The sequence below is a fragment of the Terrapene carolina genome, unplaced genomic scaffold (assembly GCF_002925995.2).
Source record: "Terrapene carolina triunguis isolate 2854851 unplaced genomic scaffold, T_m_triunguis-2.0 Scaffold17, whole genome shotgun sequence".
Lineage (NCBI taxonomy): Eukaryota > Metazoa > Chordata > Testudines > Emydidae > Terrapene > Terrapene triunguis.
This window is the reverse complement of record NW_020664368.1, coordinates 4,987,930-5,132,108: the sequence shown is the minus strand read 5'-3', so window position 1 is coordinate 5,132,108 and position 144,179 is coordinate 4,987,930. Positions and strand designations below refer to the sequence as shown.

The window sequence follows — 144,179 nt, the reverse complement described above, 5'->3', positions numbered from 1 at the left end:
GATTTGCTCAGGTTTCACCACCATAATCCTGATCCAAGCAAGGTGCATTATAATTGTATGCCCCACTTACACCTTTACACTTATAGTACATGAAGATTATAGAAAGAGACAAAGGAATACACTCAGAGCAAAAGGGGGCATGAGAACACTGGGGAACAATGGTAGAATAAAGGAAGGGCAGCAAAGGGGAAGAGACAACCTAATATGGGAATTAGTAAAGGGGTGAACAGGAGAAACTGAGGTTAATAGAGAAGAGGAGGAAGGGAGATGCTGCTTTTCAAAGGAAGGAAGAAAGCGAGGCTAGACAGAAGGAAAAAAGGAAAGAGGATGATAATAAAAACAAGTTACTCTCCGCATCTCTAGACACTGCAATTTATGTAGTCCTTTCTCAAAGGGTTTTGCTGCATGCAGCAATTTTAAACTTTCCTTAAAATCCTTTGTACTGTACTGTCTAGGCACAGGAAGGATAAAAACATGGAGAGATGCTCAAGCCAGAATTTTCTTATAACTAATCATATTTTCCCTAATGAACCTAAATAGTTTATTTTTGAAGTAATATTTGTAGATGACACAAGTCCCCCAGTAAATGTGGTCAGTTCTCCACATCAAATGGATATTTTCATACATGTGGCTTGCTTGGCTATTGACAAAGCTTCCTCAAGCATATTTTATGTCCCTCAAATACCTGAGGAAATCATTATAATGTCATAGCTTTTTGCATCTTTCCAGTCATTCCAAGGTTGGTTCTTGAATTACCCAATTTGCAAAAAGCACCTAGAGCAGATAAGGAACTCTGGCCTATTGCACTAAAACTGTCTCTGAGAATCACAACGCTCCTGATAAGATTACATTTGTTTAGCTTCTTTGGTAAAATATAGGACCTGCATCAGCATTGAGTTACTCCATATTTATGCTGGTACAAATTCACTGGGTAACAGAGTGATGAATCATGCACTCAGTGTCATTATCTCCTGGAAATTTTTGTTATCTAATGTAGATTTTAAAAATACATTTGTGGCACTTAGAAAATCAGCAGTAATGTAAACGAAGCTACAAAAGAAATATTGAAAGATTTATTTCATCCAACTCGCAGGACACTTGTCACCATATATTTCTCATGTGTTACCCCTCTTTTTCCTCTAAACTTTTTAGACATCTGAAGAAAATAGGAAAATATGTTTCCTTGAGACAAGCAAGTACTTTCAAATGAGCAACATCACATTCATTGTTACATTCTAAATACTCTGGAATGCTTTTCAGTCCAGGGGATAATGGTATTAGGCTATCAAATGTCTCATAAAAGACTATTATTACAACTGTTAGTCTGAGACAGTTGGTTTAATCCAGCTGAGCATACACACACGATTTAGAGAGAAGACTGCTTTCAAACATCAGTGTCATCACCTTCTTTATTTCACATGAAGGATTCACCGGTGAAGGCAAGTCACGTTTTTGTCCTAAGCCCTGCAAACACCGCCTGTTACACTAGTCTTTATATTCCACAGAAAGCATTTGGAGTTGCTGAATGGTAAGCCATTTGTACTGCTTTTATATCTGTGCAAAATCCTCTTTTATCTGTTGTCACCTAATCAGTCAGACGGCAAAAAATGTGTTCTCTTTACCTCTCCATGCATGGGCACATGCAAACGCACACACAAAAGACTTGGCATTTCAGAGCCATCATTATAAGGCTTGACTAGGGATGGTAGGCAATGGGACCTACAGTTATATTCCTCTATCTGCTTGAAAGATATTGATAATTTTGATGTATGTGAGTCTGGAGGCAGGAGGGAGACTGAAGGAAACATCCAAATGAGTCAGTGATGCTTACATTATTTAAAAAAAAAAGATCCAACATTGTTCCTCAATGTGAGGAAAATGTGTGCAGAGAATTAGAAACTCTGCAATGTTCCCCTCCAAGAGTTGTCATTACACTGCTCCATCAGGGAGGAGGGGGTTCAAACACCTGCAGAATGCAAATTTGCAGCGTTTCCACAGAAAGGAGATTTTGGAGTATGGAAGGAAACCTGAGGGCACAGGGAGAGTCCTAGCCACAAGTTTTTCTCCCCAATTCTGGTTCCTCCAAAAAAAGAAAATCCCTTTTAAAAGGGCTCTCTATAGGCCTTCCATTGTTGGAGCTGAAGAAAAGAATTCCCAGTCAGAGTCAGGAGGTGTGGCCTGCACACTTATGTACATTCACTTTCTGAGCCAGCAGTGACATCAAGCATCCTTCATTTCCCTGGGTAGATTATTCCTGCCCCTAGCAGGAGGTCATTGCTAAGGGCTGTTGCTGTGTCCATAACTTTGAATCTAGAGCCTATCTATGTTGTCCAGACCAAACACTCTGCTTCTTCCACAATGCTGCTGGTCCCATGCTGCCACAGGGAATCAGGCACAAATTAAATCACTCAGAAGGAGCCACTGATCTTCCAAGTGAAGTTCTCATCCCCCAGACATTTTTACACAGGAGATGAACATAAGGTCCTTAAAATAAATCTGTTTGTTTAAACCAGAGTCTAATGGAAGTTCAAGATCAAAGGCTGATATTCTCACATTTTGCCAAGATATCGGTGCACAAGATTTTGGGGTAACAAAATGCTTGCTAATGAAGAAGATCATAATGCTTATTATCAGAATGGCATCCAAGAAAAGGCCAGACTATGCCCTAGTTTTAAAATCATACATCATACTTTGCTTTTGATCTAATGAGCTGTGATTATGTTTATTTTCAGCACCATCTATGCTTGTTAATATTTTTTTTAAAATCTGATTGTTAATAACATAAATTGACAGCAAGGATCAGCCTGTGTTTAAGAAAAGGGAAAATTCTGATCTAGTCTCTAAGATTCGTTTCTTAACAATATGGTGGCATAATGCCCAATAGCTCTTGAGTTTATTCTTATTTTGGACAACTGGATATTTTTTAAGCTACTGGTCATGGCAGTGATGGGTTCTGAAGAAATGAGAAAAGACAAAGATTTGTGCATTTATGGAGCAAGATTCCGAAGAAAGAGAGGTTAATTGCAGGGGGCAGATCCTGCTGTCCTTTTGCATACAGAGCTGCAGGCTACAATGGGTCTTACAGGCATGGAAGGGTCTAGACTCGGGTGTTTTGACTGGCTAAGAGCTTAGAAGGATTAGGATGCTACAGTGCTGTTTGACAGGAGGTTGATTGTGCATGTCATGGAGCTTCTATAGGAGCTGGAGAGATGAGGGGGCTCATCTTCAACTCTGGACCTAAGAGCCACCACAGGCCTCACCAGCTTTCATTCCTACTGCAAAGTGAATTCTTTTTTACCTTGCCTTTTCTCATATAAACACATAGCACCGTGTTCATATCATAATAAAAGCCCATCCTGCACCCACTATTTTTCTCCTTTTGAGAGGATGAAATAGAGTGAAAGAATGAACCACACAAGACAGATCTTAGGCCCCGTCTACACTGGCAAGTTTCTGTGCATTAAAGCAGCTTTGAGCGCTGTAACTCGCGAGGTGTACACACTGCCAAGCCACTTAGTTCACAGAAACTGTGCAGTTGCAGCATTCTAAAAAAAACACCCTGACAAGAGGCGTAGAGCTTTCTGCGCCAGGGCTACAGTGCTGCAGTGCCAGTGTAGACACCGTGGCGATTACGGCGCTGCAACTGGCCTCCGTGAGGTGTCCCACAATGCCTGTTCTCACCTCTCTGATCATCGGTTTGAACTGTACTGCCCTTCCCTCAGGTGACCAACTGTAAATTCCTTTGGAATTTTGAAAGTCCCCTTCCTGTTTGCTTGGTGATGCGTGCAGTGGTCTCAGAGCATCTTTCCAGATGGCCAAGCCTGCTCCATGCACCAGGTGATCCCCCGCTTGGAGCAATGCTGAGCTGCTGGACCTCATCAGCATTTGGGGAGAGGAAGCTGTGCAGGCAGTCCCAGCTGTGCTCCAGCCATAGGAATTATGATACCTATGGACAGATTTCACGATGCATGATAGAAAGGGGCCATGACTGGGACACATTGCAGTGCAGGGTCAAAGTGAAGGAGCTGCAGAACACCTACCACAAGGCACGGGAAGCAAACTGCCGCTCCGGTGCTGCACCCAGGAGCTGCCGGTTCTACGAAGAGCTGGACGCGATACTCGTGGCGACCCCACCTCCACTGCGAAGGCCCCTGTGGATACTTCGTTGGCTTGCGTGCCAGTCGAGAGTGGACCAAGCCAGGAGGAGGAAAACTTGGACGAAGAAGGGGAGGGGACCCAGAGACAGAGGATGGCTCGGAGGCCAGAGATGCATGCAGTCAGGAGCTCTTTTTTACCCCGGAGGAGCCTAGCCAGTCACAGCAGTCAGATCTTGATGAAGCGCAAACAGGAGAGGAGGCCCTTAGTAAGAGGATCTGATTTTGGGAATTGCTGAAGTGATTTGTGGGGGGCAGGAAGGTTGCAGAAATCAGGCTTGTCTCCCACTGCATGCCTATTCTGAGCAGTGGAAAAGACTGTTGATAGACTCCCTCACTTCACGGGAATCTCCTTCAGAGATCTCCAGGAAACTCTCGTAGAGATACTGGGAAATCCGCTGCTGCAGGTTCCAGGATGGAAGCTGCAGGCTTGGAGAGGACCCTCCCTTGATTCCTTGCTCACCCTCAGCAGTGAGATAACTTCCATAATGATCATATCCTGTGGAAAGTGTGGGGACAGGAATGATTATCAAGCCCCCCCTACAGTGCTGGGTCTCCTGAAGAGCCACATGCCCAGTGTACAGCAGGGTCTGGGAAGAGTGATCCCTGCGCCTACTCACCATTTTGGGGGTCTTGTGGCTCATGTGTGCTTGCCTGGGGTCAGCAGGTTGCTGATAGGTATGTGAATAGTGGCTGTGTTTTAAATCACTGAATCAGTGGTCTGTGTGTTGCAAACAATACTGCTTCTGTAAAATGTTGCATTTAAACTTCACAGGGATGACCTTGGGAGGCCAGCCTTCCTTATCAGCAGCAGAACGGCTGCGCAGAATTAGAAAGTGGCCATGAAGAACTAAGAACTAAGGAGGACTTTCTCCGTGAGGTTATGATGCACTCCGCCACTGAGAAACAGAAATTGAATGAGTGGCGGGACAGTGAGAAGAGGGACCGAAAGGAAAACGCGGCACACCAGAAAGAAGCCATGGAGCGGCTCTTAAACGTTATGGAGCACCAAGTGGACATGCTCCAGGCGATACTAGCTCTTTAAACTGAGCAGCTCCACGCTCCGAGCTCAGCTCCCCTGCAGCCGCTGTCACAAAACTGTTTCCCATGCGTTCCCCACTGTCCCACCTGCACCCCCACGCCAAGACACTGTTATCAAACTCCTGGCTCCACTCTCCACCCGCAGCATTCCACTCCTCCCTCCTCACAATCCAGCAGTGTGGACTCCCACTACCCACTGAACTCAACACCCATCCCTCTGAGTTTGGCCCTGCTGAAGTACAGCACCCGCTGTATTGTACTCCAAAGGAGAAGGTTGGGTATGATCCCTGGACGTACACAAATCTGTAGCCATCACAGGACCCCTCCTCCTCTTGATACCTTTTCTTCCCTCATCCCCCAGCCCCATACAATTATGTTAAGGCCCCTTCTTGTATCATGTGCCACCAATCACCTCCTAGCATTACAAGCACTGCAATCCCGAGCATAGCAACAAATATTAGTGGCTTTCAGCCTCAAATTGCTGCCCCTCAAGGCATCCCTGATCCTTATGGCCCTGCGCTGCACCCCTCTAATAGCCCTGGTCTCTGGCTGTTCAAACTCAGCCTCTAGGTGCTGAGTCCCTGCGGTCCAGCCCTGAGTGAAGCTTTCACCCTTCCCTTCACAAATATTATGGATTGTACAGCACACAGCTATAAGCATAGGTATATTGTCATCAGCCAGGTCCAGCTTCCCATAGAGGCAGCACCAGTGGGCTTTTAAATGGCCAAAAGCACACTCAATGGTTATTCTGCACTTGCTCAGCCTGTTGTTGAACCGCTCCTTGCTGCTGTCAAGTTGCCCTGTGTATGGCTTCATAAGCCACAGCATTAAGGGGTAGGTGGGGTCTCAAAGGATCACAATGGGCATTTCGACTTCCCCTATCGTGATCTTCTGGTCCAGGAAGAAAGTCCCTGCTTGCAGCTTCTTGAACAGGCCAGTGTTCTGAAAGATGCGTGCGTCATGCACCTTTCCGGACCAGCCTGCGCTAATGTCAGTGAAACGTCCACGGTGATCCACAAGCGCCTGGAGAACCATTGAGAAATACCCCTTGTGATTAATGTACTCGGTGGCTACGTGGTCTAGTGCCAGAATTGGAATGCGTGAGCCATCTAGCGCCCCTCTGCAATTAGGGAAGCCCATTTGTACAAAGCCATCCACAATGTCACACACGTTGCCCAGAGTCACGGTCTTTCGGAGCAGAATGCGATTAATGGCCCTGCACACTTCCATCAACACAAGTCCAACGGTTGACTTTCCCACTCTGAACTGGTTAGTGACCGATTGGTAGCAGTATGGAGTAACCAGCTTCCACAGTGCAATCGCCACATGCTTCTCCAACGACAGGGCAGCTCTCATTCTCTTGGCCTTGTGCCACAGGGCTGGGGCGAGCTCATCACACAGTCCCATGAATGTGGCTTTCCTCATGCGAAAGGTCTGCAGCCACTGCTTGTCATCCCAGACGTGCATCACGATGTGATCCCACCACTCAGTGCTTGTTTCCCAAGCCCAAAAGCGGCATTCCACTGTGGTCAGCACTTCCGTGAAAGCCACAAGCAATCTCGTGTCATAGCTACTATGCGTGGCAAGATCAACATCGCACCTCTCTTGACTTTGTAGTTTACGGAATAACTCCACTGCCACTCGTGACATGTTGGTCAGAGCGAGCAGCATACTGGTCAGCAGTTCGGGATCCATTCCTGCAGCCTGAAAGAGGCAGAGCGCGCAGTACACAAACTGTTGAAAGATGGTGCCAAATGTGGACGGAAGCACAGGATTTGCTGGGATGCGAAGCAATGCATCACGGGGCATTGGGATTGGACCCAAGATGTCCCACGACCCCCTCCACCTTCCCACAAGTCTTCGTGGCAAAAGAGAAAGAGATGCTCTGTGGGATAGCTGTCCAGAGTGCACTGCTCCAAATAGCACTGCAAGTGCTGCAAGTGTGAATACGCTATTGCGCAGGCAGCTGTCAGTGTGAACACTCTCTGAGCGGCGCTGTAACTGCCGGTGCTGTAACTTTGCCAGTGTAGACATGCTCTTAGTCACATCACTTAATGCACTACTGGAAGGCACTCAGATATTACAGTGTTGACGGTGGTGTAAGGACCAGTACATAATGGAATCTTTTTGATCAGGGGGATTATAATAGTAATGTTCAATATTGCCACTGCTGAGGATGTTAGAGACAAGCACTAATCAAAGGAGAATACAGGTTCATACATGTTCTATGAGTAGGAAGGAAAAGGATGGGACAAATTAAAATAAACTGAGAATAATAGAGTGGTATATAGTCAAAAAAAAAACAATTGGAAGATACATGCGGACCCAAGCTGGACCCATTGAGAAGCTTCCAGAGCAGGGATCGGCAACCTTTGGCACGCGGCCCATCAGGGAAATCCGCTGGTGGGCCGGGACGGTTTGTTTATCTGCAGTGTCCGCAGGTTCGGCCGATCGCAGCTCCCACTGGCCGCGGTTCACCGTTCCAGGCCAATGGGGGCTGCGGGAAGCGGTGCAGGCCAAGGGATGTGCTGGCCGCTGCTTCCCACAGCCCCCATTAGCCTGGGACGGCGAACCGCGGCCAGTGGGAGCTGCGATCGGCCGAACCTGTGGACACTGCAGATAAACAAACCGGCCCGGCCCGCCAGCGGATTTCCCTGATGGGCCGTGTGCCAAAGGTTACCGATCCCTGTTCCAGAGTTTCCCATTTGTGATCTCTTTTAAATCTGGCTCCTTCTGAAACTGGTTTTGTTTGTGTCTGGCTCTGTGAGGGACACTTTGCACTGGCCATGGGCTTGTGTTTAATGATACTAATAACTAAGTTGTCAAATACTATTTATTTTTCCAGATTCAATAGAAGGGGGGGAGGGAGAGAGAGAGAAAAGATACAGGGTATGTCTACACAGCAAGTAGACACCTGCAGCTGGCCCATGCCAGCTGACTTGGGCTCACAGGGCTGGGTCTGAGGGGCTATTTCATTGCTGTCTAGACGTTCAGGCGCCAAGGCTTTAGGACACTCCCACTGTTTGTGCCAATGTCATTAATGAAAATGTTAAATATTAAATAAGTGGTCCCAAGATTGATCCCTGAGGAACTCCACTAGTAACTTCCCTCCAGCCTGATAGTTCACCTTGCAGTATGACCTGGTGTAGTCTCCCCTTTAACCAGTTCTTTGTCCACCTTTCCATTCTCATATTAATCCCCATCTTCTCCAATTTAACTAATAATTTCCCATGTGGAACTATATCCTGTGCCTTACTGAAATCTAGGTAGATTAGATCTACTGCATTTCCTTTGCCTAAAAAATCAGTTATTTTCTCAAAGAAAGAGATCAGGTTGATCTGGCACAAACCATTTTCTGGAGTCAATGGAGCCGCATTGATTTACACCATTTGAGAATCTGGCTCATTAGCATTTACCTTGAAACCCTATTGTCTGTCAGACTGATATAAAAACTCCTCTCTCCCCACACCACAACACTCCATCCAAACCACAGCCACGGAAGGGCAGACCACAGTCACATCACATATAGCTTGAAACTCTGCACTAGTTTCCATTTTCTTCCAAACTCTGCTTCTCATTCTCCGTAACTTATTTACCAGTAACTAAGACTATGTCATGGAGGTCACGGATTCCATGACTTCCAGAGACCTCAGCTCTCAGCTGCTGCAGGCAGCCGGGGGTACCCAATGCTCTGAGCCATGGCGGGGGCCTCCGCAGCTCCCAGCCATCGCGGGCAGCAGGGGAACTGCAGAGCTGTCAGCCAGAGTTGGTGGGTGCTGGACCACCCCCCTTCCGCAGCAGGGCTTGGGCTCTCATCCCCCCATCAGACCCATTTTGTCAGTTAATTTTAGTAAAAGTCTGGGACAGGACAATGGCTTCCGTGAATTTTTGTTCATTGCCCGTGACCTACCCCGGACTTTTGCTAAAAATAACCGTTACAAAATCTTACCCTTACCAATAACCATTGTCTTCCAGAGAGGTGAAGAGGGCTCAGCTTCCCTTCGCCCATGGGGCTACCCAAGATCTTGAGGAGCTTTCACCCACCTGTTAGTCTCTAAGATGCCACAAGTACTCCTGTTCTTTTTGCGGATACAGACTAACAGGGGTGCTACTCTGAAACCTCTTTCCTTTTGATCATTTCTCCCCCCGATTCCTCTTCCCCATTTCCATATCACCTAATCCAGGAGCTGAGAGGACGGGCACAGCCTGGGCAGGGTCATCCTACCTCGGGCTCTGGGCAGCTGCTCAAGGAGCCCCCCAAAGGTGTGAAACCCTAAGGTTTCTCCACTGCTGAGGATTGCCAAGCAGCCGCAGGTGGCAGAGCAGGCACCAGGCATAAGCAGACTAAGCAATTGCTTTGGACTCCAAGCAGCTCAAGGGGCCCCCTGTTAATTATTAGTCTGTGTTGTGTGTGTGTGTGGGGGGGGTCTAACATATTCCTGCTTAGGGCCCCCAATGGGCTGGGCACTGGGAGGCTGGCCAGCTCTGAGCGGGCCCCCGATAGCACCTGGCAGTGCCGGCCAACACACCCACACTTTAGTGGCTTTCTCCTCCGCGCGCAGAGTTACGCTGCCCGGCGGGCGGGCGGCAGCAGCCTGGGGCCCCGGCAGTTGATTGAAACCCTGCTCGGGTTGAGGCCGGTCGCTCCGGCCCCGCAGGGCAGCAGCGTTCAAAGGGGACCATTGTATCCCGAGCCTGGCGCTGCGGCTGGGGCGGGGAGGCGCGCCTGGGGGCGGGGAGGGGCTGTGTGCAGCCGAGCCTGGCCGTGCCTCGCCCGCTGGGGCCACAGGAGCTCCGGACCCAGACGTGCGCGGGCAGCCATGGCCGAGAGCGCGGAGAAAGTGCCCATCGCCCTGGCGGGGCCGGAGGACGTGGAGCGGAGCCTGCCGCCTGTAAGTACGGGGCAGAGAGAGTCCCGCCGCCGCTCCCCGCGCTCAGCCCCAGCGGCCTCGCGGGGCAGGTCACCGCTCTGGGGAGGGCGGGAAAGCGGCGGGGTGCGGGGTGCGGTGGGGTCCGGCAGGGGCTGGCGCCAAGTGCCAGCACCGGGGGGGGGGATTGCTGCTTTCCTCGCCCGCCCGGCGCGGGGCTGAGCTCCGGGGGCAGCTGGGCTCTGAGGCGAGCGGGCTCCTGGGCTGCCTGTCCCCCTTTGCTGCAGGCCTACACGGCGGTGCCGGTGAAACCCTCCAGCCCCGGGCGGCTGCTGAAGATCGGGGCCGTGGTGCTCATCGCCGGAGCCCTGCTGCTCCTCTGCGGAGCCATCGGAGCCTTCTACTTCTGGAAGGGGAGCGACCGGCACGTGAGTGGCTGGCGCGGGGCGCAGGGGAGGCGGGCCTGATGGAGAGCCCGCCGCAGGTTCCTTGGTTGAGGGTCCGGCGGGGCTCAGTGGTTCCTCTGGCTGCACCGCTGTGACAAGCTACCCCCAGGCACCCCCGCGGGAGTGAGCAGGACAACAGCCCGCACAATGGCTGGGGGGAGGGAGTCCCTGGGTAGCATCCTGCAGAGGAGCTCGTGGGGAAAGTTGGCTGTGGCAGTGCTGCTCAAGGACCAGTCAAGCGCTGGTCCCTGAAATCTCCCTGGCAATTTAGGAAGGCAGCAAGCTGGTCCCTGTTACCAAAAAGGTTGAGAAACACGGGTCTAGCGCATCTGTGGCTAGTTTAAGACGTGTGCCAGCGGCTGGGCTACACTCTTGCTCAGTTTGAGAGTCAAGATCCAGAACGTTTAGCTACAAAACATGATCAGAATTCTAAACAAGCCATTCTTCCCCCACCTGCCATCCAGAATGCTTGGTAAATATTCTGAAGTGGTTGGAGCATAGAAAATATAGGGGAACAACAATCAGAAAGATCAATCTTGGAGTAGTGGAAACTGGGTCACCTACTTAGAGTATTGCTAACTGGAACAGGCAATAATTAAACAAAGGTGGGCAGGAGGTGTCAATTCCAACAGTAAACTCATCTGTTTACCAAGCAGGATAGTTTATCATATCATAGAATGTCAGAGTTGGAAGGGACTAGTCTTGTAAGAACATATTGCTTCATGGAAGTTTTTTAATCTGGTTTAAAGTCAGGTCCGGGATGAACTGAGTGAAACAAAGACAAGAATTATGAACCCAAGTATTTACATTTTGGAAACATTTTTCTATTAAACCAATTTTTAAATTAACTGCTTGAATTTAATGAGAATCACAATCACACTGGAAACCTTTCTCGATTGGTTGCCAAGTTCTGTAAGTAGCATACCTTCCCCCCCATCCCCATACCTCAGTATAAAAATTCTTTCCTGTCCATTTGGTGTAGCATGATGGAAGCTGATTTTAGGAATAAACATAAAGTGTATCCTTGGGATCACAGACAAAAGCTACATTTATTTTGCTCATAAATCTTCAACGCATTCACTGTTTCCCCCCATTCTTTCCCAGGAGATTCACATAATAAGCAAATTCCAAGCATCAGGACAAAATGGTGGTGAAAGAAATGCCACGTGATCCAAATGCTAATTGCAGATCATACTTTGACAGTTAAATATGTGGTGCACTAGGCTATATTTAGTCTATTCATAGGTTTGATTAAGGACCAAAATTATTTCACTATGTACCTAGTGGTTTAAATGTGTGCTGAACATGGACATGAGCTCATAGTATATTAGTTGCAAAATTATTTTAAAAATCTTGATAACTTATATTTGGGCGGAGAGAACTTTTCTGAATTTAGGTTACATGACAAAATACTGCATCAAAAGGGACAGAGATGGAAACTGGGGTTTTAGTTTAAAGAAGCAAACTTTCAAGGTGTAGTGATCATCAGAGTAATTTTAAATATTATCTTTCCTTTATGTTTTCAAAGATTTTTATAATATGAAATGCCAGATTATGTGAATTTGAGTTTCATTTGCTCATCAGTGACAAGGAGAATGAGTCTCATTGAATTTGCCAAGGAGCCTATTCTGCACTCCTGGCTCAAGCAAGACTCCTATTTACTTCAGCAGGAGCCTTGTCTGAGTAAGGAGTGCAGAATCGGTCCCTTAATTTATAGGTAAAGTGTTTCAATATGATATATATTTTAGCCTGCAGGGTACAACTGCTTGACATTTAATTATTTTTTAAAGACAATTTATAGCAAATGCAAAATCCAGAGAGAGAAGAAAAAAGTTACAGTAAAAGCTATGTTATCCAGCACTTTACCAACTGTAAAGCTCTAGAAACCAGCATTTCCGATATCTCCCAATACAAATCTTCAATAGAGTTGCCAGGTGTCCGGTTGGCTCGGGGCCGGCAGGCTCCCTACCTGACTCCGCGTGCAGGGGCGGCTCTAGCTTTTTTGCCACCCCAAGCACAGCAGGCAGGCTGCCTTTGGCGACATGCCTGCGGGAGGTCCCCAGTCCCGCGGATTCGGCAGCATGCCTGCAGGAGGTCTGCCGGTCCCGCGGTTTCGGCGTACCCGCCGCCGAATTGCCACCGAATCCGTGGGACCGGCGGACCTCCCACAGGCAAGCCGCCAAAGGCTGCCTGACTGCTGCCCTCGCAGGGACCGGCAGGGCGCCCCCCGCGGCTTGCCGCCCCAGGCACGCGCTTGGAGCGCTGGTGCTTGGAGCCGCCGCTGTCTGCGTGGCTCTCTGGAAGTGGCAATATATCCCTGCTGTTCCTAGGCGGAGGAACAGCCACAGTGGCTCTGTGCACTGTCTCTGCCCCGCCCCACCCTGAGCGCTGGCTCCGCAGCTCCCATTGGCTGGGAACCGAGGCCAACGGGAGCTGCATGGGCAGCGCCTGCGTGCCAAGGCAGCACACAGAACCGCCTGGTCGCATCTCCGCCTAGGAGCAGCAGGGACATGTTGCTGCTTGCGGGGAGCTGCCCGAGGTGAGCACTGCCCAGATCCAGCACCCCAAAACCCCTCCCGTGCCCCAACCCCTGAGTCCCCTCCTGCACCCAAACTCCCTCCCTCCATTGGTAAGTATAACTCTTAGTTAACTGGAATTTTTGACTAACCGGCACCCTCCATTCTCCCAACATGCCGGATAACACAGCTTTTCCTATACATAGTAAGAAGATAGGCTGCTTCAGGACACAGTGTAAGACTCATTTGCTTTTCTAGGCTTTTGAAAAGGGAGAGGGGCCTGAATGGGTAGATTGGCCAAAGAATGTGTATGGTGTTAATAGTCCAGTTTGCACTGATGGTTTTGATAAATAGATAGTAGATCAATCATAGGACAGAGTCTCATTTTTTGGTCTGTTTAGTTTCGCAACACTTGCATTATTTTAGTGTATATGTGCTTTTTGTTCAAATAGATGCATTACAAATATCTTCTTCGTAAGTGGGTTTCTTTTCCCATCTCAGGAAGCTGGTAGTAATGCCATCATTTAAGAACTGAATCTTTTTTTTAAAAAGAGTAGAGTGTATTCTGATTGGTACAGAAATAGATAAAATGTCAACCTTAAGCTGCAGAGTCAACACCCAATTGAGAAGAATGGGGACACTAAGCTATTGTTTCAGACTGCCCTCAGACTCAGGAAGGCAACGCTTTTTTGATTCACATTTGGAAGGTTTTCTTTGCAACCACAAGACTTATGATTTTTTTAAAATAAAAAAAACTTGAATTCTACTGCAACGAATGGGGCTCACAAAAAAGTGTTATCATCTTATACCAGCTCAGTCTATATATTTTAGATATGGAATTAAGTACTATCTATATAGGCCAAGTCTTGCATTCCTCATGGAAGAATTCAGTGGAAGTCTTGGATGTATGAATAATACAGGATTGAGTCTCTATTTGTAAAAGACAATCAATTACCTTTAGCATTTTTCCCTAACAAAGAGTTGCAAGCAGAAAAAATTGATTTCTAGACTATATTGTGAAATTTATTGAAACTGTTTATATACAGACTTTTTAAGAATAAAAGTAAACTCCTTGTGTTGGTACTTATGGAAGTATTGATATTTAAACAAAGCTCACCCCACTCAGAGTCAACCACATGCAGCTTGCTACATTCAAGAGACTCTCTTTCTAAGTACCTATATGGTATCAAACTTCTCCAAGCAAGAGTGAGTTCCAACAGATCAAACTGAGGGGTACAATGGGGATGCCCTCTGGGGGAAATCAGCTCTTTCTGATCCTCCCATACAATATGATTTAGACAGTTCCTAAACCCCATGTAACCTTGGAACCAAATTATTCTACATTCAGTGCGTATGGATGTAAAGCTGTCAGGACTGATATTGCCTGAAACCATCAACGTCTGTTTTATTAGTATGGTCTTGACTGCTGGGGATTCTGTAATAAAAGTGTAAGGATAAAAGTGTATGGATAAAAGCCAGTAACTTGAAGAGGGACATGACAATCAGATTGGCACCAGACTTGTTCTTGATAAAAGCTAGGAAGATACAAAAATGCATGCTAATGTTCTTTATTCAATTACAGATTTACAATGTCCATTATACTATGAGTATTAATGGAAAAGTACAAGAGGGATCAATGGAAATAGATTCTGGGAACAACCTAGAGACCTTTAAAACTGGAAGTGGAAATGAAGAGGCTATAGAAGTTCATGATTTCCAGATAGTAAGTACATTTGACAGGTCTTGCAGGTAAGACATTTTCCAGTGTTGGATTCTAAAGATATGACTACACTGCAATTAAAACCCCATGGCTGGCCTGTACCAGCTGATTCAGGTTCCGGCTGAGGGGCTGTTTAATTGCGATGTAGACGTTCAGGCTCGGGCTCGAGCCCAGGCTCTAGGAGCCCTGTGAGGTGGGACAGTCCCAGACCTCAGGCTGCAGCCTGCACCCGAACATCTACACCGCAGCTAAACAGCTCCTTAGCCCGAGCCCAAGTCAGCTGTCCCGGGCCAACCATGGGTTTTTAATTGCCGTGCAGACAATTGCCTAAGAAGGGGCCCAGTCCTACACCTATTGAAGTCAATGGCAAAACTCCTGTTGACTTCAAAGGGAGCAAGGTTGAGCCCTAAGTGAGGTAAAGGCAGCATCTAGAACAAAAGAAACCATTACCTCCAGGTAGGGTTGGTGAGGGAAGCAATGTAGGCTTTTCTGGCCCTGCCCCTCCCCACCTGTTGGTTCCATGGAGGTAACTGGGTCTCCCTGCTTTTGCACAGGCCCAGGGAGAGCCATGCACACACACATGGGATGCATAACCCCCACATCATCTGAAAGCTGCTCTTCAGCCCCTTGTGAAACTTGTGGTAATATCAACCTTACAACTTTGTTGGCAACTATATTAAAACGCTGATGATAAGCCTCTTGTCATTTGCCTTCACTATTCCATATCTGCACAGAAGTCCCAGCTCAGTGGAGAGTCCATGAATTCTTCCATCCTTGGACCCTCATGACAAATATGAGCTGCTGGGTAAGTGCAGCTAAAAAAACCCACCACAGACCCCAGAGCAATTGTGACAATGTGTTGTGCATCTAGGTTGATGAGTGTGGGGGAAAAAACTAGCAGAAAAAAATACCTGCCTTCGGTTATTGAGGGCCAAGGGTCAAGCTCCAGGAAAGCAAATGGACCAAGCCCGTTAGGTTTTGAGCCTACAAGAAGTGTAAGCTGGAAAGAATACCCAGGAGATAAAGTACCTGTTGCAAATGCCATATACACTAGGTTCACATGCCAGCTTATCCTAGAGTTCTTATTTACACATTTGCAGCAATAGAGTTCTAAGCTAGGCAGAGCTGTGACATGGAGATGGCTATGTTATCTATATCACTAAGGTAAAGAAAGTCTCCATATTTTAAGTGATCATTGGAGCAGGACCATTGAACAAGGCCAGGGTGACCATTTTACGAAAACAGCCTGCATCATGGGTGACAGGAAGGTATCACAGAAACATATCTTTACTATCTCAAAGTGGCAGAGCTACATCCTGGGGGTTTGAAAAAAAGAATTACCCCAGTAACATTGTATATATCCATTAATAGTCAGCAGAAGGGCTCCTGTCATGTTGTAGCTTGTACATAAAGATCTGTTCAACTATTTCCTCTGAAGCGAAGTAGAACAAAATGGTGGATAGGACAAGACAATTGCTGAAATTAAAAGGGGAGGCTCTCTGTGTCCTGTAGGGAGAATCAAACCCACATGGCAGCACAGAAAATGCTACATTTGAATTGGAGGGAGAAGACTTAAGAAAGGCTACCCTGTAGTTACTATATATCAATGAATGGTCTCTAATGTCAATATGTTTGAAATACAGGGACTTTTTGTGTCATTTATTTAGGATTAGAAACAGTTATTACAACAACACTGGAATTCTGTCTTGGTTCTCATCATGAACTTCTGTGCATAAAAAGCATCACAGTATAGAAAAAAATATCAAAGTTATATGTCTAAACTTAGGCACATACATCCATATCTGTGGCACCTACTATTAAAGATATGAAAATCAGGTCAGAGGTAAGTCCAGAGGTCTGTCTAGACTAGGAAAAAGTTACTAGGTTACAACACAAATGGCTAACATGATTTTAAGGATGTTAAACTGCGTCAATATTAGGTGCTAAGTGATGTGTCAAATCACGTTGGCTAACTCCTTTGTTCCTAGTTTAGACAGGCCCTCTCCAATAGAAGTTGCAGATGCTCAGCACCTCTGAAACTTGGGCCACTTCTTTGGGTGCCTAAATTAGGTGCCTTCATTTAGGAACTCAAGATTAAAATTTCACCTGGTTTGTTTAAACTTTTACAGCTAAAATAGTGATACAACAGAATTTGGAAAAACGAACAGGAGTACTTGTGGCACCTTAGAGACTAACAAATTTATTAGAGCATAAGCTTTCGTGGGCTACAACCCACTTCTGAAACAGAATTTGGGTCAATTTCTGAGTTGACTCTTATTTTTAAAAAATCAAAAGACATGTTTTATTGTCAGTTTGCGTTGTTTTTTTTAAAAACCAGGAACTCTGAAGTCCCCAAATTCAGTGAATATCTTAATGTTACGTGAACAGAGTTTATATTGGGGGTTTTTTTTAAGCAATTGGGTGACATGTCCATGCATGTAACCATAAAAGGTCTATTTTGTAGGGCATAACTGGAATCCGTTTTGCTGGAGGAGAGAAATGCTACATTAAAGCACAAGCTAAAGCTCACATCCCTGATGTCAATACCATGACTAAAGAAAGCCTCTCGTTTGATCTGGTAGGGAGCAATTTTTTAAAAATACTTAAAAATATCAAATGATCTAGTAGGTCTTTTGCGGTCCTGGAAGGGAGGAGGGAGTGCTTCCGGCAGGCACTGATGGGCATTGCTTCTACTGTTGCTGGGATGGGTTGCATGAGAGAGACTGTAAATGTCTAGCTGAGACTCACAGAAAATCATCCCGCAACCAAAACTCCTGCCTCGTCATCAGGAGAGGAGAAAATCATAGTGTACAAAAACTGCAGAACCTCCAAAATGAGGATGTCCCAACTCTGCCTATTTGCTGTAATCTAGAATATGCATTAATACATACTCGTTTACTTAAAAAAGAGAAAACTCTCTAAAACCAACAGGGAAAGTGCCACTGGTCAGATCCAAAGTCCACTGAAGTCAGTGGGAATATTTCCAGTGACTTCAGCAGGCTTTGGATCAGCCCCCAGAGGTAGGTACTGAGATCGTCTCTACCCTCCCTCGTTATTTTAAGGATGTATGGACTGCATGGCCTAATTGGAATAATTTAACATAATTAAGCACAGGCAATTTTTCTTTTTATTAAAAAATAAAAGGATGTTACATTCATCCAGTATTAAATTTCCACTGTTGAAAAATATTTGGAGTCAGGTTTGCAAAGTTAAGGTTCCAATTCAATATTAACTTGGTCACATTACAGATGTGTAGTTTGTTCTGTTCGTGCTTTCTGTATAATTTTGGGGAAGGATAGCTCAGTGGTTTGAGCATTGGCCTGCTAAACCCAGAGTTGTGAGTTCAATCCTTGAGGGGGGCCCACTTAGGGATCTGGGGCAAAATCAGTACTTTGTCCTGCTAGTGAAGGCAGGGGGCTGGACTTGATGACCTTTCAGAGTCCCTTCCAGTTTTAGGAGATAGGATATCTCCATATATTATTATATTATATTTTTTAAAGATGAATTATATTAATTTTGCTGTTTCTGTCATAAAACATGCATCAAATAGATGGGATGGGCAACCCAATGCAACTTAATGCTACTGTTAGAACATTAAACTTTTTTGCTGGCTAATTTTTCTGATTAAGTGTGCAACCGTATTGTTGCATTAGTCTTTTTTAATTTATTTATAGTAAAAAAAAAAATTTAATTAACTTGTTTCTGGTCTAATACATACTTGATCATGACCAACACTGACTACAAAATGGTAAATTAAAGTAAATTTATAGCTACCTAAAGTACATTTGCCCACAAATTTGGGGTAATTTCATTTAAGATAAACAACTGGATTCTTTTTATCTTCAAATGTTAGCTGCAGTTAAGTTATTTCAGATGCTGGCAAAAGCCCAAGTGGGAGAATATAAATGATGTGCTGCTCTCACTGGATAGTGAATTTAGATGACTCAAGACATTCTACAAAAATCAATAAATACATTAAAGGAACAACTTGGCAAAATAAATTGATCTAGTGGGTTATCAATTCAAATATCAGATACTTATATGGAGGGAATTCAAAAGTTTTACTTCAAAATCATATTGATTTTCTTGATGAACAAGACTTTTTAAAGATGTTTCACTGCTGCTAAGAAATAGCTAACATGTTTTATGTAAAATAATACTTTGAACTAAAAAGTATAAAGAATAAATCACTGGCATTTTCCTACATTACTTTGAAGATATGAACCCAAAACCTGCAGGGTACACTTCAAAATGAAGGCTCCTTTAACTTCTAGCTTTTGGGCAATTGAATTGCTATTATTGAACAAGACCTTTAGTCAGACCCATCATGTTAACTTAAAATTGTAGCTGTACGCAAAAAATTTCACTAACTCTCAGGAATATGTCTATTATGGAAGTGCCCTAACATTTATATGAATTCAGAACAACGCAAGCAAACATACCCAAAAATTATGGGCCAGATTCTTAGCTGGTATAAATCAATATAGTTGTTCTGAAGTCAGTGGATCTACACCAATGTACACCAGCTGAGAATCCGGTCCTATGGGCTGACTATTAGCCCCATTAAAGACAGCGGAGGTGAAATCCTGGTAGTTTTGCAATTGATTGCAGTGGAGACAGAATTTCACCCCAGGAGTCTTTCCATTGATTTCAATTGGAACAAGATTTGGCTGTGTGCGTGTACTACACGAAACAAAATAGCACTGTTTGGAACAACATTTCATATCAGTTCCAAGCGAAGCTTCTGTGTTTGGCATTTGGCTATTAACAGAAAACTGCATCTACAGAATACACAGGACCCCTGTTCATTGAACTAACAATGGATTTTATGCTGCCTACTTACAGGAAGATGAAATTATGCCAGTTAAATTTGATGAAAATTCCCTTATCTGGGTGGCTGCAGATCAGCCTGTAAAGGATAACAGCTTCCTAAGTCCCCAAATTTTAGAGCTTTGTGGAGATCTTCCTATTTTCTGGCTTCGACCAACATATCCAAAAGGTAATTTTTCTTTCACTTGAACAAACACTACCCTTTTTCCACCCCTCCAATAAATGTACACCAGCAGGATGTCTCGCCATTAGAGCTGCACAGTTGTGGACCCCATCGCTGGTGTTGAACCCCCACCTCCCACCCCCAGTACACACGGAATGCTAAGGTCCCCATGTGGAGCTATTCAGTCTGGGCTCCCCCTCAAACAGTCCCACCACACAACTTCAGCGGAGAGGAGGGCTGAAGAGTTTAACACCTCAGGGATGGCCAGGGATGGAGATGGGACATTGGACAGAGCTCTGAGGTGGCACTGCACATTCTCTCTCTCAGGTGGTTGGCTGACTGGTTCTTGCTCACATCCTCAGGGTCTTCTAACCAATCACCCATATGTGGAGTTGTGAAGGAATTTTCTCCCAGGGCAGATTGGGAATGACCTGGGGGAGGCTTAACCTTCCTCTGCAGTGTGTGGGTGCTAGTCACTTGCCAGGATTATCTGGGTATATCTCACTTAATCATTTGCCATCATGAGGGCTTTGGGCACTGGTTACATCTGTGGCACATAATAAAGTAGGACCCCATTTATCTGTGCCTCCATTATCTGGCTGTCTGTATTAACCAAACCACCAGCTGCCCAGGGCTGACAGTGGCAGGGCTCAGGCTCTCAGCCCCAGGCAGCTGGGGTTTGGGCTGTCAGCTGTGGGCATGGCAACAGCCCGAGCCCTGCCATGCGCGGGGCTAACAGATGGAGCCCCACCACCCGTTCTCCGGTTTATCCAGATTTTTGGTTATTCGATCTGACCCTGGTCCCAATTAGATTGGATAACCGGGGTTCCACTGTAGTCTAATCTCCTGTGGGCTGCAACTGTTTGGTCTCATTTGGGTTGGTGGATGTAGTGTGGGGGTGCTGGATGGTGTTGGTGGCCTGTGATACACAGGAGATCAGGCTAGATGAATTAGTGGTCCTTTCTGGCCCTAAACTCTATGACTTCTAACTTCCTAGGATTTGTAGGTGGCCTTTGGGGGACTGAGGGCATATACTTGGCTAGGGAGATCTTGTGAGATTGGCGAGGCAGGGCCGGCCGCATAAGAGGATTTGGGCAGGGAATGTGATGCTATACAGGAGGCAAGGGGTGATGTTCAGGCACTTGCCAGGGAGATTAGGGAGACGGTCCTCATTTAGTCCAGGGGAGGGAGCAGGAGCTGTGAAGGAGGAAGGGATTCCTCCTGAGGGGATGGAGGAAGAGGACAAAAGGGACCAGAGAAGGGTTTTCTGCTCCTCCTTAGTGTTCTAAGGGTATATCTACACAGGAGCTGTGAGCTGTACTTCTCAGCTTGGGTAGCCATATGTGCACTAGCTCTGCTCAAACTGCTGCCTAAAAATGGCAGCGTGGCCACTGCAGCATGGGCAGCAGCTCAGGCTAGCTGCATGAATATGTAGCCAAGGGGTGGGGCAGGACTGGACTCGGATGGCTAACCCAAGATGTCATGGCCACACTGCTATTTTTAGCATGCTAGCTTGAGCAGAGCGCATGTATGTTCGTCTATCCAAGCTGGGAATTACACCTCCCAGCTGCTGTGTAGACGTACCCAGAGATTTAATACTGATATACAAAATACAGACTAGGAAAGTGAAATAAGTGGCAATGTTGAGTATTTTGGGGATGAGAGTTGCTAATATTTTTTCATGACTCATGGGAGCCACATTTGCTAGATTAAATTTTTCCACTGTTTTCCTGTGGCCTTGCACAGGGCCATTATGCATCAAAAGAGTATTGTCAGAGTTGGCCAGGAGTATTTTAGACCATGTTTACAATCAGGTCCTTTGGAGCTGGACACAAGTCTGTCTCCTTCCAAATGTTTCTTTTTCTATTAAAAATGCACACTAATGACATGAAGATAGTTGCTCTGGTTGAGTGCTGGTGCAGCTATTTATTTCTTTTAGCATTACTAGCCACGCACTGGGTCCAGAGGCCCTTCCCGCAGCCTGTTCTTTGGGCCAGCCACCCATTTGTTTTGGGAAAAAAGACAAATCTCTCACACATACACACAGAATTATATAGACTGTGTATGGAATAGGTGGAAAGACAAGTAGCTTCTATTTGAAGCCTATTAATCTTTGCAGTACTGCTACGCAATCCCACTTTCATGAATGGGTAATAAAATATGGTCCTTGAACTAGTGGAAGAACATGTTTTAAAACAACACCTATGTACTCCTATGACTGTTTTTGCAGACAGCCAGAGAAAGAAGCGCGAAATCAAGAGAAAAATACGTCAAGCTCAATCAAACTTTGATCTGGACCAAATTGAAGCTACTGCTGGCATCGTAAATACCAGGTCACCTACTACCCAGCCTGTTCAAAAACCAGAACGCCAGTCTAACGCCACTGGTCCCAGTGAGCAAGATTCTAGTTCAACCTTTAATCCAGAAAATCCGTATCATGTGAGTACATATATATTTAATTTAGAATTCCCTTAAGAGCATTTGATTTTGCAGGTAGGTATGAAACTTTATTAAGTACTCATTTCTAGATACCTATCCATTTCAAATGGACTTCAAAAATAATTATACCACCAATTTGTCGATTTAAACTTTCATTCGATAGTGCAGCCATTTAAAAATTCCACTCACCAGAAGCAACTAAAATATAGATTTTGTTATCATTAGTCCTCAAAATATGGAGAAGAAGTAGATACTGTGCTTAGGCTGGTGAATTTAAGATAATTTTGCAAGACTGCTGTAGAGAGTCCAGTTTAATACTGAAAACTAGATACATCTGATATAGACAATGCATTACCATAACTACAGCAAATTTAATCTGCCTTAGGCAGATAGTTGACACTGATCATTTACTGATAAAAAGAAAACAATAAAAATGCAGAGTCAGCTAGTTAGAAACTAGCTTCTTCATGAAACATGTAAGAGTGTGAAAGAGTGAGTGTGAGAGAAAGAGAGAATGCGTGCAACTTTTTTGATAAAATGCATTATGACTAGCCACATCTGCAATGGGACAATGTTGCCACTGAAGTCAATGGAAATTTTGCCACTGATTTTTCAGAAATCAGGATCAGGCCAAACATGTCTGTCCTGGAAACTGTGGTTGTCAGACAGTTCAGACAGCCCTTTCCTGGCAACCTGCAGAATGGAATCCTTTTAAAACAATGCAGTGAAAGAACTTGGGGAAAAATGGGTCCAAGACAGAGTCTTATTTTCTCTCTCATATGAAGAGGTCAACAGAATGAAAATGTGAAGAGTCCCATTTCCCTAGGCCCATCACAGTACTGCAAAACAATTAACTGTACAGCAAGCCACTTCCACTCTACTGCACCATCATCAGACAATTTACAGCACTGTTTGGGACAGCAGGGATAAAGTTATTTTAATAGAACGTTGTCACAAGATCAAGGTCTCCTGCTTTGAAAATAAGTCACAGCTTTGTCCTGACATTTATGTAACAGCAGGAGATCATTATCCCGTAACAGTGTTCTACTCAGTTGACATCTCTTAAGTAGGCTTAAGCTAATCACTCCAAATAAAGTAGAACTAAATTGACTTTATTTCTTATGAATTCAGTTAAGTAGAAGCAGCATTGGCCCCAAAAGCAGCATCAGAACTAAACCATGCCACTGAAGGGGAGGAGCTATCTGCCATACAGATAGACAATGGGGCCTGAGAGGTAGAGCCATTATCCCTCTGGAGAGTGGGAGCAGTACACCTGGTGTAGGATCCTACAGAGCTCTCTCTGACAGTCTCCCTGCCAGTGGGAACCTGTGTTACCCCAGAGTAGCTCACCTAGTGCCCCCTTCTGGCTCCCTCAAAAAGCCCACCAGTTAACCAATCTGTTCTCATCAGGCATGGGTCTCCCAGGTGGCTAAGGAAATAACTGGAGGACACAGATACAGCCTTCTGTTAAATGATTGACACAAACAGTATTCTTTCTGAAACAAGGCATCCCTTTATTGGTGCAAGCACAAATCCTTAACACAGTAACACATCCCCCGCACCACAGGCTAAGCACCCCAACCCACAGTAACATACAGTTAACATGATCCTAAGTGGTTGTGCCCCACTTCAGATGGCCAGTCTTCTACAGGTCGCTGCAGCAGACAGGTCTCATCTTTCTCTGGTCTCTGCTTCTTCTATCTCTCTCTCCCCCTGCGTGTCAGTCTCTACACTCCTTGCACCTTCTCCTCAGCTCTGTGTCTCTGACGCTCTTTACATACTCTGCTGACAGGCTTGATTGACAGTTGTTTTGCTTACTTTTGCTAATATTTTCCTGTCAGAGATCTGCAGACCGAATAGCACCATTGTTTCTAATGTACCCAGTCTCATCATCAACAACTGCCTCACCACTGCTTTCGCTGCTAATTTCTTAGTGCCACGTGCTCCAATTTTCAGCTAATGGTGGTGAAGTGGTACCTCAGTGATGTACTTGCCCAACAGAAGATGGAGGCAAGGAAACAAAATGGAGTCACTCAAGATCTCCTGTATCATCTGCTCATTTGGTGTAGGATCCACTGGAAGATGATCTCCAAAATTTCCTTTAGGCACCGGGAATCTACACCACTGGTTTACCAGATAGATGTGTAGTCTTGGCCTTAGCTGAGCCATTGTCATTCCCCTCTCTCCCCTTCTTCCCTCTGATGGGAAGTTTGGCACAATGCACGGGGGGCAATCTTGAGCAAGTTACTCCGCCTCCCTGTGCCTCAGTTTTTCAATCTCTAAAATGGGGGAAATGCTATTTACCCCCTTTGTGAAGCACTTTGAGAACAATGGATGAAAAGACCTATGCAAGAGCGAGGCATTCTTGTTTGATTTGCCCTTGTTCTTCGCCTCTAATCCTACTGAGAAAGCACTAGAGGGAAATAAAAAAAATGGATTCAAAGAACTGAGAATTAAGCTTCATGTTTTCAGGAGAGGAGGCAAAGAATTTTGAGAGGCTAGTCTGCCTTTAGATATCCTCTGCCACCCACTGTGTGGTAACTCCTTGCTTCCTGGTCAGATGGTGCTAAAATGCTAGTTGTCTAGAATCCATCACACAATGGGAAAAGAGGTGGCTAAAGGCAAGGTAAATTTAATCTGAATATCAGGAAAGACAACAGTAATATGTTGTGGAACAACCTTCTTGGGAAAGAGGTGGAAGGTCCATCACTTGGGACTTACTTAAAATTAGACTGGCTAGAACAGGGATCGGCAACCTTTGGCACGCGGCTCCCCAGGGTAAGCATGCTGGCGTGCCAGGCCGCTTTGTTTACCTGCCGCGTCCACAGGTTTGGCCGATCGCAACTCCCACTGGCCGCGGTTCGCCGCTCCAGGCCAATGGGGGCTGCGGGAAGAGGTGCGGGCCGAGGGATGTGCTGGTCGCCGCTTCCTGCCGCCCTCATTGTCCTGGAGCAGTGAACCGCGGCCAGTGGGAGCCACGATCGGCCAAACCTGCAGATGTGGCAGGTAAACAAACCGTCCCGGCCCGCCAGGGTGCTTACACTGGCGAGCCGCGTGCCAAAAATTGCCAATCCTTGGGCTAGAACATTAGACAATGTAAAGTAGGGCACAGTCCTGCACATACAGGCAGATGGACTGGATAACCCAGGTCTTTTCCATTTCTTACTACTGTAACTCAAATGTTACTGTTATTAAACTCTCCATAATTAGAGCTTTCACCAAAAGCTGGGAAAGTAAAATAATAATGAAACTCAGACAGCCTGATTCCCTGTTGTGTTCCTCTAGTTTTATAATGGAGAGTCCAGTGTAGATGTGGAGTAATGCAGTGGTGAATCAGGCCACTGAAAGCCTGGCCCTCTTGAAGTCAACAGTTTTGCTATTGACTTCAATAGGACCAGTATTTAACCTGTTGTCTTTTACGTGGATAACGTGAGTGCAGGGAACTCCATCTTCTCTCATTTTGTATTTTACATTTCAGCAACTTGAAGGCGAAGGGATGACTTTTGACCCAATGCTGGACCATGAAGGTGTGTGCTGTATTGAATGTAGACGAAGTTACACACAATGCCAGAGAATTTGTGAACCTCTAATGGGCTATTACCCATGGCCCTATAACTACCAAGGATGTCGTTCTGCCTGCCGAATTATTATGCCCTGCAGCTGGTGGGTTGCCCGTATCTTGGGTGTCGTGTGAGATGGAGCGTTCAGATCGTTGATGAAATAAGCAGGAGCCCGACAAACTGATAAAAGACTACAGCCAAAGCCGCATTACCAATCTCAGCATTTAAAACACTAAGTGTATGTTAATGTATCAAAATGAGGTCAGTCATTCTAGATGTAAATAAATAAAACCTTTAATTAATATTTCATTAGCTTTACAAATGCTGAGCATAACTTGTATTCTTCTAGCAAACTGTACACTAAAACCTACTGAATGTGGAATTTAAGACTCCCCAAAACAGATTATAGTAACTGTGCTTATGATTTAGTTGAGCAGTATAGACACTTGCTTATAAATTCAAATTCAGCATCTCATGACAGAGACCTCTGTTCTGAAATAAATGTGAAAATTTACGTCCAATTAGGTGACTAGCTAAACTTGTGCTCTTGGGAGAACCTTTCAACCATGTAGCTCACTTAAATAAATCACAAGTGAAGTTGCTCCCTGTTGGTGTTCGTACAGCATTCCCAGATCATTATGAACAGTTATAGACCAATTACAGCATACCTTTCCCACAAAGCTGCCCTGGGGGATGGAGGAATATGCATATTATGTCAGAATCAAAAACAAATGGCAAGAAAAAGGGGCTGCTGAATGGAACGTGCATGGTGAGGAAATCAAAATGCTTTGTGCATCAGCACTTCAGAGTAGCCCTAGTGTCAAAAATCTTGTATCACTGGTACTGTCTAACAAGTGTCAGCTCTATAAGACTATTAGAAGGTAATTACACATAGCTGTAGACCAAATAGCCTCAAGGCACAGTATAATCAGAACCCACAACAGCCACTATACGTCTACATCCACAAACTATAAACATTCAAGGCCATGCTATGAGCCCTTTATCCCTCCTTGGGGAGCAGTTTCTCACACAAGTAGTTCCATTGGCTTCAGTGGGACTACTTATGCGAGTAACTGCTTGCCACTGGAAATAAAGGACTCACTGCCTAGCCCTCAGTGTTTAAGCAGGCAATGATGGGGCTTGCTCCTGCACAGTGCTAAGCATCTCCCTAGTGACGTTCCTGGGAGCTGAAGCACTTGCAGGATGGGTAGTGATTTATGATTTTTACCTTTAGATAACACCAGGTCAAATTATGCCTTCCTTACTCACACTGGGTAGGACTTGAACAGTCCTATCAAAATTGATGGGACCACTCGCAGAGTAAAGTACTCCCTATCATGAAGGAGGCCACAATCTTGCCTTGAATTCGGAGGCTGAAGTAGTTGTGGTTGCAAATGCACCTGTTCTGACACATAGCGAACCTGGTTCTAACACTGCTTGCCAGGAACAGAAAAGGAGGAATAATTTGACATGCTGGTGGTTCAAAAAATAATAATAATTAATAATATTGCATGAAAAATAAGCAGCCTATCTAAAAAAAACACGGCCTCTAAAACAATAGCCAAAGAGCTGGTGGGGATCTTTGCCCAAATGGGGCTACCGAAGGAGATATTAACCGACCAAGGAACCCCATTTATGTCGAAGCTAATGAAGGACCTCTGTACGCTGCTCCATATACATACCCGGAGAACTTCGGTCTACCATCCGCAGACTGATGGGTTGGTAGAAAGGTTTAACCGAACCCTCAAGGCTATGATAAGGAAGGTGGTAAGTCGGGACAGGAAGGATTGGGACACCCTACTATCCTACCTTATGTTCGCTATCCGGGAGGTATCACAGGCCTCAACTGGGTTTTCCCCCTTCGAGTTATTATACGGGCGTCACCCCCGTGGCATACTAGATATCGCCAAAGAGATCTGGGAAGAGGAACCCAATGAGGGGAGAAATATAATAGAGCATGTAATGCAGATGCGAGACCGGATAGCCCGGGTTACCCCTGTTGTACGGGAACATTTGGAGAAGGCACAGGAGGCCCAGCGAACCCATTACAATCGCCAGGCAAAAGTGCGACAGTTCCAACCAGGGGATCGGGTTATGGTGTTGGTACCCACGGCAGAAAGCAAGCTTCTGGCCCAATGGCAGGGGCCCTATGAGGTGGTTGAACCCATGGGGGAAGTAACCTACAAGGTGTGGCAGCCAGGACGCAGAAAACAAGAACAGATTTATCACGTTAACCTTCTGAAACCCTGGCATGCACAAGAGGTGTGCACAACGGTCCAAAAAGACCTAACCCAGGAAAACAAGCCTTCCAAACAAGTGAGAGCGTCTCCCGATTTAACACCAGACCAGAAGAATGAGGTGTCTGAGATGATCTTCCGGAACCAAGATGTGTTCTCGACAAAACCGGGTCGAACAACCGAGACATATCACCACATCGTCACGAACCCTGGGGCCAGAGTAACAATGAGGCCCTATCGGGTGCCAGCGGCAAAAAGGGAGGAAATAAAAGCAGAAGTAAAAAAAATGCTGGAGTTGGGGATCATCGAAGAATCCCACAGTCAGTGGTCCAGCCCAATCGTGCTGGTGCCCAAACCTGATGGCACCACAAGATTTTGCAATGACTTTGGGCGACTAAACGAAGTATCCCAGTTCGACGCGTACCCCATACCTCGCATAGATGAGCTAGTGGACCGTCTGGGTAATGCCCGGTACTTGACTACCCTAGACTTGACAAAGGGGTACTTGCAGATTCCTCTTGCGGAAGACGCAAAGGAAAAGACTGCGTTCTCTACACCAGAGGGTTTTTTTCAATATACTGTCCTCCCTTTTGGACTACATGGGGCCCCAGCTACCTTCCAGCGCCTCATGGACAAGCTATTACACCCCCATAACAGTTATGCTGCTGCCTACTTGGACGATGTGGTCATTCATACCCCAGACTGGGAAACCCACCTGGAGAAGGTGGAGGCAGTCCTCGATACCTTCAGGCGAGCTGGCCTTACAGCAAACCCTGCCAAGTGCGCTGTAGGGTTTACAGAGGCCAAATATCTTGACTACATTGTGGGAAAAGGTCTGGTAAAACCCCAAGTGAACAAGTTAGAGGTCATCCAAAATTGGCCCCGACCAAGTCGCAAGAAACAAGTCCGGGCGTTCCTAGGTGTGGTGGGGTATTACCGACGATTTATCCCCCACTTTGCCACAAGGGCAAGCCCCCTGACAGACCTAGTGAAAGCCCATGGACCTGATCTGTTGAGATGGTCTGACGCAGCAGAGGAAGCATTCACAGACCTACGGACTGCCCTCTGCAATAACCCCGTACTGATAGCCCCTGATTTCACCAAGGAGTTTATCCTGCAGACGGATGCATCGGAAGTAGGGTTGGGGGCCGTTCTATCACAGATGGTCGGGGAGGAGGAACACCCAATTCTATACCTCAGTCGGAAACTCCTTCCAAGGGAACAAAAATATGCAGTGATGGAGAGAGAATGCCTTGCTGTAAAATGGGCCATGGAAACATTGCGCTACTACCTGCTCGGGCGCAGATTTGTCCTCGTGACCGACCATGCCCCTCTTCAATGGATGCAGCGGAACAAGGAGAAGAACACAAGGGTGACCAGATGGTTCTTATCCCTCCAACCTTTCCAGTTCCGTGTGCAACACAGAGCAGGGAGCCGTCATGGCAATGCCGATGGCTTGTCACATGTGCACTGTCTGGCGTCCCAAGCTGCCCAACCCCTTGGCGTTGAGCAGGGGGGAGGGATATGTGACAGACCCAGACCAGTGGGGTACAGGAGTCTGGTAGAGGGCAAATATACTGGTCACTGGATGAGTAGTTTTCTGTTCCCTGAGTGACCAGAGCAGGGGCTGCACTAGAGTAATCAGGAATCTGCTAGAACCAGTTAAGGCAGACAGGCTAATTAGGACACCTGGAGCCAATTAAGAAGAAGCTTCTAGAATCAATTAAGGCAGGCTAATCAGGGCACCTGGGTTTTAAAAAGGAGCTCACTTCAGTTTGTGGTGCGAGTGTGAGGAGCTGGGAGCAAGAGGCGCAAGGAGCCGAGAGTGAGAGGGTGTGCTGCTGGAGGACTGAGGAGCACAAGCATTATCAGACACCAGGAGGAAGATCCTGTGGTGAGAATAAGGAAGGTGTTTGGAGGAGGCCATGGGGAAGTAGCCCAGGGAGTTGTAGCTGTCATGCAGCTGTTACAGGAGGCACTATAGACAGCTGCAGTCCACAGGGCCCTGGGCTGGAACCTGGAGTAGAGGGCGGGCCCGGGTTCCCCCCAAACCTCCCAATTGACCTGGACTGTGGGTTCTTCCCCAACCCACATGGTGAATCTCTGAGGCAAGAAAATCCACCAATAAGTGCAGGACCCACCAAGATAGAAGAGGAACTTTGTCACAACACCTATCTGTAATGTGTAAGAATAAAAGCTGTGTGCTCATGGGGGACTTCAATTTGAGTGACCTATGTTGGAGGTCTTGCTGCCAGTACAAAAACATCCTTGGAATTTCTAAATATTATAGATAATTTCCTAATTCAAAAATTGTTGTATCCAACACAGGGGAATTCTATATTAGATCTTGTCTTGATTAAGAGGAACTGACCACAGAACTAAAAATGAATGGTAACTTAGGCTAGGTCTACACTACAGCGGGGGGTCGACCTAAGATACGCAACTTCAGCTACGTGAATAGCGTAGCTGAAGTGGCGTATTTTAGGTCCACTTACCTGGCTGTGAGGACGGCGGCAAGTCGACCGCTGCCGCGCCGCCGTCGACTCTGCTACCGCCTCTTGCCGTGGTGGATTTCCGGAGTCGATGGTAGAGCCATCAGGGATCGATTTTATCGCGTCTTCACTAGACGCGGTAAGTCGATCCCCGATAGACCGATTGCTACTCGCCGATCCGGCGGGTAGTGAAGACGTGCCCTTAGGGACAAATGATCATGCCTTGATCACATTTATAATGTGCAAACAGAATAAAGTCCTGTAGCCTGATTTATAGATTATGGAGTCATTATATTGATTACTTTGAGGGTTGACAGGTTCTTGTCTCAAGATCATGCCCAGTATTATTAAAAATTACTATATAGTTGGGAACCCTGATGTGCACAGCTGCAACACTCACAGTATAGGACCTCTTCTATATTTACAAATAGTTTAATAATACATTTAGCAAAGTCACAAACACTCTAACTCAGTAAGGTAAACTGAGAACTACAGAATGTCTGTCCGAACATCCATATACACACCATCCCTTGTAGAACAACCTGAAATGTTAGCCATTGTCTTCCTCATCATCACCAGTGGCCATCATTTTGTCACCTCCCAAGGGCTACATCTCTCATGCTGCTCACAGGCTGGGATGCAACTTTTATAATATGTCTAATGCATATTCAGTAGGAGTATTTCCCCTCTTCCTTATTTATATTTTCTCAATCTACTAATGCTGAGGTATCCTTCTTCTATAGCTAGTATATGGGTACACGTAACTACCATTTCAGCTCATGATCATACCGGTCACCTCTTGCTTCAATGGATTTGTGGCTATTATTTCCATTGTTCCTTGCAATAGCACTTACTGGAACATTCTACCTCCTACCATTGAGCAAGTTCTCCTTAGTTCCCTAAATCTAAAAGTAACCGTTAATTTATGCCAAGGGTTATGATCTACTTAGCCACACTTATGCTAATTTATGCTTCAGTTAATATCTTAAAGGATACAGACCTGTAGGTTTCTTGCATTATGGCCGCATATAATGAAAGCAGCTAAATATAATGAAGGCAGGGCAGTGAATATAGTAAAAGCAAGCTAGCCCTATGGGCTACAGTCCAGACCAGTGATATATATACTTGGTGCTTTAAAAGGCCAGTTTCACAAAGATGAAAACAATTATGAGCCGAATCAGCAGGGAGGAATAATTTAATCAGAGAAATGTGATTAATGCAGAAAAGGACAAGTGTTCAATACATATTTCTGTTCTGTATTTGGGAATAAACACACATGATGTAATCATTTTCTATGACTGACAACTCTCTCCACTCCACTCGAATCTCTGGGGGAATGGTAAACAGAAGCTACTAAAGTTAGACATTTTTTAAATCAGCAGGTCCAGATAACTTCCATCCAAGGGTTTTAAAACAGCTGGCTGAGGAGCTCAGTGGACTAATTAATGTTCATTTTTAATAAGTCTTAGGACACTGGGGAAGTTCTAAAAGACTGGTAGAAAGCTAACATTGTGCCAGTATTTTAAAAGGGTCAACAGGATGAGCCAGGTAGATGCAGCCTGGTCAGTCTGACATCAATCCCAGGCAAGATAATGGAGTGGCTGACACAGGAATCGACTAATAAAGAATTAAAGGAAGGCAATAAAATCAATGCCAATCAACATAGGTTTATGGAAAATAGATCCTGTCGAAATAATTTTTTTTTTTTTAAATGAGATTTCTAGTTTGGTTGATAAAGGTAATAGTGTTGATGTCATATATTTAGACTTCTGTACGGCATTTGACTTGGTACCGCATGACATTTTGATGAACAAACTAGAATATACAATTAACATGGCACACAAATAGATTAAAAGCTGACTAACTGATGGTCTCAAAATGTAATTGTAAACAGGAAATCAGGGATGTGTTTCTAGTCGGGTCCTGGTTCTTAGCTCTACAATACTTAACATTTTTATTAATGATTTGGAAGAAAACCTAAAATCATCACTGATAACATTTGCAGATGACACCAACTGGGAGAGTGAGTGGTAAATATTGAAGAGGACAGGTCACTGATACATAGTGATCTGGATCATATGGTACGCTGGGCTTCAGAGCCCAAGCTCCAGCCTGATTTGCAACATCTACACAACTATTTTTAGTGTGCTAGCTCTGCTACCATGAGTTTGCGGACCTGGGCTAGGAGGCTCGCTCCCAGATTCAGAGCAGACATATCCTTATACACTGCTGCAGAGCTCCTCCTGCTGGTGCTACCCTACATATAAGGTGTGTGTGTGGGGGGGGGGGGGTCTGTCATTCAGCTGGTGTTGCAACAAAAAAGAGAAACCCATATAAATTAGAAGACCGAGCCTGTCTGGGGTTCCAGATCTGATCAGTGGACTTTCTATTAGGGAGGAAGGCAACTGTCAATTCCTTACGCCCAAATAAAGGCAGATTCTGGAGAGCTGCTGTCTGGATCTGATACTTGATTGGCAAGACAATAGGAGGGTAAACTGGGAAAAATCTATAATCCATTTTCTCACTTTACAGAAAAAGCACCCAAATATCCATTTGTATCTTTCTAAAGACCAGGTGTTATATAGGGCAAAAGTAGCAATCTGCTATCCTGATGCAACTGGGTTTGGTGGTGTTGCCACATTCTTATTGAACAAAACAATCTAAGACACTTACAGAGAGTTAATTTGTCTGTACTCAGCCACTCGCAGATAGTATCTTTAGATCTAAAATCCTAGTTCACAGAATTGAGATGGATGGGAGAGCTATAGCTTGATCAGTTACAAGTTTTACCCTGAGGCTAAACCATTATATTTGCATGACTCAAGGGTGTATAAGCACCAATGCATATTTTCTTTGCCCTAAGCTAAGAAAGTGAATTAAATCCCAAAGTGGTGAAATAGTACTCGGCTAATGCAGAAAACATCTTAGGGGCTCTTGTATCTACTTTCATTTAATGAAAGCCTACAGGCAGGTTTTTATCAGATAAAACCAGAAATGTCTTGAAACTAAGTACTGGGAAAGGACAACTTGACTAGTAGGAGAAATCCCCAAATTACCTTTTTTGCCTCAATTTTTAAGAGCTGATATAATTTATTTAGCTTTTTTCTTAACAGCACCTATACAATTCTCTAAATGCATTTACAAGGGTTATAAACAGTCCATATGTAATACACATTAAGACGACATTCAAATATAATAAACCACCTACACGACCTTCCTCCATCATTCTCCCTAACCAATCTCCCTTGGCACCAGACAGACTAGGAGAACAGGTGACCGTTACGGTGTGTCTTGAAGGTCACCATATCCAGGATCTGGGAGATTTAAGTGGAAGAGTGAATTCCAAAGCCAAGGACCCTCTCTGAGATCACCCTACTGCCAAGTTTATTGTTATAAGCTGGTCAGATCTTTACTTGATGGTACATCGAGACCACCTCAGTTACATCTCTGGTAGACATGTAAGCCAACTTCAGTTCATTCCCACACTATATTTGCCAAATTCCAAATAAAGTTCTCCCCATCAGTTTAACAAACGTTACTGCCTCTGTGCACTATCACTAAGGCCAGATCTACAATAGGAAAAAACGTGTTTTTACAACACATTAGCAAACACTAACATCGTAGTAAATTGCAAAAAAACCCCACAAAAAACCCCAAAACAAACCAAAAAACCCCACACCTTATTTCCTAGTGTATACATGGCTGAGAGTGTTAAGGTTTCAGTTATCTATATCATTAGAGTCAATTGCTATGTCAGTATCGGACTCCTGAACATTTTTTTCTGTTAAGATGCCTATTACACTGCTTCTGTTCCAATCCTGCTTGTGCAATGGGACAGTTTACCCAGTACGTAGCAGAGAATAGGTTACGGATTAAGGTAGGGCGTGCACAGGAATTCAAATATGACCACTCTTGGAGGGGTACGTTAGAGCAGTGGCCAGGGGCTGGGTCAGCAGCCAGGAGCAGCGGCAATAGCTGGGTCTGAGGCCAGCACAGCAGCTGAGGCTGGAGCAGCACATGGCTGGGGCAGCGAACGGGGCTGAGTCAAGGGCTGGAACAGAAATACATTTTTTTAGATGAATGTTTGGGAGAGGCCGTGCCCGTTTGCCCACCCCCACCCCCATGCATGCCCTTGAATGAAGGGTAAATTGGTTGAGACTCAACCTAGAGAAGGCTGTGATAAAGCTTAAGGGAAGCAAGCAAAATAAAATAGCAACATTTTATCAGCACCCCACGCTTAAGGGGGATGGGGTTGCTTTCAGTTGGTTGCCAAGGATTGTGACTCCAGGTCTTTTGGGCCCCCTGGATGCTTCTGAATAACCAGGAAATAGCTGTTGCCAGACTTGGCAAGAAGATTGTATCAGTTCCTTTCAGAGGGAAGACTTCTCTTCTGCATGTGGCTAAAATGTAGACCCTGAAATGTACAAAAGGCAAAGGTTTAGCCACATGGTCAGAAACAAAGCTGATCCTGATCCTTTTTCCACTGTGGAAATTTCTGATAAAAGCAAAACCTTTTCATTTTTGCCTACATTTTCCACAGAGGTTTGAATTTTTAGACCAAAACAATAATATTTTGGCCAAAATATTTCAACACAGAGTTGTCCACACAGAAAACCCGTCTTTTGCAAAAAAAAAAAAAAAATTTCGTTTCACTAGAAACCTAATTTTCCATGCAGCACAGTTTTGATGGAAAATTTGTGACCAGCCCTTGTCATAGGGAATGAAAGCTGCACCACATTCAGTTCCACACCAGTGAATTGTATAGAGTGGTCACTGGAGAGCTCCCTACTTACTAACAGCAGGTTTTCATGACAGGGTGGTAGAAATATTTGAGCCTTTTCTCCAAAGAATGGCTTGGCACTGGCACAGCTGCTGTAATATGGGTACTAGCTCTGATGCACATGTGGGTCAACAGATACTACTATGAACAGTTCCAGCTCATGGAGTACACGCGCACCCGCAACTGGAATTCACAGAGGGGCCGTCACTGGAAGAAGTTGTTCCCATTGCAGCAGCAATAATGAGTACACCTGTGGGGTGCAGCAGCTGCTTGAATTCACAGACAGATGGCTCAGCCCATTAGGGCTGAAAACTCTGAAAAAGCAGAGCCTGCCACAGCGTTCTAGGGAAGGCTTCCAAAACTCTGGAATCCCCAAACAGAACGGTTTCCTATTCACTATAATCACACCACAATGCACCCGGCTTGCCTGAGGATTTTGAAGAGGGTGGGACTGTTTACGAAATGTCCCAGACATAATGGTAGACTCATTTTACCCCAGGCAGGGGAATTTTTAAATCTGCTTCTGCTGCGGATGAAAAGCCCAGCTGTTTGTTCCTTTAAATTCCAGCAGTCTTTTCCCTTACCCAATTCCTTGGAAAGAAGTTGTAAATGATAGCTGAGACTTCCCATCATTGGATACAATGGGCCAGCTCAATTAACAAGGCACTGTTAAGAGCTGCCCTTCACCTCTGTGCAATGTAAGTATTTACATACATTCTTCACCTCCTGACTACTAAGGACATACGTTCATGAGCACTTGCTGCACGACAAACTAGGGGGGGAACCGACAGCTTTTCAGCGTGCTGTGCACTAAATGGGTGAACCCTGCTGATGTGCACTAAAAGTTCCCTAGTGCGCACTGATGTGCCACTGATTCAAACAAAAAAATCCTCCTGGTTTCAATATATGCCTTGGATTATATAGTGTTGTCAAGCACTGATAAAGACAGCAGCTGTGTCCAACTGAAGCAGCTGCGGCATTGCCGTGATGGGTGAAGTCTCTCCCATAGGTATAAGCCAGTTCTGCCCTTAATTACATCTTCAATTGAAGTAATGGGTGCTGCACTTGTGAAAAATGAGGAATACAGTCCTACAGTTTGAAAACAGCTTTGAATGAAAATTGACGTACTACACCAGGGGAAGGCAACCTATGGCAAGCGAGCCGATTTTCAGTGGCACTCACGCAGCCCGGGTCCTGGCCACCAGTCTGGGGAGCTCTGCATTTTAATTTAATTGTAAATGAAGTTTCTTAAACATTTTAAAAACCTTATTTACTTTACATACAATAGTTTAGTTATATATTATAGACTTATAGAAAGAAATCTTCTAAAAACGTTAATATTACTGTCACGCGAAACCTTAAATTAGAGTCAATAAATGAAGACTCGGCACACCACTTCTGAAAGGCTGCCGAACCCTGTACTACACCCATCACCTTCCTCCAAATGCCTCTAGCAGCATGGAGCAAACTTTTGTCCATTCATCTGCAAAAGGTCCACCATTTAAACCAGTACAGGCTCTGTACCATAGCCAGCCCTCTAACTGAACTGACCGGGGTCAAGAAAATCAGACAGATAGATTTTGAGTGGGAATTTTTTTTTTTTTAAACATCACCTTCTCTAGAACTTTCCCCATAAAAGGAAAATTAGAGACTGGGCAATAATTGGAGAGAATATCAATGTTAAGGAGTTTGCTTCTTGAGCAAGTGCCTAAGAATTTCTTCTTTGAGAAGCATGTTTATGCTGAAGTTCCTACAATCAAGATCTTATAAAAGTTGCAATATTGAAACTGCACAGATGTAGCAAAAAGAAACTAGACTGTGTTTAAGCATTATTAGCTGTATATAAGAAAATCTGTCTCACTCACCCAAAAACTGTAGCGGCCTGGATACATAAATTCAGCAGTGATGGGTTCTTCAGTCCCCACACTGTAGCAGGCAGCGTCAAATTTTTTTGATTGGCTGGGCTGACTCTCCAGATAACTCCTCCCACGGGAGAGCCCCTCCAGAGAGTCACTTCTAAAGTTAATAACTGTCGTATCTGAATAAAACATTTTTTCAAAATGTATTAACAGATAAAACTGTCCATCATTAAGTAGAAATAACTGTCCAACCTGAGGGGGGGAAAAAAAACATAAATTGGGATAATCCCAGGGGGCACTGATTAAATGCAAGACACTGTTTTTCCATCACCTCTCCCTTAAAAAAAATAAAAGGAAAGGAAAAATATGCAACACTTTTGAAAATTAACCCCCCTAAGAAGGAAATGAAAAATATGGGATGAATTTATGGACCCAACCCCCGACCAGAACTAAACAATTTCAGCTGACACACATTTCCTCATTCTCACTGCAGGGGGTGAATTCAGCAGTGATGGGACTTTGGTAGCAGTACTCCTTCCCCTATTACTATCAATTATTGGGTGGGCTGAGAGAGAACCCACCTTCCAAAGGCTGCCTCGCCTGACTGAAGTCTATCAATCTTAGAGACTTTTGTGAATGAATGCAGGGACGCCTCGCCAAGTTGCTGCCCTGAAAATTTGTTCATCTGGTGTAGTGGACCTACCCCACTCTCCTCATTTTGAACAGAGGAATTTTCCCCTTGGCTTTATATGCCTCTAAAATTCCTCACCTAATGTATCTTGATATGGAGGCCCTGGAGGCTTTCTGTCCCTTAACTCTGTGGTGTATTAGAACAAATCAAGCAGATGTTTTTCTGAAGGTCTTTGTTCTAATATAGATATAAGTTGCGCTCCTGACGTCTAAGGTGTGCCAGACCCTTTCTTTCAGATGGACTGGATTTGGGCAAAAGAAGGGGAGCAAGATCTCCCGGGACCAGGGAAAAAAAGAATTTATCTTAGGGGTGAATGATGGGTCTATCATTATGGAAAATACAATTCTGAGGGAGGACAGAGAAGGCTCCCAACTCTGAGACCCTTCATGCGGATATTCTAACCACTAGAAAAATAACTTTAAATGTCACAAAACGCACACACTTTGGACAGGGGTTCGAAAAGTGAACTTGAGAAGGTATTCAATACTAGGAAAAGATCCCATGGGGCTACCGTATGAATAGGAGATGGTCTGATTAGTTCTGAGGAATTTTTTGATGTGAGGGTGACGGGATAAGGGAGATCGACCCTCAGCTGCCAGAATTGAATATAAAGAACCGACGTGTGCGTTCTAAGTGTGTTGTCCTGCAACCCCAGAGATAGACCTGTTCGTAAGAATTCTAGGACCAATTTGATTGAAATTGATCCTGCCATATATCCTCTTGATGTGCACGAGGAATCAAATCTTCTCCATAATACTGTATGAGAATTGTTAAAAACATTTATGGACTTCAGTAGAGTTGAGATCACATCCTTTGAGTATCCTAGGTTATATCTCAATATCAAGGCAGTCAGGTTCAGGGATGCCAGGCTGTGATGAAACACACAGCCCTGAGATAAAGTGGATCATAGTGGGGGGAGGGGGGAGCAGACAGCTCCACAAAGTCTGAAAATCAGGGATGTCTGGGCCAGTGTGGTGCAATCAGAATCACTGTAGCCTGTTGTCTCTGTATATGTTGGATGGTGTTATCATAGGAAAAGGAAGAAATTCATATAGCAAAGCCTTAGGCCATACCTGTGAGACGGCATTGATTCCCTGGCCCAATGGTCTCTCCTCTTGGCATAAAAGTTATTTGTTTTGGCATTGGAGCTGGATGTAAAGAGATCGCATGTTGATTTCCCAAAAAACTAGATGATGCAATTGAACTCCCTCTGGTGGAGACACTGTTCCCCCTGGTCTGTGATTTTGCAGCTGAGCCAGTCTGCCATAGCATTGTTCTTTGACATGCATGGCTCAGACTGACAGGATGTCTCTCTCAGCCCACCTGAAGGCAGCTGTGGCTTCTGCTTGTAACAAGCTTGACCAGGTGCCCCTTTGTTTGTCTTTGTATGCCATGGCAGTAGTGTTCTCTGTGAATCCAAGTATGCATCTGGAGTTTAAAGGTAGGGAGGAGTGCCTGAAGGGCTAGGCTAGGCAAATCACTCACAGTTCCTAACAGTTTATACAGCAGTGAGATTCCATCTGCAACCACTGAAACTGAACCATGTGCCAAGTTGCGTGAGCTTCCCAGCCCTCCTAAGCTAGCATCCGTCTTCATGGTATGTCTCTGCGATATCAAATGAATATTGCTCATGAATCTTGCCAGAAGTCATCACCATCCAAAGAAGGGAAGTTTTACAGCGAGAGATGGAATTGCGATTGCAAGCAGGGAAGCTCAGCAGGTAGTACTGCAGACACGGGAGATGAAACTTTGCCCATGTGAGTAGTTATATGCATGAAACTAACACGTCTAAATACACAGTCAGTCCTTCATATTGGAATGTGGACTGTGAAGGATATTGCTGCAGAATTCTTGCCTGCCTGTCTCTGGAAAGGAAAGCCCTGTGGAGCATGGTTTGCAGACAAACCCCCAGATGTCCTATTGTCTGTGTAGGGCTGAGCTGTCTTTTCTCCTGATTGATTATAAACCTAGGTTGCAGCCTTGTGGGGGGGGAGGAGAGGGAGGGGAAGAGACACGGACGGACTGTCCATTGTCTGTTCCTGACTGACTTCCATAGGGAGGGAACTTATCAGGATGTTTTGTGAAAAGGGTACAGGTGTGCCCCTTTCTAACACTGGAATGTCACTGTTACTACCAGGACCTTTGTGAATAGCCTAGGGGTAGTGGCAATGCCAAAAGGGCTTCATACTGCGTGTGCCAAGTGCAAACCTCCGGTACAGTCTGTGGACCAGAAGGATGGGAATGTGGAGATGTTCCTCCCTCAGGTCCACTGAGATTAGGAAACCCCCCTGGGTGATAGCTACCACGGTGGTCTGAGTGGTCTCCATTTTTAACTTGGGGGAGTGGATTGATTTATTGAGTCTTGAAATCCAGCACCATCCTGTCCTCCCAATTTTTTGTGAATTAGAAAAACCCAGGGAGCAAAAACCCTGATATCATTCCTGGTTTAGGATAGGCTCTACTGCCCTGATTTGAAGAGGATTGATTTGCCTGAACATGGTCTTCCTCTTGGAGGGGCTGAGGGAGAAAGGGAAAATTTGAAGTAGGGATCCTTTTGAATTCTGTGGCGGACCCTTTGGAAATGTCTCACCCATTTGTCTGTGGTAGTCACTGTTTATCATCTGTCATTTTAGATTGGTAAAGCAGACACCACTTCAAATTATGTCCCTTTTACTATATACAAGTGGAATTTAATTTAATTTTAGACTATAGCCAGAACACTAAAATTGTTATTCTATTTTCAAACTTTTGTAGACAAGACCCAAGACAATTTGCAATTGCCCAGTAAGCAATCCTGGAGTCTAGTTAAATGTAGTAATATATCTACAATGTGAGATTTAATACTCCAACACTGAAATGGAGGGATTTTTTGGAAGGTGGTGGTATTTGGTTTTCTTCACTCATTCAAAGGTCCACCATCAAAGCCTAGCCACCTTCAGAGCCTGTCAATAGCACTTCATGCAAGAGCTAAAGAGCAGTAGGACATGTTTCTTCCTTATTTCGTAAGTGGCATCATTATTGGGGGTTATAGTGATTCATATTCAGTTTGCAATCCAACAATGTTATGCAGTTATTAAAAAGACTATCATCATTCTAGGGTGTATTTACTGGACTGTCATATGTAAGACATGGGAGGTAACTGTCCCGCTCTGCTCAGCACTGGTGAGGCCTCAGCTGTCCAATTCTGGGCACCACACTTTAGGAAAGATGGACAAATTGGAGAGTCCAGAGAAGAGTAACAAAAATTACAAAATGTTTAGGAAACCTGACCTAGGAAGAAAGGTTAAACAAACTGGGCATGTTTAGTCTTGAGAAAGAAGACGGGAGGGGGGACCTGATAACAGGGGTTAAGGCAGGGGTAAGTCAATAGGTGGACCGTGGGCCAAATCCAGACTGCCAGACGCTTTTGAATGAACAGCAAAATCTTTTTACTTACCTATTATCACTATTGTTATTGTGGTGTGAAAAATGTTTCTCCAGAGTCTGGACCTTGACTATATCTTGACCAAGAGATTTGGACCTTAACAAAAAAATAATTGACCACCCCTGTGTTTACAAAGACAAGGGTGGTCAACTGTAGAATACATAGTAATGGTCTTACTCTGCAGCAAGGGAGATTTGTGTTAGATATTACAGAAAACTTTAACTATAAGGGTACTAGAGCTTTGGAATAGGCTTCCAAGGACAGTGTGGAATCCCTATCACTGGAGGTTTTTGAGAACATGTTGGACAAATAGTCAGGGATGATCTAGGTTTACTTGGTCCTGTCTCAGCCCAGAGGGCTAGACTAGATGACCTCTTGAAGTCCCTTCCAGCCCTACACTTCTATGATTCTATTACACCCATTATAAAAAGCTTTGTTTTACTGATATCTGTTTCATAAGCAAAATTAAAGTTTTTCCCCCACCACCACTCTGATCAGTTTCCTCTTCCCACCCAGACTACATGAAACTTCTACTATTTTGGTGAATTGCGTTTGCAACAAGCAGTTAACTGATCAAGAGAAGGACAGCTCACCAATTTTGGCGGCTGCTGGCACAGGTCTCAATGTTACAGTGATGGAATAAGGCATGACAAGAGGGATAAGAGAACACATTTACATCCCTTTGAAGGCCCACAGCCAACCAAGCAACATGTGCATGCAGAGATAGAATGGGGGCTCATCCCAGATGATTCTGACCCCCATTTCTATAAATATTACCTTTTAAAACTTTATCAGGATGGAAGACCTGCCTGTACTGGTGTAGACCAAAAGTGAAGGATGCTGGGGCTCTTCTCTAAACATACTGAAATACTCAATGCAATGTCCTGCATTTTAGAAGATCTATACAATCAAAAAGTGATTGTAAGAAAATCTGTGCATTATTGTTTTTCTACCACCTTTCCACGTGAGAAACGGAGGACTGGCAAACATCTGTTTATAGAAGAGGCAGATAGAGCTTTCCCAGATCTAGCAATCCTCTCTTCTCTTTCCCCCGCCAGCCCCAGCCCCTCAGTGCTGCAGATCCACCCACAGGTAGGAAGGATGGGAGCCCTAGCAATTCCTCAGTCCTGCTGCTTCCACTTCAGATTTCCTTCCCTGGTAATTCCTCTTCCTCCAAGAAAAGGAGAACATGGGGCTCATTCTTCTTTTAGCAGAGCGGGAGTCTTGCTCCTACGTACTCGCAAGCTTGGCTTCTCCAAATATCAATTTTGATTTTATGTTTTTTCTTCCACATCTGAGTTTTCAGACTTAAAAATAAAATGAACCAAACTTCTTTATGGAAAAATTTATATTTTACAGTTTTATTCTTAAGCAGAGTTAGAGAGCAAACAATTAACACTGTAGTTGAAAAGTGTGTTTACCCAAAGTTGCCAGAGCTAATAAATTATTCAACAGAAATACTGTGAATTAAAAATAAGGCAATAATACTAAACAGTCCATTAAAGGTCTCCTCATCCCCAAAAGTACAGAACTGATAAAGCTAGTAGAAAATGTGTATTTATGACTTAGTTAAATCTGTTTCTGAAAACCCCTCATGGACAGGAGTGATGAAAAACAGGCTTCCATTCCTGATTAAACCTTAACACCTGCAGACAAAGGAATTACTAAAGCACGCAAGATGTAAAGACAATAATTCCGATCTTCAAGGGAACATTCAGTGTCTTAAATCCAAGAATGCTATGTCCATACACAATGGTCAGCGTGTGAATATGGGCAATACAAAGATGCCAAATCAACAGATTAGAATTTTTTCCATTCCATGTCATCAGGAGGATTTACGTCTACCTTCCTTTTCCCCACATCAGACCAGTTGGTGCTCAGAACAGTTCCTCCAGACTCCATCTGCAATACGGAAGAACATTTGTTTAGTCTGCTGAAGTTAGTTATAGCCAGTCATTTAAAATGATCCACATTTTTTATAGCAGATTAAGTTCTGCAAGACTAGAGTCTGCAGGAAACAATGCACTAACGCAGATACCCTTGGAATTCTCCAGAACTTCTCAAACCCTTCCCTATATACTATGTGCATTTATGATTATATTAAATGAAGATGACTTGATCTAGACATAGGATGTGCACATGATTTTTGTATCAATCTTTGCATATTCTGCACATAAGACTTCTGACATTAAAATTTAATAAAGCAGTAATTTCTGTCGTCATATGTCCACTTTTGATGTGATTAAGGCAAATAAGTACTGACACTGCTTCAATATACAGTAGTTCTAATGGTCCAATCATGCATTCTTGTGCACTCGAACTCCTATTTAAAAATTAGCAATTAACAGAAAAACGAGGAGGAGTCAGGTTCTCTCCTCTGGGGATCTTTTGACCAACCAGGAAGGGGCAAGTTGTTCCCACTGACATTAGTATAGGCTCAAACAAAAAAATAAGGAAGGATGGAGAGCAATCTTTGTGCTCCAAGTCTAAACTCACCACTCAGAATTAACACTATGGAGAAATGCAACTCTTCCATATGCCAGTACATAAAAATGCTATCATACCAACATCACTGGATAATTTGTTTTCTTACTCAGTAGGGGCTGAGTTTTCAACTGCTAGAGATTCATATATATAAGTTCTTGTGCATTTATGCATTTTACCACAATTGCAGGTGCAAACAGAGAGATGTCTAAATATTTATTTGCCTCCGATTACCGTATTTGCATATGCAAATGGCATGGCCCACAAAATTTGGCCTCAAGGTTTTTTTTTTAATTTTAGTTATTTACTTTATAGCATTAACAAATATGTAAGGATAGATTGAAGTCTTACGAAGGATTTGTTCATGGCACGTTTCACTTCATCTGTACCATCTGAATAGATTTGCTGAAAGAGTTTATTTAAAGCGGCGTCCCCCTCTAATTTTTCATTCTTTTCTTCTTCTTTGATCTCAACCACCAATTTATCCCAGTTCCTTGTATAATGAGAGGATGATGGATATAGGTGTGTGGAGTCTGGAAATAACATTTGCAGTAAGTTAAATCAGCGTTTTTGGCAACATTTACAGCATGAAATAATTAACCCCACCCAGAATTGAGCAAAAAGTACCATGGATCTGTAAGTACAAATCTTGTCAGACAAGTCTGATTGCTTTTTTGGACAGAATTTTAAAGCTAACAAATGAAGGGAATTGCAGGAGGTGGATTTTTCTGGTGGATCATCTGATACAGCACAATATCCTATCTTTTAAAATTCAGTCTGATTGGGTTGAATAGGAGCCATGTTTAAGGATTAAAATTGGCTGAAGAACATGAAAATGATGAACTGGCAATGTATCCAAGTGTCACAAGGTAAGTGTCAAAGCCAGTGTTATTCAAGATCTTAGGATCTGATCCAATGACCAGTGAAGTCATTGGGAGTTCTTCCATTCAATGGGTGTTGGATCACAGCCTTAATGATCTCTAGAAGACTAAGTAATGGTCACATTAAAATATCATGCAATTCATACTAAAAATCAGGAGGCATTGCAAACATCAGGGAGAGCAGGGAAAAAAGGAACCTAGCAAGGCTGAAAACATGGGGAGAAATGAAGATCATCTTGAAAAGTTATCTGAAGCAAAATGCAGAGGGAGGGAGAAACCAGGAAAGCAGTAAAGCTGAAAAGCTCTATATGATATAAACAGAGAAGTTGAGCTTGCACTGAAAGTGACAGCAAAAAAAAAGTTAATGCAATTTTGGGCTACATATGCGGAACCATCACAGGGACAACCATTGCTCTACAAATCTGAGACTACAAACAGAATAATTTTTTTAGGTCTGGGTGCCTCAATAACAAAAATATGGAGGTAAATCAGAAGGAAGAAGATGAACACGACACCAGGAACAGATTAGGCAGCTATAGAGACTTATTTATAAGGAAACATTAATGAGTGCAATATGTAGCTTGGCTAAGCAATGATGGGAGTGGAGGAGAGCAGAGCATACCAGACATGTACAGATGACAACTGTGAAAATGAAAGGGGAGAGGCATTTTAGATGGTACAAGGGGGTATAAGTAATGAGCTGAAATTAAAGGAAAATTAAGCCAAGTATCAGGAAAATCTTTTGATGTACGTGAGTGCTACTGAACTAAAATTTTCTCCAAAAGATACAAGCCTCTCTCAATGCAACAAAGGAGAATACAACTTAACTAGGCAGCCCAATCAAACAATAAGCTCCCAGAGAAACCCAGATGACAAGCACGCATCCTGAATAATCCCCTCAGGTAGATGAAAGCCACGAGCAGAGTGAACAGCTGAATTCTTAGGGCTTTACTACCAATCAGAATCCATTCCCACTACACATGAAGTTCATGAAATTAGAGTTTCAGAATTACATGTTTACATTTACTCTAGGTAAACCTATTGCTACAATATTTCATATGTATAAGATGTTCTATGTAATTGGGAAGAATGTTAATAGGACAATATGTATAGTTGCATTAAATGCTAAATGAGGTCAAAAACAAACCTGATGTGTATTGTTTTAGCTTCGGAGAATCTCCCTTCCCTTCCAGCTTCTCCCATCTTATAGCCTCTGGCTTCTTCATTTTTATCTCAATCTATAGAACATACAAGATGTATAAAGACCAAAATCTATAATTCCAGATCACAATAAATAGCTTTGCAGATTAAAGTAGGCTAGGCTGCAGGACAGTCAGAGGTTGCAGATATTAATTTATGACTAAAAAAACTCAAATCTATGCCATCCAGTTACACAAAAGTTAACCTACGCATAATTTTATTACACTGATTCTCCTCCCTTTTTACTCCCTATTGTTTATTATTCACACGAGTCTTGTTTCAAATTAAGATCGTAAACTCATAGGGCAGGGACTGCATCTTTCTGCATGTCAGTACAGTATCTAACACAATGAATCCCCATACTTAGAGCCTTTGAGCACTATAGCAATACAAGTTATACATAAGAACTAAATGCAACTTTTACATCAACAGGGCTTCAGAATCAGAATTCAGTAGCTTACCTCAAACTTCTCATATTTAAAGGTTTAGTATTTGAAGCACAATACATAATTACAGACTACGCGATAGCCTGAAGCTATTAACAGTTTTCAGAAGACATTAAAAACTCTATAATAGTGTTAGCTGGTTTAGTGGATAAATAAAAACCTAGTCTTTAAGACTGTAGGGGGAGAAAATGTCTGGTATTCATTCCAAATTTGGCAGTGAGCGTGGACACACACGGTAAATGCAATCTAAAACAGCTCTCTAAACAGCCATATATTTATCTGCTGCACCTTCTAAGCCCTTTACTTTGAAACAGCCATATTCAGATGCCTTCTCATATTTGTTAAACTTGTATTTTTGCTTTGCAACTTTGTAACTCAATAGCCAATGGGAATATCCAAAACAGATACTGACTTCTGTAGCATTTAGGAAAATTGTATTTATGCTTAAGACAAACTTCACCTCAAAACAGAATTATACTGTTCACTTACAAGAATACAGTTAGTACGATGCTATAGTACCTTAAATTGTGTCTTATTAATTATTAAAAATTCCCAATTTTGTCTGATCAGAATACGTAGCTTTACCTAAAGCCACTATAACCTGGGGATCCCTGCAGACCTAAGAACAAAGAGACCTTTGTAAAATGCTAGCCCCGGAGCTCCTAGCAATAAGCTGCTTAAACACCATCACGCTGATCAGAAATTTGAACTTCTATTTCACCCATTCATCAAATCAGCTGCAAGTAAGCAATAATTTAAGATGGTTTTTAAAACAGGAAGTAAACTCACAGTCATTTGTTCAATGCCTAGGTTTCTGCTTTGAAGTCCAGCGTATTCAAAGCTGTATGTTGGGTTTTAAAATGCATGAAATATTCAATTATCCCTGCATTTTCTTTGGGAGGGTTGTACATCATTCCCCTTTCCTACATGAGTTTACATAGAGATTTACTTTGTTTACCAACAACCTGGAAAAGTGAAACAAAACATGGAACTTTAGTGGTAAGTGATGAGAATGCCTCCAAAAGAGGCAAGGAAGGATTTCAACAAATGTGTTTTAACATATTCTCAGGTCTAAGAAGATCAGCCCAAAGCAAAACAATGCTTCCTCCTCCACCATATACTCTGATCCCAAGTGCTGTTCGTAAGTGCAGGAACACATTGCCTCAACAGCTTCTTATTACGTCACCTCCTCCCACTAAGTCAATATTCAGAAAACTTAGTACATTATCTCCCTCTATTCTTGTTATTTTGGAGTGTTCAGTCCCCTTACTGCAGCAGTTTCTGAAAAATATTTAATCAGTTTCTTTTGAAATATTTTGAAAACATTTCTTTTGAAACTTTTTCCTTTCTAAAAACGAAGTCACTTGCTATTGCTGCTGTCTGCATTTCTAGCAGTAAAGCCTGCAAAATGAAACAATTTAGAAATGTTTAGTAAGTAACATTAGTCTTAGTAATCAAACAAGGCTATTTTAAACTTAGCTGGTGTCACTCCTGATCAGAACAGGTTCCTGCTTCTGCACCACCTTACACAGAAACCAATCTTCAGTTTTGAAGAGACGGAAGAGAGAAAGGAGCTCGCCACAGAAGAACTAGAAGTCTCTGAAGCACTTAGGTGAATCAGCACCTCTTTTTAAGCATTGCAGGCCCTAGCAAAGAATTCTGGTACATCTGTCACAACTGAATTCTACTTTCTGAAAAGGGGGCAGAACTAAACTTCGATTCTAGAAGCCTGGTGTTGTGTGGGGCCCAAGAGTAGTACAAACTAATATTCTACATAAATCTTAAACAGTAGCACCACATTTTGTATTGTATCCCTCCAACATATAACTAGTATTAGATCTGCTTTTTAAAAATTATTATTTTACAATAATATGCACTGACCTCTACCCCGATATAATGCGACCCGATATAACACAAATTCGGATATAACGTGGTAAAGCAGTGCTCCGGGGGGGCAGGGCTGCGCACTCCGGTGGATCAAAGCAAGTTCAATATAACACGGTTTCACCTATAACGCGATAAGATTTTTTGGCTCCCGAGGACAGCGTTATATCGAGGTAGAGGTATATATGTAACAGCTAGGTATTAAGCGATATTTGCATGCAAAGTAAATTTTTTCCCCCCGATCAACATGCTAGATCCTGTGCTAAATGAAACATTTAGCTGGATTCTGTAGTCCCAAACTGTTTCCTCCCTTTAACATTAAACTACATTTGCTCTCTGCTGGCCCAATTACTTACATGATTCAAGTCCTTTTGAACTTGAATGCACTGTTCATTTGTTCTGCCTCCAAATTTAGGAACTACACATTGAAGATGTTTCCCAGACCCATGTCCAAATACTTGAGGTGTCTGAATGAAGGTCCCCTACTTCCTCCTTCCACAAAATATTGACCACTGGTATACTCTATAAAACTTTCCAACCACTTTTATGGCAATCTTTACCTTCTGCTCTTAGAAAAAGTCTTTCCCCCCCTTCTTCCATGCCTCTAAATTAGGATTTCCAAAGAGTCTGACAAGGTTACTAAATCATTAAGTGTTTTACAACATATCAATGGATTCTCTTTAATAGCTAAGGGTGTCTCAGTTACAGGACTAAGAGCAGTCAGTCACCCTTCCAGCTGCTTAACCTGTCATTCATGAAGAGAAGTCTGTACTTGAGTCTAACCTGAGTGTGAAAAAATAATGGTGAAATTCATGGGGGGAAGTGTCAAATTAAAAAAGTTATGGGGGAAATGGAGGAATGGGGGGATGTCAGGGAATGTCCATGATCTATGCCAATATGACCAATATGACTAGCCTTCAGTAAAAGTCTACAATAGTTCTAAGTAAGATTTGGAAAGCAGATAAGAGAAGTGTCACTAAAAACAGACTCATCACACTTGCCAGTTTTCAGACATTAAAATTCACTAATCTACAGTTTTGTAATTAGTTTTCAGATAACTGTATTTAGAGCTCCATGTAAGCCATGGAGAGATAAAAAGGCTTCTATGCTGCCAGGTGCAGCTAGTCACACTACCTCAAAGAATGGCTCAAATGTCAATTAATACATTTGAAGTGCTCCTTACCCTCCAAGCTTTCATAATACTGGATTGGGTAAAGTGAGCAAAAAGTTTTCCGTCTAGTGATATTAGAACAGACTAAACCAGTCATTCAACTCCCTGCTTCTTCAGCTGTGCAGAACCTGATTACATCATCATTCTACATCCTTCCCTTTTCCATTTACACCCCTCTGCACAGCCTGTGAAAAGACAAATAATGGCTCTCCATCCTTATTGCTAAACCTTTGTCCGTGCACTAAGCATTTCACCTTGATGGTTGCAGACACCTCTGATAGGAATGGGGACTGGAGGGTGGGTGAGATAAGAAACCTATTTAATTGAACCCTTCACTGTCTTCATCTTTCTTTATATTTCAGATTCCCTGATAGCTTGTCAATGTTGGTTTGTGCTTTAATTTACTGAGGCTAAGTCTACACTTAAAAGGCTGTAGGGGCATAGCAGAAAAAGCCTTCCCATCAATGTAGTAAATCCACCTCCCCGAGATGTGGTAGCTAGATCAACAGAAGAATTCCTACCACTATGTATATGTGGATTTAGGTTAGCTTAACTATGTCACTCAGGGGTGTGGATTTTTCACACCTCAATGACATAACCGGGTCAGTCTAATTTTTTAGTGTAGAAAATAAGATCACCTTGAGCTCCTCACGTCTTCCTTTACTTGTCAAGTGTTATGCATGACTATGCCACTATACAATTGATATTGTAGAACACCATTCCATTAACTCACGTTAGCCTGTGGCCTGTTTGTTTGCCTCAACTGTCCGGCAGATTTAGATCCATATTATCAAATTTTTGTTGTTGGCCTTTAGAGTTTAACTTTTGTTCTTATTTTTGAGACCTGATTCAGCCCGTAACAGAATAAGTGACTAATGTATGGCTAATCACCACTACTATTTGTACAATCTAAGTACAAATTTGTACAATTTGCCTAATTAGTTCCATTGCACAGAATTACCCAATTAGATATTTGTACAGGAGGCCATTAATTTGAGCTAAAACTTTACTTCTAACAATTATGTTTACACTCAAGAGTAGGATACCTTTTAAATTAGGTACATACATTTTCTTCTAATTATTATTTTTTAAACCGAAGCGCTTTCTCTTTCCAGCATACATCGACATCACGGATTCCTTCGGAAGGTCTTGCCTGCCCATCACAGTACTCTCCCCATGCTTCAGGAAAATGCAAATCAAGCTTTACTGTTTTTGCTGCTCCACTGATACTGGTATTTGTTTGTAATGTTTTTGCTAGTTCTTATTACACTTCCCTCTACTGCAATTGGCCCTGAACCAGAGTCCTATTATATGACAATTATCCCTGAAAGGCGGTTTACAAAACAATTCCTAACACATACGATGCAGCCTTCTTAATCTTTAAATCATTTCAATAACAGCAGCTGACTAAAATAAGGACAGATGAAAACATTTGAACGAGAGTAGTGATAACATGGTTAAACCTTGACTCAGGGCTGGTCTATACTTAGCCGCTAGTTCGGCGGCTGGAAATCGAACTTCCTGGTTCAATTTATCGCGTCTGGTCTGGACGCGATAAATCGAACCAGGAAGTGCTCGCCGTCGACTGCGGTACTCCAGCTCAACGAGAGGAGTACCGCGGAGTCGACGGGGGAGCCTGCCTGCCGCGTGTGGACCGCGTCTGAACCGCGGTAAGTTCGAAGTAAGGTATGTCGACTTCAGCTACGTTATTCACGTAGCTGAAGTTGCGTACCTTACTTCGACTTGGGGGGTTAGTGTAGACCAGGCCTCAGTCTCCTTCAGTTGGAGTAACTCATTAGCTAAAGCAGCAGGCGGGAACAGAAAGGAGGGAAGCGTGCACACTACAGTATCACCATACAACCACATTTTCTAAAAATAGAAACCTATGAACTTGGGAAAGAATTTCTTGAGAGTTGATCTGATAAGCACAGCTGTGAACAACACATCACTATTTATATAAATAGAATTTAAAATGTGTTTAAAACAAGCATTTTTGAAATTAATGCTGCTGACAGACATATTACAGACGAGAGTCTTGAATTCTGACAAACACCATGTCAGTCTGGATTTTCACTACTTGGACAAAGGTGAACACATTTCACAATTTATTTTCATAGATTACAAGGCCAAAAGAGATCACTGTGATCGTCTAGTCTGACCTCCTGCATAACACAGCCACAGACCTTCCCCCAAATAATTCCTACATCCTATCTTTTAGATAAACACCCAATCTTGATATAGTAACCCCTCACTTAAAGTCATCCTGATTAAAGTTGTTACGTTGCTGATCAATTAGAGAACATGCTCGTTTAAAGTTGTGCAATGCTCCCTTATAATGTTGTTTGGCAGCCGCCTGCTTTGTCCACTGCTTGCAGAAAGAGCAGCCCGTTGGAGCTAGCTGGTGGGGTCTTGGAACCGGGGTGGACCGGCAGCCCCCCATCAGCTCCCCTAAGTCCCCTGTGCGGCAGCCGCTCAGCAGGCTATCAATTGCCAGGCAGTTCAGCTGTCCCTCCCTCCCACTGCTGTGTGCTGCTCCTGCCCTCTGCCTTGGAGCTGCTCCCGGGGTGGGGGAGGAAGAGGGGTGCTAATGTCAGGGTGTCCCCCTCCCTGCCCCCTCACTCCTTTACCCCATCTCCACGGGGAGTGGGAGGGGACGGACACAACAGCACAACAGGGCTCAGGATGGAGGGAGCTTGCTGGCAGCAGCTGCTGTCTCAACTTGCTGATCTACTTTAAAAGACAATGTACTTAGAGTGGGGTCAGTGTCCTTAAAGGGGCAATGAGCATCTTGCTCTCTCTCACACAAGGTGTGTGTCTCTCTCTGCCATGCTGTTTCCCCTCCCTCCATTCATGCTGCCTTGTAGAGTGTGAGGCTACATTAATAACGTGTTAACCCTTGAGGGCTCAGCCGAGTGCTAGTTCATCATTTAGCAGTAAGGCATTCCCTGGGAAATATCCCACCCTCTGACTTCACCTCAACCAAGACTCACAATCATCATTGCTGTGTACAGTATTAAATTGTTTGTTTAAAACTTACACTGTGTGTATATTATATATAAAAAATACAGTCTTTTGTCGGGCTTTCCCTGGAACCTAATTCCCCCTCTCCCCCATTTACATTAATTCTTATGGGGAAATTGGATTCGCTTAACATCGTTTTGCTTAAAGTAGCATTTTTCAAGAACATAACTACAAAGTTAAGCGAGGAGTTACTGTATAAATATGGTCAGTGATGGAGACTCCACCACAACCCTTAGTAAATTGTTCCAATATTTAATTACCCTCGCTGTCACAAATTTACGCCATATTTCTAGTCTGAATTTGTCTAGCTTCAACTTCCAGCCACTGGATCATGTTATACTTTTCTCTGCTAGCCTGAGGAGCCCATGATTAGACATTTGTTCCCAATGTAGATACTTGTGGACTGTAATCAAGTCACCCTTAACCCATCTTTGTTAAGCTAAACAGATTGACCTCCTTCAGCCCATCACTATAAGGCATGTTTTCTAATTCTTCAGTCATTCTCATGACTCTTCTCTGAACCGTCTCCAATTTATCAATATCATTCTTGAACTGTGGGCATCAGAACGGCACACAGTATTCCAGAAGCGGTCACACCAGTGTCAAATTGAGAGGTAAAATAACCTCTCTACTCCTACTCGATATTCCCGTTTATGCATCCCGTGATTGTATCAGCATCACATTGGGAGCTCATGTTCACCTCATTAGCCACCACGACCCCCAAATCTTTGTCAGAGTTACGGCTTCCCAAAACAGAGTCCCCCATCCTCTGTTCCTAGATGTATACCTTTACATTTAGCCATACTAAAATACATAGTTTGCTTGCATCCAGTTTGCTAAATGAATCAGATCACACTGAACCCATGACCTGTCCTTCGTTATTTACCACTCCCCCAATTTGTGTGTCAGATATAAACGTTATCCATGATGATTTTGTTTTCTTACAGGTCACTGATAAAAATGTTGAAGAGCAACGGGCCAAGAACAGATCCATGTAGGACCCTACTGGAAACAAACTTACTTGCCAGTTATTTTCTGGCGTCACATTTATAGCTGATAAAATTTATGTCTGTGCACTCTCATACCAACTTCTGCAGTTAAGTTCTAATTTTGTGTTTGCAACAGAGGATGTTATGGATCTTACTTTATCAATATTAAACATTATCTAAATATTAATATTTATTCTAATTGACTAGTTTCCTATTTTGCTTAAAAGTTAGACACTTAAGAGAAAGTACTTGTATCTCAAGTTTTGTTCCAGTAGGACTGCAATATACTAAAGATCAATTTATTTTTGTTTCGACACCTATTCATAACTTAAGAGAACAAGAGAAGCTTCTTGACAGGTTAACTTTAAGTCCTGATTACAGTATAACTAAACCCAGTTTGTAGCCCATTAGCAATATGAATAGCTCTCTATCATTTAGGCCCCCAACCTACCATGGTTACTCCTTGGTTAATAAGTGCAGCAGCTAATGACAGATTACTGTCCATAGTCACAGCATGTGATTTATGGGTCAGATTCAAGTGCAGTGAAGAGAGGGAAAGAGAATAAATCAGGAGTTTAACAAAAACAGAGAAAGTGGAATTTCAAGAAATGTTTAACCTATACTAGAAATATGCACAGTTCTGTAGGCCAAGGTCACCCCAAACAGCAGGGACTTCCCCCAAACTCTGTCTGCCACCCTCCCACCTCCCTCTATTTCATGGATTCCCTACAAACCCACTCACCTCCATTCCAGGGGCTCTGTGTTCTCCCACCCCCAGGCCCTTCCTCCTGTTTTGCCCCTCCCCTCTATGTCTGAGAGAAGTTTCAATCAGGGTGTCAATATTTTTAACTCTATTGGGACAATGGACAGAACCAAGATGGTGGAGTGTTATGTTGGAATTCATTAGTGGATGCCACCTTTATTCTATAGACAATAAGAAACGTGACTGAAGCTAATGGTCTTCTAACCAGATGCCAGGGGCTCCATTTTTTCCATTCCAGTTATGCATTTTTCACAAAAATCAATAGGGTTTTGCCCATTGATATCTGTAACATTCCCTAAATTTGGAAATTGATTAGATGGCCATCCAAAAGTTACATTACAGACAGATACCATCAAGTTGAGTTTAAAGTTCAGCTAAAAATTCAATTAACACAGTCTTAAGAAGTAAAACCCCCTTTAAAGGTCATTTTTTAAGGCAAAAAGGCTTCACCTGAAACTCCTAACTGAAATCTAGAAGCTCTAGGTCCTAGTCTAGGCTGAACTAACCTACATTAAGTTTCTCAAAGAGGGATAGGCCCTCTGGACTGGAGTAAGCATGATAGCTAGAACACATTTCTGAGCTAAGCTGAACTCCCGGGCTGAAGCAAACTTCCATGGTACACCAAACTTCCAACCAGAGTGAGCTTCTAAGCTATGCCACATTCCCAACTAACATATTTCTGAGTGATGCTAAACCCCTAAACTGGAAAGCTCATTACAGCTGGAGCAGGCTTCTGATTAGCCTGAGATCCCAAACTGGAGTGAGCTCCTTCTTAACAAGTTCTGACCAATCAAGTCAGTACACCTCACTGAAAATGAAGACGACCAAAAGCAAACACGCAGCATCTTCCAGTACCAAAAGAAAACATCACAAATTACCAGAAAGTTTATAAGCTAAATTAAGGCTGTCAAGCCATTAAAAAAAATTAATTGCAATTAATCACACTGTTAAATAATAGAATACCATTTAAATATTTTTGGATGTTTTCTACATTTTCAAATATATTGATTTCAATTACAACATAGAATACAAAGTGTATAGTGCTCACTTTATATTTATTTTTGATTACAAATATTTGCACTGTAAAAACCAAAAGAAATAGTATTTTCAATTCACCTAATATAAGTACTGTAGTGCAATCTCTTTATCATAAAAGTTGAACTTACAAATGTTGAATCATGTACCAAAAAAACTGCATTCAAAAATAAAACAATGTAAAACTTTAGAGCCTACAAGTCCACTCAGTCCTACTTCAGGCAATCGCTCACACAAACAAGTTTGGTTACATTTGCAGGAGATAATGCTTCTTGTTTACTATGTCACCTGAAAGTGAGAACAAGCGTGCGCATAGCACTTTTGTAACCAGCGTCGCAAGATATTTACGTGCCAGATGTGCTAAAGATTCATTTACCCCTTCATGCTTCATGCATCCATGCTGATGGCAGGTTCTGCTCGAGAATGATCCAAAGCAGAGCAAACCGATGCATGTTCGTTTTCATCATCTGAGTCAGATGCCATCAGCAAAAGGTTGATTTTCTTTTTTGGTAGTTTGGGTTATGAAGTTTCCGCATCTGAGTGTTGCTCTTTTAGGACTTCTGAAAGCATGCTCCACATCTCATCCCTCTCAGATTTTGGAAGGCACTTCAGATTCTTAAACCTTGGGTCGAGTGCTGTAGCTATCTTTAGAAATCTCATTTATGTTTTGTCAAATCTGCAGCGAAAGTGTTCTTAAAACACACAATATGTGCTGAGTCATCATCTGAGACTGCTATAACATGAAATATATGGCAGAATGCGGGTAAAACAGAGCAGGAGACATACAATTATCTCCTAAGAAGTTCAGTCACTAATTTAATTAATGCATTATTTTTTTAATGAGCATCACCATTATGGAAGCATGTCCTCTGGAATGGTGGCCGAAGCATGAAGGGGCATATGAATGTTTAGCATATCTGGCACGTGAATACCTTGCAACTCCAGCTACAAAAGCACCATACGAATGCCTGTTCTCACTTTCAGGTGACACTGAAAATAAGAAGCAGGCAGCAGTATCTCCCATAAATGTAAAGAAACTTGTTTCTCTTAGCGTGGCTGAACAAGAAGCAGGACTGAGTGTACTTGTAGGCCCTAAAGTTTTACACTGTTATATAATTGAACTCTAAAAACAAAAACAAAATCTACATTTGTAAGTTGCACTTTCACAATAAAGAGATTTCACTACAGTACTTGTCTGAGGTGAATTGAAAAATACTATTTCTTTTGTTAATCATTTTTACAGTGCAAATATTTGTAATAAAAAATAATATAAAATGAGCACTGTACACGTTGTATTGTGTTGTAATTGAAATCAAAATAGTTCAAAATGTAGAAAAACATCCACAAATATTTAATAATTTTCAACTGGTATTCTACTGTTTAACAGTGCAATTAAAACTGCGATTAATTTTTTTGAGTTAATCGTGTGAGTTAACTGCAATTAATCGACAGCCCTAATCTAAAATCTCTATTTCATTAGAAGGAAGCAGAAACCAACTGTGCAATTGGGTTCCACTTTCCTCTCTTTTGGGACTCATTTAGGAATTAATATATACATTTGACATTTTCACAAACCTTTCACCTGGGCCTCCACAATCTCGATTCTCAGTTCCCTTGCTGTTACTGGCAGTTTAAGGTAACCCATAGTTATCCCCCTGTAATCAGGCTAAAAGCTATTTTGCTGGGTAAACAGGATCACCTGACCACATCTGTGTACCCGGGTTGTCCTGTGCTCCTTCTCATCTCTTTGCAAGCCATCCAGAGCACAATGCCCTACATGCTACTACAATACACACTCGTTAGTAGCAACATATCGGTGCCCTTTTGCTATGTTGCTTCTGTGCGGCTGTTGCTGTTATGGGGAGTGTCATCTGACCAAAGCCAGCCTGCTTATTCTAATAAAGTAAAATAGTGACAGTAAATGCTAACAATCCATAGTTGTAACAATGCAATGTATGTTTATTATTCCTACAGTAATACATTAGTATACATGCTGTACATTTTAAACATGTGCTCTGTTCTGCATTTGTAGCCTGTCACCATATTGCATCAAGACAGCGGTATTAACTGATCTAACGATATAAAAATATCAAGTTTTATTTTTACGTTTTAAGAACAATAAAACCTCAACCATGACAAACAAAACCTTTTGATCTTACTTATAAACATTTTTTGTACTTGCACTTAACTGTAATACTTTGTACATACTGTAAGTCACCCTGGGGAAGGTGTCTATTAAGCAAATAGTGTAATAACCTAAATTAAAGTATTATTCCACATCAATGTATTCTATTTATACAGTAAGTATCAACTGTTTGCAAGCATGGCTTTGATTTTTGGCTAGGGAAAAGCCCTGTCGTCAACCAAGTGCCTTTTGCTGGTGCCATAGAATTCCATTCAGATTTGTTAGAGTTGTAAACTGCTGACAGTCATCATTTCCCTGCTATGATTTGAATCAATTGCTGATTGATTTTGACAGCATGCCAAAACTCCCAAATGTTCTAAGGCTAGGGCCTAGCAGCTGCAGTACACAGTGCACTGAGAACCACCACGAGAATAAACTCAGCCTGGCTGCTGCCAAAACCGACATAAGAGCAGGATGGAAAGAAGAAAGCATGCACGAGGCTAGCCTCCTGTCCAAAACATGGGGACCTGCACATGGCCTCAGTGACCCATCCTCCACATCAGTGAGCACCTGAGGCAGAAGGTAGAAGAGAATCCCTGAAAATGAAAGCAGTGAGAACCAGGAGAAAAATGAATTCTAGAAACACTTCTGCTGACACGTTCATTCGGTACCCTTCACAGCTATTAAGCAATGTCTTATATCCCACAGAGGTTAAGCTCCGAATACAACCCAGCTCTGATATGGCATACCCAAATCCCATACAGCCTCAGTGTCCTTGTCGTTTTCTATTGCATGTATAAAACTGGGATAATCATGCATAGGTAACCCACTGTTTCAATGCGTTGTACATCATCCTCCAGTGGCTGGTTCAAGGAGGCTGCAGCAGGGTGGGTTGATCCACCTCAATCAAGGGAATTTAAATCAAGTGGAAAGCCTCAATTTACTTTAATTCACTGATTTTAATCAACTTTTCCATTTGTGCATCAGTTATTTTCTAAAGAAAGGTCCATTCATTGGTTGAGATAACCATTAAAACATGTTGATTTACAACTAAATAGAGTCGTTACGCTAGATTTGGTACATCTTTTTGCTACCGAAGAGGATACATTATAACTATATACATTTATTTAAGCAATGATACAGCTTAATATTTTCAAATTCTTATTAATTGTACTTTTTAATATGTTAGAAAATGGTGAATGATATATTCCTTTTTACTAGATAATTAACTTTTTGTCCATGGTTTGTGTCATACTGCATTTGAAAGGTGACTAGAATTTAAGTAAACGGACAAAACAGTATTTATTTTTTACGTAAATGTTTTAAGAGATAAGTTTAGGCCTAAGCATATTAAAATTAAATCAGAATACAAAACATTAACAGAAATTATAATTCAAATAAAAAAATCGGATTTTAAATCAAAAATCCAATTTTATTTTATTATTTTTTTTTAAATTGATTTTTATCCAACTCAGATTAAAATCTTCTCCTGCCACCAGCTAATATAGTTATTTCTGTAGCTCAAGTGGCAGAAAATTCAGGATGCAAGCCCTGATAATGATGCAGGATGGGGACTGATGACAGTTGCACAAAAATAGATTTTTTTTTAAACCTTTTTCCTTTCATACATTCCATAATTTAAATAAAATTTCTTTTAACAGTTTCTTACATGCAAGTTGGTAAATTCTTAGTCTTTTCCCACCATATTTGTTCAAAGAAAAATCAAGAATCTTGACTAACAGCCAATTGACATACTCAGCACAAAGAATATTAAGTATTTCTTTACTCTCTCCTGGAGAAAGAATGGTGAGTAAGATTGCATTTTGCACATGAAATTCGAGAACCATATGAAGTGGAACTGTCCCGGTAATACAAGTGATCTTGACATAAGCACTGCATTTTGGCTCCCCCTGCTGGAAATAAGTCTTTAAAACAACTGATGCTATTAATGCAGTTAACTCTCCTTCACAATTCTCCCACAAAAGTAAGGAGTGAGTAACTAAGTTTGTGGCTTTAGCCACCAAAGATGCATGACCTATGTTACTATAATTAACAGTTACAGTGGTAATCTGTAACATACACAGCACCTACCTATGCCACAAGAAGAGATGGATACCAAACACTGTGGACACAAGTAAGAGTTAGATAACTTGAAAGCTATTTGGATATGGTTACCCAAGCTTTCAAGAGATCAGCTCCACACCAAGAGAGAATGTCAAACAGTCAGAAAATTAGATTAGTAAAGGACAGTAGAATGTAGATGAGTTTTCTTTCCCCAGAGATGGGCAAAGGACAGAAGGCCAGCATTGCTACCTTCAGAAAACCTATAGCTCATTAATAAGGAAGCAGTACTGGCAATGACTTGAAGTTATTATTTGGTTGAGAGAAATACCGTAACTACTGATAGCCAGATTATGAGAACAGTGGGAATTTTCAGAAGTGAGTGGCACCCAGCAAGAGTTTTGCTCCAATTGTGGGTGTGCTACTTTTTTATTAAATCTGGCACTGAGTTTCCCAAATTTTGGTGGCCTGGATTTTCTGCAGGACATAGATTGTGGCAGAGTTTGACTGAGTTTAAAGAGTCTAAACTGCTGTAGCTATCAAGGAAAATGGTAGCTAGAAAAAGTATTCCTATATTCAGAGTTTTTAACACATATGTACTTTGAAGCCTGCACAAAGGCTATCGGTTGGGACCCATATGAGTGTTGAAACTGTTTAAGAGGTTTTTTTTGTGTTTTCATCACACTTTTGTTAAGTCTAGACCAGGGGTCGGCAATCTTTCAGAAGTAGTGTGCTGAGTCTTCATTTATTCATTTTAATTTAATTTCACGTGCCGGTAATACATTTTAATGTTTTTAGAAGGTCTCTCGCTATAAGTCTATATCAGGGATAGGCAACCTTTCAGAAGTGGTGTGCCGAGTCTTCATTTATTCACTTTAATTTAAGGTTTCGCGTGCCGGTAATACACGTTAATGTTTTTTAGACGGTCTCTCTCTATAAGTCTATATTATATAACTAAACTATTGTTGTATGTAAAGTAAACAATGTTTTCAAAATGTTTAAGAAGCTTCCTTTAAAATTAAATTAAAATGCTGATCTTACGCCGCCAGCCTGCTCAGCCACTTCCAGCCTGGGGTTCTGTTCACCTAGGCCTGCAGCGGGCTGAGCGGGGCGACTCGAGGTCAGGGCAGAGGGCTGGGGGGGGTGTGGAGGTGCAGGGCAGAAGGCTGGGTGTGGAGGTGCAGGGCAGAAGGCTGGGTGTGTGGGGGGAGGATCAGGGCGGAGGGCTGGGGTGTGTGTGGAGGTGCAGGGCACAAGGCTGGATGTGGGGGGGTTCAGGGCAGAGAGCTGGGTGTTGGGGGGAGGTGCAGGGCAGAAGGCTGGAGGGTGTGTGGGGGGTGCAGGGCAGAAGGCTGGGGTGCTCCCAGCCCCCTGCCCTGAGTGGCTCATGGCAGGGGGTTGGGAGGGATATGCCCTGTTCCACCCCCTTCGCCCAGGCCCGTCCCTTCCTCTCTCTGCCTCCTCTACAGAGCAGCGAGCACGCTGCCGCTCGACTCTGCTCTGCTCCGCTCCATCGCCGGCAGGGAGAGGGGGGAGGAGGAGGGGCCGGAATGCACCACGTTGTGGGAAGAAACGGGGGGGGGGGGGAAAGAGCGTGGCTGCCGCAGGACCAAGCTTCTGCCTCCTGCCCCCGCAGCAGAGAGCGGTGGGCGGGGGGGCTGAGTGGGGCGGGGGGCCGGGACCCCCTCCCCACCGCTCTCCCCTGCAGGGGCAGGAGGGAGAAGCCTGGTCCTGCGGCAGCCAAGCTTCCCTCCTCCCTCTTCTTCCCCCAGCATGGCGCTTTCCGGCCCCTCCTACGCCTCCTCTCAGTGGGCAGGCAGCGTGCCACTCAAAATCGGCTCGCGTGCCATGTTTGGCACGCGTGCCGTAGGTTGCCGACCCCTGGTCTATATATTATATAACTAAACTATTGTTGTATTGTAAAATAAACAAGGTTTTCAAAATGTTTAAGAAGCTTCATTTAAAATTAAATTAAAAATGTTGATCTAACGCCGCCGGCCTGCTCAGCCCGCTGCTGGTCTGGGGTTCCATTCACCTAGGCTGGCAGCGGGCTTAGCGGGGCCTGCGGCCGGGACCCCGGCTGGCAAGGGGCCGGCAGCCAGAACCCCAGACTGGCAGTGGGCTGTGCGGGGCCAGCGGCCGGTACCCCAGACCGGCAGTGGGCTGAGCGGCTCAGCCCACTGCCGCTCTGGGGTTCCATCCGCCGGCTCCTGCCAGCCGGAAACCCGGCTGCCGGACTTCGCTCAGCCTGCTGCCAGTCTGGGGTCCCAGCCCTGCCCACATAGAGTGGGTACCTACCTTCTCCCTGATTCTGGCCCATTCTCTTCCTTTCTCTGCACTGAGCACAGGGCTGGAGGTGAAGGAGCAGGCTTGGGGTTGGGGTGTAGGGTCTGGCCGGGAGCTAGAATGGGGGAGGGGGCTCAGGGTTGGGGCAGGTGGTTTGGGTGTGGAGCGCTTACCTGGGCAGCTCCCATTTGGTGCAAGGGGTGCAGGAGGGAATGTGCGGTGTGTGTGTGCAGGTGCTTCCGTTTGGTGCTGGGGGTGGGGATGTGGATGTGGGGGGTGCAAGAGTCAGGATTGTGGGGGGTGCATGGGGTGTGGGGGGGCTGGGGGCATGTGAGGGGGTGCAGGTTTCAGGGCAGAGGGCTGGGCGGGCATGTGAGGGGGTGCAGGTGTCAGGGGCCTTGGTATGTGTGGGGGTGCCAGTCAGGGCTGGGGTCATGGGGGGGTGAAGGAGTCAAGCAGAGGGCTGGGTGTGTGTGAGGGGGTACAGGGCTCAGGGCAGGGGCCTGGGGTGCTCACGGCAGGGGGCTGGAGAGGATATGGCCTGCTTCCACCCCCCGCCTTCCCCAAGGCCCTGCCCCCGCTTCTTCTCTGCCTCAGCGGGGAGCAGCGAGCACGCTGATTCCGCTCCTCCCTCGCAAGGGCCATCAGCTGATCGGCTGGCAGGGAGGGAGGGACGGAGGAGGAGGAGGAGGGGGGGGCAGGAACACAGCACACTGTGGGAAGACGCAGGGGAGCCGGCAGGACCAAGCTTCTGCCCCTTGCCCCCACAGAAGGGGGCGGAGGGTGGAGAAGAGCAGGCCGGGCAGAATTTTTAATGGCATGCTGCTACCTGCCAGGACCCCGACAGGCAGCAGCGTGCAATTAAAAATCGGCTCGCGTGCTGTCTTTGGCACGCGTGCCATAGGTTGCCGACCCCTGGTCTAGACAATATTCACAGAACTACAAACTTCATACCCAACTTCAGATTTTTTCCCCCTACTTAAAAATGACAAATAAAAATTAATTCTGCCCTCTTAAATATATGAATTCCAACAATACCAATGTTGACTATTTCACTGTTGATCATATTAACATCCAGTTCATTTACTTATCCCAAAATTTCAAACTCTCATCTGACACCATCCCTAATCTCAAAATGCCCCAAATGTCCTTTAACTGCCACAACCTCTAGCTTCTTCATTCACGCCCCCCCCCCCCCCGTACAACTTTTGACAGAGTTATGCATATTCCTAGAAGATTCTGAATCAGTCTCAAAGTTAAAAATTTAGGGGCATAGAAAGATTTCATATTATATTCATTTTAACAGAATATGCTACAATGATGTATTGAATTCAATGAGAATGAATACAAAGCCTCATTTCTTAGCATATATGAAATTGCCGCAGAATCTCCAGTTTGCTGCATAGAGCACTGCAGAAACTACAAAATTCAAGCTTGCAATTAAGTATATAGGGCCTTGCATATGCCATAGTTTCCTCTCATGAGTTACTACTTTAGGGTCTGCAGGCCAACTTGTGTTAACAGCACAGGGTGAGGATGGATCTCTGGACTCATATCTAATCAGGGAAATCGATGCAATCAGCCCATAAAGGATGGGATAAGGTAGATTGGGCTCTCCAGCCCAGACTGGAGGTGGTTGTGATTTCTGGACTTCACAAGAAGGATAAGATGCAAGATGTTGTAGACTCTGGCCTGTAGCAGGTATGAACACTTCAATCTAAGTGGTGGTTGACTTGCTGAGTCAGCATGTAAAGTAACAGTGGGAGCAGCAGTCTGTGCTTCATATTGTTAGTGTGAGTGGTTATCAGCAGGAGTCAGTGTTAAAGCAGTGCTGAAACAAACTGAGGTATCAGAAATTGAGGTGTTTCAACAAAAAACTCAAAACACACCTCTCTCCCTAAAAACATCTAATATTTTAGGAGACAAAGTAAAACACTCCACCTTAGTTTTTGAAAGATTTTGTAATAGTTTTTTTATTATTATTAAAGCAACTACATTTGAGACTAAGCTACCCTACTGTGTTAAGACCACTCATAACTTCATTCCAGTTAGGTTCCACCAGCTGGTCAAAACTTATAGCAATGATTTTAGTTATCACAAACTTCAACTTAACTTAGTGTTTCTTCACACTTCAAGAGGGCACGCTTCAACTATTATCTCCACAATGAAAGACTTGAGCAACTAACTACCAGAAGATCGCATTATGGCAGAAATTCTTATTCTGCACAGCTGATAAAAATCAAGGTTGCACAGTCTCAGCGTATTCAAGTGGAGACGAAAAGGAAATGTACGATACCTAAACCAAAACCTAGAATGGCTTTGAAGTCAACCAAAAAGAGATTATGGATTGCTCAGCTCCAAACCAGCCGATTCAGATGAAATGCCTCCATATGGGGCTGTAGATGCCCACTTTACCTTTTAAAAAGTTATTTTGTTATTTTAGAGTGCTCAAGAGCATGTGAGGTGCTTTGCAGAACAGATACAGTGACACAGTTCCTGCCTCAAAGAGCTTACCATATAACTCCAGACATGATACAATGAGTATAATACTAACAGTAAGGTCAGAAAGGACAAGGGGGTCTCCCTCTCACTCCTCACCTTGGGCCTACCTGCCCCCCGACATGGGTATTATCACAGCCCTAGAGCTGCAAGTTTATCCTGGTGCTCCCCTTCTCTCATCTCCCATGCCAAAACAGTTCTACTGCAGAGTACTGCTTAGTTCCTCCATGCACCCTTTCACAACAGCTTGGCCACCCACAGGATTGCTCCGAACACTGTGGAACCAGTGTAAGTAGAAATAAAAGGCCAACACACCCCTCTTTCCTACATAAGGCCCTTCAGGCTTTGGATCTACAAGGCATGTCTACATGGCAATTAAAAACCCATGGCTGGCCCATGTCAGCTAACTTGGGCTTGCAGGGCTCGGGCTGTTTAATTACAGAAGAGATGCTGAAGCACAGGCTGCAGCCTAGGCTCAGGATCCTGTGAGGTGGAAGGGTCCAAGAGCCTGGACTCCAACCTGAGCCTGAACAGTTACACCACAATTAAACAGCCCCTTAGCCCAAGCCAGCTGGTACAGGCCAGCTGCTAGTGTCCAACTGCAGCAGAGACATATCCATAGATAAATCTCTGCTTGTATTAAGGTAAAGGTTCAGGCTTAGCCCTATAAGTAAATCTCTGCTTATATTAACGAAAAGGGGCAAGTTACTGACAGTCATATTGACCACCCGATTTTTGATCGCTGAAAACCTTCAAAAAATTCTTGAAAACATTTTTCAAAAGCTAGTATTTGGGTTTTTATCAGTTTAAACCCAAATGTTTCATGTCCCAGATCTCCACAGACCTGCCTCCCACACACACTCAAGAGTCCCTGCAGGATGGTTCAGCGTACCTGAACAGAGGGGGAACGAAGAGGGTAACTGCTGGTCGGTGGCTGTTGCTGCTGGCCAGTGGGGGGAGCGAGACAGGTAGGGAGTCTGGTCCTGATAGCAACAGGACTGCAAGGAGCAGAGCACAAGGCTGCACCCAGTGAGTACTGGCCCCACAATTGCTTCCCCTGCCCTTCAGCATGGCCCCAGGGCACAGAGCCCCATTTGCTTTCCCCTGCCTGCCATGAGTGTGAGGCACCTCCTCCCCTCACCTACTGCCTCCCGAAAGAGTACTAGGCACCCCATCTCCTCTGCCCATTGAGAATACTGGACACCCCTTCCTCCTCCCCCGTCCACAATACCTCCTCTCCTCCCTCCAACCCTCCCATGAGTACCAAGCAACCTCTTCCATCCCATCCAGTGCGCTGGGTCAGGGACACCCATCCGCTTCCCCTGCCAGACAGAACCTCTCCTCCCCGCTCCAACTCCAGCTTGTCTACGGAGCTGAGAAGGCCCTTCATTTCCTGGGAATTTATCAGTGTTTATTACAAAAATTGATAAACAAACACTGATAAATTCCCAGGAAATCAAGGGCCTCAGTTATACCCAATACTGCATAGACTACCTCCTTGTCTCTTCAAAGATGCTGAAAAATCATGCTGCCTTCAAGTGCTTAAATTCATAGATTCTAGGGCTGGAAGGGACCATGAGAGGTCATCGAGTCCAGTCCCCTGCCCTCATGGCAGGACCAAATACTATCCCTGATAGACATTTATCTAACCTACTCTTAAATATCTCCAGAGATAAACACTGTTTCAAGTATAGCATGGATTCGTGAAAAGCATCCAAGAGTTAACTGCATGGCAATTTTTTGCAAGCAGTCATCTGAAGAAAGGCTATATTAAGAATGCCTAAATTACTGCGACACTTAGGTTTTAAGTCAAGTCTGACAACTTGTTTGCTATATCTACATAAAGTTGCCTTGAATGACAAGCAACCTTTAACTCCTAAAAGTTTAGGAAAGGTTGTATAAGAAGTTTATAATTTGGAGATTATGAATGTATAAAGAGATGAGCACCACAGCAGTCTTTTTCTAGTGGCAGGTAAAAACATCCACACTTTATAAATGAAGTCATTTGCACTTCAGTAAAAGCTATCTTAGATTTTGCTAGCTTCTGATATTTACATGTCTGTTTAAAGTCTTCTGTTGCCTGAAGGGCACCTTGAAAAAAAACAATTCTGTATGAAAAAAGCTAGTCATTATGACTGTCATAGGAACACAAGACAAAAGAGCAGAAATGTTTTCAACATCAGAAATATTCAAAGAAATAATTTACACTTTAAAAGCTTACCTTTGTTGAGAGCACTTTAAATGTACTTTGCTCTGGTACTATGGAATGCAGAAGAACAAGCTTTAAGTTGTAGTCTTCTCCTGATGGAAGTCTCACCAATGCATTCAGCTGTTAACAGATAAACATATCTTTGTGATGACCACAGAGTACACTAGCTGCAATTTTCCATCCTAGCATTAATTTTAATCCTCCACTGACAACTTTTAGTGATTAAATTAATGACCCTTCACTTGGAATGTTTTAATGAAATGTCAAGCACAAGACAGGAATTTCAAACTGCACTACTTCTTACTGCATTATTCAACAGTGATTTCAAAGTGCACTAAAAAATAAATAGGAGATTGTTGTTCCTAGCCACCAACTAGCTACTCAAAAAGCCTGTTATCTCATCAGTTTGATCTGCATTCTTTAGGAAAGTGTTGCATGACAATAAGAAGATAGCAAAACATTAACAATGGAACACAGATTATGCAGCTTTCCTCTTCCCACCTACTTCAAACATTTACTTATGAAGCAAGATGTGTGCATGTAATCTTGACTATTTAAAGCAGATACTAACTGAATATGTATGGTTTTGTTCACCAAGAATTAACAGTTAAGCAACACAAACCCATGTCTGCTGTCAGAATAAGAGAAACCAAGATTAATATGGTGCCAGTAATATACTAAACACAAATATAATTATGCTAGATTGCAATGCTTCATTTAAACTGGTTACCTCATGTCATGATTGTCAGGATAGATCTGAGGATACCAAAAGCATGGGAAGTAAAACACCAATATGCTCTTTATACCACGTTCTCCCTTAACATTCTTGTAGAAAGTTGTACTTTATTCTGCCTTTTTCATGGCAACTGAATGGACTGAATGATGCGATACAGAACGTCTGTATCAGCAAATAGATGTCCTGAAAGATAGAGATGCATATCAACTAAAAAGTTATTTTTTAGTGAACTAATAATGTAATCACCTCTTTCTCAGAAAATTGTACACGGATCTCATCCTTCTGTGCGTTCTTGATCATGAGAGTTACGATTACTTGAGATTCTGTTTGGTACCAGTCATACCTTTAAAAAGAGAAGGACATCAAAACTAAGTTTTCTTGCACAGGGTTCAAAAACATGTAAGTGAACCACAGTGAGAGAAAACTCAAGTATTGTAGAGCACAGTAACATTATAGGGTTTTGTGATAATTGTTTTGAATTTACATAGCACAAAAGGCTGAGGTTAAGCAAGCAGAATGAAGTTATGAGTAGTTTTCCCCTTCTTTCCCAACAGTTAGATCAATGCACTTGAGCAAACAAGAACTGTTAGTGGAACAGAAAAAATTTACAACTGCTCTACCAAGAAGCAAAAATCTAAATAACTAATTTACACAATTAAGTCTTCAAAAATCTACTTATTGCCAAGAATCACAATACTATTTTGCACTTCTGTTGTGTTTTTCATTCAAGGATCTAAAAGCACCTTATGAACATGATATATTAACCCACATAGAGGCAAGTCTTCTGATCCTAACTTTGATCTAGAATTAGCAACAGAACCCAGAAGATCTAGAGTGCATTCCCTGCTCTAGATGCTAGATAACACTTATTCCTTTGAAGGGTTAATTGAGCCTGAATTTCAAGTAAATTGTTTGAAGCAAAGTGCTTCTTAAAAGATCTGCTGCCACCTTCTGAATCCCTTGAAGCATTTAGAGGAAGAACAGTTATGTAGCAAGAGAGCAGGCTGGGTGGCTTGAGTGGTGGAAGGTAAAACAAAAGGGACAGAGGACTGAGTGGAACTGGCTGCACAGAACTTACTCCAGAAGAGGGCAAATTAAGGTAAAATTTTGGGGGCTTAGACAAATGGACAGCATCCCTCTAAGACTGCAGTTCTTAGACTTCTAGTGCTCTGTGTTTTTTCACCATTAAACTTCTTATTTAGCCTCTTCAGAACTGAAGTCATTTTTGAGACAGTAAGTCATGAGCATGGGCAGCTGGTGAACAGGCCGCTGGGGGAGGCTAGCCCCCAGCCCCTCCCCTGCAGGAGCCCAGAGCACCCCCATCACGGCCCCCAACCCCAGAGTGCCAGGCAGCACTGTCCCAGGGCCCAGGGGCGGCTCTATGTTTTTTGCCGCCCCAAGCACGGCAGTCAGACGGCTTTCGGCGGCGTGCCTGCGGGCGGTCCACTGGTCACGCGGATTCGGCAGCATGCCTGCGGGAGGTCCGCCAGTGCCGCGCCATCTGCGTCCCCGCCGCCGAAACCGCGGGACCGGCGGACCTCCCGCAGGCATGCCGCCGAAAGCCGCCTGCCGCCCTCACAGCGACCAGCAGGCCGCCCCCCGCGGCTTCCCGCCCCAGGCACGCACTTGCTGCGCTGGTGCCTGGAGCCGCCCCTGCCAGCGCCCCCAGTCCCAGGCGGTGCTGCCCTGAGTCGGCAACAGGCCGGCTCTCCCCAGCCCCAGACAGAGCCAGCCTGGGCCATGGAAGAGCCATGTCAAGCTGTTTGGGGAGGCACAGCCTCTCCCCAGCCTATGATACCCATAGCCTATGGTCATGAGGTCTGGCTTAAACCTTAAAATGCAAAGAGAATGACCCAAAGCCCTTTTATTACAAGCAAAATGTAGCAGTCAGTCATCAATTACCAAAGTGGTAGCTAAGCTTACCAGTTTCACCCTATACTTAGTATTAGGGAACAAGTATCTGTCAACTATTACTAAAGAGTTCACTTTTTCATCAATTTATACTGTATGAATCATATATAGGAATCTCTCTGCTCTGATGCCTAAGCAATACCTAAGGTAGATACAACTGAGAGGCAGTATATTTTGCCCCAGTTGAACATCAGTTGGGATACCTAATCCCAAATCCCTAGATACGTTCTGTGAGCTGAGCATCTTCAGTGGAGAGTTCTTGGCCTGACAATAGCCTGTGTATATGGACTTTTTAGGACATACTGAAAAGCCGATCTACCAATACATTTTCTGAGAGGACGGGTTGGGGAGTTTAGTGTTGACATACTAAACAAAGTCATTGCATCTGGGCTTCTGAAGATTCTGAAGCTTATACTCAGTGGACATGCACACTAAGCATATCTAAATAAACTAATAATATATCTTTTATACCACCAGGTTAAACAGTTTGAAGTTTATGATACATTATGGCTCCTTACCGCTTCAGAGAAGATTCGGTATTTACACAAATCCAAACCATAAACACAATCAGCAAACATATCTGATCCAGTGTACAGAATTTAGTTTTAACTTGTGCATTATAGAACAGACTAAATTTACAATTTGGAATAACAGCTTGCTACAAATACATATGCTATATAAAATGATTGTTAAATTATGTAAAGTGTAATAAAGCTAAAAAAGACTTACTTGATTTTTGATGGCTGAGTTTGCTGTTCTGTAGTCTGATTGTGGCACATGACATTTGAAAGACATTTAAAAGTTAAATTAGTATAGTTCACTGTATCATGATGTACTTTTCAAAGAAACCTTCATAACGCAATATATACACACATTGTACATTAACTAAATTGCCTTTTTCTCCTCTTGATGCACAGTGCATTAACTAAGTTAAACAAACATTTTGAAAACAAATCTCCTGATTAGTCCCATAACCATTTATGTAGGACCAGCACAAAAGAGCTTGAAATCTTTAGATGGGAGAAAAATAAACAACTGTAACGCTCTGAAGTCACAAGTGACTGGAATGTTCTGAAATCTAAGTGCTTTATAAATAGTCATTCAAATTCTCAATTCAGCCACCTTCTCAGGCAGCAAGTATTACACCCATTTTGCAGCTAACAAAAGACACAATGGTTAAATGGCTAAATCACAAAGGAAATCTACAGTAGAGCTGGGAATGTAACCCAGAGTTCTTGACTTCCAATCTTTTGCTTTGAACCACAAGGCCATTGTCCTTGTGTATAACACTACTCCTGTCAGACTTTCCACATAGTACCTATTTTCAATATGCATAAGTTGGGGGTAGTTTGAGAGCAACAGTCTCAAGGACCAAAATAAGTTTCCAGCGCCATCTCAGACTTTGATACTATTTCTAGAGACACAAGTTCAAAAGTTTTACCATGGCACATAGTAGAAACAGGCAACTGAAAAATGAACTAGAGCGTCAACAGAATAAAAATCTGCTTAAGTAACAGTTAAAGCACTTTTAAGGCACTTAATAAATTACAATTAAAAGCAATTAGAATGCATAAGTGGAATTGATTAATTTTGCAAGATTAATCATCAATTGTGCAAAGGAAAAAATAGATTTGCTTTATTATAAAACTTATGCACGTTGATATAACTGCTAGAACTGTGTACTTGTTTAATCCTTTGTAAGAGTCTTCATAAGCCTGACATCAACAAAGAGCAGGACTTTAGTCTAAAGTTAACCCCCCACAAAAAATGCTATGTAGTAGGAAGATTTAAGTTAGTTTTAGAGCCTGTTAATATGAAGCAACTAAGTAAAGTCTCAAAGCATGCTCTTGTTTAGTGCCACAATTAAGAGTAAGGAGGAAGTATGTTAAAAAAAAGCCTTACCATTTCAGTCTGTGATCCTGCTGTAGGGACAAAAACAAGTTGCATTTTTCAGACGAGCAACATGTTTAATGTACAAGGCAGATTTGCTTCTTTCAACTTTCTTCAACTATTCAGAGAGATTCTGTATTTGTATCATAACACTATTTGTATCTAGGGATTTAATTTCAAAAGTCATGCGAAAGGACAACTGCAACACAAAAGTATGTTCTGATTAACAGAATGATCGCACCTTCTGATCAATAGTTCCTAACAAATGAAGATGTAAGACTTCTGTTATGATATGAAGGCTTTGACAAATCAGCACCTAAAGCTTTGGTTTAAGATCTTCTACAGTAGTTTGTACCTTGTTATCCATACACTGGACATTCATGCTCAAGTTTGTAAGATAATTCTGATAAGGACTCTAGTTTCACAGAAGAGAGTGATGACATTTAACTAAAGAAGAGTTAAGGTTATTTGGGCAACCTTAACTGTGCAATACCATACTATGAGAATTTTTTCCATAGAAATCTGAAGAAAAAAAAAAATGGCCAGAAATTCTAATTTAGAGATATTTAAGGTTGGGCCCCCTTTCAAGAAGTGAATAGCAAAGCAAAAAAAAAAAAAAAATCTCTGATTTTTGCTTCTTTATAATGCACGAGGGTGCTTCAAAGATTTTTTTTAAAAACTCTGCTTTACTAACATTAATAATACCATGGTCTGAATTCTATTTTTGCTAGAAAATTCTCTGGAGAATCAGTAAAATGACATCACAAGATGACTAAAGCATGAACAGCTGAGGGGGAGGAAGGTGTTTAGGCTAATTGAGTAAACAGGGACAAGAACAAGCTCAACACTTGGAAGAAAAGCTTGGTGTGGCATATGACATGACATCCTCTCCCCTTCGGAAATGGAAAAAACTCCAACCATAGTCCTTCAAAGTGTTCCTCCAGCAAAATCGAGACAGCCAAGACTTGATATTCTTGTTATTTCTTCAGCAAAAGAGAAGCCACTGGAAAAAAAATCTTGAGGCCATCTTTATATGATATAAATAGGGCCCTACCAAATTCATGCTTATGAAAAACGCATCACGAACCATGAAATCTGGTCCATCCCCCCCATGAAATCTGGTCTTTTGTATGCTTTTACCCTATGCTATAGGGATTTCAAGGAGGAGACCAGCATTTCTGAAATTGGGGGTCCTGACCCAAAACAAGTTGCAGGAGGGGATCCACAGGGTTATTTTAGGGAAATTGCAATATTGCCACCTTTACTTCTGCGCTGACTTCAGAGCTGGGCGTCCAGAGAACAGCGGCTATTGGCCATGCGCCCAGCTTTGAAGGCACCGCCCCACCAGCAGCAGCGCAGAAGTAAGGATGGCAATACCATACCATGCCCTCCTTCTGCCCTGCTGCTGGCGGCGGCTCTGCCTTCAGAGCTAGGCTCCCAGCCAGCAGCTGCCCAGCTCTGAAGGCAGCGCCAGCAACAGTGCAGAAGTAAGAGTAGCAGTACCACATTCCCACCTACAATAACCTTGCGACCACTCCACAACTCCTTTTCGGATCAGGACCCCTACAATTACAACACCGTGAAATTTCAGATTTAAATAGCTGAAATCATGAAATTTACGATTTTTAAAATCCTATGACCATGAAAATGACCAAAATGTACTGTGAATTTGGTAGGGCCCTAGATATAAAGGATAAGTACCAGACTGACAAAAAAAAGTTATGTTCCTCTGCCGTTTGTTAAATTAATATCAACTCATACTGCCCCCACTGATCTTTCTTTCCCAGTACACACTGTGAAGGGAATAAGTCTGCAGATAAAGTCACAGTGGAGGAGAAAGTAGCCTTATGAGCTACTCCTTCGTATCCACAGCCGACACATCTATGAAGCCCCTAGGCAACTTAGGAAAAGTAGGTTGTGCCAAAGTGTGGGAAAAGCTGCACTAAGTTGCATGCTCTCTGTCAGACTGGCCAACCCACACGAAGAATTAGTACAAAGGTGACCACTGCTTCAGACAGTGCTCTCTCACTGAACACTACATTACTACTCCAGATCACAGCTGGTGCCAGCAACTAGTAGGAGCATGGCTATTGCTGCTTTATTATGGTGTCACAGCTAGATAGATGAGAATGGTTCTTTTGACGAAGGAAACAGACTTCAGAGAACTGGAGGCCCAAATCTCTAACTCTCCATTGTTTTTTTCCAGCCTCGCACCTATCAATCTTGCAAGCTTCTATTCTGGGGTACAGAGTGCAAGACATGCTCCAACATCACTACAGAGCTCTTACATTAAGTTGGTCTCCACGTACTTCTACACAAGGGCAGCATATGGAGTCAAAACTGAGTGGCTCCTAATATAAATTGGATTTATTTAAGATTATGTTCATTGGCAGCATTTACCAACACAAGATTTGCATTACAACTATGAAAGTTTCTGAAATATCTGGATTTTTGTTGTCAAAGTCTGAACTTGAAATAGGTACTTTTCCCATTTGCATGACTGATTCTAGCATGGATTTTTTCCTTCAAAAATCTAAAGAAACATTTATAAAATTTAAGTAAAAACAGTCTTGGGACACTGATCCTCACAGAAACAATTGGAGCATCTAGTAGTTTATTGTAAACAAAGGCAAGTGCTATAAAGATTTCAGATTTTGAAAAAATGTTTAAAAGCAGGGCAAATATCAAAACAAGGGCAAAATAAATGAAGCCACTCTTACTGTTTAGTGTTTCTTCGCATCTTTTAATCCAAATAGTAAAAGAAGTATCCACATCTAGAAGAGATTGAATACACAATATTTCAGTATCTCAAATCTACTGCTCTAAACATGGGTACTATTACTTGTCATGACGATGCATAAAGGGCAAACTTGCAACAATGGAACTGGTTTGTTTTGATTCTTAAATATAGAAGACTAGATACAGTATTAAGTGTCAGGACTCCTTCAAACCAATTATACTATGTTTGATATTAGTGTTTAATTACATAATTAACTCCCCAGCTTTGTTGGGCTAGATTTAATACACTTAGAACTGATTAGTAGTTCAGTTAGCAAGTCAAATTAAGTTTGAACTGACCCAAATCTAGTATTCAGCTTTCAGGCTTCTTCACCACTTCCATTTAACTGTTCCCAAAGATGGTAAACATCTCTCCTCTGTTCTTAGAATGATCCCCTCAAATACTCATCCACATGCATCCCACTTGAACAAGTACAGAAACAGTCTATTTGAGGCCAATCCAAAATTGTGAAAAAAAGTTTACAGATGACCCCCAACTTAATGTGTTTTTTGGGGGGTTTCTAGTTGTATTAGAAAGTTAAGAGGGAAGAGAAATCAAGAATCTAGTTGTCTATTAAGTAACAATAAGATAGGGAAAGAATTTTCTAGAAGCCTCAAGTTACTGGGTGAAGTCATTGGTGATTAGCAAATAGGGTTTGGGGTGCAGTTGTGGATTACTGGGCCTGGTCTTCACATAACAGTTTTGCCACCATAGCTAGGTCATGTAGGAGTGTAAAAAAACAGAATCACAACTCTAATTGACATAGTTGTACCAGCAAAAAGCCCTAGCATAGACATAGCTTATCTTATTCAGGGAACTGGGTTTTGTTGGTATAAGATGTCTGTCTACTAGGAGTCAGAGTAGCAGCCGTGTTAGTCTGTATCCACAAAAAGAACAGGAGTACTTGTGGCACCTTAGAGACTAACACATTTATTTGAGCATAAGCTTTCGCGGGCTACAGCCCACTTCATCAGATGCATAGAATGGAACATATAGTAAGAAGATTGTGTGTGTGTGTGTGTGTATATATATATATACATATACATACACATACACATACACACACACACACACACACACACACATATACAGAGAACATGAAAAGGTGGAAGTTGCCATACCAACTCTAAGAGGCTAATTAATTAAGATGAGCTATTATCAGCAGGAGAAAAAAAAACTTTTGTAGTGATAAACAAGATGGCCCATTTCAGACAGTTGACAAGAAGGTGTGAGGATACTTAACATGGGGAAATAGATTCAATTTGTGTAACAACCCAGCCACTCCCAGTCTCTATGCAAAAGAATAAATGGACACAAATCTAACATCAGGAATCATAACATTCAAAAACCAGTAGGAGAACACTTCAACCTCTCTGGTCACTCAGTAACAGACTTAAAGGTGGCAATTTTGCAACAGAAAAGCTTCAAAAACAGACTCCAAGGAGAAACTGCTGAACTGGTATTAATTTGCAAACTAGATACCATTAACTTGGGCTTGAATAGAGACTGGGAGTGCTGGCTGCCGCTTCCCACCGCCCCCATGGGCCCGGAGCGGCGGACCGCAGCCAGTGGGAGCTGCGATCAGCCGAACTTGCGGACGCGGCAGGTAAACAAACCGGCCCGGCCCGCCAGGGTGCTTACCCTGGCGGGCCGCAGGCCAAAGGTTGCCGATCCCTGGTTTACAACTTAACATTGTATAAGAGGAATTCAGTCTATTTGTAGGCTTTTCCATGATGCTCATCACCATAGTACCAGATCACCTCAAACACCTGAATTTATCCGCAACGTATGTCTGAAGCAGAGAAATATCCCCATTTAACCCAAAGGGAACTGAAACACATGGGCTTACATTTTCAGAAGTGACTACTGATATTTTCTGGCCAATTCTAGATGCCTTAAAAGGGCTTGATTTTCAGGTGAGGGGGTGCTCTGTTCTTCTCAAAAGTTAGGTCCATTTCACATGATCTAGCTGGGTATCCAAAAGTTGTGGCACCTAAATCACTAGTCACTTCTGAAAATCGTGTTCAATTTAATCTGAGCCTTATAGAAGCTTTGAAATATTTACTAATTAGTGTGCAAAAAGAAGTGTAGTTTCAATACTTACTGTCCAATTTCTGTCCTTCTTTGAAAGAATCTAGAGCAGAAGCATAGTTTTTGATATGGTATTCACTTATCCTGACATACACACAGAAAAAAACAAGGAAACGGTAGTTATGTTTCCAATCAAATTCACACTTCTGCTGAGCATAGTATATTTTACTTTACACCGTATCTGGGTGGAAAAGTAGTACATGATCTATTAAATTTGCTGTTAATAAACAAAAGCTACAAATTTGCCATAACTATAATTTATAAGTTACAATTAACTGGGATGCTAAGAACAGAATAACATGGCAAAGGTAGAAACGTGGGAATTTGGCACATTGTCTACTAATACAAGAGCTCTATTACAGATATTTCAAAGTGAATCACCAAAATCTTAGATTAAAAGTGGTTCCAGGTTTAAAATGCCATTGTCCAACAGCCCTCTTATAAAGATCCAAATGATTAAAGCTATGAATGCTTCCCCCCAACCACTCCTCCTTGAGATTGACCCTCACCACATTAATTTATTTAGTCCACCTTCTATAAAAGGGCAATTGAGACCCCAATCTGATGCAAACTGTAGTAGTGCTAGAATGAGTACAATATATTTCAAAAATGGAAACTTGCTGCTTGTGGCTTCTTAAATGGTTACATACCCTTTTCTGAGAAAAGCTGTGGCATTATTGGGATTGAGTTCTAGGGACTTCTTTGCATCTGCAACAGCATCTGTAGAAAGTCAGTTTTGCATTTGTCTCTTAAGAATTGCATTATTCCAGTTACGTATCTTAAACCAAAGATCTAAAAGCAAAGTGACAATTCAGTCCCAACTCAACATTTAGCCATAATCTCACACCTTCAGAAGTATGGTACAGAGCCTACAAATAAGCAGTCACATGTTTTTTTAATGTAGAGTATATTACTCTGTTCCAGAAACAACAGAAATACAGTAACTTAATTTGCCCTAATGTTGCATTTGACTTGAATCAGGAGACAAAGCTAACATTCTGAATTTTATAATTTTAACACAAAGTAATTCACATACTAAAAGCGCTGCCTAAGTGAACAAGTAGTTTGAGGTTAATGCTACAGTTAGATTCCTGAGCTCCGTTTTTACATCTTAAATGAAGAGTGTGAAGTATTAGTTTACTTAATTTATGCAGAAAGTCATGCTACTGAAGTACAGCAATTATCTTACAATATTTTCACCACTCAAATCTGCTATAGCTACTCATGGGGGAATTCTGCGCCACTGTGCAATGCAGAATTTTGATAAATTAATGTTGGGCACACAGAATTTCCTTTCTCCTACAGAAATGGGCTGCAGAGATACTGGCGGCCACTAGGGGCCACTGGACCCAGCAGAGCCCAGCTCACAAATAGACGACAAGGCCAGGGGGAAGGAAAGGAAACTGGAGGGTTCCCGGCAGCTGCAGTTCTCAGCATGCCCTGAAGGAAGGAGGCGATGGCACCAGCTGTTTCTCCCTCTGGATCCCTGGGCTGTGGAGGGCGTAGAGTCTGAGGGTCCAGGCTAGAAGGGGGCCACCCAGCTGGCCTCTGGGGGTCAGGGGTAAGTGTCTGGGTCGGGGAGGGGGACCCATGGTTGGGCTCTGGGGGGAAATGGGGTGTGAGTGTGGGGCTTGGGGGAGGGGAAAGGGGGGGTAGAGAAGCAACTGCTGGTTGTCATAAGGGTTTCTTTAACTCTCTACTCCTGGGGAAAATTGTGTGTGTGTCTGTATTGTTACAGACATACTTGCTGACAGGTATTTACCAAAATAATTGAAACTGGAGTGATTATATATAGGGTTATTTTGACAAATAAAATTTGCAGAATTTTAAAATGTTGTGTGCAGAATTTTAATTTTTTTGGCTCAGAATTTTTAATTTTTTCACAGTATTTCCCAGTAGCATACAGCTAGTCTATCCATTCTGCTGCTCTGCCCCCTAAGTGCGACAGACTGTGACCTTCAGTCAGTCAGACTGTTTGGGTTGAAGCTGTACATTCCAAGGCCAATTATATTCAAAATTTAAGATTTATTTATTTTTATTTTTTAAGAACTGGATCAGACACTGAAGGAACCATTTAGAAAGTGAAACTTTTCTCAAAACAGTACATATTTAAAGTGTTACATCACTTTTAATAAAATAAGGAGAAAGTTTAAGGCATGTCTGAAGCCTAAATCCAGTAACCAAAGTAACTAAGCAATAAATTGAAACAATGGGTTATTCTTTCATTAGTGTACTCAACACATTAAATGGAAAGTTAGGACTGCAAAGCTTCCATGAGAGACCAGAAGTGATCAGATATCAGAAGAGCTATATTAGTGGCAAATGTAGGCTGCTTTGATTAAAAGTTAAAAATTTCTAAGACTATCACTATACTTTGTTTGATTTAAGACATCTTTCTGTAAGGAATGTCATAATGTGGTCTTAAAGGGATACACAGTATAGTTTAAGAGATGTTACCCCAGTAATTCTGTAGAAGAATATGAGCATAAGCTCTTTGACAGTAATATTCTGCATCATCTGGCTTCTGTTCCAAGGCCACTGTCAGCTTCTGCAAATCCAAATACAAAAATTTAACATGACAGTTTCTGTAAATCCCTCCAACAATAGAACCTAGTGTGTAGCCCACAGTGAAATGTGTTGCTGGAAAAAAAATCAACCACCACCAATTAGCACTATTTTGCTTTAAGTGAAATTACACTGGAACTAAATATCCTGAGCTCACAGGAATGCCTGGCTATTCCTCAGTTTTGATCCCCAAAGCCTTTACCTTCGAGCTAACCGCTAACAAAGTCCAAAATATGACTGACTGAACCGTGTATGTTTATTCAAATGACTTTTGTGAAAGAGAAAGAGCAAACACGTTTTGAATAAGTTATAGTACACCCATTTCCATGATGTGTGTGCAGCAAAGACCAATTTATAACTCCCCAAAATGAGCAGCAATAATTGCTCCCCATACTACATACGCACTTGGAAATAGATTCCTCTGGTTTACACTTTACCAGGTAGATGTTTGGCTAAAGAAGGTACATCTTGTACTGCTTTCTGAAGCTATTAAAATAAGGGATAGTTACTCTCAGTAATTCTACTTCCTGAATTACTTCGGTGGATTCCTGCTCTCACATCTCAGCTACTTAGCACATAAATAGGCAGAAGCTTTCAAAGCCCTCAAAGTTCTTCAGTCTTGAGGAACAGAAAGGCCAGTATCATAGCAAGACCAACTGCCTGTACCCACTAAAACACTCTTTGAAGAGTAGGAATCCTGTCAATATGGTATCTTTAGTAGCAATTACACTGGTGCAAGTATTTCCTTCCCACTGGTGCAAAGCATGAACTAGCAAACAGGAGGAGGGAGATAGCGAACAGGAGCAGTAAACGGGAGTTTTGCAAGGGAAATCTCCAGGTGAAGGAGGAGAGATCATGAGATCCTTGAGGTAAGTTAGTTTGTGTGCTTGCTTGCTTGCTTGAAAATTACAGCGTGGTCTGTTTTGGGTAGGCCGAAATCTTACTAATGAGATTCCAGCCTGCTTTCCTTTGATCCATAACCCTTTGTGAGATCTCTGGACTATAGGGCAGGGCTAACCCAGGGACAAGAAGGGTTTAAAAAGCCAGCTCCTAAATGACCAGAGGCACTATCGAACATTAACAGGCAGCAGGTTTAAACTAAACATAAGCGCCCCACACTACAAGGATGTGGAAAAATTGGAAAGAGTCCAGCAGAGGGCAACAAAAATGATTAGGGGGCTGCAGCACATGACTTATGAGGAGAGGCTGAGGGAACTGGGATTGTTTAGTCTGCAGAAGAGAAGAGTGAGGGGGGATTTGATAGCTGCTTTCAACTACCTGAAAGGGGGTTCCAAAGAGGATGGATCTAGACTGTTCTCAGTGGTAGCAGATGACGGAACAAGGTCTCAAGTTGCAGTGGGGGAGGTTTAGGTTGGATATTAGGAAAAACTTTCACTAGGAGGGTGGTGAAGCACTGGAATGGGTCACGTAAGGAGGTAGTAGAATCTCCTTCCTTAGAGGTTTTTAAGGTCAGGCTTGACAAAGCTCTGGCTGGGATTATTTAGTTGGGGACTGGTCCTGCTTTGAGCAGGGGATTGGACTAGATGACCTCCTGAAGTCCCTTCCAACCCTGATATTCAATGATTCTATGAAATACTTCTTCACACAACACACAGACAACCTGTGGAACTTGTTGCCAGGAGATGTGGTGAAAGCTAAAACTATACCTGGGTTCAAAAAGCATTAGATAAGCAGATGGAAGACAGGTCCATCAATGGCTATCACCCAAGGTGGTCAGGGACACAACCCCGTGATCCGGGTGTCCCTAAACCTCTGATTGCTATAAGCAGACAACAGGGAATGGATCACTCAGTATTAGCCCTGTTCTGTTCATGCCCTCTAAAGCATCTGACACTTGCCACTGTCAGAAGACAGGACACTGGGCTAGATGGACCATTAGTGTGGCCCAGCATGGTCATTCTTATGTTATTACGTGATGCCATATTAAAACCTGCACTTAACAACTGTTCAGTTAGTGGTCTATAGAGACTGTACCAAGATCAGATGCAGTAGGAGCCCCCAGCTAAAATGCATCCTGGCTAACAAGAATTCTTCCTGGGTTTCCAAGGAGTACAGCAGCTCTGCCACCCTGGGAAAGAAAGGTGTGCACTACCTTCCAGAACCAAGCTAACTCTTCTGGCCAGTGCACTTTGATGCAGGACAACAGCCCCACCGTAATAGTGCCTCAGTAGGGAATAGTGTGTCCAGAGGACATGCACACAGGGCAGCACATGTGGCAATGAACTCTGGTATACCTCAACAAAGAGAGCTAGGAGAAAGAAGGGCAGACCAAACATGTTACACAAAAAAGCAGAATTTGACCTGCTTACACGAATGCACTCCTAATTCAGTATATTCAAAAGTAGCTGTCATGGAAGCATTTATAACAATAAGGGACATCCTCCTGCCCTTCCTACATAGAATAGAATGAAGGCATACACTGAAAAAACTCCAGCTAGTACAAAATGCAACAGCCAGATTGGTTAGCTACATGATTCTGAACAGATCACCCTGGTGCTTCGTTCCCTGTACTCAACGAAGAGCCAACAGAAATTACAATTCAGTGCATCTGTCCTGACTCTCAAAGCCCTCCATGGGAATGGCTCTGGACGCTTGAGAAATTGCCTCTCCCTCCACGTACATGACTTCCCATAGCAGCTACATTCCACCATAATAGTGAAAGTATAGATCAGAAGTAGGAGGCTTGCGAGCACTGTAGGTCTTTCACAGAAAGAAAAAAGATGTGCTCTACAGAGCTCACACCCACAAGAGCGACCACAAGATTTTCAAAACTAAATGCAAAATTTATTTAATTGACATGGCTCTCTCTTCAATATATTCCTCATAAATGACAAACAATCTGCATAAATATAAAGAAATGAACTAATTAAGTCTTTTCTCCAGGAGGCTCGGAACAAAGATAGCTATTTGTTTTCAAATGCTTTAGAGGTAGGTATTCAGATAATATGGCCCCTTTTGCTATACATGCACTTAGCTTAAAAAAGGCAGCCAGGTGACAACCAAGGAAATACATGATTAGCTGCCAGAGTTAAAATGAAGGACACTTGCATATTGTTTTACTAACAGTTATAATTTTAGCTCGAACAGATTTGGTGCTGTACCAAATCTTCACAACTTATATTTGCAAAGCATTTGGTAAATTTTAAGGAAAAAATATAGGCTGTGCACCACAAGAATTCTCATCTAATTCCACAATTTAGGAGAACAGGAAAGGAAATAACTATAACAACAACCTCAGAATAAAGAAACCCATGTATCTCTTCCATATAACTTTAGGCCAAGGTTTTAAGAACCAGGTTCCTAAAGTTAGGTTCCTATTCTAAGCCCATTTTTTAAAATCTTGGCATTGAAGTATGCTCTTGCTTTAATTTAAGTAGTCCACTGCAGATTATTTAAGAGCACCACTTCAAATATGCAGTCTTACAACAGTGTAGCTAGAAAAGAAATGCAGTGGCTTTTAACAAGGATAGCCTCTTCTAGTCCTACATTAATGAAACCTGACCTAAAGCATCTGTGTAATATCAGATCAGATTCTACTGATCATTTCTTTTAAACAAAATGAGTTTTAATAATTACACTCACCTGTAACAAACACTTAAAGCTTGGGCTCACACACAGAAAAGGCTGCAGATATGTCTGTGGTTATTTTGTGATATTTCCATGCATCATCTTTTAAAATAAAGTGGAAACCATCTCCAAAATTCATCTTTTCCACTCCATTCTTACTATTAAGATCTTTGCATGGGCCCCAAATCTCCAAACTTGTCCCTATCATTGAAATGATTGCAAGAGCATCATTTATCTTGGCCCACAATTCCAATCACACCTAGCCCCTCCCCAAATCCTTCAGTCATATTTCCTTACCTCGACACCCACTTGAAAACCTTCATCCTCGCCCTCAAATTATTGTATAATTTCATATCAGTATCCTAAGTACTTGTTTTTTATCCTCTCTTTTGCTCCCTATACTACTCCTGGGGAAATTCTGTGCAAAAAAATAAAAATTCTGCACACAATATTTTAAAATGATGCAAATTTTATTTGTCAAAATAAGACTACTGGCATGATTATGTAGTTTGGTAATTTATTTCAAAATACCTTCAGCAAGTATGTCTGTAACAATACAGACACAAAAATTCCCCCAGGAGTAGAGAGTTAAAGACACCCCATGACAACTCAGTTCCTTTTTCTCTGCCCCCTCCCCGCCAAAGCCCAGCCGGGGGCCAAGCACCCACAACCCCTCCACCCCAGAGCCCACAGGGGCTCCCTAGCCCAGACACACACACCCTTCCCCTCCCAGAGCCCAGCCGTGCCCCCCCCCCCCCCCGCCAGCCCTGACACCCAACCCCCTACCCCTCAGAAATCCAGGGATCCAGAGGGAGAAACAGCCTGATGCTGGGTCCCGGGCTCGTGTGGAGTTTCCTGTGCGCCAACCTCTCCTGCAGCTGCCAGGAACTTTCTAGCCCCTCCCCGCCTACCCCAGGGCAGTGTCTTCTATCACAAGCTAGGCTCTGACGGGTCCAGTGGCCCTAGTGGTGGCAAGCAGCACTGCAGCCCATTTCTGTGGGGGAAAGGAAATTCTGCGCAAAACCCATTAATTTCTGCAAAATTCTGCATTGCACAGTGGCACAGAATTCCCCCAAGAGTACTATACCTGAAATCTATTCCTTTGCTACCTGATACGGTTCTACCCTCTCTTCAAAAATCATTTCTTCCAAGATAACCTAACCCAAGTATCTCCTTTAAAATAAACCGTTATGGTGTAGACTAAGAGGAAACAAAAACTATTAAAGTCATGCATAAAACTTCACTGCTCAGTCACTCTGCATCTTTCCTTGCAAAACATGCTTCATCTGTATGTCATTTAAACTGTAATTTACTCAGAGTTGGGATCCTGTTTTTATCATTGCCTGTAATGCACCTAGCATACATAGTTATCACTTTATAAAAATGCTAATGCTGAAAATAGCTACTTGAGGCAGCCTCCATAATAACAAACAGTCCTATGGAGAGACATTATGGTCTAGTAGTAGAGAGAAAATGAGGTAAAAAAATCTGGCTTCTTATTCCAACCCTAACACCAACTCAGCCAGGCTGCTGGAGAGTCACTTCAGCACTCTGTGCCTTCATTTCCCCAGCTCTATGACACTTTTCTACCTTGTGTAACCCACACACCTTCTGGGTGTGGTGTTGTGTCCCATCTAGTGGCAATGAGAACACTTAGGGCTGGTCTATACTTACCGGGTAGTTTGACGGCTGGGGATCGAAGTTCCGGGTTTGATTTATCGCGTCTGGTCTGGACGCGATAAATCGAACCAGGAAGTGCTCGCCGTCGACTGCGGTACTCCAGCTCAACGAGAGGAGTACCGCGGAGTCGACGGGGAGCCTGCCTGCCGCGTGTGGACCGCGTCTGAACCGCGGTAAGTTCGAAGTAAGGTATGTCGAATTGAGCTACGTTATTCACGTAGCTGAATTTGCGTACCTTACTTCAACTTGGGGGGTAAGTGTAGACCAAGCCTTAGAGAGAGAGATAAAATGAGTCTGCTCTACAGCCTTAGCTAACAGCCAGTTGGCTATTAGCTCATGCACTAAGCTCCAGAAATCCCAGGTTCGATCCTGCCCGCTGATGACCGGGGTCTGTCAGCATTACACTTGCAGAGACTTTGAGGCTCAGTTTGTTAGCTCCTAAAGTGCTCAGGGGTGCTCCCACAGGAACTGCAACAAAAGCTAACTTTACGCTAATGTTAACGTGCGTTTAGAGAAACTCCATGTAACCTTAACTACTGAGGGCTTGTCTACACTACCCGCTGGATTGGTGGGCAGCAATCAATCCAGCAGGGGTCGATTTATCGCTGGGCACTCTCCATCGACTCCGATACTCCTCCAGAACGAGAAGTGCAAGCGGAGTCGACGGGAGAGCGTCAACAGTCAACTTACCGCAGTAAGTAGATCTACGTACGTCGACTTCAGCTACGCTATTCACATAGCTGCTGTTGCATCTCTTAGATCGACCCCGAACAGTAGTGTAGACAAGACTGAGCTGCACCAGGCGTGCCCACACCTGCAGACACACGTGTCCGAGCGACCGGCCGAGGCCCCAGCTCGGGACAATCCGACAGGCGGCTCCTCCGGCTGAGGACACGGGCTGGGCCCTGCTAACGCACCGAGGGCGATGCCCAAGGCACAGGAGATGCCCAAGCCGCTGCCCCGCCCCGCGGGCCCCTGTCGCTCGCTCTCGCGCCCATCACCGCGCCCGGCCTCTCACCTGCGCCGCCGCCCCGGGGTCCTGCTCGACGTCACTGTCCGGGAACCTGGAGAGAACAACACAGCAGCGCGCGGTTAGAGGTGGCCGCGGCGGCTCCGGCCGGGGCCGTGAAGCGGGGTAAGGGGGAGACTCACCGCGGACGGGCCGGGTCTAGGGCCGCCGCCATAATGCTGCCCGCTCCGCCACCAGGGGACTGTGGGAGCTGAGCAACAAACCCGCCCGCAGTCCCGCGGCGCGCGCAGAGGCTGATGGGACCAATGGGGGAGGAGTGACGTCACTCCCCTTCTTCCAGTAACCGCCAGCCCCACGTGACGAAGGGAAGCTGACGCGGTCGGCACCCGTCGCCGCCGCTCGTTGGTTGCTAGCTAGCGAGCGAGGCGAACGCCCCTTCGGTGAGGATCCTCCCTCGCGCCCCCTAGCGCGGGAGGACTGGGAGCGTGGAGGCGCTCAGCCCGCTCCTGCCCCTCCCTGGCAACGGAACGAGCCTCCCAGGGGCTGCGGGAGCTCGCGGTCCCCACTGGCGCCCGGCCCGGCCGCGGGACCCCAGCCAGCAGCGCCTCCAGCTCCTGGAACCCGTCCGTCCGCTGCAGGGTCTATCCCCAGCCACGAGGCTGGCCTGGGAGGCGGGACTGGCCCGGAAAGGCAGCAGGTTTAACCCTGGCGAAAGAGGCCCGTGTGACAGCGCCTAGGGTCCCCTCTCCGCCTCTCTCCTCCGGCCCAGGGCTCGGCGTGGCAGGAGGAATGGCTGTATTCCCTGCTAGCTCCTCCGCATCCCAAACTCTGCCCCCCCTCCTAGGGTCTAGGTCAGGTTCCCGCTGGTGGAGGGGGGCTGGCTGTGGTCTGGGCTCTGCTCCTCCAGGCTTGGACTGGCGAGGCTGCCCCCCGGGGCGGGGTTCCTCCGCTGAAGCGGAGCCAGCTGCTCTTTCTCCTGGTGGGCTGAAGGGTGCGCTCCTGCTGCTCTTGCCTGGTAATTTAGCAAAGAGCAGCTGCAGAAGTGGTTGCTAAATAGCCGGCACCTCTTCTTCAGCAGCAGGCGGGCCCTGTCACTGGGTGGTGGCTGCTGCTGTTCATACTCCTCCCCTCCCGGCTCTCAGAGCAGCGGTAATTCAGCCCATCCCCATCCGCCACGAGCAGTTTGGGTCTTCCCCAGGCAGCAACAGCAGAGAGGCCCAGACCGCCATTCGGGGGGCTCCTTTCCTGGCTGTTACCATGGTTTAGGGCTCTGGTTCCCCTGGCATGTGGGAAGAATAGGGCTGGCCCCCATCTGGTTTTTGGCTTGTATGTCCTGGTGCCATTTAGGGTTGCTGGCCGGGTGCTGAGTTTTCAACTGGAAAATCTGGTCAAAAAGGGGAGCTGGGAACCCTAAATGGCACCGGAACCAAAAGTCCAGTTACCACAGGGCAGGGGGAGGTATGGTGTCATTAACCCGTGCCAGCCTCTACTCAGCTGGGACTGCCTCATACCTGCAGGCAGGTTGGCTCCCTGAGACAATGGGGGGAGGGGGGAGCAGGGGGAAAAGGAGCAACAGGGCAGGGCCTTGGAGGGAAAGATGTGAGGCCTTAAGGGTCCAGTTACCAGCAATTAACTACAAAGGTGTTAACTCCCGGAAGAATAATGCTGCAGCATCACTGGTTGTTTGGTTTTCTTTATCACCTGATTGCAGCTTGAATTTGGCATCACTCATTCTGATTACCAGTGCCATGGACACAACTAAGGAAGGCTGCAGCAAGATGGTAGCTGGGCAGGGGGAGGAGAGAGAGTTCAACAGCTGGCCATAGTCAGTCACAGTTCAAGGCCTGCTGTGTGATTTTCCTGTCTATCACCACTCCAGTGGCAAGAAGGGTTCAGTGTACTGAAGCAGAAGAGTGAGCAGAATAGGGGAACAAGCAGATTGGGGCACTAGGATATATGGGAAGTGGGAGGGTGTGACACAAAGACCCATGGGTACCAGCTTGGAAAGGGTTCATTGTTCTATAACAGCACCTGACATAAATACTGTGAAAGCTGTATGCTATCTATAATGTTATGTGAGATCTTAAATGAAAGCCAGCATCACACTGATCCTCAATTGTTGTGTGATGTATATACTGATGATAGTTAAGGAGTTGTGTATATGTACTGAAAATATATTTTAGAGTCTGCGTCCCAGGCAGGGTTGACAAACAAGTTTTGCCAAAGGTATGTACCTGTCTGCATAGGTTCATGTGTCAATTAAGCACTGTAAGCGGACATAATGGGAGCCCATTTTGCATATGAGTATGTGAAGATAACTTGGAGCAAGAACACCAGGACAGGAACCATGGGGGTCATCCTGACTTTGGGGACAAAACAATGAGTTTTGGGAAATACAAGGAAAAGCAAAAGGATATTTTGTTATCCATCACTGAAAAGTGGATCCCAGGCATGTTGGTTAGTGAAGCTTGGAGATTGCCTTACATGAGAAATTACTTTAGACAAGGATTTTAGCCTGTTAAAGTTTGCACTCTAAGAACTGTCTTATACTCTTTGTTTTATATATAACTGTTTGTTTCCATCATTTTCCTTAACTCAGTATCTCTTAAATCTTTGTCTTTGATAATAAACTTGATTGTTTGTACCATAAATATATATCAGTGCTAAGATGCTATAAAGGACTTGATCCTGAGTTGTACCAGTCAAAGTGTGCGTAATTTCTGAGTGTGCCTGGTGATTGGTGCTGGATACTACAGGGGGATGCTTTCAAAGGAGTGCAAGGGCTGTGGTATACCTACTGTTAACCTGCAAGGTGAAGGCAAAACATAAAAATATCACAGATAAAGTTTGCAGATGACACAAAAATTGGGGAAAGAGGTAAATAATGAAGAGGACAGGTCACTGATTCAGAGAAACCTGGCTCGAGTTGGTAAACTGGGTGGAAGTAAACAATATGGTTAAATGTATACATCTAGGAACAAAGAAAGTAGGCCATACTTACAGAATGGGGACTCTATCCTGGGAAGCAGTGATGCTGAAAAAGATTTGGGAGTTGTGGTAAATAATCAGCTGAATATGAGCTTCCAATGTCATGCTGTGGCCAAAAGAGCTAATGTGATCCTGGAAGCAATAAAGGTGAATCTTGAGTAGGAGTTAGGTTATTTTACCTCTGTATTTAGCACTGATGTGATCACCGGTGGAATACTGTGTCCAGTTCTTATGCCCGCAATTCAAAAAGGATATTGATAAATTGGAGAGGGTTCAGAGAACAGTCACAAGAATAATTAAAGGATTAGAAAACATGCCTTACAGTGAAGAAGCTCAGTCTATGTAGCTTAACAAAGAGAAGGTTAAGAGGTGATTTGATTAGAAGTATCTACATGGACAACAAATATTTAATAATCAGCTCTTCAATCTAGGAGATAAAGGTATAACAATGCAATGGCGGGAAGTTGTAGCAGATTAATTTAAACTGGAAATAAACTGTAAATTTTTGACAGGTTAATTGACCATGAGAACAATTTACCCAGGATTTTGGTGGATTTTCCATCATTAATATTTTTTATAATCAAGATTGGATGCATTTCTAAAAGATCTCAGGGAATTATTTTGGGGGAAGTTCTATGGCCTGTGTTATACAAGAGATCAGGCTAGATCAGGGGTTCTAAAACTGGGGGTCGGGACCCCTCAAGGGGTCACAAGGTTATTACATGGGGGGGGTCACAAGGTTATTAGATGGGGGGGGTCACAAGGTGTCAAATTCCACCCCAACCCCACTTTGCCTCCAGCATTTATAATGGTGTTAAATATATAAAAAAGTGTTTTTAATTTATAAGGGGGGGGTCGCACTCAGAGGCTTGCTATGTGAAAGGGGTCACCAGTAAAAAAGTGTGAGAACCACTGGGCTAGATGATCACAATGGTCCCTCTGGCCTTGGAATCCATGAAAGTTAGGACTGGCAGAGCCCTGAGGAGATTGTTTGGGTAGCTAACAGACTGGGAGTATCAGGAAGCCGACATCCAGTCAAGCACAAACAAACCTTCCTCTTGCTGGAGGCTGGAGATAATAAGGTGACTCAGTCACAGAAGGGAGTGGTTTTAAATATCACTTCAGTTTTGCTTGTATTACTAAATATTTATATTGTGGCATACGGGCCCAATCAGCGATCAAAGCCCCTTTTTCAGTAAAATGCCTAGTCCATCTTTACTGTCTAGTTAGAATATAAGGATTTCAGGATGGGGACTATTGTGTGTGCGGTTACAGTGCCTACCACATTTCTGCTGCTACTTCATTATAAAAAAAAAAAAGAAGTTTATGCTAATACTATAATTCATAGAGGTTTCGGTTATAATAGCAATGTTTTCCTAAGATTTATTTTAGGTGCAAGTGCTTTTCAACCACATAGATTGATGGGAGCACTTAAGTATTAGAATTAGTCTATCGAGTACTAAATCCAATGGGAGGATGGATTTTAATTTTTTGAACCAAACCATTAACAATCCTGAATATTTAGTTCTGAATCCATGAGCTTTTTACATGGTTTTCACATTATGTATACTACGATTAGTAGAATTTTGTTAATTTTAAGTATTTTCCTCCTTGAAAGAACTTGCAGAACTCCATGTTATGAACTTTTTTGCAAAAATATATAAAACTTCTCAAAATACTTTGGATTTGTAACACATAAGATAATTAAAATTCAAATAGCATACAAATTCTGTTGAACTTTCACTCTGATGTAAATTAAAATGGCCAAGGTCTATACCTCCTTAGTAAAGGGGTTTGCTATGGAAACCAATTGAACTTTAAAGAACTGCGAACTAAAATTAAAACTGAATTAAGCCTAGAAAATGTTTGTTTAAAGTTCCCAAGAAGAGATATTAGGATAACGTGTTTTTAACTTTTTAAGTGCCCTCTCTCCTCCCCATATACTTTGTGAAATCATCCAGTACTTCTGTGTTCTATTAAGACAATCCAGAATGAAACATGTTGTGGTATCACTGATCCCAGAAGTCCTATGCAATTTGTAGTATCAGTGATGTCCCAGAATTATGCATTTGTTGACTGACAGCGGCTTTCACAGGGGACAAAGTTTAAACCATCTGTGCCCAATGCCACATCAATGGACCTATTTAGCACATATTTCTGAGCTTAGCTCATTCTTCACCTTAACTGCTGAAGTTCACCTTTTCCTATAGCAGTACTGCATAGTGCTGTCATATTCTCAGACAAACAGCTTGAGAATCAATTTCTCATCCTGAGTTCTCTTGAACTGATTCCTAAACTGCTCATCTACTGTGTTCCAAATCACAGACCATCACTAATTAATCATATTGCTCTATTTCTCAATACAGTTCAGATTGCCGGAAACACTGTATTCATGTATTGGTAAGAAAACTCTAGAGTAAATACAGAAAAAAATTTCCACTTGATTTATTTTCATAATAAACCAATTAAAAATACAAAAGACAAAGAACCCAGGTTCAGTAGGGTTCTGTCATTTAAAATTTTGTCTTTAAATACAAATCCACTCTGTAATATGAATACATATAACATTAGACCTCTAAACATAATGATCTTATTTGTATCTATCAAAAATTGCTCTATGGAAACAAATTAGCTGAAAAACTTTCTTGTGAAATTAAATGTACATTATTTACAATTGAAAAAGGAACTCATAAAAGTATTAATCTCAGAACACTTGCATAATTGTATACATTTCACTTTCCCCCATACAAAATAATCTGAAATAGAAAGCAAGATTGTTTAACTTCATAGCCACAAAATAGTATGAAATAATTGCACCTGTAGCAATGCCACTAGTTTCTGTAATTAAGTATATTTGATGTGTGTATATAAAAATATAGATCTGGCATTGTCCATTATTGGTATATGTAAATGCTTTATGTATTCTCTTAATGGGAGTGTATTTTTATTTTGCACACCCAAATGACTGTGCTGCAAAAATGCAACAGGAGGAAGCTTGGTTGCCACTGTCCATTATTCAAAGTAAAATTTGACATAGTTCATTGGTATGCAATAGGTATTTGGTAAACTTGATAAGATTCACACACGGAATGAAAATGCTGTTCTGTAGAAAGAAACGGTTGTTTCAAAAGTTAAATGACACATTTACAGATTAAACAGAAAATGTTATTATATGGTATTGCAGTGTAAATTAGCAAGACTGAAAATGCATAATATGTAAGAAATTTGGTACTTTTGGCAAAAAAAAAATCAAGAGAAAGTCTTCATAGTATAAAATGCATGTTCCTTCATGCTTGTGTTTTGAAAAACGAGTACTATATATTTTTATATTTTATAACATTTAGCAATTAACAGAAAATCAAAACTCATTCTAATGTATGACTTCTAACAATTAACTGTGGAAATTAAGTAGCTTTGTAACATCTGCTTCAGAATCAAATCATATATATATATATATACACACAACTGTAAAGGTCCCATCACATTTATGAAAATAATCATCCACAGGGATTTTTGTTTTGTTTATTAATATAAATTGGATTCCAACTGTTCACTTTCCTGTTTCACTTGCATGTTAGATGGGAATCCATTTGAATTGGATACCACCATCACAAAAGGCTGCTGCTGGAACCTCTGCTCTGACTGCTCAGTATCATCTGTTGTGTCCTCTTCTACCTCCTCTTTCATCATGTCTTGTATAACAGTCTGTTTAGTTTCTGGTGCTTTGATAACTGAAGTGATCACTGTGCCAGGTGGATGAGCAACCATCTGTGAATTGCTAGGTGAAAAAGTTACCACAGGAGTAGTAGCACTGAAGGATGAAGATGAAGCCATATTGACTGTTCCATTGCAAATGGTCTGCACATTGCTGGTGAGAACCTGTTGAACTTGGGCTGGGCTAAAGACAATAGATGAAGAAGAAGAGACTGGCTTCTGAGACTGCAGCATGACATTTTCTTTAAGTACTGTCATTGGCTGCGAAGTAGGAATGGCTTGGAGAATAAATTTTTGGGATGTTGTTGCTGATGCTGGATCTGTGCTGGCTATCACTGTTGTAAGAGGCACTGTCTGGAGTGTTACAGTATGCAACTGCTGGTTTCCAGGTGAAACAACCACTGGCACTTGGGCTGGGGTCTGTAAAGTCCTATTAAGATTAGAAAACAGGAAAATGTTAGAATGTTCCCAGATCTATTACCGAATGAGTATTTTGCAACACAGGCTACTTAAATTATTAATTTGGAGGAGAAAGGCAAGGGGGACTACTGTCCTTCCAGCCACAGAAAACTGGACTTGACTCCAGTTGAAACCCATCAGCACCTACCTTCTCTCCACATACATGCTTTCCTATAGTAAGTAAAATAAACTTAAATCCATCCAAAATGTGAACTTAATTTAACTGACGCTGCAGCTGTTGGGGCCAGCAATGTGGGAGCAGCTACCGCTACTGTATTCTTTGCCACTAGAGGGAGTTCTACTCACTTTTTCTCCATTCAGCAGCAAAGCAAGTGAGCGAACATCTACAATGGCCCTTGTTGAGCCCTCTTCAACTCAATCACTCTGTGTCAGGCTTAGGTGGCTGAGCCCAGAAGATTCCCTGGGCAAGGCCTGCTTTGTCTCCAGCCTCAGACCACTGCAGCCAGTCTCCACTCAAGCAGTTCCACCCCTCCACATATCCTCTCCTTTGAGGGAGGGAAGCAGTGCCAGTGGCTCCTTCCCTATGGACTTGCCTACACACTTTTTTTTTTAAACCTTTACGGTTTGTGCAGAAAACCACAAAGTGACGTATCTTGGAAGACACATTTGGGGATGCACCCTCAATAGCTTTCACAAAGTGAAAATACCTACAGTTCATTGCCAGCTAACTCAAGGTAAAAACTCTAGTGTGACCACACTTTAGGAGCCCCCAGCACCTCCATGGAGATGAGGGATGTGGCACTGCAACTGGAACAGCTTGGAGGAAAGGTGTTGGCACATGCCACCAGGAAAAGACTTAAAATCTGACGGGGGGGAAAGCACTGATGTAGCTGTTACCACCCAAGGAGACTACTCCTGGGGGAATTCTGCACATCTGAGAAGACGAAGAATTCCTCTGTCTTGCATAATTTTGTATTTTCCTGCATAAAAAACATTTTGCCTAAGAAGTGCTGCAGTTTTTGCTTTTGCCTCTGGTGGGCAAAAGGCAGAACGGCAGCACGTCTTAGGCAAAATGTATTTTATGTGGGAAAATACAAAATTCTATGCCCAGTGCTGCAGAATTCCCCAAGGAGTAGAAGTTCATCACAGAACCCTGCCTGTGGAGCCAGGTTAGGACAGCATGGGGCACACAGAGCTGTTGGGGGGGAGGGGTCACAGACTGGGGTTCAGAATGGCTAGTGGGGGGGACATTTGGGCATGGTCTCAGGAGCTAGTGGAGTGACAGCGTTGAGCCTGGGGAGGGGGTCTGCAGAGACCCACAGGGATGGGGCAGACGTGCCTGACTGAATGGGAGAGGCTTGGGGTCAGTCAGGGTCTGCATGAGGGAGGCGTCACAACTCCCTAACAATCCCTGCCCCCCAAAAAACCTTCTCCCACCCACACGCAACACCCTCCAGGTTCACTCCTAGGCTCCTTCTCTCTCCCTCTCCTCCATTACCCCTGACTCCCCCAAGTCTTTGCACTGCTTCTGACATGTGCAGGAAATATAGTTCTGTATTGTAATTAAAATGAATTACACAAAGTTCTGTATTAATATGCCTACTAAGGAATCTATTTGTCAAAAAATAAATTACCAGAATCTTTGTTCTTTTGGGGGGCTGTACTGTTACAGATGTACTTGCTGACAGATACTGTGAAATAAATTATCAAAATAATTGAAACTGGCATGATTATATTGTGTTATTTTGACCCAAAAATGCAGAATTTTCAAATATTGTGTGCAGAATTTTTATTTTTTTAGCGCAGAATTCCCTCAGGGGTAGGAGACCCCGCTGGGATGGAAGGTTAAGGCGGCCACTGCAGCTTTGAAGAGCTGCAGCTGAAGTTAATATCTGAGCTCCAAAACATCCAATCTGTGGCCATATATGCAAAGTAATGCATATTGAAAAACATAATCCCAACTATATATATTAAATGATGGGGTCTAAATTAGCTGTTACTACTCAGGAAAGAGATCTTGGAGTCATTGTGGATAGTTCTCTGAAAACAGCCCCTCAATGTGCAACAGTAGTCAAAAAAGCAAACAGAATGTTGGGAATCATTAAGAAAGGAATAGATAAGACAGAAAATATCATATTGCCTCTATATAAATCCATGGTATGCCCACATCTTGAATACTGCGTGCACATGTGGTCGCCCCATCTCAAAAAAAGATATATTGGAATTGGAAAAGCTTTAGAAAAGAGCAACAAAAATTATTAGGGGTATGGAACGGCTTCCATATGAGGGGAGATTAATAAGACTGGGACTTTTCAGCTTGGAAAACAGATGACAAAGGGGAGATATTATAAAGGTCTATAAAATCATGACTGATGTGGAGAAAGTAAATAAGGAAGTGTTATTTACTCCTTCTCATAACACAAGAACTAGGGGTCACCAAATGAAATTAATAGGCAGCAGGTTTAAAACAAACAGAAGGAAGTATTTTTTTCACACAACACACAGTTAACGTGTGGAACTCCTTGCCAGATGTTGTTGTGAAGGCCAAGACTATAACGGTTCAAAAAAGAACTAGATTAAGTTCATGGAGAATAGGTCCATCACTGGCTATTAGCCAGGATGGGCAGGGATGGTGTCCCTAGCCTCTGTTTGCCAATAGGTGGGAATGTTCGACAGGGGATGGATCACTTGATGATTACCTGTTCTGTTCATTCCCTTTGGGGCATCTGGCATTGGTGACTGTCAGAAGACAGGATACTGGGCTAGATGGATCTTTGGTCTGACCCAATATGGCCATTCTTATGGTCTTATACACCATACCAGCTCTTCTCTGAAGCTACTACTATATTCTCCAGAATCTCAGCTTTCATTTAAAATAAAAAAGTAAGTCTAGTTGTTCTGGTTGTAAAGAAAAACTCAAAAATGACAACTGAGTGTTACCCATGCAAAGATAAGACCGCAGAGAGCCTGGAACAATATCTTTGAGAGGAATGAACTACTCTGTTCATCTCAGTGAGATGTTAACTTCAACACGCAGCAATGCTAATTTAAATGCTCATGTTATTAAATTACATTCCTCAAGAAACAAGGAGGGTCACATATCTGCACTTTGAGTAACACCTCATTTTGACACCACAAGTGGATGGTCCTTGGGAGATACCATGACTTAGCGCAGGGATCGGCAACCTTTGGCACACGCCCCGTCAGGGAAATTTGCTGGTGGGCCATGACAGTTTGTTTACCTGCAGCGTCCGCAGGTTCGGCCGATCGCAGCTCCCACTGGCCGCGGTTTGCCGTTTCAGGCCAATGGGGGCTGTGGGAAGCAGCAGCACATCCCTGGAGGGGTGATCAAGTCAGGATGATGAGCAGTAACAGAGTGGGGAGAGGAATGAATGACAGTGAATTGGGGTATGTATGTAAGTCACAAAGGGGAGAAAGAACCACACTGCAAAAGTCTCATTGTTTAATGCCCTTCTGGATTGCTCAGATATTACAGTAATGAGGGCACTGTGAGAACCTGAAGAGAAAGATGGAATGTGGGATGCTGGGAGAAAGGGAGCCAACCATGTAGTGAGTGAGGTAGGTGTGCGTGCTCATGCACAGTGTGTGTTGTATGGAACTGCATTTGTTGATGTTTACAGTAAAGATAGGCAAGTAGATTTTGTTTAACAGGCTGATTTAAACACTGAAGTCTACCAGCCCAGACTAAAAATTTATTTGCCCACCCTTACTGCAAATAGTACTGAAAAGATACCTCCCAAACTACTCAGCCAAAACCCAGGCAGCTAGAATTTTTCTAGGCTGCTCTGTTTTCTGTTATGTTTTGCCCTGTTAATAATTTTACCATTGCTACTATACTTCTTGTGCTACTGCACAAGTCTGTGAGTGGTGCACTATCAAGAGTCTTTCTGAAGCTACTACTTTTAAAAAACAAGACTATTGAGCAATACTGGCTAAGAGGAAATACTGCTGAAAAAATACAGATTCTGATTACTACTGAGGAAAAGATGAGACATGTTCCACACTCGTTTCAGCCTGCTGGCAGGGAAATGATAAAAATCCATTTTTTGGTTCATTGGGTGGGGTTATAATCTAGTGTTGTGCAACATCACAATCACTCATCTGGAGATGAACAGTGCTGTTGCAAACACTAGCTGACAGGTGACAGAAACAAGTTTATTCATAGTGATTTATTTGTGAAACTTCTAAAACGCAAAGAAGGAGAGGAAAATCCTACAAAGATCTTGAAGCTACAAACCAAGGTATGCAGTGTTTTAGCAAATTAAATAATGCAAGATAAAGAAAAACAGAGAGAGAGGAACTGAGGAGAAGTCATTCCTTAGCATAAAAGATACTCAACATAATGATGTAGGAACAGATAATTTAAGAGGGAAAAGATGAAATTTCCCCAGATTTCCCCCACTCATCCAATTGATTGATACACTGTAAATCCAGGAGGGCTAGGGAGGTGGAATGCACATGACATGCAATTTACAGCCAACTTCAGATGCTAGAGTTAAGATAGATTCACTGGAGTAAATCCACTTGTACAAGTCATATCTAATGTGAAAATCTTATTGGCATGCAGTGCATTCCACACCATTGCCTCTAATAGACTGGCCTAAGACCTCACATCCATGGGATTCTCCCTGGTGGTCACCAGACCCCTGCACACAGCCAGACACACTGGAGCTGCTGATCTGCCTAGGTACACTGATGACGGTGGGGGAAAGGGGCACTGGATACCCTTATACTGGTCCTTAACATCCCCCTCCTCCAAAGAAAGGTCAGAACCTTCCCCTTTCTTGTCTAGCACCTTGCCTAAGGTCATGTATTAAGTAAATGGTAGAGCCATAAGGCTTGCTATATAAAACAGCTAGTGCACGGCAAGCTGGGGTGTAAATCTATCTCACAGTACCCAGCCGCACACTACCTGTCCATGTGGACTCTGCTACCACACATTAAAAATTTCCTAGAGTGCTTTGATCTACTCTTGTTTCAAAATGGAGTAGATCAAAGACCACTAGGGAACTTTTAGTGTACCATAGCAGGGTGCACAGAGAGAGTTAATGTGCAGCAGGCTAGTGCTAGGCAGATTTAGGGTTACACTATAGCTTGCCAAGCACTAACTGCTCCAACAGACAAGCCCATAGAGAACCCAATTCTCCTGACTCCCTATTTGGTGCTGTATCCATCATGCTCTTCAGATGTCCCTTCCCAAGCCTTGTTCCCACAAGTAACCTTGACGCACAAAGTCAAGAAGTTTGAGTTCAGATGGCAGAAGACTTTGTGAACCCAATAACCTGTGCTGTAGCTAAGTGTTATACCTAAGAAAGCCTCCTCCTACTCTATAGTACAGGGATCGGCAACCTTTGGCACATGGCCGCGCCACTTCCCGCAGCCCTCATTGGCCTGGAGCGGCGAACCGCGGCCAGTGGGAGCTGCAATCGGCCGAACCTGCGGATGCGGCAGGTAAACAAACTGGCCCGGCAGGCTGCGTGCCAAAGGTTGCTGATCCCTGCTATAGTACCTGCTAACATGATGAGCAGAACTGTCCTGGAAAGAAAGGTAACTGCATAAATTCAAACTGCTTCTGCACAACCAAAGACTCAGGTACCTCCCACTGCAAACAGCTCTGATTCTTCTTGCAGGAGAAATTAAAGCAAACAGCAAAATAGAGTCTGAGACGGTCTTTTCCCAGCTGCAGGAAAATCAAGTCAGAGTGGAAAGCTATGATCATAGCACCCTTCCTAATGCATTTATGATTGGGCCAAATGCCATCAAGAAAAACCAGCAAAAAGAATTTATGACGTTTTTGGTGAAAGCCTGAAGAGATCACATCAGCCCACTATTGACCAATGCCTTCCTCAAGAGGGATTTTCTCTGCCACCTTTAAACATGGGACATAGTCCAGCATGCACTCAAAAAACAAACAAAAGCCACCTGACACAGCCACTCTTTGCAACTAGTAATCTGTCGCCTACCTTTAATCTCTCTTTTTTGGGGAGCATTATATCAGTGGCTATTTGATCACCAATATTTTAGACTCCTAGCTAGGTTTCCATTTGGGATAGGTCAGAGACATCACTGACTAAACTGATGGAGGATTTCCTTAGACCATAGGCACCGACACCCACTGGCAGCCAAGCGCCCCGCTCCAGCTCACCTCCGCCTCCCCCGAAGCGTGCCATCCCCGCTTCTCCTCCCAGCGCTTGGGTAACAAGCTGTGGAAAGGAGGGGGGAGGAGCGGGGATGTGACATGCCCCGGGGGGGAGGCGGGGCCGGGGTGGGGATTTGGGGAAGCGATCCAATAGGGGCAGGGAGCGGGCAGATTTGGAGCAGGGACTTTGGGGAAGGGGTTGGAATGGGGGCGGGGCAGGGTGGAGTCGGGTCGGTGTCAAGGGCGGGGGGGGGGCGCGAGCACCCACCGGCGCCAGGAGAAATTGGCGCCTATGCCTTAGGCCACGAACAGAATGAAAGCACCTATGGTCTAAATCATATTAAACTGGCGTTGTTCATTTCTTCTCACATGTCCCCGAGGACCCTGATGGATAGCTGCTCCTCTTCCCTGAGGATACTCACCTGTCACCACTCTTATTCAAAACATTTACGTGAGAACGAAAGGCGCTGATGTGAAATGCTATGGTCTACAATGACCTCAGTGTGCTGACTTCACCCAGGTCTGCAGCTCTTTCATATTCATCATAGTCAGGGTTGTTTCCCAGCTGGCTTAGCATCCAAAAGAAACAGGAACCTGTACAGAAAGCAGCTGGCTCATGCTAAATCTGGGTAGGACAGTGCCAGGTTCTTCATTGCCCTCACCTTGGATAGTCATTTCCACCTGAGCAAAGTGAGTATAAAGTGGGTTCAAAATGCTACCAAATCAGATTGGTAGCATTTTACACACTTTGCACAAGTGTAAATGACTACACATGGTACAATAAGCATGATGAGGAAAGTATTTTGATGAAATTGTCACCCTCTATAGGTAAATCTACAACAGGCAAATCTGCACCTGTTTTTCAGCATCACTGTAACTGCACTCATGCTACCAGTGATTAAGCTGTACTGTAGACAGGACACAGGCATTTTTATCACCATATCATTTTATAATTAAAAAGGCCTACAAAGTTTGGCTAGTGTAGATATTTGAAAGGTTCCTGTCCTCTTACGGTCAAGGCAGTGACTGTCTTGGGGCCCTGTTGAATTAATCACTGCTCCTGAACACCTTAAATAGTGGCTAGAAACAACATCTTTCATCTTTGGCTATCAGGAAACTGTGCCCTTGTCTCTAGAATGAGGAGCTAGCCATGGTGATTGAGACTCAGTGACTTCTCGATGCCAACTGGCAGAGGGATATGGGGTGCATAAGATTTTACAGGGATCCCCTGGGTTGGATATGTGCATAATAATTCACAAAAGGGTGGCATCTGAGGTCTGAGAGCCAATAGCCCACTGGTCATCATGGTGAAACTTATGTAGAGATAATATGTAAGGAGTTATGTATCTAAACTGAAAATTATATTACTAAGGCAGGTAACAGGTTCCTTTCAGGCAGGGGGTGGCGATGCATATCTCCCTGTATCATCATTGTGTGCCCCACAATGCAGGCTTATTTGCATGCTGAGTCAGATGCTGATTAAGAGATTGCAAAATCTACAAGAAAGCAGTATACATGAAAAAAACCAATCGTCAGGGGGAATCCTGCTTATGAATAAGGACAATGGATTGTTTTGATATATCTGGGGGTACAGACACCCTGAATCTTTCCCTGAGGAGGCAAGCTCACAGCACGATTTGCCTCATGAATGGAAGATCACAGCCAAGCCTGGCTGTAAAACACTGGAAGAACTTGGGTGATCATTTCTCTTCTAGAAGTCTCAGAATGGGTATTATGATTTTTATATGTAACCATTTCTTTCCAATACTTCTACTTGCTATCACTTAAATTTTTATACTTTGTTAAATAAACATTTAGTTGTTTTCTCTATAAATATATATCTAAGTGCTGTGTGTCAAGAAGAGTGGTGATGTGACGTGAAACTGGTAAGCTGGGGTGTGCTGCTTCTTTGGAAGCAGCGAATCTGTGAGCACTGTGATTGTCCAGTGGAGCAGGCACTGGACTCTCTAGGGAGACCCACAGAGGCCTTGAGGGCTGGGGTGTGCCTATTGCTAACCTGTACAGTGACAACGGGGCTTGCAAGGCCTAGAGGGGAGTGCATGTATTGCCCGTGGCTGGTGGAGTCCGGGACCTGACCCCTGGCAGGCACAGACCAGGCTTCCTCACAGTAAGGGCAGGTGGTAGTTAGGTGCCTCCAAACTCTGGGCACTCCCGAGAAGCATCAAAGTGATCCATGCTCATGTCAGCTCCAAGCTGGACTACTGCTACATGCTCTACCCTGGGGTTACCCACAAAGGTCAAGCTGCATGATGAATCAGCTTCAGCTTTTATCAACCCACCTAGTAACTCAGTGGTTGGCAACCTTTGACACGCAGCCCATCAGGGTAATCTGCTGGTGGGCCGCGAGACATTTTGTTTACCGTGACTGTCTGCAGGTATGCGCCGCCCCCCCCTCCCCCTAGTTCCCAGTGGCTGTGGTGCTCATGATTCCATTCTTTGTACATTACTACCGGTAACATCAGAACCTCTCTCCACCATGTCTGAAATGTTATGTCTGAAATCACTACTGCTTGAAGATTAAAAGTAAACTGAAATAACGTGAGTATGTGTCTGGACCCTTTACCGTCTACTTTTACCATTACAGGTCCCCAATTACTCCTTCAAGTTCCTTTGTACACAAATACACACGGATTACAGTAAGTTATTCCAGTTGAAAATGGACATAACTATTTTACAAATGTTAAATAGAGATTCATGTGAATATTGATTTTACTTAAGTGACCAATCTTTTATTGAAAAAGATTTATAATTAGAATGCTGATCCACAGGAACATTTGTATTTGTGTTTAGTCATTGAAAACACCTGGTGCCAAATTCTGCGCAGTTACACCAGTGCAAACCTCTGCTTACTTCCATTGTATCAGAAAAGAATTTGGCCCATGGGGTTTAGGCATTTATATCACACAGAAAGTCCTTTCATTAAGAGAAAAGTAAAATAGGTAAAGCAGCAGTTCGAACAGCTTGAACTAGTCAGAAAAAGCTCTATTCTCGTTAGGCATAGGCTAAATTAGATAAGATTTTGGTGCACTTTAACAATTTTTTCCCTCCAAAAGCTTCCACATCTAACTCTTTCCTCGCTGCTTTGTTAGATTTCTGTGGGCAGGACAGTGTATTGTCTTCTTGGTAGTCTTGCAAAAAGCTGTTTATGAGAAGCTAAGAATTCCCTAGGGTATCATTCTATGCTGTTGCTAGTTTATTACTGAACACTAATGTAACAAAAAGAAGCTATAAATGATGATGGAGAATGTGAAGTTGACATAGTCTGCCTTGCAGCTGGTGCAGTCATTTACACCTATGTAACGCGGGTGCAGGGGTGCTGGAACAATTTTTACAGTGGGCGTGCTGAGAGCCATTGAACCAAACTGTAAACCCTGTATATAATGGAAACCACTTCAAACCAGGGGATGTGGCAGCACCCCGAGTACCAGCACCTATGCGCAGGTGTAGAATGCTACCAAATCTGAATTTTTAACTCATTTACACATTTTATACCCATTTTCTACAGGTACAAACAACTATATTGCCTTACACCTTTGGAAAAATTAGGCCCTATGTTTTTAACTGCACTTCAGTTTGTAGTATCTACTTTTCTTGGAGAAAATGGAAAAGGTCATGACAGAAGAGCTGCAGTCCTGTCCCTGGAAAGTTCTGTCCTCAGCTGGGAAAAGAACTGACTAGCTACAGCCACATTTAAAAAAGGACTGTCAGGCACAAATCTAGTTTGACAACAGTTTTCAAACATGATTATAGCTAATATAACTACTGTGGCAAACGTAAGCAGTTTTGTTTGCTTAAAATAAGCCCATTAGCAGAAACCCTGCATGCTACAGACTACCCCTCAGAAGGCAGCTGGAAAACATTAAAGAGGCAACTAATTTAAACCTTAAAAAAGGAAAAACTTTTCTACACAACAGGTAGATAACCACGTGGAACTCTTGCCACAACATATTACTAAAGCTAAGTGCTTAGCAGGATTCTAAAGAGGATGAGACATTTGTATGGATAACACAATCCAAAGTTGCATCACGCAGGATAAAGAAATTAAAAAGAATAGAAACCCTCATGCTTCAAGGTATAGGATAACCACTAAATAGTAAGGCTCAGAAAAACTTTCACAGGGTAGGTTGTGTCCATTATGGGGTTCCTTGCACCTTCCTCTTACTGTCTGCTGTATGTGGCATGTCACTAGACTACCTGGACCACTGATCTGATCCTTTATGGAGGTTCCTACAAGGCAATGATGAGTGTGGGTATAAACTGATATAGCTATAAATGTATATGAAAAAAACTGTTTTGAACCTTACTAGAGAGAGACCCTAAAATGTACATTTCAGAAAAAAATTAAGTAAAATCAACCCCATCAAAACTCCCAAGACTGCCCTGGTAAAACTTTACAAGGACATTTAGTTTTTTGAATTTGGACCTGAGATATATCCTAGACCAATTGTAACCAGCCTGGAACATCCAGTGAATTTGTATGACTCATCAGTAAGGCCGCGAGTTTGTCACGGATTCCGTGACTTTCCAGAATCTCCATGACTTTTGCAGTGGCTGGTACACTTGGCCCGGGAGCTGCCTGAGCAGTTCATGCTAGCGTTACTGCTACTTCCTCCTTTTCTCCTTTAAAACTACTGCCCACAGTCCAGTTGTGAAATATTTTAAACACAACAGGATGTTGAAATAGCAACATTCAGTTTTGCAACTTTTGGCTGCATTATTGTCTTTGCTTCCCTGCCTTCCTGATTAAATCTTGAAGATTGTTCAGGAAGTTTTTGCTAGGTAATCCTGAAATGGCTCAGTATGGGCATCTTTCTTACTCTACAAATCGCTGTACTGTTTCCCTATTAATGTTTCATAGCATTGGTCTCCTGACTTAGGTGTCACTGCATGACCTCAGTCATTATTTCTTCATTCATGTGCTTCCTCTATATTATCTGAGTCACTTTTTGAGACTGATGAATAATTAAATCCTTAGTTATCTCTGAAGTCATATTGTTATACAGCATTTAACGGCTTTGCAATTAGGCTTTAAAGCTCTTTGGTGTATGAAGAAATATTAAAAACACACAGCACTAAGAGAGACTAACTTTAAATTGTCTCTTAATTTTATGCTAAATGTTAGTGTTTAATTCACTACACTGTAATTCAAAACTTTATCTTATTTGATATAAGTAAACTTCCCTCAAAAGTTGCTTTGTCTTGTGGAAAACAAGCAGCCATCTACTTTTTTTTAAATCTACTTTCATCTACTTTCTTTTTTAAATCGTGCCAAATTCTTCATCATTACATTTATCTAAACTTCTGGATCAGATGTACTTTTTCTCTCCCTTAAGTGCATTTTGAAATGGTCCTAACATACGAGCTTCACAGAAATTAAGAATGAAAAAGAGTGTTAAAATGGACAGCATCAACTTGAAAATCATAATTCTATTTTTATTCACTAATTTTAAAGATAACTTATTAATATAACTGACATATCAGAGAAAAATGTTTTTTAGATTTGTTTACTTTGTTCATTTGACAACCCTTTGGACATAGTTTCACTGATTGCTGTTTCCCCTTCATAGAACATTGGCTAGTGAATTTCCCCTGATTTATGTGGGTTTTTCATATAGCAACATGGGAGAGAAAACATTTTATAATTACATTTCTTTTAGAACAACAATTAGCAGAGAGATTATGGGGCAAGTGTAATACCTAAAACTACTTTTATCCCAAGCAAACAATAAGTAACATATAATCATTTTTCTGGTTTGAGACTATAGTCGTGCCCTGCCACTTCATATATACATATCTGGAAAATCTAGAGTTTTCTGACTATTCTCTGTATCTCCTTAAAACTCCTTATTGACTCCTTTATATTCTATTTGTTTGTGGGGGCTGAACATCCCAGCTGCAGACATCAGTGCTTAAAAACCTGGCTACTCCGCCACTCTGGATGCAGTCTCTCCTCCTTTTAGATCAGTGGTGATTTCATTATTGTTTGCCTTTAAAAAATCCTTCTCTTAGCACAGAGAGATGAAAGAATAAAATCTTCTTGAAACTGGGAAATGGAATTGTGATCAGATTAATGTTACTGATTTAAATTTGTCAGAGTTCCATGCTTCAGTCGCAGAGAATCATATGGGTCTATTCATGCAAATCAGAATTTGAGAAGATGCTTCTGAATAATGTTTTTAAGGGGGAGAGAAGAAAAAAAGAGGGGGAAATAGCACTAGTGTCATTTAATGGTAAAATGTGGACTAAAGTGCTGGGGACATTTCATAATATCTAATTTTAAACCAGAAAAAAAAAATACACACCCAACTCAGTGTTGTTCTTTCAAAGATTTTAAGTAAGACGGTTCCTCCCTTGCAGCTCCAGAATTACAAGACAATGTTTCAGTGGGGTATAGCTCTAACTGATTGTTCTTGAGGCATCTCTAGTCAATACACCACCGATGACTTGAAGGTGCAAAACAGTAACATAAAGGTACTTAATCAATGTCTAACTTACCAGTTAAGGGCTGCACTGAAATGTGACTGTGTCTCCCATTAGTATACAGGTACAAAAGTCTCAGGAGACCATACTGATAACTATCTTTTATAAACAGAAGAGGAATGGAGGCATACTGGCTGCTGTTCCAACAATGACAGTGGGTTGCCACTTTAGGGTTTTGCCCTGTTATTATCTGTGTTAATAGGTAGAATACAAAAAAAAAAAAAAAAAGGAAAGCGACGACACACTACAATTTATAAGGGGATGGGTATGTCAAGAATGAAATTAAATCCCAAGAAAATTCTTTTTAAAAAGCATTAATGTAAAACACACATTATTTGGGTGAATGTTGAAAATGCTGTCATTCACTGAGTAAAAGCAGAATTCATAAAGATACCAGTGGCACAGGAACCAAATAAACAGAAATCAGTGTTGTCAAGAAAGTTAACTTTTTGCTGCTTTCTTCTCAAAGTCCTAAAGATTCTTTGCTATTGTAATGCTGCAGAATTAAGACTTGCAATTTTCTTCCCTTTCCTAAATATACTGTCTTAGCAGAGTACCCATTTTACAATGTAACAGAAAAACCAGACCAATTTATTGATCATTCACTCTGTGTTCATATCACAATAACTGAATTAAGAGGAAAGCAATGTGGCAAAATAGAAAACAGCCACATTGGATAGTGAAAATGTTCATAAATCAACTTCCTTTACATTTTCTTACCTTATGTTCTGAACAGAGGAATGTAATGTTTCATCCTGCATGTTACTGGTTACAGTTGCATGTCCTTCTGTGATGGATTGCACTGGCTGCATTACATGAACTGTCCGAAAAAGCTGAGTTGGATGTATTGGCTGTGCAGATTGCATTGTCCTCAAAACATCAGATGCAAAACCAGGTATCTGCTGTTGTACAACTTCCACAGGCTCCTTAAGTTTAGTAGACTTAGAGTTCCCTGTTGTTTTTAGAACAGTGGTGGATCCTCCTCTTGTTCCTGTGTTAGAAGATGCTCTAGATCTGCCTGATTGGTTTCTATTAGTCGCAGTTGTTGACAATAAAGAGGAATCTGAAGACTCGGTACTGGGACTCGGATCCTCATCATCTATGTAGATAAGATCTTTTGGCATTTCTTTAAACTGATACACCAAGCGCTGACCTTCTACTTTAGCCAGTATACCTCTTTGGTAATAGTATCTGTTCAAAGCAGGCACATACATCAACAAGTTATATAGCAAAATTGGCTATGAAAAAAGACAAATCATCATCAGCAATGAAGTGGAGGGGTTTTTGTTTTTAAAGCTAAATAACAATCACTGCCTATTGACACTTCCTGTTACCCTTCTTTATGCTCAAGGATGGAGCCATATATATCACTCACAGCAACTTGCACTTCATGATATCAATATTACTATTTGTTTTATCGCAATGCCTAGTGTTAAATGATACTTTGATAATCCTGGTAAAATAGCAATATCTTGACTCAAATCTCCCATCTTTGTCAAATATTCAAATTCTTTCTTTACTAAATAAAGTGCATAATATATAGAATATATAAAGAGCTAAATTACCTATCACTTCAGGGTTCTTGTAGACCAAAGGGGAGAGGACAGGTAAACATTACTTTCCATTGTATTTACAAATTGAGTTACAATAAAGGTGCAAAAAGAGAGAGGGTTGGAGGGGAAGAGAGGAGAGTGCTTTAAGCAAAATTATTATTTTTATTACAGTAGAGGTTAGAATCCCCAAACAATAGGGAATATGTTTAAAAATTAGGCTTGCATCCATCTATGGTTGTGCAATTGCTCACCTACTTGCATAAACTTTTCTGTATGAGCAAGTTTCCAGTTTGCACAGGTACTCATATATGATTAGATGCTTTTCTAGTCACATATACATGCAAATTGGGGAAGTATGCACAGACCTGAATTCTGCTGAATCCTCATATCTTGGATTTGAAACTGGGTCATTTGGCACATATTAAAGTTTATACAATTAGTCCAAATAATTTGATGGTCACCTTTAAGTTTAGTTTACAGGAGTTTGTTGTAAAGGCTTGTCACTCAGACTTTTCAGTCTCCTGAAACTGTCTGTGCTTGGTCTTGAAGAAGTATTGGCTACTCCAGGGGTCGGCAACGTTCGGCGCGCGGCTCGCCAGGGTAAGCACCCTAGCGGGCCGGGCCAGTTTATTTACCTGCTGACGCGGCAGGTTCGGCCGATCGCGGCCCCCACTCGCCGCGGTTCGCCGTCCCGGGCCAATGGGGGCGGCGGGAAGTGGCGCGGGCCGAGGGATGTGCTGGCTGCGGCTTCCTGCCGCCCCCATTGGCCCGGGACGGCGAACCGTGGCGAGTGGGGACCACGATCGGCCGAACCTGCCGCGTCAGCAGGTAAATAAACTGGCCCGGCCCGCTAGGGTGCTTACCCTGGCGAGCCGCGTGCCGAACGTTGCCGACCCTTGGGCTACTCAAATCTTCCTACATTATTAACTACTGTGGGAGATATATCAGTTAACAGTAATGCTTTGGGTAACTGACCATGGAAATGATTGTATTGAATTTAGAACACACTATTAGTTTTCCAATAGCTTTTCCAACAGAAGTGAAGATGCTTCATTTGTAATGGGCGTCACTAATTTTTGTAAGTTAGGGATGATCTACCTCTATTTCTTTAAATGTGCAAAGCATTAAAACCACACTCCACGCAAGTTGTACAGCTTACTATATATAAATCAGATATTTTGCCTCTTCAGTAAAGTTGCATTCATTTAAAATAATCAATCCAATATTATCCATATTAAAGAAGTGTAAAAAAATCCGGACCCAATAAAAAAGAAAGCTCTGAGTTTGCAGGATTTCTACAGAATTACATATACTTGCACTTTAAGCACTTTGTAAAACCCACAAAACAAATTTCTGCCAATAAAGCAAGTTTCACAGATTTGTCATTGGACAGCAGTGTATATCCTAATCTTTTTTTTAAATCTTCTACTGTATAATTTGCTCTGTAGAAACTTCAAATTAAGCTTTTAACTTTTAGATTTCTGTAGTGTCCCCCCCACCTCTTCCCCTTCCCCCGCCTCCCAAAAAACCCAACAGCTTCATATTTCAAAAACTGGAGCTCATCTTAGGAAAAAGCCTTTCATAGTTGTTAAATAGATTACAGCAAGCTTTCAATACATGAAAATGCTGTGATAAAAATAGTCAACAATTAAAAACTCACATACCTGAGAGCTCTGCCCATTGTTTCATAATTCATATCAGGTTTGTTTTTGTGCTTTCCCCACAATCTGGACACAGCCTTGGAATCTACCAGTTTAAAAATGCCCTTTTCTCTTTGAGTCCATTTGATATATTTGGGACACGTAGCTTTGTCCTGGAGCAGTGCTAAGAGAAACTCCCAAAGATAAATTGTATTTCCTAAAATAAATAAATAAAGCCTTTCAGGAGATATAAACTCCCTCAAATGCACAGTTATATTGATTTCTTAACTTTTATTTAAGTCACAAATACAACAAAACTCCAGGAACTGAGTGCCTGTTACTTTCTGAACAGACTGTAATTTCACGTTGAGAATTCCTACACGTGACTATCCTTCCATTCCAACTGAATTATTTCTTAACAGAACATTATTATTTTACCATCTTTGGCTCTGAATCAGCAAAGAGCTCAAGTCCAGCCCTGTTCAGCAAAGCAGTTAAATATACACTAAAGTACCACTATAGTGATTGGGAATTAAGCGGGTGCTTAAGTACTTTGCTGAACTGGGGCCCGCAAGATCATAGAATCATAGAATATCAGGGTTGGAAGGGACTTCAGGAGGTCATCTAGTCCAACCCCCTGCACAAAGCAGGACCAATCCTCAACTAAATCATCCCAGCCAGGGCTTTGTCAAGCCTGACCTTAAAAACCTCTAAGGAAGGAGATTCCACCACCTCCCTAGGTAACCCATTCCAGTGCTAAGTAACCCATTCCAGTGCTGATGATTCTTCACAGGTTCAAGATATCCTTACTTGAATGTTTTAACAATTACATATAATATGTGCAGTACATAATAGCTTATGCCATGCCAAACAAGAAAGCAATTGAAGCATATTAGGATCCATTGGCAAAAACAGGACGATTCTGCTGAACAGTTTACTATAAAATAAAATGATTCATGCTATCAAATTATATTCTGTTAGGTGTTGGTTTTGATTTTATTAAGGGGGGGAGAGGGGAGTTGGGATAGCACAGGAGGGAGTACCAGGGAACTTTCTCTGACACCTTTCTTCTGGTGGCTTCACTTTTTTCTTAAACAAGGGAACTGCTCTTCCTGCCACCCAACTGTAAGCTTTGATCATCTTATGCAAATTTAAAAACAGGCAGATGGAAAATGTTTCCAAATATCAGCTGTTGAAGCAACAGCATCCCAAGAAACACTACTACAATGCAAAACATCCCTCTAGACTTGACCTGAAACAGAGCAGCGCTTGTTGGGGGTTGAAGATCTCCCAAAATCCTGTTAATAAGCTGAAGAATGGATTATTCCTCCCAGGAAATGAGTATCTTCCAAAGGGATTTCCTGCACTCCTCCCCCCTCTCCCCGCTTTAACAGAAGGTGGCAACCATGTCTTCTGAGCATGTGGCAACACACGATTTATTTTTGCATAATGAGAAAGCTGGTAGGCTTCATTCTTATGTGATACATTCAATTTTCAATTTAAAACACTGAAGACAAACATTCTACTCAAACCATCACACTTACCCTTTCCATCTTTGTTTTTCTTTTTCACTGATATGTTTGGAGTTGTCGTAGGGGATTCAGGACGAGAAGATTTGGACTTTTTCCCTGAAATGAAACCACTATTACGTAAATTTCAACAGAAAAATGTGATCTGGAAAAGAACATTAACTCATTAAATAGCTCCGTTTTTTATATTTCCTCCTCATCTCAACACTTACATTTCTTCTTAATGGCCCATTCCTCTAAAGTACTGAGCACTCTCAATGCTCATTGACGCTAACAGGTATTGAGGGCACTCCACGTAGCACTAGTCAATTTAACTGGTCTTGCTTCAAAGATTTTACCTATTTTTCAAAAGCTAGATACATAAACTATATACTTCTGCTTTGAAATCTGTATATTTTTTGTCCATTTTAGGGCATCTAAAGGCAATTAATAGTAGTTTATTCATCTTTTTAACTGTATTTTTTATATCAAAAGGCTAGATATAATACACAGCACTGTCTTGTCTAGCTAGCATCGAAACTTAATTTAGAGACAAAAGAAGATTCTTTAGCTCTTTAATATATGAGAAGAAAGCTCCATTGATAGCAGTGGTCTGCACTGCCATGTGAGGGAAACATTCATTTTCAATCCTGAAGTCTCACACATTTGGCCTGCAGTGGCTAGAAATACAAAAAAGGAGGGTAGAAGCAGCTCTCTTTCATTGCCCAGCAGTGCCATCTCCAGCCAAACACAGCCAAATAGGTTCTGAAAAGCATCACATCCTTTTTTAGACAGAAAGATGGTGGCTATGTTTCAAGGCCCCGGTGAAGAGTGGGAGGGAGGAGTTAAAGCTCCAGACAAGAATGAAGAGCATTCCTTTGAAAAAATGAGAGATCAGCTATTCGAGTAGGGTCAAAAATGAAAACCTCGCATATGTATTTCTTAACAAAATCCAGAATCTGTTTCTCTATTGCTCCCCATTCATTTAGATGCCAGTTTTTATAGCATTCTGTTTTGGTCCTGAACCCTCAAGACTGAGTTTTTCTGGCAAATACTAGGCAAATCAGGTTTCCTACTTACCCCCTTGGGCACTTTGGCAACGTCTAGGCACAATGAGGATTTTATTTTACATATTATCTCTGCTCTGCTGAGAAGCAGCATAGTCCAGTGGATGAAGTACTGACCTGGCACTCAGAAAATCATGGTTCTATTCCCAGCTCTACTACTGACAACATGCATGTCCTTGGGCAAGTCATTTCACGGTCCCTCTATTTACCCTCTGACCCTTTCCCAAAGAGTTTCTCTTGCCTGTGTAGCATGCAAGCAATGCATCTGCACAGTGCCTAGCACAACAGGGCTCCATTCTTGGTTTGGCCTCTAAGTGCTACCATAATACAAATAATAAAATAACTCTGTTACAGAATCAAGATTTTCTCATTGTGAGGAATTTTCAGATTACTTTGTGATTAAACCTACTCACTTCTGGACTGACCTGTCAGTTTCATAGTACCAGAGCAATATCTTCAGGGTTCAAATGCTCTGCAATTCAGCAAATGTTGCTCACTGAGATTTTGTAGGAGCTGAGAAACTCTGAGTTTTAGCCCATGAAATAGAACCTCATCCTTTACTGGTTGGTGAAGGCCAGCTCGGCCTTCTGTTGGCCTGAAATGTCAATATCTCCTTTGGCAGCGTGGGTAGGCAGGATACCAGCTGGGGGTTTTTTGGAAGGCACTGCAAGGCCTCTGCTCAGGCAGCCATCTTTTGACAATGACAATCTTGCTAAGTATCTGTATTTGCATGATCTTCATTCTGGAAAAAGCTTTGTTGAAACAACTGTGGTGAGCAACTCTGCCAATATTTGTTTTCTTCCCCCAGTCACTTAGGATTCAGGGCTGGGTATGGGGCAGAAACTGTACTGATCATATTGCCAAGGATGTCATCATAGCTATCAACAAAGATAACTCTTTTGGTCATGGGTTCTTGACCTTGGGGGTCACAACCACCCTTCGTTTCTTTATGGCTAGATGGGGGGAGGGGAGGATGGGTGAAGTCCTGAAATATTTCTGTTGTCACATGAGGTCAGTATATGACAAAGGTTGAGACCCATTGTTTTGGATCTTTAATTTAACTTATCATGAGGGATTGCTGAAATGTCTGTGGTCCCTACCAGGGTTAGATGGAGACATCTTGAATAGCTCAGCTACTTTTGTGCAAGAAGTCCTATAAGACTGCTTTGAGTGAATGCTCTTCTGCCCTGAGGGCTCAGTCAGATGAGGTGCTGAAGGATTCCATCTTGTGTCCTCGCCTGTACGAAATGTATCCAAGCACATTGAGAAGGAGAGCGAGGAGACAGACTGCAGTGCCTTTAGTAAACTGAGAACGCCAGCTCCACATCAACATTGGTCTGATTTTGCCAGGAATTAATTGATTCAAATTCAGCACTAGTCAATTTAACTGAGGTAATGTTTGGTAGTTTAATGAAACAATCAGAAGAGCTGACCGTACCGTATCATAGCACCTCTGATCGAGGGAAAATCTAAAATTTGTTTAAACGGGTTAGCAATTTAGGAGGTCTCAGATCCTTGGTTGCTCTAACAGTTGTAGCTCAGAGTGCGCCCTGCTGCGCCATGCCCTGTCGCCCGCATCTACTGATGGCAGGAAGGCTGTGGCCCTTAATTTTGGAAACAAACCATGCTGCTAAAATAATCCGTGCCTGTCTCACATCAAGCCTAAACTATTGCAAGGCATTCTACTTGGACGTGACTATATCACGAGACCATCTGGAAACTGAACTTACTACAGGACATGGGTCCTTGCTTACTGAATGATATATCACATAGAGCACATAACACTGGTACTCTGTAATCTGGCCAGGTGGAGTTTAAGATGTTGGTTTTAACCTATAAAGTACTGGTTTTCTGAACCACATTACTCCAAAATTGATGTCTGACATTATCAACATTGCAATCAGTGAAGACACTCAAGCCATCATTCCCCTGGGCAGTTTCCTAATGCGTAATAATATATGGAGATATACCTATCCCATAGAACTGGAAGGGACCCCGAAAGGTCATCAAGTCCAGCCCCCTGCCTTCACTAGCAGGACGAAGTACTGATTTTGCCCCAGATCCCTAAGTGGCCCCCTTACGGTTTGAACTCACAACCCTGGGTTTAGCAGGCCAATGCTCAAACCACTGAGCTATCCCTCCCCATCCTCAATTCTGGAGCATTTCCCCCTCTAGTTCAACAGTCTGAATTTGTAACTCTTCAAGGTATACTAGAAAGCTTGATCAGATGTTGGGTAATTGATATTACTGTGTTTTTGTATAAGCAGTTCAGGATATGTGTTCTTTTTATTTTTGTAACTCTATTTTAACAGCTGTACAAGCACCTAGATCCAGCAAATTAATAAGAAATTTAAAACAAATTAAACTACAAATTCCATTCAATCATTTTTAACAACAGATAGCCCAATGAAGCATGCTGCTTTTCCCCATTTAGATGCTTATTTAGCTGGACAGATAGCAGCCTGCTTAGCAGACTCTGTAAGCTATCTACTGCAAACCATGTTGTGATAAATACCAGACCACAGATACAAAAACACACAACTATCGGAAATTGAGACTATTATAACAGTTGTGACAGTCAGGCTTTCACAAAGAAGAAAGACAACTTAGCTCTTTTCTCATTTTCTTAACAGAAACATTCTTCAAGCCAAACAATTCTCCAATAGCTTCCAGCAAAGACAGCAGGGTATTTTTAATCTAATGCTAAATAAAACAGAGTACTTTTTTCAAATCTGTTTTAGGTAAATGAACTAAGTTAATAGTATAATGCTTGAGGTACACCAGAAGCAACTACTATAACACTTAAGTGACAAAAGGCCTTACAACTTACAGTGTGGTTCTGCTTTGAAGAGTAACTCTATAAAGATGGCATAGCAAAGATCCATGTTTCGTGAGGAATGATGATTCCATATGATCTATCCCAAGTACTATTAGAATCTGAGCACATTTGCTCAGTTTACAAGTATCCTGGAGTCACAGGGTCTGGTCTATAACCCAGCCTGAAAGTGACCTCTGTAGTATACACCAGGCCCTAAGAATTCTCATAGTTTCACAGGGGCAGGCCTGTGGCCTTCACGACTCCCAAACTTGACCTTTGGCACCCACAATCCCAGTCTCTTTCCGTGGAGCCCTGTAATGAATCCAGCCAACCAAAAGTCCTATGGGAGGCTTTACTCTACCCCTTCAGGGCCCAATGCTCTCAGTGAGTACTTACAGTGACACAGGCGACCTTTTCAAAACAAGGTAACCATTTATTACTATGGCACACTAAAGCTGAAAGTTGTTAGGTTAGCACAGAGAGGCAGAAGTTAAGCCATAGTCCATCCTGGTCAAACCAGTGCCACAATCAGACAGCCAATCTCTGATGTACTCGATCTCTGGCTCTTTCTTTCGTCTTCCCCGGTCCAACCTCCTGAGCCCACCCTTCTTCGAGTCACCTGACACTTTGTTCTCCAGCTCGGTTCTCAAGTCCTGTCTGCTGGCAAGTGTTGTTCAGTTGTTGGGACATCATCTCTGTCTTGCTGGATTTGAGTCAGTCTGAGCCAGCTCTTGCATGACTGTATTTATTCCCCACAGACAGCAAGGCCACACACATACACATACCTCCTGCTTCCTGTGCTGTTCCAGAAGCAGAGTCAACCCTTTTGCATCCACTGAATAGCAATGCAATATACAAAGGGAAACTAGGCCTGCCTAGGCTTCAAAAAAATACTACAGAAAATTTTCACCTTGTCACAACAAGTAAAAAGTTCTTTTCCTGAACAGCTAGCTGAGTAAGCTTAGTTTATGTTGTCTTGATGCCTATATGTAGCTCCTATTAATGTTAAACAGCTGCTATATATACACAGGGAGAAGAAAGCATACCTCTAAGCATTTTCTATTCCAAACTCTCATATCCTGTGAACTTCTTACCTTTCTTCTTCTTAGGCTGCTCAAGTTCTGGAGTGTCTGATGATTCAGCATAAGAGTCTTGAACTTGGTGAACCTCTACAACCTCAGGGATCCCATCAAGTGTGACCGATACATGGGTAACAGGAGCAACAATAATTTCATCTTCAGATGTACCAAACATATTTGCTTAGGGGAAAAAAAAGATGACATTATCAATGCTTTTTACAGAATTAAATACACTTTTAAAAAACACTTCCAATTATAAGGAAACATTTCAATAGGTCAAAGTACAGACATAATAATGTACATAAAATTTATTATTATAATTAAGGTCTTCACAGCAGAAAAGGTCAGCCCACAAATGAACAAGTTTGTTCATGAGGTTTGTACATGAGCACACATCATAACACAGTGTAGAATAATTTAATACTTGCAACAGAAGCTAAGGTTGTGATCACAACAGAACATGACATTTTCATTCATATCTAAGGTAACCTGCATTCATTCAGTTACTTTGCCAACGTGAAATACAATACCAATAACCAGATAAACTGTAGCATTTCAGCACAATATTACATTTAAATCCTCACACACACATCCTGTTTTATTTCCCTTTCTTTCATAACCTCCAATGTCCAACTCTGACACTGATTAGCCTATGCTTATGTGATTCCCTATCTGATTCCCTAAGCTGGCATGTTGCAGCTACCAACAAAGCCATCAAATCTCACCTACCCACACCTTTTTATATTATTTGTATACATATAGGAAAATCCACAATATATTGAGTTTCTTCAAATGTTACTTATAAACATGGCTCATATACATTTGCTTTACTACTGTTAAACTCACTTATTCTTTTTTCATCCAACATAGGATCAGGGGAGTCCATATTGAGAAGTGCCTCAGCAGCTTCAATAGTTTCCATGGTTTCATCTCCATTATGACAAGATGCTTCAACTGAAAGCAAGACAAAAACAAATCATTTGTAACAAGGTGAAGCCTGGTCTGAAGCTTTACTGGTATTTGTTCCTATGCATTTTTTTTTTAACCAGTACGTCATATCCACATTTAGCTAATACACACTATTTACAAGGGACATCATCTTTGGGGAGGAAATACACGTTAGAAGTATCTTCATATAGTTAAAGAACTACACTTTTAAAAACAGTTTTTATAAACTATGGTATATTCTACCCCAGCTTTGTCTCTACTGTCTTCACCCATTGATGAAGTATGTGCAATAAGTACTCCCCTGGCTATAAGGTCTGAAAAGAACTAGAGTAGTGGTTTTCAAACTTTTTTCTGGTGACCCAGTTGAAGAAAATTGTTGCTGCTCGTGACCCAACAGAGCTGGGGATGAAGGGTTTGGGCTGTGGGAGGGGGCTCTGGGCTGGGCCAGGGGTACTGGAGGGGGCCAGGGCTCTGGGCTGGGAGTGCAGGCTCTGGAGTGGGGCCGGGAATGAGGGGTTTGGTGTGCAGGAAGGGGCTCTGGGTTTGGGGGGGCTCAGGGCTGGGGATAGGGGCGGTGGGATTGGGGTGCGGGCCTACCTCAGGTGACTCCCTGTCAGCGGCACAGCAGGGGTGCTAAGGCAGGCTTCCTACCTGTCCTGGCACCGCAGACCGTGCTGCGCCCCGGAAGCGGACAGTAGCAGGTCCAGTTCCTGGGCAGAGGCTCACCAGCGGCTCTGCACGGCTCTCGCCCACAGGCACCCCCCCCAGCTCCCATTGGCTGGAAACCAGCCAATGGGAGTGTGGAGCCTGTGCTTGAAGTGGGGGCAGCACGTGAAGACCCATAGCCCCCCTGTCTAGGAGCCGGACCTGCTGCTGGCCGCTTCCGGGGCGCAGCATGGCGTCAGAACAGGTAGGGACTAGCCTTCCTGAGCCGGGAAGCACCGCCAATGGGACTTCTAATGGCCTGGTCAGTGGTACTGACCAGAGCCGCCGCGACCCAGTGCCTTACATTCCACGACTCAGTACTGGGTCGCGACCTGCAATTTGAAAACTACTGAACTAGAGCACATAGTGTATTCTGTACCATGTACTTAAAAAACTGCCAACTTCTTTCTCTGGTGGTCCAAAGGGAGCAAATTCCAGAATAAAAAAACACTGCCAAGATGCCATGTGGTTCAAGGTGCAATCCAGACCAGTGAGGGTCCTCCAATCCTGGGTGTCTTAATGCTTTGCTGCTGTAGGTCCCAGTCTAGGATGCTCACAAGCAGCACACAAGCATGCAGGTCACACTGTGAACTGTCTGTGTGCTAGACAGCCCTGGTTCAGCACCTCTGACCCCAGCAGTCTGTCTACAGCCCCACACAGACTTCTACCAGCCTTGGTTACAACCAGCAAGGTGACCCCCTACACACTCCCAGTCCCTGATTTCCCCAAAACTGTGCGCTCTGCTATGTCCAGCCCTTTCCCTGGACAGTTCAGAAAAATAACAGGGTTTATTTGTTCCTCTAAAGAGGCAAAAAACAGCTTATTAACTTAACTGAGGTAAATACACCCTTCAATTTAAACACAGCACCGAGTTTGTTCATAGTAAAAGTAAACAAGTTTACTAACAATAAGAAACCGGCTAAGTGATGCCAAGTAAAAGGAATAAAGACAGAAAGGGTTACAAGCAAATAAAAGTGAAGACACACATCTAAAAGTCTAAAACTTAATCCAGAAAGTTGCGGGCTTTGTTCAAGATGGTTTCTCGCCTATATGCAGTTTCCAGAGACTTCAAACTGCCCCCCTTTGTTGAAGGACCCATCCTTCTCTGATTGCAAGAGCTCTGTTCCCTTGTGTCTGTTTAGTGAGGGATGACAAAGATGGACATAAGAACGGTCATACTGGGGTCAGACCAAAGGTCCATCTAGCCCAGTAGACTGTCTTCCGACAGTGGCCAATGCCAGGTGCTCCAGAGGGAATGAACAGAACAGGTAATCATCAAGTGATCCATCCCATGTTGCCTATTTCCAGCTTCCGGCAAACAGACGTTAGGGACACTATCCCTGCCCATCCTGGCTAACAGCCATTGACGGACCTATCCTCCATGAATTTATCTAGTTCTTTTTTGAACCCTGTTATAATCTTGGCCTTCACAACATCCTCTGGCAAAGAGTTCCACAGGTTGACTGTGTGTTGTGTGAAGAAAGACTTCCTTTTGTTTGTTTTAAACCTGCTGCCTATTAATTTCATATTGTGACTCCTAGTTCTTGTGTTATGAGGAGTAAATAACACTTCCTTATTTACTTTCTCCACACGAGTCATGATTTTCTAGATCTCTATCATATCCCACCCCTATCATCTCTTTTCCAAGCTGAAAAGTCTCAATCTTATTAATCTCTCCTCATACTGTAATAAGCCCCCTCATACACCCCACACCCCTCCTCTGCCCCAATCCCTTGCCCTGAGCCCTCTCCCACACCCCAACCCCTTGCCCCGGCCCTGCACACAATTTCCCCACCCAGATGTGGCCCTCAGCCCAAAAAGTCTGCCCACCCCTGCCTTATCTGAACCTTTTCCAATTCCAATATGTCTTTTTTGAGTTGGGGCAACCACATCTGCACGCAGTATTCAAGGTGTGGGTGTACCGTGGATTTATATAGAGGCAATATGATATTTTCTGTCTTATTATCTATCCCTTCCCTAATGACTCCCAACATTCTGTTCGCTTTTTTGACTGCCGCTGTACATTGAGTGGACGTTTTCAGAGAACTATCCACAATGACTCCAAGATCTCTTTCTTGAGTGGTAACAGCTAATTTAGACCCCATCATTTTATATGTATAGTTGGAATTATGTTTTTTAATGTGCATTACTTTGTGTTTATGAGCACTGAATTCCATCTGCCATTTTGTTGCCCAGTCACCCAGTTTAGTAGCTCTTCGCAGTCTGCTTTGGACTTAACTATCTTGAGTAGTTTTGTAACATTTGCAAATTCTGCCACCTCACCCCACCCCTTTTTCCAGATCATTTATGAATAAGTTGAATAGTACTGGTCCCAGTACAGACCCCTGAGGGATATCACCCATTTATTCCTACCCTTTGTTTCCTATCTTTTAACCATATCTTTTACTGGTCCATGAGAGGACTTTCCCTCTTATCCCATGACAGCTTACTTTGCTTTGGTGAGGGACCTTGTCAAAGGCTTTCTGAAAATCTAAGTATACTATATCCACTGGATCCCCCCTTGTCCACATGCTTGTTGACCCCCTCAAAGAATTCTAGTAGACTGGTGAGGCATGATTTCCCTTTAAAAAAAAAAAAACATGTTGACTCTTCCCCCAACAAATTATGTTCATCTATATGTCTGACAATTCTATTCTTTACTATAATTTCAACCAGTTTGCCCAGTACTGAAATCAAGCTTACCAGCCTGTAATTGCTGGGATCACCTCTGGAGCCCTTTTTGAAAATTGGCATCACATTAGCAATCCTCCGGTCATTTTGGTACAGAAGCTGATTTAAATGATAGGTTACAAACTACAGTTAGTAGTTCTGCAATTTCACATATGAATTCCTTCAGAGCTCTTGGGTGTAAACGAGAAGGTTACTCACCCTGTGCAGTAACTGAGGTTCTTCGAGATGTGTCCCCCTGTGAGTGCTCCACTTCAGGTGTCGGTGCATCCCGGTGCCGTTGATCGGAGATCTTTGGTAGCAGTGCCCAGTTGGGATGCGCGTGCGCAGTTGGTGTCTCGCGGTGTCATTGGAGTCTGTTTGGTGCACGCACGTTCCGACCTCCTCAGTTCCTTCTCCACCAGAGAGTCCTTTTAAGTCAAACTCCAAAGTAGAGGGGAGGAGGGTGGGTAGTGGAGCACCCACTGGGACACACATCTCGAAGAACCTCAGTTACTGCACAGGGTGAGTAACCTTCTCCTCTTCTTCTTCTTCTTCGAGTGGTGTCCCTGTGGGTGCTTCACTTCAGATGAATGTAGAGCAGTACTCGCTATGGTTGGGGGTACTTTGGAGTTGCAGGTTTGGCAGTGGCAGACAGTACTGTATGACCTACTATAGTGTCCGCTCTGGTGTCTTGTATGATGGCGTAGTGTTTGGCAAACATATGGTCCGACGACCATGTAGCGGCTTTGCATATGTCAATAATGGGTATGTTGTGTAGGAACGCTACCTATGTTGACATAGCTTGAGTGGAATGAGTTCTGATGCTGTCAGGAGGTTCAATGTCATGGATCTGGTAGCAGGACCTAATATGAAATTAGTGTACGGGGGGCTGGCCATGAGTGCACTTATTTCCCCACCCCGTCTAGCTGATGTGATGGCCACGAGGAATGCAACCTTCCTGGACATGTGGAGTAAGGAGGAGGTGGCTGTCTGTTCAAAGGGAGGTCTCATGAGGCCTCTGAGGATGAGGTTCAAATTCCAGGTGGGTGGAGGAAGGGGGTGGACTTCAGGGTAGAGGTTTTGGAGTCCGGTAAGGAAGCATTTTGAAGTAGGGTCTGTGAAGCCAGAGGAGCCGTCCAGTTTCTTGTGGAAGGCATTGATTGCCGTGAGATGAACTCTGACCTTTGTTTTTGAATTCTAAAATGTAGTCTAGGATATCGGGAAGGGGAGTGGTGCAGGGTATGAGGGTTTTCTGTAAGCACCACATCAAGAATCATTTCCATTTTTGAAAGTAAGTATAGCGGGTGGAGTCATGTCTCATGTGTAATAACACGTGTCTGACTTGCTCCGAACAGGCTAGTTCGTGCAATTGGAACCAAGGAGGAGCCAGGCCGTCAGATGAAGTTTCGCCAGTTGTGGATGGAGGATGCAACCGTCGCTCTGGGAGACCGATTTAATATCCGCTCTTCAGTCCTCTGGGATGTGGGTAGCGTCGAGTTCCGTTGAGAAGGAACTGAGGGGTCAGAACGTGCAGGCGCCAAACAGACTCCAACGACGCCGCGAGACACCAAGTGCGCACGCGCGTCTCGACTGGGCACGGCTACCAAAGATCTCCAATCAACGGCGCCAGGATGCAACGACATCTGAAGTGGAGCACCCACAGGGACCCACTCGAAGAACAACATATGGTTCTGGTGACTTATTACTGTTTAATTTATCGCTTTGTTCCAAATCTTCCTCTAATGACACCTGAATCTGGGACAGTTCCTCAGATTTGTCACCTAAAAAGAATGGCTCAGGTTTGGGAATCTCCCTCACATCCTCAGCTGTGAAGACCGATGCAAAGAATTCATTTAGTTTCTCCGCAATGGCCTTATCATCCTTGAGTGCTCCTTTATCATCTCGATCATCCAGCGGCCCCACTGGTTGTTTAGCAGACTTCCTGCTTCTGATGTACTTAAAATTTGTTTTGCTATTACTTTTTGAATCTTTGGCTAGCTGTTCTTCAAATTCCTTTTTGGTCTTTCTAATTATATTTTTACACTTTACTTGCCAGAGTTTATGCTCTTTCTATTTTCCTCAGTAGGATTTAACGTCCACTTTTTAAAGGATGCCTTTTTGCCTCTCACTGCTTCTTTTACTTTATTATTTAGCCATGGTGGCACTTCTTTGGTTCTCTTATTATGTTTTTTAATTTGGGGTGTACATTTAAGTTGAGCGTCTATCTATTATGGTGTCTTTAAAAAGTTTCCATGGCTTCTGTCTTTTCTTATATCTTCCAAAGTTCAATGGCTTTGTTCCATGAGGCAGGATGACCTCATTCTGTTCTTCCCTTTCTGTGGGTCGCCTATCCCCTAAATGTAAATGAGGTTTCCATTGTTTTGATTCCACCATGCTTTAATTTACATAGGAGACACGTAAATGGCTGCCTTCTCTCAGGTATAGGAGAGAACAAGTTTTTCCCTGTTTAGCCAAAGACTTTAAAGCATAATATCATTAAATATCCATATTTCCACATATAATGTTAATGACATTTCAGAAAAGACTTCACTCTATATGCTTTAATAATACAGTAAAATCGTATACAGTCATTATATAAGCCCGCACCGCTTCCCGCAGCCCCCATCGGCCTGGAGCGGCGAACCGCGGCCAGTGGGAGCTGCGATTGGCCGAACCTGTGGACATGGCAGGTAAACAAACGGCCTGACCCACCAGGGGGCTTACCCTGGCGGGCCGCGGGCCAAAGGTTGCCGATCTCTGGCTTATTACTTGAGGTTCAGCCCCTGTCTTTACAGACCAGTACATCTTTTAAATGAATTCTTCTGATGGTTACCCACCCTCTCCAAAGTAAAGTTTATTGAAGCTGTGAGAAAGGCAACAGAGTTTGGTGGTTAAAGAAGCTCTACACTCTTTCTTCCCCCACTTGTTAGCTTACTAGCTTTGTTTATCTAATATGTAAAAATGGACCTTTATTGCCTTTGCCTGAAGGCTGGGCTGGTTAGAGAATCAAATATATGTTTCTTTGTCTAAAGCAGACAACTCCCAACTCCCCCCTGGTTTAAATACACTTTAATCATAATTACAGTTTATATCCATTACTCGTTAATGCACATCACATACATACGTCATGCAAGAATATTAATGATCAGTGAGTTATTAGTTTTCAAATATACATCAGAAGGCATATATTGTACAAAGATTATTACAATAGTGCATGGAGTGTGAATATAGGGGGGTGCTTAGGGTCACAAAATTACCTAACTATCCCCACTAAGTTCAGCCTTAAGGGCAGACAGCAAGACGTTCCATCCAGTCACAGCTTCCAAAAGAGAGCGTAGGTAGTCTTGAGACACAGTTAAATCCTAGGCCATTCGGAGCTTTTGAAATTATAACCAACACCTTGATTTGTACGCCTCAGGAACACGGTGTGAACCAGTGCAACATAGAATTAAATATGCAATGCCAAAAGAGATTTAAAACAAATTTTGATTACTGGCGTATCTACTACTACTGACTGGTGACGTGGCAGGAACTAGTTCTCATAAGCATTGCCATCATAAACTTCAGTCACCGATTGAAAAAATAAAAGGGCTGAATGTTTACACACACATACGTGACCGCACACACAGATAATTGTCTAACCTCTCCCCGGGTCTTGAAATCAATAAGAGCTTTGCCACCTAAAACAGTTTTGGGCACCATGTAGTTCAGGCCCTGATCTGGCGGGCCCACCTCACACAATTCACTGAAGTCAATGAAAGAGAATTTGAAACAGTGGGCCCTCAACCACAATGTTCACAGTAAGCCTGAGCAGAGCACTAGTATTCAATCTAATGCAAAAAGAAAAAGTTTGATTGCATCACCTGAACAAGAAAAACAGTAATAAGTAGTGAGGAAATAGACATTTAAAAGGAATATAAATCTAACTGGCAGGGAAAAAAAAGTAGGAAGAAACAGTTAATTTGAGGGTCTGACTAAACCAGGGGTGGGCAAACTACAGCCCGTGGGCCGGATCCAGCCCCTCAGGGCTTTGGATCCGGCCCGCAGGATTGTTACCCCCATGGCGCCGCTGGCCCCGCGCCGCTCCCAGAAGCGGCCAGCACCACATCCCTCTGGCCCCCGGGGGGGGGGGGGGGAGGCACAGAGGGTTCCGTGCGCTGCCCTCGCCTCCAGGCACTGCCCCCCGCAGCTCCCATTGGCCGGGAATGGGGAACCGCGGCCAATGGGAGCTTCAGGGGAAGTACCAGGAGGCATGGCAAGGGCAGCACATGGAGCCCTCTGCCCCCCCTCCCCCAGGGGCCACAGGGACATGGTGCCAGCAGCTTCCGGGAGCAGCGGGGCTGGGGCTGGGGCCGGCAGGGTGCATGCCGCTGCCACCCTGGAGCCGCTCCAGGTAAGTGGCGCCAGGCCGGAGCCCGAACCCCTCCTGCACCCCGCACCCCAACTCCCTGCCCTGAGCCCCCTGCTGCATTCCGCACCCCTCCTGCACCCCAACACCCCTGCCCTGAGCCCCCTCCTGCACACCAATCCCCTTCCCTGAGCTCCCTCATACACCCCACACCCCTCCTCTGCCCCAATCCCTTGCCCTGAGCCCCTTCCTGCACACTGCATCTCCTCGCACATCCCGCACTCCCTCCCGCACCCCAACCCCCAGCCCTGCAATTTCCCCACCCAGATGTGGCCCTCGGGCCAAAAAGTTTGCCCACCCCTGGACTAAACCCATTATGCAAAGTTTATTGCAACTTTGCCCTCTTAAACTGCAAACCAAGGGATTGGAAAAATAACTCAGTTGTTTACAGATCATTAATGAAAGCAGCTTTGCAAGACAGTACCTGCCCAGGAATATAATTTGTTTTGACAGTCAAGTATAATATCTATAGTGTTTTCATTATCATTCAACTTGAATAATTTGGATAATTTAAAGTTATCTTTTAGGGACTACTGCCTATTGAATGGAGGCTATAGCAAAGGCTTAATTAATCCTCTACTTCCAAACTCAGACCTGTGTTGGGGAATTCTCTTACATTCTTCTTCCCACTTCCAAGATTTGTCGAAGTGGTAAAATATTTACATTAGTATTTCCCTCCCCAGGACCCCAAACAGCTGTTACTTTTTGAGTTCTGTAATTAACCTCGTTCACACTTTCCCTCCACTTTTACTTGGATGAGGTAATCAGTAAATATCACTAAAAGAAGGGGGAAAATAGACAATACAATACACAAGTACAGTACCCAATACCAGGTTATTACATGTGGGGTTGCGAGCCGTTAGCCCCAACCCCCATACCATCCTTTGCCTCCAGCATTTAGAATAGTATTAAATATATAAAAAAATGTGTTTTTAATTTATAAGAGCATCACACTCAGAGGTTTGCTGTGTGAAAGGAGTCACTAAGGCAAAAGTTTGAGAACCACTGAATTAGATGCTTGCATTTCACACCCAGGCTACTGAAACGTGCTGAACGTGGTTTGTCCTTCTTAACACTTGCAGTTACACTGTGCTGGGCACCAATCCAGCTGCTCCCATTGCTGACACTTGTCAGCAACAGATAGGTTATTGCTAGTTGGGGGGAAACAGCAATGAAGGATAATGCAGGGTCAGGAGGGAGCAGGGAGACACACACACACACGCTGACCCCAGGGCAGGATGGAGCAGGAATTCCCCCGCCCAGGTCAGTGTCCCTTGAAGCCCGGTATCTGCTGTAACTAACCAATCCAGTGTGGGAGGCCGTGGCCGTTTCCTCGGGCAAGCCCTGTCCCAGCACCACTCCGGGGCGGGGCACCTGGTTGCGGATAAGCACAGAGCTAGTATAGCCTATAAGGGCAGGTGGAGGCAGGAGGTAACCTCCCTACACTGCCCAAGAGGGAAGGAGGTAAGGGGGGAGAAGCTCCTGCCCAGCGCCACTGAGCTCGCTAGTCCCAGCAGCTGGGGCATGAGGAATAGTTTGCAGCTCTGTCCTCCTGCAAGGAAGGGAAGAGTATGAAATCAACTCCCATGGTGAGCCCAGCCTCGCCCCTGCTCCACCGCTTTTCCTGCTGGGACTGCTGCAGGGGTCCCAAGAGCGCTTCCAACCCCCACAATCCTCTTTACTTAGCCAGAAAAGCCCCCCTCCCTGGGTCCCCACCCCCGGAAGCACTAATGGGCCAGAAAGGCACTACAGCTGGCAAGAGTGATCAGAGTTCGGAGCTGGTAACGCTGCTGAATTTTACATAACATTTTCATGCAGTCAGACACAGTCATATTGCTGGGAAAGAAACTCCCTAATTCAGGGTCAAGAAGGAGCAGGATTTCCCCCCCCCCTCCTGTCCCGCCCCACACGTCATACCCCAAAGATCCCTGTTTGATCATTGTGTCCCGAGGACTGGTGTTGCACAGAACACACGATCTGGTAAGACTGTTATCAAATTGCAAACACAGTCATTTATTCCAGGAGTAAAACTACATCCAACAAATCCAAAATGAGATTTTTTTTTTTGAGGGAACTCTGAGCTTTGTACTCTCTGCATTACAAACAAAACTCAAGTACTGTAGTAATTTCCACTGAGCCAAATAAACAATTTGCACAGTAGCTAGTGTCTTGTGAATAGAGAAATAAGTTAGCCAACCTCTACTTAAATTCAATAATCTGCTCAGCATCATACTACTAATTCACTTTAAGGCAGACAAGAGTGCTTGAAATACAATGAATGGTATTAACAGCTATACTAGAACTTTTCCCATTCCATCAGTTAAATGGACTGCATGTTTTCCCTCAGTCTGGGGAGGCACTATCATAGCCTCACTGTAGTATTTATCACTTCTTCTCATTAATATTTGAATGAGCAATAAATGTTTACATGAATGTTCACAAACAGTTTCACAGATACTAGTGCAGATGCATATTCACACACAAATATTAATTAAATATGGATTCACACAAACATTCACAGCCATTTTAAATGCTCTTTGTGAGTTTAGGAGTCAACCATTTAGGAAGGAAACCACTAGATGACCAATTACACAGTGTGAATAACTCATACAAATAGCAAGGACTTAAAGCAATAGTTAGAGCAAGTAGTCTGCAAGCAGTCCAAACTTAAAATATGTTCACATACACGAATACTGTAGTCTTGAACGAACACATCTGTAAAAGTCACAATCTATTTGAGGATAATTCACTAAGGAAAAAAAGGGGCCAAATTCATCAAATGAAACTGCTGAGAACAGTTTGTGCCAATTTACTCTGAGTAACAACTACTCATGTCAAGTTTTACTGAGTTTTGGTTTTTTTTTTAAATATGCACACACATCCACTACAAACAGTTTGATGGCAGAAGGAAGAACAAACTCATTTCACTTGTAACCTACAATATTTTAGCACAGGTTTTCAGTGTGGATGATTTAGCAATATTAGATCATGACTATGGAAACAGGGTTCAAAACCATGTTCTGATTGGTAGATTAGGCTTTTAAAGTGATGTTATTGGCATTCACCAAGTCCTGATGATACATGTCTGGGACCTCACCAGTGAAAGAAGAAAAAGAAATAGGCACTACTCAGACTTTAATCTAAATTCCAGCAAGACATCCACCCCCTCTGTGCATCACAGACACACGCTGAAGGATCGCTTTGCATGACCGGTATACTCAATGTCTTCCTGTAAGATTTGAGCTACCTGTCCTGTTGCAAATTACCTTTTCTCTTAAAAGACCTACAGTTGTTTTTTCTGTCACTCTCTGAGCTATTCTTTTCTGGCATAATTCTATATAGAAACTCTGTGTTTTCAAAGTGAGCCATTGTTAATGATCCAAACTGACTTTTGTAGATTTCTAAGCATATACTTATAACAGTAAGCCACACTGGGCTTATGCATTTCAAGGCTATTAGTGCATTCTCAGGTGGATAAAGGCATTCAGAAGTACATATATGCCAAAAGTCTAATCATTCACATTGTGCCACAGACTACTGCTTTTATCTAAAAACTTCAGAACAAAGCCAAGAACCCAGCAGTAAGAACAAAAACTTTACAAAAATAAAAAGCACAAAGAAAAATTTCAATGCTACTCTGAAGTGAAACCTTCCAGCTAGAGCCCTACGCAGATACAAAATTTGTATGTATATCCGATACACGATACGCAAACATGGTCCACGGATATCCGCATCTGCGGATGCAGAGATCCATAGATACAAAGTGGATATCCACAGATTTGCAGGGCTCTATTTCCCTGCAATGTACCATTTGTCCAATATAGACTATAAACTCGTAGGGTATCTTGCAGAAAAAAAAAAAAAGTTACCTACCTCTTGTAACTGTTGTTCTTCGAGATGTGTTCCTCATATCCATTCCAAATAGATTTGTGAGCACTGCGTGCACAGTCGCCTAGTGGTACCTGTTGAGTCGGCTCAGGCACCCCTTGAGTCGCACCTTCATGGCACCACATATAGGGCCTCCCGCCTCTCCAATTCCTTCTTGCCAGATTACTCTGAAAGAGGGGAAGGCAGGTAGGTCTTCGAATGGACATAAGCAACACATCTCGAAGAACAACAGTTACGAGAGGTAGGTAACTGTTTTTTCTTCTTCAAGTGCTTGCTCATGTTGATTCCAAGTAGGTGACTCCCAAGCCTTACCTAGGAAGTGGGGTTGGAGTTCAGGGACTCGCTGATTGAAGCACCACTCTGCCGAATGCTGCATCATCCCTGGCATGCTGGGTAATGGCATAATGAGAAGTAAAAGTGTGGACCGAGGACCACGTCACCACTCTACAGATCTCCTGGAATGGGACCTGGGCCAGGAATGCCGCCTGTGGAGGCCTGTGATCTTATAGAATGTGCCATCAGCGCAGAGGCAGGTATCTTTGCTAAATCATGACATGCTCGGATACAAGACATGATCCCCGATGATATCCTTTGAGAGGAGACCAGGAGCCCTTCATCCTGTCCGCTACCGTGACAAACAGCTGTTTCAATTTACGGAACGGCTTCGTTTGCTCGATATAAAAGGTCAATGCCTGCCGAATGTCCAGGGAGTGGAGCCTCTGCTCCTGGCAGTTAGCGTGAGGCTCAGAGAAAAAGACTGGAAGAAAAATGTCTTGACTGGCATGAATTTGAGAGATGACTTTAGGGAGAAAGGTCGGATGCGGCCAACGCTGCACTTTGTCTTTGTAAAAGATGGTATAAGGAGGGTCAGATGTGAGGGCCTTGAGCTTGGACACCCTTCTAACTGAAGTTATTGCGACCAGGAAAGCCACCTTCCATGCCAGATAGAGTAATGAGCATGTTGCTAAGGGCTTAAATGGAGGCCCCATCAACCTCGAAAGCACCAGATTAAGGTCCCAAGCTGGGGTCCCGAACTTGCGGGTATAACCCGTCCATTCCTTTAAGAAAATTACCCACCATCGGGTTAGTGAAGACTGAGCGGCCTGCTACTTCTGGGTGGAATGCCGAAATGGCGGCCACATGAAGTTTTATCGATGAAATTGACAAGCCTGCTGCTTTAAATGTAGCAGATAGTCCAAGATAAAGGGAATTGATGACTGCATTGGAGAGGTATGACTCTGCGAACACCAGCTCAAGAATCTCTTCCACTGGCCAAGTAGGTCGCCCTGGTGGATGGTTTACTACTGCCAGGGAGAACCTCCCTAACAGGATCTGAGCATGTGAGCTCTACCGGGTTTAACTATTCAGCTTTCAAGCCATGAGGTGGAGAGACTCGAGATTGGGATGCTGGAGCCGGCTGTGGTACTGGATGATCAGGTCCGGAATTAAAGGTAGGGTGATTGGGGTGTCCGCTGACAGCTCCAGAAGCATGGTGTACCAGTGTTGGCAGGGCCAGGCTGGCGCTATCAGTATCACTGAGGCTCCTTCCCTCCGGATCTTGAGAAGAACCTTGTGGACAAGTGGGATAGGTGGGAACGCATAGAACAGGTGGTCCTTCCAGGGAAGGAGGAACGCATCTGCACGAGAGCCCAGACTGTGATTCAGGAAGGAGCAGAAATGCAGGCACTTCCTGTTGCTCTTTGTGGTGAACAAGTCAATCTGGGGAACTCCCCACAGCTGGAAAATGTTGTTCACCACCTCCAGTCAAATGGACCATTTGTGCTTGTGGAAAGATCTGCTGAGATGGTTTGCCAGCTCGTTTTGAGATCCAGGAGTATTGAGTGGGCTAGGCAGAAGTCCCAGAGCTTTAGAGCTTCCTGACATAGGGGAGAGGCACGTGCTCCACCCTGTCTGTTTATATAAAACATCGCTGTTGTATTGTCCATCAAGACTGATATGCATCTCCCTTTCAAATGAGCTTGGAAGGTCTGGCACGCCAGATGAATTGCTCTCAGCTCCCTGACATTGATGTGAAGCGACAGCTCCACTTGGGACCAGAGGCCCTGAGTTCTGAGCTCTCCCAGGTGCACTCCCCACCCCATCACCGACACGTTGGTAACCAGACACAGCGAGGGATGCAGTTTGAAGAAGAGGACCCCTGCGCACACCACTCGCGGATCGAGCCACCACTAAAGAGACTCGAGCACCTGTGGTGAGTGTGACTACTTTGTCCAGACTCTCTTTGCCTGGTCGATACACTGATGCTAGCCAGGCCTGGAGAGGTTTGAATCTCAGCTTTGTGTGTTGTACTATGTATGTACAAGACGCCATGTGTCCAAGGAGCTTCAAACAATTCCTTGCAGTAGTAGTGGGTTATTCCCTGAAGCCTTGTATAACGTTGTGCATAGTTTGAAAATGAGACTGTAGTAAAAAAAACTCTGGCTTGTCCTGAATTTAACGTTGGCCTTTGAACTCTATTCTCTGAGTAGGAGATAGAATCGATTTTTGCACGTTCAACAGGAGACCCAGCCTATCAAATGTGGACCGTATCAAGTTGACATGTTGTTCCACTTACACCTTGGAATGGCTCTTGACCAACCAGTCATCAAGGTACGGGAATACCTGCACCTGCCTTTTTCCTCAGGAAGGCTGCTACGACTGTCATGCATTTGGTGAACACCCGAGGGGTTGGTGACAGGCCAAAGGGGAGAACTGTAAACTGATAGTGAGTGTGGCCCACTATGAATCTTAGAAACCTCCTGTGGGACAGGACTATGGAAATGTGGAAATATGCATCCTTCAAGTCAAGGATGGCATACCAATCCCCTGGATCCATCTGAAGCCCCAGATTCTGGGCCACCCTTCTGAGAAGCTCCTGGTGGGCTCTACTATTAGCTGGGGCAGGCACCGAGGATGTTCCTGCTACTGTTTCATCAGGTGAAGATGATGAGGAGGCTCGGGCTGGTAAGGGACCTTCCTGTCCGAACTCAATGCATGCCTGGTCATTGGTAAGGGCGCCCATCTCAGTGCCAACTGCAAAGCCGGTAGCAGTGCTGACGTCGGCACCGCTATAGAGCTCTCTGGCCCTGGACGGTGCTCATCCATCTGAGGCGACAGAGAGATCACCGTGAAAAGGACCCCTGGGATTGGTGGTATGCTCATGGTGTCCAAAAGGGCCACTGCGCTGGCCACGGCACGGGTAGGAAGGATTGTTCCATTTCCAAACTCTGAAGATGCAACTCCGCACGGTGCTGGCTCCTTCTAGATACACAGGACTTCGCCTCTGAGTCTGATGCTGAGGAGTCCGAGTGCACACACCATGGTGGCGCTGTGCCTGACAGTGCTGGGATGAGGGCAAGCGGTGCCACATCGTCGCTGGCTTACCCCTGGATGGCACTGGAGTTCTTTGCAGTGCTGGATGATTCCTCTCGTGTTGGTCGGGAGAGTGCGGGCCCATTAGGGCTATGAGGCCTCTGCCTGCCTCAAAGGTCTCTGGAGTGGCGGGGAGATCTAAGTCCTCCACTTGACCCTCATCCACTGGCGTGGGACTCTACGGGCCTGGAGTCAATCATATCGCCTCAGGCACAGATGAGACGGATTGGCCCGGCATGGTTGTGCTCCGCTAGCAGGCTCATGCTCAGTTATTTGAGCAGGTGAGCGCCCTCTGTCCGTCTTCCTGTGCAAGGCAGCAGTGACTGCGAGCGGTGCTGGGTTTCTGCACGTCAGGAAGTCTTCGGTGCCGGGGAGTGACGGTGCCGAGGTGACCCCAGAGTCCATCCTCGGTGCTGCAACATCCCTAATTGAAGCCGGTGCGCTACACACTGATGCTGAAGTACCAGTGGCAGGTACTGGCTCAACTCCAACTGCAGCTGCAGGGCCTGTGGTCCTTTTCCTTCTTAGTGCGGGGGTGGAATCCTCTGCAGATTTTGCCCTTATCTGTCTGGTGGGATTCCCCCAAGCACTTTAAGCAGGATCTGTGCGGGTCGCCCTTTGGCATCGGCTTTTGGCAGCCCCCACATGGCTTAAACCTTTGGAACCGAGGCATGCCCTGACCCCAGGCAGGAGAAGGGAACGGAGAAGAGAACCCTGGCTAACAAGGGGATGAGGTTCAAACTCTACACTATGCTCTACTAAAAACTATCAACTAACTGTTGAAACTATTTTCAGGTAGGAACAATGAGTACACTAGGGGATCATTTGAAAACAAGAGTGAAGAGAACGCTTCAACGACTGTCACTGGCAGTAAGAAGGAACTGGAGATGCAGTGGGTCGGTAGGGCCCTATATGCGGGACAACTCCAGGGAGCACCTGAACCGACCCGACGGTACCTCTAGGGGAAAAGCCTTCTGGTGACTGTGCACGCGGCGCGCACACACCTACTTTGAATTGATCTGAGCAAGCACTCGAAGAAGAAGAAGAAGATGTGTTCTTAACTTGGGTTAAAATGGCAGTCAAGACATAGCAACTCAGCTCAACAGCTCAAATTCAAGCCTAAAGGGCAGCCTGAGCTAGAACCGGAGCTACTAAACTGAGTTAAAAGTTTAGTTCCCATGTCTTCATTGCCGCTTTAACCAGGGTTAGCTAATCTGAGTTACAAACGCAGCTTTTTTTGCAGCGTAGGCATACCTTAAGGGTGGTATCTGTGTTGTCTTCTCTACTGTACAGCATTAATGGCACTCAATAATAAAGTATTCTAGTTTAAGAAAATATTTTCTACTTGCTCCATCTCATGTTTTCTTGATGCATTTTGGGGAACCAGAGTTACAGTATTAAGTGGTGGGAGGGCGGGGGAGGGAGCTTTGCTGCTTATTTTTCCAACAGCACCATAACTTTGCCACATTGGGTACATCCCATGCTCTCTGTTGATGTTTTTCCTGGTAGAATGTGTAGCATTCATCTGTAAAATGCAAACCATAAGACACACAACAATGTGTAACAATGTCGGGTTACCCTTGTTGCTAGAACCTTAAATTTTTGAATTTCCTGACTGGCTAACATGGCTCGCTGCAATTTTAAAATTAGATGTAAACAACTTTTTGCAATTCATATGTTTCAAATAAAATAAAAACAGTGTCATTTTTAGAATACTTTCACTGGAGTTTGAAACCACATTTCTGGGGCTTGTACTTGTACTATTGTTCATTTAACGCAGGACAAATAAACTTTAATCAACCTTTAATATCAGAAAGTAAAAGACACTGAATATTATTGCTAAATTGCAACTCAAAAGTGCTTTCTTGTCAGTAATGTGGCAAATAGAACTGATCAAAAAACATTTCAGCAGAAATTCAAACAATGAAAATTTTTGGTTCTGGTTAGAAAGTCCAAAATTCTCCACAGAAAGCAAACACGTTTTCCTTAAGTTGAAAACCCATTTTTTTGTTGAAATACTATTTAGATAGAAAACTGTTTACTTCATAACAAAGAACATAGTATAGTCCTATACATTTCTTCCTTACTTGGTATGGGCAGAACTTTGGTTGATTTTGCTCTTTGTCAAGAAAACGTTTGTCACCGTAAGCCTCTGTCATACTGTACAGAAATATTTCTCTAACAAACCTGTAAGGGTGATGTCATCATCTTCTATTATTTGCTCTTCTGCAACATCCAGGGAACTCTCAGTAATCATGTCACTGGATTCATCAACGCAAGCTAAGCCAGAATAATTGTGTAGGAGGTCTGCACTAGGAATATGTTCCACAATGACAGCAGGGAAAATGGATGGATCACCAAGCTATGAAAAAGGAGTATTAAAAGAAAACTATTTAGATTATTTCAGAACTAAATGTTTGTCTATCTGGAATATTTCAATCTTATCACATCTATAAAGTGTTACTAGTACATTGGGTTGTCAGGAACAAATATCAATCAACCAGCAATCCTTTAACATGCAAATTGGCACAGCTGCAGAAGGTGGTCATATAACAGCAAAATAATCATTAGAATTTCTAAAAGGATTACTTTGTACTGAGCAAGCATATTTATTACAGAAATAATTGAAAAACAATTAATGTATATCCCCATGACAACATTTTTACAGAGTCACTTGAATGAAGCAGCTGGAGAATCAGAAACATGTCAAGCCAAGCAACAATAATTAGAAGACGAACATTCTTTCAAAAGGCAGTCCCCCAACAGGAAGAGGTTTTCAGAAAGTGAATGTTACAACAGAGAAAAGTTTTCTAAAGCTAATCTTCTAAAAGGTCATCTACAGGAAGAGATTCACTAGCTGATGGTAGCACAGTTTGTTACACTTACTCCAAGATTTCTTTCAGCAATCTTCATACTACAAAAACATAGAACACTATTAATTTGACAAATTAAAAGGTAGGTTATGTGAGTGGGTCCTTCTGTAAACAAAACAGTGTGGATGGACTTAGGGCTAACATATACTTCAGAAGAGTACAGTATAGATTTGTGCCTAGTTCAAGCCATTTTTTTAACCATTCAAGAAAAAATCTTATGATTGTGGTCATAATCTGATCACTGTATACAGTTCAAGTTCAAGAAAAAATATATATATTCCAAGCCAATGGTTCAATATAAATGATGGCTATAAGGTCAAGTATCTCTCAGCAAAAATCCAGGAAGGGAATTATTGGTAGCACCAGGTGCCATTAAAAGTTTTGATAGGCAGGAATTAGTATTTTAAGTTATTCAGTAGTTTTTAAAAATATGTTCCAACAACAATTGTTGTTAATGGGTAATAAGACTCAAATTAAACAAAATCCCTAATATATTTCAGTGGGCTTCTACTGTTAAGAGTTCAGTAGACACAAAAGCCAATTATGAAAGTTCAGCAAGTAAGTTCCTCAAAATAAAATAACATCTACAAGAGCAATAAAATGGTCAAAAAGCAGACCTAGCTAAGGTCCCTCAAGCAGTTCTGCAAAAATTAGGAAGTGAACAGGTTAGAGCTGAGGAGAGGCCTGTCTGAACAAGAGTGACTCCAAGAGAGAAAGGGCACAAAGTCATAGCATCAGAAAAGATGACTGCTGCTAAGCAGTTCAGTAGAATAATGAGCTTCACTAAGACTTATTGCTGAACCCCAAAGAAGTGCTCTCATGTGAGTCAATAGAATCAGTCTGTGTTATTAATATTATATCAAAATGGCTCACAAAACTATTATCCCATTTAAGAACCAAGCCAGCTAATTTTCTTAATGGCACAAGACTAGATAGAAACTAACCAGTAATCTACCCTGCAGTTTCCCAAACTTTGGCCCATAGACCACTGTTGGTCTTCAGAGATCTGGCTGGTCACATGGTTTTGGGTCTATTTGTTTCCACAACAGATATGAGGGGAGTTGAAATGAAAAGCAAACAAGGCAAAGGGACAAAATAACATATTAAAAAGAGGTAAAGTCAAATTCTTTCTGTATGTTTGAAATTGCTTTATTTGTCCCAGGGTGTTATGTGATCATGAACTGGACAGTAAATGGTCTCCAAGAGGCAACTGCACTATTGAGATGTGGTCCAGGATATGAAAAAGTTTGAGATTCCCCAATATAACCAATACCAAGACATAAATGTATTGTGAAAACATGGGGAAAAATGTTAAGAGAGTATTAAGGTTGAAAAGTCAAGCACTCAAAAAATTTAAAATGCCAGAATTAAGGTTGCCTGACACAAAGGCATCCCCCTCCCACATTTCAAGTCTGTTATCCAAGGCATGAGGTATCAGAGCTTTTTAAAGCAAAGGCCATGAAAACTTTTTAACATAAGCAAACCAACTTATTTTCCCCTCACCTCATTCTCGGAAATGGCTGATTCATTTGGCTGAAATTAAAAAATGAGCCTGAGGCAGACACCTAGCATGGAAAATTTAAGCCCAAAAATTTAAAGTCTGGGAAAGTTTTAAATTAGCTTGAAAGAATTCAATTTTTTTTAATAATTTTGATGGATAATATCAATGTTTATTTTTAAGCATTTTTCCCTATATTTATCTATTTAAATTTTCAAAATTGCAGGAAATTATGCTAGGAATCAAAAAATAGGGGGTCAGATAATTATTTAATGACAGTAGACATTGAGATTAAAAAAGTTAAACTTTTATAGCCTCTAAAAACACAAATTGTCAATATCACGTCAAAATATACAAAGTAAATATCCTTAAACCAAGCAGGTTCTCAAGCAGCACTTTTCTTACTTTGCCTATCCGTAAATTTCAATTATTATCAATGGAAATATTTTTTCATCGATTTGTGTGTGTAAAGTGAAATCGACATTTACCAACAAAAATCTAATCCTTCCAAGCCTAGCTATAAGCTACTGAAAACAGGACTTTGTAGTGAGAAGTGTGGCGCAACTTTGATAACAGACAGTACTACCAGCCCCACCTATAATATATATATTGTGCAATATACCACATCCTCTCATATCATTTACTAATTCTGAACATTTCAATGGTTAAACGTAAACCCTTCCTAAATTATCAGGATTTGAAGGTCATGCCATGTTTACACAGGAAAAATAATTTCTCTAGATTTGAACAGAAGTCTTGGATTACAATTTTGAAAAGTAATGAATTATGAAGTCCCACCTACATTCAAGGGAAACTATGTTAGCCAGAATAGTTTCCAAACATTCTTCCCAGAGTAGAGCTTATATGTTTTCAACATTGCTGAGTAGGCCTTATGAATGGTGGGACCCCCAACCCAAACAAGGCAGAAGCTCAAGATGCTGGAATGGGGAGGGCAAGAGGGTGAGGAGGAAATGAAGCCTTAAACAGTCTCCTCTTCCAATTCTGTTAGAAACAGATTGTTTGATAGTCAAGTGTTCCTTCCCTTATGGTTCTGCTGTTGTACTAGCTTGGTAGCTGAAAATGTTGCTTACTTTATTTGTCCATAAGGCCAGCCCTTCTCATTAGCATCTTTCTCTATAAAAATGGTTCTGGCTCAACATGCTCTCTCTCTAATGGCCTAAATTTGTGCCACTACCTTAGCCTCCTCAGAAGCAGAAACTAAGGCACTGGTTCTCAAACTTTTGTATTGGTGACCCCTTTCACACAGTAAGCCTGTGAGTTTAACTCCCCTTATAAATTAAATTACCAGTACTTTTAAAATATTTAACTCTATTATAAATGCTGGAGGAGAAGCGGGGTTAGGGGCGGAGGCTGACAGCTCGCGACCCCCCATGTAATAACCTCACAACCCCCTGAGGGGTCACTACCCTCAGTTTGAGAACCCCTGAACTAAAGAAAGCAAGTGAACTATATTGTTGTTATTCTTCAAGGGAGTAGGTTTTAAACAATTGCTTTGCTTCAGAAGAATAAATCCAAAGAAACGCTTTTTACTAAAAATAAGGAAGAGTATTTACAATTTAGAAACAATTTTTGTGTAAATGAAATTCTTGTCCAGAGCTTTCTAAGGTCCCATCTACACTGCACAGTAGAAGTTATAGTGCTGTGGAACCTGGCTACAATAGGTCAGTCATCTGTTCATTTTTAAAATATCTTCAGTCTTGCACTATCAACAGGACTGAACCATATTTTGATAGTTACTGAACTGTACTGCAGCCTTGAATTTTAGCAGTCTGTAGGATTGCTCAGGAACATGGTTTAGCACAACCTACAATTGTGTTCTGACCATGCCTGGGGACTACTGTCCCGAATACACCACCATGGTACACCTCTACCTCGATATAACGCTGTCCTCGGGAGCCAAAAAATCTTACCGTGTTATAGGTGAAACCGCGTTATATCGAACTTGCTTTGATCCACCGGACTGCGCAGCCCCGCCCCCCCGGAGCACTGCTTTACTGCGTTATATCCGAATTCGTGTTATATTGGGTCGCGTTATATCGGGGTAGAGGTGTAGTTGTAACTAAATATCCCCAACATCTCTCTCACCTATAGAAGTTGGTCCAATAAAAGATATTACTTCACCCACCTCTCTCAAATATCCTGGGATTGATATGGTTACAACTACACTGCATATCCCAACATACTAATTTATACAGTGCCAAAAGACAGTATTAGGATAATTCTTAGTTTTGCCCTATGCTTAAATAACTATTTGAGGAACTTAGTGACACACACTGTTCAGGAAGGAAAAGGTGAACGTAATGAAAAAAGTAAGCTGGAGGATATAGAAAATTATTAGTAATAGCCATGCTGTCATATGGTAAGTGAAGTTGATTTAAATAAATTATAGTGTTAGAAGAGTAGGAGTAAAAATCAGCAACACTTTTAGTGGCATTTAAAAAAAAAACACGACTACCACTTTTTGGGTTTGCATACTGATAAGATGCAAAGTAAAGGTTTTCTTTCCTGCAATATTAAGAATAGGAAGCTTACAGCAAATATTCTGTAATTACTCACAGAAAATATATGTACACTTGTAGGCTTTAGTGAAAAATGAAACTTTGTAAAAGGAGTTTTTTGTTATTGCCAAAATTCCTTTTTTACATTGACTGTACTTGCAAATTTCATCAATAAAATTTCGTCCACCCTCTCCCCCCACACGAAGTTCTATTGAAATATACTGATATGAAAGTGACAAGAGAAAGAGGCAATTTCATCTCAGATTTTCCATACCCTTCTCAATAATATAACTGGAGGAAAAGTATTTGGATCCCAATAGAATAGAAGATTGAAACTACTAGTAGTTGTGTTATTTTAAGTCACAGGAGCAACTTTGTACAAATTATGAATAGCAGAAGTCGTCTGATAGAATTACTAGTCAGAGATGCTCTCCTTCCTTGATGGAGACTGCCTGTGAAATCAGAAGAGTCAGCTTCTGACAAGGTGTCCACCATACCTAGGCACGTGAGAGATTAACAGGTCTCACAGCAGCTTCTGGGGAGCAGATAAATGTGGTGTGTTCCCCATGGAACTGGAAGCCCATGAAGGGAGACCTGAACCATGTCTTCCTAGGAGCTTTCTGAATATAGGAGTCCTCCTCATATAGAAACTGACTTCCGTTCCATCAGCCCTGCCAAAGACAATCCAGCCTTCCAAATTGACCCACAGCCAGATTATCAATCCCAGGAAAGTGGGAAGGGGACTGAGAATCTGGCTGAAAGATACTCTTCATGGAGATAGAGAGTAAAACTTACTGCCCGATCCAGAGGCCCTGTGACACTGGAGTTGAGAGGGGAGAGAGGAAGTGGCTATATGCAAAGTAAAGTAGACTAATGAGGGCGGATTGGAATTGGGCCAAAAGGTGGAGAAAATCAGTCCCCACTAACTTGACTGCACTGTTCTGTGAATCTGTGCCATGGCATCTCAAAACAATTGACAGGCCACCTGCCAGGCAATGAGACTGAACTTTCTGAGGTCCTCCCTCTCTCTTGGAGGAGTGTGAAGGGCCAAAAGTGGCAGTCAGGGAGTAAAGAAATTGTAAGGGATAGCACCAGGTCTGATCCACAAGCACTACCAGACCTAGTGTACCCTTGGGAAGGTACTGTGGCTGCCAAAATGCAACTGTTTCAAGCCTGGAACTTCCTAACCAACTGCAAGGCAGTGAAGGAATGGGAGGGAGGGAGAGAGAGAGAGAGAGAGAGAGAGGTCATAGAGTAAGACCAGAAGGGACCAACATGTCATCTAGTATGTCTTCCTGTATGGCACAGGCATCAACACCACCCAACAACCAAAATTAGACTGAAGTAACACAGCCCCTGGGAGAACAGACTATTATGTGCCACAGGCAGGAACTGTGGTAGGGAGCATATCTGCCAGAATTGGAGCCTCTACAACGGGGGTGGGCAAACTACTGCCCGGGGGCCACATCCGCCCCTCCAGATGTTTTATTCTGGCCCTCGAGCTCCCGTCAGGGAGTGGGGTCGGGGGCTTGCCCTGCTCTGCCCGGCTCCTGGAAGCAGTGGCATGTCCCCCCTTGGCTCCTACGCATGGGGCAGCCAGGGGGCTCCGCACACCGCCCCAAGCGCTGTCCCCGCAACTCCCATTGGCCAGGAACCACGGCCAATGGGAGCTGCAGTGGCAGCGTCTGCAGACAGGGCAGCGTGCAGAGCTGCCTGGCTGCGCCTCCGCGTAGGAGTTGGATGGGGGACATGATGCTGCTTCTGCGAGCTGCTTGAGGTAAGTGCTGCCCAGAGCCAGCACCCCTGCCCCCTCCTGCGCCCCAACCCCCGCCTCAGCCCTGATTCCCCTCCTGCCCTCGAACTCCTCAGTCCCAGCCCAAAGCATCCTCCTGCACCCCTTACCTCTCATCCCCAGCCCAGAGCCCGCACCCCCAGCTGGAGCCCTCATCCCCTCCCGCACCCCAACCCTCAATTTTGTGAGCATTCATGGCCCACCATACAATTTCCATACCCAGATGTGGCCCTCGGGCTAAAAAGTTTGCCCACCCCTGCTCTAGAAGGTGCAGCATAGTTTCAGACTCATGGTACTCCATGCAGAAACAGAATCATCCCTATTTAAGCAGGAACTGTTCTGTGTAGCCACAGAGTCTGTAATCCTATTAGTAGAGTAAGCACAAGCTAAGCCACCCCATTCTCAAGCCTGTGAAGAAGTTTTTATGCTATTTGAGCATGGTCACACTTGCACACTCCAAAAAGGACCATTGAGAAAGCAAAACAAAACAAAACAAAAAAAGAGCATTTCCTAAACAGAAATGGACAAAGCTGGTAAGGAAATAAATCCTATTTCCTGTTCATGTGGAGTCATTTGTTCAAATCCCACCTCTAGCACCATCGGACACTGGCTGAGCTGAGTTACATTTGCAAATAAATGACTCATAAGTTGATTTTAAGTGTTGAAGTAAGACAATAAAAGAAATAAAATAAGAATGAGTTATAACTTCCCAAAAGTACTGAAAACAGCCAGAATCTAGACACTCTAGACACGTCATGCGTCTGACGAAGTGGGTATTCACCCATGAAAGCTTATGCTCCAATACATCTGTTAGTCTTAAAGGTGCCACAGGACACTCTGTTGCTTTTTACAGATCCAGACTAACACGGCTACCCCTCTGATACTTAAGAATCTAGACACTGAAACTTTCTCTGAAACAGTCTCCCTCTCTACATTCCAGACAGAAAATGGACTCTAAACTAAGTGTTAAGAGCTTTTAAAACAGGAAAATTCCTTATATTGTTTCAATCCCTAAATTCTAATATTCAAAAACACAGCAAAAATAATTTTTTAAAAATTAAATTGGGTGACACCAATACTCAAAGCTCAGCTAGAAAAAAAAATCTTTGTTAGACTAATAAAAATATTTTCAGGGCTACAACTTTCTAATTGCCAGCCCTGGACATATAAACAGAAATATCAATTTTATCCATCACAGAAATCAAAACCCTTAGCAATTCTGTATATAATTAACTACCTCCCTGGTCTTACCACATGATCCCTCTGGTTTATACATTCTAATACAGCATTTTTTTTGGTAACAATATAATATGACACGTCCATATTCAATTTCCACTTTAGCCACTCAGATCTTTTTCTGTAGAAGAGAGTCCCTTTTTATAAGATTCATTCTCATAAATCAGCCATCTCTAGATTTATCCCCATCTCTATCAATTGAGCTAAAATCTCCCAGGTTTGGAAGGAACTTGCAGCAAAGTATTCTCAATAAGTGATCATTGGCATTATAGAGTTCACTTTTTCCCATTAGTCTGTCATAGCCTTAATTGGGTCACTTTCAGGGCATGCTACAAGACTGTTTTCCTAGGCTTTTTCTAGCATAGGATTTATTGGGCTTCCAAAGTGAATGCCAGGGAGGCATTTGTTCTGAGGTTGAAGAACTCTTAAGGGAGGTTTATATTGCCCTCTTGAAATATTTGATCATGTTCTTTATATGTTATGCCTATTTCCATTTGTCTACATCAAAACATATTTAAACAGAGCAAAAACATGCCAGATTCATTTCTTCTCTACGAAGTTGGAATGAAGCATCCTTTCCTTCCTCAGCATTCTCCTCTGCCATTGGCTGGGAAAGTGAGAACAACAATAAATAATGCTAATAAATAAGGCTTGCTTTCCACTAAGTTTATGGAATTGCAATATTTGAATCCCTGGGCTGTCATGAACTCTGGAAAAATACAGGGAAGGAAGTTACATTGCCAGAACTTCCATCCAAAATTGAGTAAGCAGTTCAAACTCAAGTTTCATTGGAAGCATGTGACAGTGAGTGACAGCAGATGTTAGCCAATCAAAGCCCTTTAGGTAGGTCATGTTTTAAAAAAAAAAAAAAAAAAAAAAAAAAAAAAAAAAAAAAAAAAAAAAAAGAAAAAAAAAAAAAAAAAAAAAAAAAAAAAAAAAAAAAAAAAAAAAAAAGCCATAAGCATGATTACAAAACCAGAAGCATTGTAGAAGGAGAGGGGATAGGTGCTTTTCACACAGAACTTTTAGAAGATATTATGGACTGGATAGACAGTAACAGTGTTTAACAGCATTTTGAAAACTGCCTCCCTGTAATAATGCCTTGCTAACAAATACAAATCTTACCTTTAACAGGCATTTGAAATCTCTTAAGAGCAGTTGCCCTCTTCCCTCCATAAGTATGATTATTATAATTTGCATTTAAGGAATCCTTCACTATAGTGTCAAGGCAGATTTTACATCATTTAGACACAGGGCTTGGCTTAGATAACTAATTGAGAGAATGGTTTGAAGGGGATGGAGGGTTTTTTTTTGTAATGTGACAGACACTAGCCTAAATAAATTATTGGAGTTTAAATTGCTAGTTGCATTTTTGAGTAGCTGACAAAACCCTATAATAATACAGTTCAGAAAATAACCCATAACATACATATGGTATCCAAGATAACCTTCTGGTGGTTTTTCTGGCCATCTGTGGAGTAGCACCCTCCCCATATTTATAATCTTATCCAAGTGTATTGGAAGGGTTAAAAAGACTGCTAAATACTAGGGCTTTGGAATTCTGCATCTACCAATGGGATCTACTGGCACAGATCTGCTAACAATGAAGAAATGGTCTCTTCAATACCACAGAAGTCACAAGGTCATGACTACCAAGCACGAACTATTTTCTGCTTTGTTCACAAACACTGCATGAAGCAACAGTGAACTTTCGAAACCGTGCTAACATTTTCTGTGGTAATAATGATTTCAATGCTTAGTTAAAAAAAAAAAAAAAAAAAAAGAGGGGGACATTTTTTCTGATATTTTTAGAATACGCACATCACTGACAAACTAATATAGCTTCTTTTTTTATCTCATACCTGTTGCTCATCCTCCATGACGTTGCTGGCAAATTCAAACACGAGCTCATTCTGTTGTACAACTGCTGCCATAATAAAGCATTCCCAGGTCTCAGTTCCACAGAAGAAGAAAAATGCTCTCAAATGTAAAGGAATGGAGACTGTTTCCAAGATCCAGTCAGGCAGGAAAACACGATTATGAAATGAACCAGGTGTCTGGGCCAATAATTCCTGGACAGCCAATCTTCCTGGGTTCTTCCCTGCTCAAAGATAAACAAACCCGGGGAAACCTTTCCTGAAATGTCCTCAGTTAGATAACCTTTCAACCCTGAAAAACAAAAATATTACAATGAATAAGTAGTTGCCTTAACTGTACAGCACAGCCATAAAAGTTTGTTCAGCGTAATAAAGAGATCCACATCTACATCACATAAAGTCAGACTCTCCCGTATCTTTAGAGATCTTATTTTTACAGATAAGAACATGTTTAATTTAGTGTGCTTCATAAACAGTTCAGTTTGTTTCACCAAGTGGGACATGAGTTTCAAAGTGTATCAGATTAAAATAAAAATAAAAGTAGCATACTGACAAGTAAAAACAAAAAAAGATAATTTAAATACAATAGTTATTGACATTTTATTTTTCACTTGATACACAGCATGCAGCTCCCATACTTGTTAATGAAGTATCTAAGAGAAAATTCAAGGCAAAATATAAAATCCCAGAGCAATCTAATAAGTTATTGGATATAGCAGGTACTATTGTTTTCTCCTCCTCATTTGCTGGCCCAATTTTGAAAAGTTGTTATTTTGCCAGTTAAATGGATGATTCACTTTATCTTGGTTAACTCCTAAAGCATAGACTAGATAAAACAAATACATACTCCTTTTTAACTAATCCTTCTAAAATCCAAAAAGCCCTGGAGTTCTCACACTAAGCAGCCTCTCTTTTTAAAATGTACTGTAAATGTATCCTTATCTCTAGCACAGGCTTGCAAGCAACAGGAAGGAAACAGCACTGACCACGTCATGGCAAATTAGAACATGCAAAAAACTGCACGCTACAATAGCAAAAAACAGAAATGCAACTTAGGAATGTAAACAGCTTCATTGGAGGGATATGTGCTTACAACTCCCACGTTCTAATTTATTCAGCTGCAATAAAAGGTAGAGGCAGCTGAAATGGGCTCAAAGTGATAAGCTGTATCACATTTTTTTCAAATGGGACATAAAATGTGATCTTATTTATATGACTCATATATTAAGTAAACTGATAAGAAAAAGCTGAGAAACGTTTTTAAAATATAGCCCAAGATTTTCAAGAAATAGGTGCATAAAGCTAGATGCCTAAGTCCATATTTAGTGCCTAAATATGGATTTTGGACCCTAACTTTAAGCACCTATTTTTGAAAATATCAGCCCATGGTTCCACCCACTGCATTAAATTCAGATCTCCTAAGACAGTTTTCTGTCAGGGTACACGTACCCCTGGGGGGACGCAGAAATCTTCCAAGGGGTATGCCAACTCATCTTATTTGCCTAGTTTTACAACAGGTTCTAGAACCATGAAGCAGGACAGGGATCCCCCATGTACTGCTGCGATAACAGAGGAAGAAGGATAAAAATTCAACAAACAACGTGGGAGCGGGTGGAGTGGGTATTGTAAGGTGGGATGGGGCAGGATTAAAAAAACAGTCCTCCCGTGTCGCAAACAACATGAATGCCCCAGCTAGCAGCCCCCACTTTCCAGATGCCCAGCTCTGAAGGCAGTGGCTGCCGCCAGCAGCAGTGCAGAAGTAAGGGTGGTACAGTATGGTATTGCCATTCTTACTTCTGCACTACTACTGGTGGCAGCATTGCCTTCAGAGCTGGGCAGACAGAGAGTCTTGGGGTACAAACTTGGGGTACAATCAGACTCCTGAAAGGGGTACAGAAGTCTGGAAAGGTTGAGAACCACTGTCCTAAGACACAAGTTATATATTAAATATTGTAGCGGGGTAGTCACCCCGCTCCGGTCCAGAGGGGTTAAAAACAGCCCTGGGAGGGGGCTGTGGCTTGAGAAAGCAGCTTTTAGGCTGAGCTGATTGGGGGAAGTGGCTGCAGCTGGGGCCACGCCCCAAACAGACTCAGCTGGCCCTATAAAGGCAGGGAAGCGAGGGGCAGATGGGAAGTGTCTCTCTGCTTGTAGAGAGAGAAGGGCCTGGCTGCAAGGGAGCTGAGCAGGGCTGGGGGGGAAGGCTAGAGGAGCTGGGTAGCTCCAGTGTGGAAAACCCCCAGGCTGCGGGCCTAGCTGAGGGCCTAAGACCAGTACTGTGGCTGCAGAGAGAGGCAGCAGGTCCAACCCAACCTTGCCTGTGATGAGTGGCGTACACTGCAGTCTGCCCCAGTGAGTGGGGGCTAGATGGTGACTGGCAGTAGCCATATTCTGAGGTGAAGTGGGGATAGTGGGTGGGGGTTCCCCTGGGAGGGGGAGACCCAGAATTGTGGGTACTGCTGGG

General features: G+C 43.1%; 3 protein-coding genes across 4 annotated transcripts; 1 reads left to right on the top strand and 2 right to left on the bottom strand.

Annotated features, from left to right (window-relative positions):
• The first annotated feature begins 9,955 nt into the window (after positions 1-9,955).
• On the top strand, positions 9,956-26,059 carry LOC112103187 (leukocyte cell-derived chemotaxin 1). The gene is made up of 7 exons (XM_024194818.3): positions 9,956-10,087; positions 10,351-10,491; positions 14,608-14,748; positions 17,210-17,323; positions 19,591-19,744; positions 21,969-22,177; positions 25,656-26,059. Exons 1-7 carry the CDS (start codon positions 10,016-10,018, stop codon positions 25,869-25,871), a joined length of 1,047 nt encoding a protein of 348 aa, XP_024050586.1. The 5' UTR covers positions 9,956-10,015; the 3' UTR covers positions 25,872-26,059.
• Positions 26,060-42,713: 16,654 nt separating this feature from the next.
• Positions 42,714-84,704, bottom strand: LOC112121794 (protein SGT1 homolog). Its single transcript, XM_026650575.2, has 13 exons — positions 84,667-84,704; positions 84,533-84,578; positions 78,139-78,229; positions 76,332-76,401; positions 75,695-75,765; positions 73,532-73,585; positions 70,824-70,843; positions 69,651-69,685; positions 67,257-67,353; positions 66,287-66,394; positions 45,733-45,823; positions 44,056-44,237; positions 42,714-43,122 (listed from the first exon to the last, which is right to left on the bottom strand). Exons 1-13 carry the CDS (start codon positions 84,696-84,698, stop codon positions 43,021-43,023), a joined length of 999 nt encoding a protein of 332 aa, XP_026506360.1. The 5' UTR covers positions 84,699-84,704; the 3' UTR covers positions 42,714-43,020.
• A 5,328-nt stretch (positions 84,705-90,032) lies between these two features.
• On the bottom strand, positions 90,033-141,997 carry LOC112103183 (ETS-related transcription factor Elf-1). Of its 2 annotated transcripts, none has more exons than XM_029914200.1 (8): positions 141,704-141,997; positions 132,111-132,285; positions 114,779-114,886; positions 113,948-114,112; positions 109,005-109,088; positions 107,485-107,677; positions 104,988-105,458; positions 90,033-91,616 (listed from the first exon to the last, which is right to left on the bottom strand). In XM_029914200.1, exons 1-8 carry the CDS (start codon positions 141,773-141,775, stop codon positions 90,998-91,000), a joined length of 1,887 nt encoding a protein of 628 aa, XP_029770060.1. In that variant the 5' UTR covers positions 141,776-141,997; the 3' UTR covers positions 90,033-90,997. The 2 variants fall into 2 exon arrangements, with proteins under 2 accessions (XP_029770060.1, XP_029769969.1); XM_029914109.1 differs by having other exon boundaries at positions 107,485-107,644.
• Between the last annotated feature and the right edge of the window lie 2,182 nt (positions 141,998-144,179).

Coding starts and splice junctions, on each gene's coding strand:
- LOC112103187 (XM_024194818.3), top strand. CDS start 10,016: ATGGCCGAGAGCGCGGAGAAAGTGCCCATCGCCCTGGCGGGGCCGGAG. Junction 10,492..14,607: donor GGAAGGGGAGCGACCGGCAC/GTGAGTGGCTGG, acceptor ATTCAATTACAG/ATTTACAATGTCCATTATAC. Junction 17,324..19,590: donor AAAGCCTCTCGTTTGATCTG/GTAGGGAGCAAT, acceptor GCCTACTTACAG/GAAGATGAAATTATGCCAGT.
- LOC112121794 (XM_026650575.2), bottom strand. CDS start 84,698: ATGGCGGCGGCCCTAGACCCGGCCCGTCCGCG. Junction 78,230..84,532: donor ACCCCGGGGCGGCGGCGCAG/GTGAGAGGCCGG, acceptor TTGGATTTGCAG/AAGCTGACAGTGGCCTTGGA. Junction 75,766..76,331: donor ACAGCTTTTCTCAGAAAAGG/GTATGTAACCAT, acceptor TGTGTATGTCAG/GATAAGTGAATACCATATCA.
- LOC112103183 (XM_029914200.1), bottom strand. CDS start 141,775: ATGGCAGCAGTTGTACAACAGAATGAGCTCGTGTTTGAATTTGCCAGC. Junction 107,678..109,004: donor GAAAAACAAAGATGGAAAGG/GTAAGTGTGATG, acceptor TATTTATTTTAG/GAAATACAATTTATCTTTGG. Junction 105,459..107,484: donor ACAATGGGCAGAGCTCTCAG/GTATGTGAGTTT, acceptor TGCTTTGAACAG/ATACTATTACCAAAGAGGTA.